Source organism: Marmota monax, unplaced genomic scaffold, assembly GCF_021218885.2.
Source record: "Marmota monax isolate L192 unplaced genomic scaffold, Marmota_monax_Labrador192_F-V1.1 WCK01_AAM20220418_F8-fsc00057, whole genome shotgun sequence".
Classification (NCBI taxonomy): Eukaryota; Metazoa; Chordata; class Mammalia; order Rodentia; family Sciuridae; genus Marmota; species Marmota monax.
In genome coordinates, this window is record NW_026693933.1 from 11717047 (window position 1) to 11861225 (window position 144179).

Genomic DNA, 144179 nt, shown 5'->3' on the forward strand with positions numbered 1-144179 from the left:
AGTCCTACCTCCAGACTTCTTGCTGTGAAAGAAAAAAGGAACTTCCTCTTAATTGAACCACTGTCTGCTTGGTCAAATGCATTCTCCCCAAGAAGACTTCCTTTCTCTCTCTTTTTCTTTTGGGTACATCTATAGTTTTTTTTATTTGTTTGTGTAAGGGTAAAAGAAATTGAAGTTAAAGCGTAAAAGTTAAAGGGTAAAAGACTGGGTGTTGTAAAGTTTCTAAGCTGCAAGGTCTGAGTTAAAATGTAAAGGATTAGGTATTGTTAGGTTTCTATGCTACCTGCAAAACCTGAAATTTCTGTAGCTGTTAAGACAATGCTTGGAACTGCCCAGTAAATATTTCCCCTGACTATTTGGTTGTTTAATAAGGGCTCTGTGTGGTCGCACGTAGGCATTGCAGGGCCTGGACCAATCAGTTTAAATGTAACCCCCTCCTTAGGAATGACCTATCACTCCAGCCTGACCTGTTCCCGCCAATGAATGAACTAATCATGTTTAGGAGTTGTTGTTCAATTTTCCCGCGCCTCATGATGATTTGTTCTGATGTATACAAAGCCCTCCACCCTCCCCAAAAAGTGTACTTAAGCAGTGCTCAGCCCCTGCTCGGGGCTCTGGCTGCTTTCCCTTCTTGAGTGGGCACGGAGCCCCAGTATGCTGGTTCAATAAATCCCCTTCTGCCAATTGCATGAGTGGTCACTTGGTGGTCTCTTTCTCCGACGTTTCGCGGGACCCTTACATTTGTTTGTTTTGTTTTTTGATGCTGGGGATTAAACCCAGAGCCTTGTGCATGCAACTGAGCTATACCAACTGAGCTATATCCCCAGCCCTTCAATAAGTTTAGAGTTTGGGAACAAAAGATAGAATGGGCTGAGGTTGAGCTCAGTGGTTGAGTGCTGGCCTTGCATGTGAGAGGCACCATGTGAAAAAATAAATGAGTAAAACAAAGCTAGAAAGCTCAACTGATATTTTTGACTTTTGCTTGAAGGGGAGTTGTGCAGAGAGACACTGAGGGAGAGAAGAAAGGATATAAGATAATATCTTTAAAATATTACCCTGCCATAGTGGTTCATGATGGCTAGAGCTTGGAGTGGGAACCTGGACCTGCATTGTAAATTTTTTTTTTTTTTTTTGGTACAGAGGATTGAACTCGGAGGTGCTTAGCTACTGAGCCATATCCCAGGCGCTTTCTTAAATATTTTATTTAGAGACAGCTCTCCCTGAGTTGCTTTAGGGCCTCCCTAAGTTACTGAGGCTGGCTTTGAACTCACGATTCTCCTACCTCTCTCAGTTTCCTGAGCTGGGATTATGGTGCCCAGCCCTATGTGTAAATTAAACATGTCCCCAACTCTTGCTTTGCTGCATCCTCTTGCCCCTTGAGATCTCTCTACCTCTGATGTAGGGAAGTGAGAACTGACTAGAACATCAAGAATTCAAAACAATTCTGAAAAAATCAAAACTCTAAGGACACATTTTTTCTTCCTTTACTATAAAGGATGGATTTAAACTGCTGAGTAGAAAAATCTGATATTGGAAGGAGGAAAGATACATGGGGAGAAATAACAGAGCCCTGCTCCATTTCTTCTTTCACCTGCTTTAACCCCTGTGTTTCCTCATCAGGATGAATCCTATGTTTACCCTGACTTGTGCTTACTGTATGTACCTCCTCTTTCAGCAGTTGCTCCTTGACTGACTGAGAGAAATTAACCTCGGCCTTGACAGGAGCCTGCCACTGGGTCTCGTGGTTCTGTCTGGAGCACTCCAGCCACGTGGAGAATGCATTTGGCTGAGAGCAGAACTCTGGAAGACTCATAACTTCCTTCTCCCCTCCCAAACACAGTCTCCATTGTCGTAGCTTGAACTTTGTTTCTTCTTCCTGTTTTTGAAGCTTATCACTTTTCTAGGATCTACAGGGAAGGGAAAAGGATGATGTATCTGACTTTTAGCTAGATTTGCTCAGGTTATCCTCCTGTAAGGGACGGCGAACGACAGAGGAAGAGACCACCAAGACCGACTCATGCAACAGCAAAAGGGGGTTTATTGAAGAATCCAGCGCGCTGGGGCTCCGTGCTCACTCAAGAAGGGAGAGCCAAGATCCCCGAGCCAAGATCCCCGAGCAGGGGTTAAGCAGTGCTTAAGTACACTTTTTGGGGAGGGAGGGGGCTTTGCATACATCAGAGCAAATCATCATGAGGCGCGGGAAAATCAAACAACAACTCTCAAACATGATTAGCACATTCATTGGTGGGAACAGGTCGGGGGAGAGTGATAGGTCAGTCCTAAGGAGGGGGATACATTCAAACTGATTGGTTTGGGCCCTGAGGTGCCTACAAGCGGAGCTGCACAGGGTCCAGGTTGTTAAGCAACTAAGTGGTATCTAATGGGCAGTTCCGGGAATTGTCTTAACTGCCACAGGAATTTCAGGTTCTGAGTGCAGTTTAGAAACTTTACAATACCTGGTCCTTTACATTTTAACTTCAGTTTCTTTTATCCTTTCACTCCCTCCCAGAAAACAGTGTCATTCTGCCCCTCTTAAGAGCATTCATGGAGACAGTCAAGGTGACCAGGAAGGGCTGAGAAGCTATGAGATAGAAGGGAAGGATCCCTGGATGGAAGTATGTGGGTCCCCTGAGAAGGGCTATCAAAACTTTGGGCTGGGGATGTGGCTCAAACGGTAGCGCGCCAGCCTGGCATGTGTGGGGCGCTGGGTTCGATCCTCAGCACCACATAAAAATAAAATAAAGATGTTGTGTCCACCGAAAACTAAAAAATAAATATTAAAAAATAAATATTAAAAAATTCTATCCCTCTCCTCTCTCTCTCTCTCTCTCTCTTAAAAAAAATAACTTTGTTTTGCTTGGTAGAAAAAAAATTACACTCTTTCAGCAACAGTGTACCAGCTTAAAAATCTTTGCATGAGTATTTATATAAGCTCCAGCCCTTGGAGACTGCAAGGCTAGTTTGTCCTGGCTACAAACTGCCCTTCTTTCTCAGGACTGCCTGAAAGGGCTGCCTTGTACACTTTATGTTCTGGCAGGCCCTAGGATAGGGGAGGCTGATAGGCTTGGGGGTACCCTTAGGGACTGGACCTTTATAAATGGCCTCTGGGCTTTACCAAAGCTTCCTTTCCTCCTGCAAGGCATAAAGTGGCAGGGCCCTGTAAGCTGAAACAATAGGTGGTATGATAACAGCTAGGACAGATTGTTGTGTGATAACCCAAGGACTCTGGTGCTTTAGCTCCATATAAAAATCCCACGATCTTTGTTCAACCATAGCAGAGGTAGCTCCAGGAATAAATGAGATTGAATTTCCCTCCTACAAGTCAAACAAAATGAAGAACAAGAGAAAGTTGGCTGATTTTTTTAAAAAGTTAAAACATTTCTTACACACTTGAGTTTATAGAGTGACAGGAACATGGATTACTTAAATAAAGAAACCAAAGCACAGAGAGGTTAAACAGCAAATTCAACGCCACAAGCTAATAAGCAGCAGAGCAGAAAATTGAATGAACTTTTGCTTCTACAACCCAGGCTTCTCCCATTCTAACTTGCTATCTCTCCACACTATGAGGATAATACTCTTCTTTTTTTTTTTTTTTTCTTTTGAAATTTCTGCCAAGTAAACTACTTATAGTCAATCAAGAATGCTGATTTTGCTTTCTAAATATTTGTTAAAAAACATGGCATGTTCTCTACTTTCAAAGCCAATAATCTAACTACAAAGTCCCTATAATCACTTTTATAGCTTCATCTCTTTGTAGTTTCATCTCTGGCCACCCTAATAAGGCTGGCTTTCAGTCACAAGGCCCCAGCACATGCTCTTCCAAACACCTGAACTCTCTCCCAGATACCATGTCAAGTCCCATTTTGCCATTGTAACCTTTCTGGATTCCTCCAGACAGGGTCAGCTCTCTGGGTTTTTATAAAACTAAAGTTATGAATAACTCTTTTCCTTCATAACTTTTAACATAGATTATACTTTATTATTAATTTTGTTGTTATTAGATTAATGCATACCTTTTCTGATAACTTGCTAGCTCCATGAGGAAAGGGACAATGTCTGGGGAAAAAAAAGTAGCTTGTGAATTGACAAAGACTCATGGGCAACAAGTACCTGCTAAAAGCATAAACAAACTTCAAGATAAATATAAACCAAAGCCAGGGGGAAAGAGAGGTTATGATCACCTATGATTATGTTTACTTTGATGGTCTTTCTTGCACAGAAGTAATTATGGAGGGATAAAAGCAGATATTAATGGTGTTTTTAAAACAAGTAGATGATGTTTTATATCAGAGAACTAATATAATGCTGAATGAAGTACATTAATTTCTATATAGGAAGAAATTCTCCAGGACAGACTGTGACTGGCTTCATTTGATCTTCACTAATTTCCAGGAAGAATGACTCACAAACTGTGACACTGAAGAAAGATAAAGGTTCCAAAGGAACTACTGGAACAGGACAGACTGTGATTGCTTTGTCTCCTTGCTGCTTTGAACACTTAAATGTTACTTGTATGCATTACAAAAGTATGGAATGTTTTATAGTTAATTGCATTTTCTCTCAACTGTAAACTTAAAACAGTCTCTCTGGATAGTGCAGTTGTGAAACATTGCAGAACCAAGATATAACCTCTTTGGGCTTGCCGACGATGTACTAGAAAAGCGACCTTCTGTTTAGGTGACTTGTGGGAATGCTTAAGGCATTCTTGTTTGGTTTCATCTCATAAAATTTGCGATCTTCTTTGCAAGATTCCCTTTGCTTTAGAGAATAGATATTACAGGGAAAATCCTTGTATCCTATCTCCTGGACCCCTGCCTTGCCGCAGCACACACTTTTGTTACTTAGTGTGGAATTTATTTGCATAGAGGTAAGGTTGCCTGTAGGATCAGCCAATTGCGATTACTTGGCAGGGGTCCCTCCATTGTCTCTTCCTCCCTCTCATCCTAAACCTAATGACTATCTATCTATCTATCTATCTATCTATTTATTTATTTTATTTGTTCTAATTAGTCCTAATGACTTTTTCTTTTTGGTGGGACTGGGGAATCAGACGCAGGGCCTTGCCCAAGCTACCACTGAGCTATATCCCTAGCTCCTCAACTCTTTTTTGAGAGCCTGCAGCCTGTGGCTGTCTGGAACCATAGCATCCTGAAGGCACAGCTCCTGCCCCTAGCAGCTCACAGTCTGTTGGGGAAGAGGAGCATCAGCCTTTCGCTGTTGCTGGAACTTCTGGGATCTGTTCAGACTTGCTTTTCAAAAAGTTTTTTTCTTTGCTTTTTGGTGTCATGATGCCTACTTCTAACATTTCCTGTCCTCTTTTGCTTTCTGGGCTGCAAGATAGTTGACAATTGCCGTAAAATAAAAGGAAAAGTGATCTGTGAATTCCGAAGGTCTCCCTATCTGTGAAGTATTGGGCTTTAGTAGTGGGACTTTTAACTCCTTTGAATAATCATGGATAAGAACTTTGTTGCAAATGATTATGTTGCCACAATCCTCCAGGTGAACAAGGGTAGTATTTCATCTCATCTAGAAAATGTGTAACAATTTATTTCCCAAAAATGCCAAGCAAATGGGTTATTGCCAAGGTAAGGTAACACACAACTGTTACCGCTGTTACCAGTGACGAGTCCTTGCTTCCTCAATGCTGAAGTATAACACCAGAGAAGCACTCCGAGGCAAGGTCAGAGTGGAAATTTGAAGTCTATTAAAGGACAGCAGAAAAGACTTCTCCCGGAGGAAGAAGGGGACCCAAGAGGTGGAATCCGTGGAATGGGGGATATCTTCCCTCTTTTATAGGTAAGGGTGAAAAACCAGCCTCTACCTCAGAGCAAAGCCTGTCCAAGGAAGGGACATCACCTTTGTCCTTGGAAAGACCCACAGAGCACTCCTAGGCACATTCCCACCCTGCTAAGTTGGTTATCTACAAATAACAGGAGAGATCTGCTGCATCAGGTGTCCCTGACTCAGTCAGGCTAGGTGGGGGATCCATAGCAACCCCCTAGCAGCCACCAATCAGCATGAGACAGGGAAATACCTGGGATGCCAGATGACCCTCCCAGTAGTTTATGGTCTGGAATTCGAGCATAACAAGGTCTTCTTTCAGCTTTCCCGCATTTCTTTTTTAAGTTTTTTTTTAGAGAGAGAATTTTTAATATTTATTTTTTAATTTTCGGCGGACACAACATCTTTGTTTGTATGTGGTCTGAGGATCAAACCCGGGCCACACGCATGCCAGGCGAGCGCACTACCGCTAGAGCCACATCCCCAGCCCAGATTTCCCGCATTTCTGTAGATGTTCCTGTCCTTTGTTCTGTTATCTTGCAGTGATAGAATGTAGGTGGGGAGACCCAAAAGGTGAGGAGCAGATAGGCCAGAGGAGTAATCTGGGCCGGAAGGGCCTGGGGCCGCTTCTGATTAGCACCTGCCGGTTTGCTGAGAGCTGCTTCATTAACATTTCTTTAGAATGGGCTCTGGGCCTTGAGAACATTAACATTTCAATTTCCCCAAGTGCTGCTCTGCTTTCCTGGGCTCCGTTATCATCAGGGCCTTCATTTTACTTGATATTAGACCCGATTTACTTAACTACACCAACTTTAAATCTGGCTTCACAACAACATGCCTGACTTTTCCACCAATCCAGTAGAGAAAGTTTTAGAGTCGGATTTATTTTCACAAAGAAAATGAAAAGGGGCTGCAGGTGTACCTCAATGGTAGTGCACTTGCCTAGCTGCCAAAAACAAACAAACAAACAAAACAAAAGAAGGAGGAGGAGGAGGAGGAGGGAAATGATCATTTTTTTTTTCCAAAAAATAAGATTGTGGTTACACATGTATATGTACTGTAGATGACTCCTTTGAGAAAACAAAAATGAAACCATAACTTACATAACTGTGTAACCTGCCTTTTTTCACCAGATGTTCTATCATGCACTTTCATTGTCACACATTTTCTATTATTTTTGTCAACTTTATTCTGTTCTTTTACTTTGATCATTGTTGGATTAGTTAATGCTCCTTTGCATTCCCTGTTTCTCTTCATTCATATTTCCTGTGTTTCCTTAATGAGCTCACCTGTTAGCACCCCAACTTTGTCCTGTGGAGGGGAGCTAAGAGAATGTTCCTTCAGGCCTCTCTGTTGCCATGGAGATGGGGCTGCTGCTGGGAGAAGGCTTATGGAGTAGTGCTAGTGCCACGCAGGGAACAGAGAAGAAACCATGGCTCCTGGCTTATAAGTAGAGCAGAAACACCCTGAAGCTGTCAAGCTGTCTGAGTTCCTGAAATGCTTCCCAGAGCCACCCTTAATGGAGGAAAGGCTGTACCAGTTCTTTCCTGCACAGTGATAGGACAGTGGCTGCATCCGGTTGGGCCATCTGTGTCTGTCATATACTGCAGAGCAATGTGGGAGAACCTGTGGCCAAGGTCAGGCCCAAAGCTCATATAAGAGGAAAGAGATGAAGTTCCCCTCTCAGTTTGCCTCTGTCAGATCAATGAATGTGGGTTTCCTTGAAGGAAATTCATGGATAGCAGGCATCATCAAGTGATTGTTGGAGGAAGAAGAATATGGAGATTTCAAGTGGTAATTGAAGATGTCATGTTTATAGATAAGCAAGAGGACCCCTTTGGGCTTCCAAAGATACCTGGGGAGGATCCTGGGGGAGAGGGAAGTTGAGATTCCTTTCTCAAGAAGGGACTACTCAAAGTATCATGACTGAAGCATTACTATAAATGTACCTGACATATAACATTATGATTTGTATATTATAAAATTTATATATAATTAATATGTTCATTAATTAATTTATTTATGTAAGTGTGCTACAGATGTAACCCCATCATATATATATGATGACTATGGACCCCCAGTTCATTTTTGAACTGTTTGCTCTGTTTCAAGGACATTTCTGTTACCATCATGCTTTAAATTTTGTTTGTCCTTCCAAATGCTTATAAGTGGGTGAGCTTGGAAGATTTTCCACTCCCTCCTCTTTCTCTCTGTTGCCCCTCCCCCCTTCCCATACCCAGCTTCAGGTTCAGGGTTAAGGGACTCTAAGTTTATTTTCTACTCTGGCAATCTATCTTCCAGTTTCTCTAAGTCACGGGCTTTGTAATACTGAGTCTTAGAGCATTTGTTTTGTCACCCACCTCTCAATGTGACTTCCCTCGCTGCCTCCTTTCTGTATTATGAGATCAGGACTTACCGCCTAGCTTGCTTCCACCATCTTTCTGCCTCTCATCATTTGAAAAGACTAGACATTTTAGACGACCTTAGAGAGATTGAGTAACTTGTCTAAAGTCACATAGCCACCAAGTAACAAAGTCAAGATTCAAACTCAGGATTCCCAAGTCAGATGCGCTATTCTCTTGCTGTGTCTCCTTTTGACAGAGAGCTGCACTTTCATCCCTGCATATCCTTGACCACAAAGGTCAGTAGTGATCTTTTACAGGCTGAAATTTAGCTGAGAATAAGACAGGGAGAAACTATGCAGGGGCAGCAGTAGGGGAGAAATGGAGTGGGCTCAACAGGCCTCTCTGAACTCTGGGTGTGGCCTCAGCCCCACTGGTTGGCACTTGAGAAACATCTACCTTGGTCAGCTGGGCCTGGAATTTTAGATGTGGCAAAATCATGCTGCTCTTAAGTGATAAAATGGCTCTGTAATAAAATCTAAGACTCTGGAGAATACAAGAGCTAAATCCTGTAAAAAGAAGGCATTAAGGAGGTTTGGAGTCTAAAAGAAGAGGCAATTCATCATGAGAGCTGGTTGCCTCCACACAAGAGATGAAGAGAAGCAAGGGTCAGAATCCGGGTTCCACATCAAAGGCAATCAGAAAGGTAGGGGCCTCCAGAGGAAAGAGAATATTGGTGATGCAATAAATGTCAATCTGCTAGCCACCTATTCTACAAGTTGGTTCACTTTCCAAAGCTCTGCAAGAGTTCTAGAGCAGCTGGAAAAATTTGCATTCTGGAGAAGTGTCCTTTTCACCCACTGGTACATGTACTGTATAGTTTGCTTCAGCAAAAGACCTCAGTATCCCTTCAAAATCCCCACATGGAGTGAGTGAGGATGGGACTGACGGTGAAGGAAGAGCTTATTTGAGCCATCCTCATTTTTGACACCTTTCTGGGACTGTGTTCCTTATAGGATTTACCACAGGCCACAGGCATTCCCTCAAGAGGCAGCTAGGTATTATTATTATTTCTACAGATAAGAAAACAGACTTAGAGAATAAAACATCCACCTCATACCCTTTATCACTAACTCCATAGTCTCTCTACTCTACTTAATATCGGTTGTGGGAAGAGGAAATGGTGCCTGCAGTGGGCTGATCCAGAATGTGCCGCACCCAAATGCGGTAGGAAAAAGCACAACAAGGGTCACCAAGAGGCCCACTTGCTTAGCAGCTATCAAATACTAGCTGGAGGAGAAAGCCTTCCCTTCATTTAAAGCCTTCCCTACAAAGAGAAGCAGTGATCCCATCCTTGTTCTCTGAGCCATTTTCACGAAAGGAACACCCTCTGCCCCCTACCTTGTCCTTCCTTTAGTTTTTGCTCTCCTTCTATAGGCACCATTATGGGTTAAATCATGTTCCCCAAAAAAGACATGTGTAAGTTCTAATCCCCAGTATCTTAGAATGTGATCTATTATTTGGTAATAGATTACCAAATCTTTTATTTGGTAATATAGTACCAAATCTTTTATTTGGTAATAGAGTCTTTTTTTTTGGTGCTGGGGACTGAACCCAGGGCCTTGGGCATGCAAGGCATGCACTCTATCAGTTGAGCTATGTCCTCAGCCTTAGTAATAGAGTCTTTAGAAAAGTAATCAAATGGAAATTAAGTCATTAGAGAGGGCCATAATTCAATATAACCAGAATCCTTATAAAAAGGGGAATTATGAAACAGAGACAGGCACACACAGAGAGATGATGTGATGTCATAGGCATGTTATATACATGTCATACATATGCTATTCATATGTCACATGCATATTATTTGTATATTATAGGCATCATTTGCACGTTACTTGCAGATTATACACATGTAGTTATTTGTGCATCACACACATGTCACTTGCATGTTATATGCATGTTTCTGCATGCCATATGCACTCCATATATTGCATTCATGCAGCACATATGTCATTTGTATGCTACACACGTTATTGCACACCACATGCATGTCATAAAGATGCTATCCATGTGTCTTGTGTATGCCATTGTATGTTATATGCATGATACTTGCATGTTACATGCCGTTTACATGTCGTGTGAATATTAACATAAATTTAATATTAAAATATATGCAAAACATTGATATAAATTAATTACCTCAAAATTTAAAACAAATGACATTTGCTAAGGGTTCATGTTAAGGCCACCTGGAAGAAATAGAATGGACACCCCTCCAAAATTTTGTTGGGGTACTGAGACAATGATGCCAAATCCCACCTACCCCCTCCCCCAAAGGACATAAAAAGTTTTATTATACATAATAAGACATTCTGGGGAGAATAGCCAGTCTGAAAACAGCTTGAGAGAATAGGAAAAAAAGGCTGGCCTGGGTGTATTATGTATTTGGAAGGAGGGTCAGGACAGGGTTCCATGTGTGTTGGAATCGCCTATCAGTGCCAAAGATGGTGAGATGCCGCAGTCTGGCTGGGCACAAATGCCGCAGTCTGGCTGGGCACACAATCACGAGCCACCACACAGCTTGTAGATTCAAACAGCAACTCTTTATTCCCGAACTCACACCAGCCGTCTACAACCACGTTCTGGGGAAATCCACGTTCTCTGCCCAAATCCACGTTCTCTGCCCAAATCCACGTTCTCTGCCCAAATTCACCTCCACTGGGCTTCTATCTCCAAAATATACTGTCTAAATCCTGTGAGAACTCAAGGGGAACTCAGGCAGCAGGATACACCCTATTCCCAGCAGGAATAATCTTAAACCTTAAACCTGGAACCTAAACTGGGAACGCCCTAAACATGATTATCTTAAAACCGGGAACACCCTAATCTGCCTTGGTCCTTGAGCAAGGTCACGTACATTCAATGTCACTGCAACATGGGGTACGCTCCCAGCATCTCCCCCCTTCTGATTAATTAAACAACAAGCAATGTGGCTTAAGGACCGTGCCTGGTAGGTTGTCCAATTCAACATATGGTTCTTACCCGTCATCGGAAAACTGACCTTTAGGCGTCAGCCTCCTGTCTTAGGTTGATACCACTGCAATTGAATCATACCCGTCACTGACTACCGGTCCAGCATACAGCCATACTTGTGGATAGGTCTATGCACCAGTGGGGGGGTGAGGTTCTTTGCCTCACCTCTGTTGGCCCCCAAATTTGGCCTTGGTGCCAGTGGGGGAGTGAGGTTAATGTGGCTTATGGACCGTGCCTGGTAGGTTGTCCAATTCAACATATGGTTCTTACCCGTCATCGGAAAACTGACCTTTAGGCGTCAGCCTCCTGTCTTAGGTTGATACCACTGCAATTGGATCATACCCGTCACTGACTACCGGTCCAGCATAAGCCATTGGCCCCCAAATTTTAGACCATCACTAGCAGAAGGGAGGAGGATACAGAAATGCCACGACACCAAGCCAATTGACGGCTCCTTGGGAAAAATTGCATCACTGGTGACACCATCAGCAAAGATATGTCAGCACTACCACAATTCGCTGCACCAAATGATAGTTACATAGTCCAGGCAAGTTCTGCAAGCAGTTCAAAGCAGAGGAATCTATCAATATGTCCATTTCCTCCCAAAATCCGTTTCCTCCCAAAGTAAGTTGACTCTTTGAGCATTACTTGTTGAGTTCTTCACCGGCACTGGGATGGAGATAGGAATTCTGGCAATGATGCTAAAGAGACATTATCCTGAAAAGAATTATTAAATATAATGAAAAGGAAAGGTGAAAGTAAACAAACAGATCTGTTAACCTACTTTAAAAACAATCCTTAACAGCTTTTTACCTAATTTAAATTAGTAAACAAACAGATCTGTTAACCACCTTTAAAAACAATCCTTAACAGCTGTTTACATAATTTAAATTAAACCATTTAAATCACGTGAATAAAAAAAAATAATAATTCGGATCCATTTTTTCATGAGCGCTCCTCATATAAGAAATATGGACATACGCACATACAGACATACAACACAAAACACAAGAGTGTACACAAACGTACAACACATAAGAAAATAGTAAAGGCCTTGTAGCTTTACCTAGGTGAAATCTCCATTGCAATGTTTAAAAACTCCACAGTCAAAAAATAAAACTGATCAGAAAAACATTAACCTAGGTTTGTATGAGCTCAAAAAATAAAAATAGAACCTTATGATGTGGAAAAATGCAATAATAAAATAGCTATTGAAAAAAGCATCCTGGTTAATCACTGTCACAGATGTAAGAATGGCCAAGCTGGAGTTCTGGATATCAGCTGTTATGGATTTGAGTCAAATCATCTTCTTTTCGATCTGTAGAAATTGTTTTAGTTAATCTCTCTGGAATCCAAATCGGCTGCTGTTCTCCCTGTGGAAAAACACAAACAGACCCCCGACTCTAGACAATCACTGGGTCAGGACCTTTCCATTGTCCTGTTAGAATATCTTTCCAAAATACTTTAGGCTTATGTACATTTTTTGGATACATATGCCTTTCCGCAGCACTAAGTCCTGATGAATCCAAATTTAAAAAGTTTAGAGTAAAAAGGGTTATTTCAAGTTTATCTTTGGGGGATATATACCCCCTTCCAATTCCCTCTTTTTGCTTTAATAAGTATATGTCTATATCTAATAGTTGTCTTAGCTTTTTGCATTTTCTATATGAAATACCTTTACTTGACATTTTCAACCATTTTCTATCTTATTTCTATCTTCTAGTTTTTTTTTTTAAGGTTTGTATTTTTACCCTTAGTTGCTTATTTTCCTCCTAGTTTTTTCTTCCTATTTTGTGGGTTTAAAATTCTTGTCTTTCTACATCTTTTTTATCTTCCTACATCTTTATCTTTTTTCTTTTTAACTTTCTATACTTCTGTCTTTAAAGTTTTTCACTTTAAATTTTTAATCTTCTTTATCTAAATATCTTTTATCCTATTATCTTCTTATTTTTTTTAAAGTAATGCCTTTAAGATTAAGCTTCTTTCCTCCATCATGAAGGCATTTTAACCACCTTTAATTTAACCTTTTAAAGCCTTTTAATTATCATCTATACTGTACTTTTAAATGTACTTTTTCACCACCTACAACTTCACTCTTTTAAACGAGGCTTAGATTCTGTTTAAATCGCTTTAATGTTAGTTTACATGGCTGCCCTTCAACCAAAGGCTTTTTTTTTTTTAACTCCATTGAGAAGCTTTGTCTCAATCTGCCATGTACAAATACCTTTTTTTTCTTTCTTCCTTTCTCAAGCTTTTAAAGTAAGTCTAGTTTCCTCAAAATCTTTTTAAATGGCATTTTACAACTTTTTACTTTACCACACAGAGATTATCTCATCTAGAAACATTTCTTTTTCCTTTAACCTTTTATATTAAAATATATTTCCACATCTTGAATCTTTTTCTATCTCTTTTTTAACCATTAACCGTTTTTATAAATTCATATTTTGAAACAACTCTTATAAAATTTCTGATTTAGACAAATTACTCCACTTTAATAAGATGAAAGACTTTCATGTTTTTTATGATACTATAATACTATAATTGAAACCCAACTGAAAATTCTTATACTCTTTGTATATAAATTACACATGATAGAATCTTAACACTTAGTAACCTTGTTTTAGCAAAGACACAGACAAAGCAATATTAAACATTTTTCCATTTACCAATTTATGAAAACACACATAATGTTTAAATATATTACCTTATGGAACTTAATAAGTAAAGAGTACTTGATCTTATATTTAATGGTTGATATTTTAACACTTTAGCTTTGTAAATTAATCAGATGTCTGTAAAAACCAAGATCTTAGACAAATATAGTAAACAGAACTAGCCATCTCTTTCTTGTTGAAGAAAAATCCTTCTACAGGATTCCATGATGGCCTCATTAATATACTTAATAACTCATCTTTAAAAAGTCATTGGCTACATTTTTGTATTGTATCAACATATGCCCTAATTGTTCTTGGTCTCACTGGGGTGCCTCCTTCCTCTAACAATTTCTCTTGCTCAGAGGCGAACAACTTCAAACCTTGAGTCAACCATTTTCCCCAGTTTGGCTGAGAAAGTTCTAGGAACAGGCAACTTGAAATAAAAACAAAATAAATCAAAACAATAACACATTGTTTTTTGAAATGTTCACCCATTCTTTCTCTCTTCCTCAAGGGTGAGAAATTTCACTTACCTCTAAGATTCAGAAGTTCCCCGTACGGGCCGCCAAATGCCGCAGTCTGGCTGGGCACAAATGCCGCAGTCTGGCTGGGCACACAATCACGAGCCACCACACAGCTTGTAGATTCAAACAGCAACTCTTTATTCCCGAACTCACACCAGCCGTCTACAACCACGTTCTGGGGAAATCCACGTTCTCTGCCCAAATCCACGTTCTCTGCCCAAATCCACGTTCTCTGCCCAAATTCACCTCCACTGGGCTTCTATCTCCAAAATATACTGTCTAAATCCTGTGAGAACTCAAGGGGAACTCAGGCAGCAGGATACGCCCTATTCCCAGCAGGAATAATCTTAAACCTTAAACCTGGAACCTAAACTGGGAACGCCCTAAACATGATTATCTTAAAACCGGGAACACCCTAATCTGCCTTGGTCCTTGAGCAAGGTCACGTACATTCAATGTCACTGCAACATGGGGTAAGCTGGCAAGGAAATTGTCATACCTACTTGGCTAATGGCTCCCAGCAGTGAGAACTATTTTTTTTTAAATCAGCTTCCCCAGATGTGAGACTGAAGGGGAAAAGAGAAGTGTGAGACTTAAAAGCTGTCAGCAATTAAACATAAAAAAGCAAAAGGAGTTAGACTGCATGTGACCTGTTATTACAGTTTGCAATCCTGTTAACATAATTATTTTGATGCCAGCCAGTCACAGCTGATGCTGTTTTGACATAAAATGCTTTTGTGCAGACAAAATAACGTGCCATTAACCTTGAGTTTTCTTTTTTTTAAAAAAGGACTGAGTCATACATAGTAAAGATATTCTCCCTCTATTCACCTCATTCCCAAGTCTTGCTCTACCCAATGTGTTTTCCTTTTTTAAAAAAAATTTTATTTTTTATTTGTAGTTGGACACAATACCTTTATTTTATTTATTTATTTTTATGTAGTGCTAAGGATCGAACCCAGGGCCTCGAACGTGCTAGGCAAGCGCTCAAGCTCTGAGCCACAAGCTGAGCCCCATGTGTATTTCCTTTTGATTAGCTCCAAAAGAAAAAAGAAAAAAAAAATGCTCCTGCCACTGCTCCTCATGATAATAATAATGAGGCTGCATGGCCTGCACTAGATTCTTAATTGTATTATGGATCAGGAGGCCAGGTGACTTAGCAGCAGTTCAGGAAACTGTGTACAAGGTATGCTCAATGAGAAGAATGCTTTGCTCTGCAGGAATCAGTGCAACAGACACATCTAGTTTGGAATGCAGAAAATCTGCTCACAAAGGCCTCATTCCTCTTTGATAGATTTAGCCAAATAAAATCTGTTGTTGGCTCAAGAATGCTTCAGAGGGATGTAAAGTCAGGACACATTGGTCTGGGGGAAAAGTCTGCCTGTGGTGATTCAAGACACCCATGGATGTCACATTGCTCAAGTTGCTGCAATCCATACTTATGTAACTGTTAACAAGAGAAATTCTTGAAGCTCCATGTACATTTTCCATTGATGCCTATCAGGAAACTTGAGAGGCAGTACAAGAAACTAGCAAAACTCTGAAATGATGAAAGCATAATCTTAGGAAGGGGAGACCAGGACCACTTTGATTCCAGCAGAACCACAGATTTGACCTCAGTAGTTCACCCTATAGGGTTTTGCCTGTTTTGTATTTTATATATGCTTTTGTGTTAGGTTTCCTTCACTAAATATTGTCCTTAAGAGAGTCTTCAACATTATAATTTTTTTTTATGCTATTACAATTTGTACCATTTATTTATTTATTTATTTTTATGTGTTGCTGGCTGAACCCAGTGCCTCACACATGCTAGGCAAGCGCTCTACCACTGAGCTACAACTGCAGCCTCATTCATATTATTGTGCATAACAAGAGGTGTAAGTTCACTCTGAGTGTTGAATAAATATATCACAATTGATTTCTCTCTCACTGATGATCATTGGAGTTGTTGATAGTTTGGGGATATTTTGAATAGTGTTGCTTTGGACATTTATATGCATGATATTTATAACCTTATGTGTGTTGGGCATATATCCATTTAATAGGTCATGGAGTATGGGTATGTTCGACTTTAACAGATGATACCAAATGACTTTTCAAAGTGGATTTTGAGAATTTCAGTTGCTTCACATCCTCAGCAAGATTTATATGTTTATACATTTATTGTTCATTTGAATATCATCTTCTGGGAAATTTGAGATATAGCCCATTTTGCTCTTGGCTTTTTAAAAAAAATAATTGATTTTAAGGAGTTGTTTGTATAGGCTCTATATAAGTTTTTTTTTTTTGTCAGACTTATATATTGCAAATGTCTTCTCCCACTTTGGTTATTTTTTTTCTTTATTTTTAAATTTTATTTATTAATTTATTTTTGTGATGCTGGGGATTGAACTCAGTGTCACTCCACCACTGAGACATAACCCCAGCCCTATTTTGTTTAGGGATGAGGTCTCACTGAGTTACTTAGTTCCTTGCTCTTGCTGAGGCTGGCTTTGAACTTGCGATCCTCCTGTCTCAGCCTCCCAAACCACTGGGATTACAGGCTTGCGCCACCATGCCCAGCTCTTTCTTTCTTTCTTTTTTTTTTTTTCTTTTTTAATAAATCCAGTAATTGAAAAGCACTATTTTTTTGAAATATATATATCTTTAGTTGTTGATGGATCTTTATTTTATTCATTTATTTATATGGGGCACTGAGGATTGAACCCAGTGCCTCACACATATGAGGTGCTCTACCACTGAGTCACAACCCCAGCGCCCCCCCCCCCCCCTTAATGGCTCTTTCCTTTTTTTTTTTTTTTTTAAGAGGATTTGGGAGGTGGTGGTAGGAACCGAGGCAGCAAGAGTTGAGGGATAATTTAGCAAAGACTTAGGGATGGGATGTGCTCAGGAAGGTAGGAGCGGGAAAAGAAGTATACGGTGAGCTAGGAAGTTAGGGGCTGAGTCTGTGAGGACAAGAAAGTACACCTCAGACTTTGAATAAGGCTGATGTAATCACAGTCGCCAAGAAGAAAGGATGGCACGCACTTTGGTAGTAGGTCTTCAATGAGAGGAGATCAGAGGGAGGCTGTTTGTGATGAGCAGACCTTGGGGAACTGAGTAGGGGTTTGAGGGGTATGAGGATGAGAAAGCCGAGCCACAAAAGGATAAACCTGAAGGGTTTGGGAGAGTTTTGCTCGAGTGCTAGCCTTGATTGCCAGAGCGGTGAGGATGAGTTAAGGAATGTGGCCCAGATCCGAGCTCTGACTGTGTTAAAGGGGTCCCCAGTGAGGCTGCATTTACGCAAGTCTGGTGATAAGGCGATGAGGATAAGAGCTAGGTCGAGTCACTGGTGGGAGAAGGTGCAGGATCCCGATCCGCAGTGCGCAGGCGGAAGGTTAGGGTGGGCGCTGGGCGTGGGCTGGGACGGACTGCGGGCTGCGAAGCCGGAGGACTGCCTAGAGGTGGCGATCGCGAAGGGGACTGGAGGTTTACAGGTCTTTCGCGTCGCCGCCCTCGGCCCCTGAGCTTCGCTCCTCCCACCTGACCCCTAATCCGGAGGGAGCCCTAAGTCTGCGGTTGTGAGCTCCCCTCCACGGCAGCCACTCGGTCGCGGAGCCGACGCCTCTTAATGGTGTCCTGATGAACAGAAGTTCTTAATTTTAATGTCTGCAATTCCTCACATTTTTCTTGACGATTAATGCTTTTTATACTTAAAAAAAAAAAAACAAAAACAAAAATAACACCTCTGTGCATCTCAAAGTCCTGCAAGTTTTCATCCAGAAGCTACTAGTTTTGTCTGTCACATTTAGGTCTATGGTATATCTTGAAATATTTATGTATAGTGTGGTATTCTGTACTCCCCTCCCCCACATATCCATAATTGTGCCCCTAACATTTGCAGGTCCTGGGCCAAGTGTAAAATAGAGACACTCATCAAATGTCTAAATGTTTACAAGTTATAAATCAAGCTGACTAACTGTTAAATGAATTATAATCTATTCTATCACCTTGACAGATCCACCTTCATAGTGTCAAAATTGAAAAATATGTTCATACTCATGTTTTTTAAGTGATTGACATTTGGTAAAATATCAAAGATGACTCAACTTAATATTATTGGGCATGTCTGGGTGTTCTGCTGATTGACTGGTGATGCTTATATGAATGACATATAAAACATGCTTTCATAATCCATAAATTAGTACATGTTTATTTCATAATTTTTCATTTTAGCTACATTATTGATTTTATTGTTATCATCATTAAGATTGTCATGTAATTTGTTTTCTATTGATAGTAAAGGTCTAAAAATAAGATGTAGTTATAAGTCAAATGAACAAAATTTGAATATTTTTAATCAAAATTCAATGTTTCCCAAATTATTCTTCTAAAACATCCAATATCAATGATTATAATTGAAGAGCAAAAATTATATAAATGTATATCAATTGTTAGAATTAAAAAGCAAAATAACACATGTATATACAATATATATACATTTTTTTTAATGGTGCTGGGAATTGAATGAATCCAGGGCATCATGCATAGTAGGCAAACACTCTACCACTGAGCTACATTCCTAGTTTGTTTTAATTTTCTCTTTTGAGTCCGGTTCTCAGTAAGTTGCCCAAGGCTGGCCTTGAACTTGTGATCTTCCTGCCTCAGCCTCCTGAGTAGCTGGGATTAGACAGGTGTGCTTAATATGGTGGGTTGAAACTTCATTATATTTAACAAACATAGAATTTAAAAAAATTATTTGCCTACACTGGTCATTTTGATGTGATTAAAAATAATATTTCAAACAAAGAAAATTCTTCACAATTTTAATATGTAAAAAATCAGAATCATTCAGGTATGGTGGTGCATGCCTATAATCCCAACAGCTTGGGAGGGCGAGGCAGGAGGATAGTGAGTTCAAAATTAGCTTCAGCAAAAATGAGGCACTAAGCAACTCAGTGAGACCGTTTCTAAATAAAATGCAAAATAGTGCTGGGGATGTGGTTCAGTGTTTGAATGCCCCTGAGTTCAATCCTTGATACCCCCCCAAAAAAATCAGTATCACATTTTACTCATGTTATGTCCAAACCCACATATATAGAAACCTAACAGTAATTTGAATTGTTTAATATTGCAAAGATATGCTAGGCTGTGATGAGCAATCACTATTGCAAATAAAAAGAGCAAGAAAATTAATCCCTCCCTGGCACTACCTGTACTGAGTAAAAAAAAAAAATATGCAAGAATTAACTGCATTCCTGCTATCTGAAAGGAAGGATGTAAAAGGCAACCAATTTGTCTAGTATCCAAGGGTCACTACTGCTAAAATCCTCCCTGAACTTGGAAGCAATGTCTCTGATGTTGATAATGACATAACCATACCATAGTTCACAAACCCCAATTTATTGGAACTTAGCCACCTTTGTACACTGAAGTGTGTTACATACAAAATTATAACACATTGAAAACTTACTGGTTTTTATCCATGTGGCCAGTTAACTTACTTTGTACAGACTCAGAATAAAACCAGATTTGTGGCATTGTGAAAAAACTCAATCATTAGAGGAAATGTCCTTGATGGTCACAGGATAACTATGCAGGTGGTGCCATGAACAATCCTAGGGGGCACTAGTCACAGGGTAATAAATTTTGATGTTTTTAAATGACAGTGTTGCAGCTGATAGCAGTAAATTGTCTGGAAGAAAGAGAGCCTTGAGAGCTGGGGTTGTGGCTCAGTGGAATGCTTGCCTAGTATGTGTGAGGCACTGGGTTCGAGTATCAGTACTGCATTTTATTCATTTTATAAGTGAATAAAATAAAGATCCATCAACAACTGAACATATATAAAAATAATTTTAAAAAGAAGCATTAAGTTAAAAAAAAAAGAGAGAGATGGAGCTAGGGTTGTGGCTCAGCAGTAGAGTGCTCATCTCACACACGTGGGACCCTGGGTTTGATCCCCAGCACCATGTAAAAAATAATTGAGTGAAATAAAGATATTGTGTCCAAATATAAAAAAAATAAAATAAAAAAAAAAGAGAGAGAGAGAGAGAGAGCCTTGAAAAACTTGGGCTAATAGCACGGCTGGGTCATCCTCCCCAGAGAACCTCTGGAAAATCTGAAATTGTCCTTCTGGACCATATACTCACATGCTGGAATATATGTATTTACGTTAAAAGGACAAGTTTTATAATTTAAACTTATTTTATATAAATAGTGCACACTATATTACTTGCAATCTTGCCCTTCTCACTTAACATGTCTCAAGATTTCTCAATGTCAAATGCATATAGACTAATTTGTGTGTGTGTGTGTGTGTGAGTGTGTGATGCATAGTATGCTACACTATGGATGTACTACAGATTAAACATTTCTGCATTGGTGAACATTGAATGTGCTTCCAGTTTTTTGCTTATACAAGCAATACTGCAATGTCCATCCTTGTATGTACCTTCGCAGGCTCATGTGTGAGGGTTTCTGTAGGAGGGATACTGAGAAATGGTATTGCTGGGCCACAGGCTATGCATGATTTTAGTTTTGGTAGAACACTGCCAAGCTGCTCTCCAAAATTATTTCTTCAATTTACATTCTTATGAGCAGAGCAAGAAAATACCCCCTATACACACATAATACTCTGAGCTTTTTTTGACTAAGTTGACTGTCGAAACATATAATACTGGTACTTCTTTTGTAAGTTGTCTGTTCAGATTGAGGGAGTTAAGAATATGTGACGGGGTTGGGGATGTGGCTCTCAAGCGGTAGCACGCTCGCCTGGCATGCGTGCGGCGCTGGGTTCGAGCCTCAGCACCACATACAAATAAAGATGTTGTGTCTGCCGAAAACTAAAAAATAAATATTAAAAAAAAAAGAATATGTGACCATGGTATTGGCACAAAAACAGACTGGTAGACCAATGGTACAGAATAGAGGACACAGAGACTAGCCCACAAAATAGACAAAGGTGCCCAAAACATACATTGGAGAAAAGATAGCCTCTTCAACAAATGGTGCTGGGAAAACTGGAAATCCAAATGCAACAAAATGAAATTAAACCCCTATCTCTCACCGTGCACAAAACTTAACTCAAGTGGATCAAGGACCTAGAAATTAAACCAGAGACCCTGCATCTAATAGAAGAAAAAGTAGGCCCTAGTATTCATCATGTGGGATTAGGCCCCATCTTCCTTAATAAGACTCTTATAGCGTAAGAATTAGAATCAAGAATCACTAAATGGGGGGCTGGGGATGTGGCTCAAGTGGTAGCGCGCTCGCCTGCCATGCGTGCGGCCCGGGTTCGATCCTCAGCACCACATACAAAGATGTTATGTCCGCCAATAACTAAAAAATAAATATTAAAAATTAAAAAAAAAAAAGAATCACTAAATGGGATGGGTTCAAACTAAAAAGTTTCTTCTTAGCAAAAGAAACAATCAGTGAGGTGAATAGAGAGCCTACATCTTGGGAGCAAATTTTTATCCCTCACACATCAGATAGAGCACTAATCTCTAGGGTATATAAAGAACTCAAAAAGCTAAACACGGGCTGGGATTGTGGCTCAGCGGTAGTGCGCTTGTCTAGCACTGGCAGGACCCGAGTTTGATCCTCAGCACCACATAAAAATAAAGGCATTGTGTTGTGTCCATCTACACCTAAAAAATAAATATAACAAACAAACAAATAACCCAATCAATAAATGGACCAAGGACCTGAACAGACACTTCTCAGAAGATATACAGTCACTCAACAAATATATGAAAAAATGTTCATCATCTCTAGCAATTAGAGAAATGAAAATCAAAACTACTCTAAGATTTCATCTCACTCCTATAAGAATGGCAGCTATTATGAAGACAAATAACAATAAGTGTTGGCGAGGATGTGGGGAAAAAGGTATGCTCATACATTACTGGTGGGACTGCAACTTGGTACAGCCAATAGGGAAAGCAGTATGGAGATTCCTTGGAAAACTGGGAACAGAACCACCATTTGACCCAGCTATCCCTCTTTTCGGTCTGCCGCAGTCTGGCTGGGCACACAATCACGAGCCACCACACAGCTTGTAGATTCAAACAGCAACTCTTTATTCCCGAACTCACACCAGCCGTCTACAATCACGTTCTGGGGAAATCCACGTTCTCTTCCCAAATCCACCTTCTCTCCCAAATTCACCTCCACTGGGCTTCTATCTCCAAAATATACTGTCTGAATCCCGTGAGAACTCAAGGGGAACTCAGGCAGCAGGATACGCCCTATTCCCAGCAGGAATAATCTTAAACCTTAAACCTGGAACCTAGACTGGGAACGCCCTAAACACGATTATCTTAAAACCGGGAACACCCTAATCTGCCTTGGTCCTTGAGCAAGGTCACTTAACATTCAATGTCACTGCAACATGTCAGCAACATGGGGTACGCTGGCAAGGAAATTGTCATACCTACTTGGCTAATGGCTCCCAGCATCTCCCCCCTTCTGATTAATTAAACAACAAGCAATGTGGCTTAAGGACCGTGCCTGGTAGGTTGTCCAATTCAACATATGGTTCTTACCCGTCATCGGAAAACTGACCTTTAGGCGTCAGCCTCCTGTCTTAGGTTGATACCACTGCAATTGAATCATACCCGTCACTGACTACCGGTCCAGCATACAGCCATACTTGTGGATAGGTCTATGCACCAGTGGGGGGGTGAGGTTCTTTGCCTCACCTCTGTTGGCCCCCAAATTTGGCCTTGGTGCCAGTGGGGGAGTGAGGTTAATGTGGCTTATGGACCGTGCCTGGTAGGTTGTCCAATTCAACATATGGTTCTTACCCGTCATCGGAAAACTGACCTTTAGGCGTCAGCCTCCTGTCTTAGGTTGATACCACTGCAATTGGATCATACCCGTCACTGACTACCGGTCCAGCATAAGCCATTGGCCCCCAAATTTTAGACCATCACTAGCAGAAGGGAGGAGGATACAGAAATGCCACGACACCAAGCCAATTGACGGCTCCTTGGGAAAAATTGCATCACTGGTGACACCATCAGCAAAGATATGCCAGCAATACCACAATTCGCTGCACCAAACGATAGTTACATAGTCCAGGCAAGTTCTGCAAGCAGTTCAAAGCAGAGGAATCTATCAATATGTCCATTTCCTCCCAAAATCCGTTTCCTCCCAAAGTAAGTTGACTCTTTGATTGAGCATTACTTGTTGAGTTCTTCACCGGCACTGGGATGGAGATAGGAATTCTGGCAATGATGCTAAAGAGATATTATCCTGAAAAGAATTATTAAATATAATGAAAAGGAAAGGTGAAAGTAAACAAACAGATCTGTTAACCTACTTTAAAAACAATCCTTAACAGCTTTTTACCTAATTTAAATTAGTAAACAAGCAGATCTGTTAACCACCTTTAAAAACAATCCTTAACAGCTGTTTACCTAATTTAAATTAAACCATTTAAATCACGTGAATAAAAAAATAATAATAATTCGGATCCATTTTTTCATGAGCGCTCCTCATACAAGAAATATGGACATACGCACATACAGACATACAACACAAAACACAAGAGTGTACACAAACGTACAACACATAAGAAAATAGTAAAGGCCTTGTAGCTTTACCTAGGTGAAATCTCCATTGCAATGTTTAAAAACTCCACAGTCAAAAAATAAAACTGATCAGAAAAACATTAACCTAGGTTTGTATGAGCTCAAAAAATAAAAATAGAACCTTATGATGTGGAAAAATGCAATAATAAAATAGCTATTGAAAAAAGCATCCTGGTTAATCACTGTCGCAGATGTAAGAATGGCCAAGCTGGAGTTCTGGATATCAACTGTTATGGATTTGAGTCAAATCATCTTCTTTTCGATCTGTAGAAACTGTTTTAGTTAATCTCTCTGGAATCCAAATGGGCTGCTGTTCTCCCTGTGGAAAAACACAAACAGACCCCCGACTCCAGACAATCACTGGGTCAGGACCTTTCCATTGTCCTGTTAGAATATCTTTCCAAAGTACTTTAGGCTTATGTACATTTTTTGGATACATATGCCTTTCCGCAGCACTAAGTCCTGATGAATCCAAATTTAAAAAGTTTAGAGTAAAAAGCGTTATTTTAAGTTTATCTTTGGGGGATATATACCCCCTTCCAATTCCCTCTTTTTGCTTTAATAAGTATGTTTTAATAGTTTGATGAGCTCTTTCAACTATGCCTTGTCCCTGTGGATTGTATGGGATTCCTGTTATATGAGTAATACCAAATGATGAGCAAAATTGTTTAAAAGAGGTAGAGGTATAGCCAGGACCATTATCGGTTTTTAACTGTTTAGGAACGCCCACAGTGGCAAAATTTTGTAAGCAATGAGCTATAACATCTTTAGTTTTTTCTCCGGCATGAAGGGAGCCCATCAAAAATCCAGAAGAAGTATCGACTGTAACATGTAAATATTTTAATTTTCCAAATTCTGGCAAGTGTGTGACGTCCATCTGCCAAATATGGTTAGGTATCAGTCCTCTAGGATTGACTCCAAGATTAACTTGTGGTAAAAATGTCACACAATTTTGACATTGTTTTATTATATGTCTGGCTTGTTCCTTAGTTATTTTAAAACGCTTTTGTAAAGTATTAGCATTAACATGAAACCTTTTATGAAAATTTGTAGCTTCTTCAAATGTAGAGAAAATATGTATGTCATGTGTAGTTTTATCTGCTAAATCATTGCCTAAACTAAGGGCTCCAGGCAATCCTGTATGTGCCCTAATATGTCCTATAAAGAATGGATCTTTTCTGTCCCAGATTAGACTTTGTATAGTGGAAAACAAAGAGAAAACAGTAGAAGAAGGGGAAATCCTACCGGCATCTTCAAGAGATACTATAGCATTAACTACATACTGACTATCAGAAAATAAATTAAATACAGAATCTTTAAACATCAAAAAAGCTTGTAAAACTGCATTAAGCTCTACCTTTTGAGCTGATTGTTTGGGTACTAAAAATGTAAAAGTTTGATCAGGGGTAACTACTGCTGCTGTACCATTATTTGACCCATCAGTGAATATATTTGGAGCATTCATGATAGGTGTTTTTCTTGTCATTTTAGGAAAAACTACAGGATGCTTAGACCAAAAAGACAACAAAGGATTAGATGGTAAATGATTATCAAATGAAACATTAGATTTACACATGATTATTGCCCAAGTATTTAACTCATTAGCTAACTCATCAATTTGATCCATAGTATATGGAGTAATAATTTTATTGGGAGAAATTCCAAACACTCCCTTCGCTGCTTTTATTCCTTTGAGTATTAATTGTCCTACAGCCTCAGGATACCTAGTAAGAATAGTGTTAGGAGAATAAGGTAAATGTATCCACAATAATGGACCTTCTTGCCAAAATACTCCTGTAGGAATATTTTTTGTTGGTAGTACAATAAATAATAAAGGCAAACTTATATCAATTCTATCCAAATGTATGTTTTCCATATATGTTTCAATAATTTTTAATGCCTTTCTTGCTTTAGGAGTTAACATGCGGGGTGAATTTGGATCTGATGGACCTTTTAGAATATCAAATAAAGGTCCCAACTCTCCTGTTGGTATACCTAGATAAGGCCTTATCCAATTTATGTCTCCCAATAACTTTTGAAAGTCGTTAAGTGATTTGAGTTGATCTACTCGTATTTGAATTTTTGGTGGACGGACCATGGTTGAGGATAATAGAACTCCTAAATAATTAATTGGAAAATTTAATTGTACTTTATCTATTGCTATCTCTAGATTATAATTTTTTAATAAGTTTGTAAGTGTGGCATAACATTCCAGCAATATGTTTTTATCTTTATGTGCCAATAATACATCATCCATATAGTGAAATATTTGTAGTTCAGGATTTTGATTTCTAAGTGGCTGGATTGCTTTGTTAACATATATTTGACACATAGTTGGACTGTTAGCCATCCCTTGAGGGAGTACTTTCCATTCATATCTCTGATCAGGACCTTCATGATTTAATGCAGGGATAGTAAATGCAAAACGTGGACTATCCTCGGGATGAATTGGAATTGAAAAAAAACAATCTTTAATATCTATAGCTAAAACATGCCAGGTTTTTGGCAAAGCAGACAATTGAGGAATCCCTGATTGAGCAGGTCCCATAATAACCATCTCATTATTAATGGCTCTTAAATCTTGCAATAATCTCCATTTACCAGGTTGTATATGTCCTTCCGCTAATTGTTGTTTGACCAGATCATGGGCTACTTGTATCTTTTCTTTAGTCAGGGGCCACTGAGGAACCCACACTGGTCTTTCTGATTTCCAAGTAATTTTGATTGTCTCAGTGGCCCTTTCTGAAAATCCAACCCATGTCTGTCTGTTCCTTGATCTATTTGTACTGGTGCTGCTATACCTTGCCCTTGTTTTCCTAATCTTTTTTCTTTCCTAAAGCCTTGTCTAGCCCTAGTAGTGGGCGCATTAGGATTGATGTTATTTGTTAACGTCAAACCTAATTGATCTAGGACATCTCGTCCCCATAAATTTATAGGAAGATGATCCAATACATATGGCTGTATAGTTCCTTCACATCCTTCAGGATCCTTCCAATCTAATATCATAGAACTTCTATGGGGATTAGTCGCCACTCCTAGGCCTCGAAGCGTTTGAGTGGCTTGTTGTAATGGCCAATGTTTTGGCCATTCTTGACGAGATATAATGCTAAGGTCAGCTCCTGTGTCCAGTAGCCCATTAAACTCATGACCTTGAATATTTAGTTTTAGCATTGGGCGAGAATCTAAATTTAAAGACAACATAGCCCAATCTACACCTGTGGAGCCTAATCCCCTGGAACCTCTTTCTACACTATGACTAGGAAATTTATTATGTAGGCTGGGTATTATTAACAACTGTGCTATTCTATCTCCAGGTGAAATTACTGATATACCTCTTGGAGAACTAGCTATAATTTTTATTTCACCTACATAATCGGGATCAATTACCCCAGGACTTATCATAAGTCCTTTTAATGTAGATGAACTACGTCCCAATAATAAGCCTACTGTTCCTTAGGGAAGAGGTCCTTTTACTCCTGTGGGAATGATTTGAACTCCCATCTCTGGAGTTAATACTGCTCTGGCAGAGGCACAGATGTCCAACCCTGCGCTCCCTCGGGTTTGTCTGATGAGGGATTTAATGGACAATGTGTCCTGGGCACTACCCTGATGGTGTTGCTGGGATCCTCCACTGCCCCGTATATTTGTGGTTGTGGGCCCCGGAGCATTGGGCCCCCCTGTCCGTTTTTTGGCAATGGAGCCTGATGCCTTTCTCCACGATATCGTGGATAAATACCTGGTCTTTGTCCGTTTTTTGATAAGGGAGTACCTTCTATGGTGGTTTGAGAACGGCATTCATTAGCCCAATGTCTCCCTCTACGGCATCGTGGGCAAATACCCGGTATTCTATTCCTTTGATACCTACTTTTGTTAAACCCTCCTCCTATGGGGCAATTCCTTTTAAAATGTCCTGTTTGTTCACAATCATAGCATGTTTTTGGCCTGGCATCTAAAGCCTGTTGTACTGCAGCTGCCAAGACTTGCCCTTGTTCATTAATATCTCTACATAATTTAATATATGTGTTTAAATCTTCATGTCTCCATGGTCTAATAACCTCTCTGCAGCAACGATTTGCTTGGTCATAAGCCAGTTGTTTTATTAATGGCATTGCTTGTTCTGTATCCCCAAAAATTTTGGCAGCCGTTTGAATTAGCCTATCTACAAAGTCAGCGTAAGGTTCATTAGCTCTCTGTATTACCTTAGATAGCTTACCTTGTAAATCTCCATGTCCTTGTAAAGTCTTCCATGCCCTAACTGCGTCTGCAGCAATTTGTGCATATATAGCAGGATCATATTCAATTTGTTGCCGTTGACCCTCATAAGGTCCTTTTCCTAACAACATATCTAGATTTCTTTGAGGGTAACCGGCTGCTGCATTTCGCCTAGCTGTCTCCATGCAAAATTCCTCATTGGCAACCTTCCATAACAAATATTGTCCTCCATTTAGTACAGATTTACACATGCTAGCCCAATCTGCTGGCGTCATGTCCAAGTTAGTAATGGACTCGACCATGCTTACCGTGAAGGGAGCTTGGGGGCCATAGGTTGTTACAGCCTCCTTTAACTGCTTCACTGTTTTAAAATCTAAAGCACGGTGAATTCGCTGCCCTCCTGCCTGTTCAAGTACAGGGCATGCTAATCTTTGAGGTCCTGTCTCAGGATCCCATTTATCAACTACGGGGTTTGAGGGCCACTCAGCTGTCTCCATCGGTGGGGCTGTTGGTTGAATTACGCCCTCTTGTGATAAAATGGAGTTAGTAACAGCCTCCTGTTGTAGCCTTTTTCCTAACAACCCCTTTTCCTTTAAATTTTCTTCCTCTGTCTGACTAGCTCGAGAGACCTTCTCTTTTGCTTGATCTAAAATGTCTTTCTCCATGGTCTGAACCTCTAACAATTTACTTAACATCTTTTCGGTTTGTTTTTTACTAATTTCTAATCTACTATAAAGATAACGCAACCCAATAAGATAGCACAAAACAAAGCCGAAACTGAATGAAACAAAAACGGAATAAAAAATCGTTGTATCAATTTTCTCTTCCTCAGGGCCGACAAACTTCAAACCTTTAGTCAACCATTTTTTCCAGTTTGCCTGAGAAATTTCTAGGGATAGGCAGCTTGAAACAAAAACAAGATAAATCAAAACAATAACACATTGTTTTTTGAGTTGGTCACCCATTCTTTCGCTCTTCCTCAGGGGCGAGCAATTTCACTTACCTCTAAGCTTCAGAAGTTCCCCGTACGGGCCACCAAATGCCGCAGTCTGGCTGGGCACACAATCACGAGCCACCACACAGCTTGTAGATTCAAACAGCAACTCTTTATTCCCGAACTCACACCAGCCGTCTACAATCACGTTCTGGGGAAATCCACGTTCTCTTCCCAAATCCACCTTCTCTCCCAAATTCACCTCCACTGGGCTTCTATCTCCAAAATATACTGTCTGAATCCCGTGAGAACTCAAGGGGAACTCAGGCAGCAGGATACGCCCTATTCCCAGCAGGAATAATCTTAAACCTTAAACCTGGAACCTAGACTGGGAACGCCCTAAACACGATTATCTTAAAACCGGGAACACCCTAATCTGCCTTGGTCCTTGAGCAAGGTCACTTAACATTCAATGTCACTGCAACATGTCAGCAACATGGGGTACGCTGGCAAGGAAATTGTCATACCTACTTGGCTAATGGCTCCCAGCATCGGTCTATACTCAAAGGACTTAAAAACAGCATACCACAAGGACACAGCACATCAATGTTTATAGCAGCACAATTCACAATAGCTGAACTGTGTGGAGCCAACCTAGATGTCCTTCAATGGATGAATGATTAAAAAAAAACGTGCCATATATACACAATAGAATATTACTCAGCAATAAAAGAGAATAAAGTCATGGCATTTGCAGGTAAATGGATGCAGTTGGAGAAGATAATGCTAAGTGAAGTTAGCCAATCCTCAAAAAACAAATGCCGGATGTTTTCTCTGACATAAGGAGTCTGATTCATAGTGGGGTAGGGAGAGGGAGCATGGGAGGAATAGAGAAACTCTAGATAGGGTAGAGGGGAAGGGAGGGGAAGGGAGGGAGCTTGGGGGTTTAAAAATGGTGGTGGAATGTGATGAACATCATTATCCAAAGTACATATATGAAGACACGAATTGGTGTGAATACTTTATATACAATCATAGATATGAAAAAAGTGCTCTATATATGTAATATGAATTGTAATGCATTCCGCTGTCATATAAAATCAATAAAAAATTGATATGACTCCTATGGAAAGGAATTTACCAATTAAAAAAAAAAACATGTGAACACTTGATTAAAGAAAAAAAAAAGAATATGCAACCACCAAATAAGTTGCTATGGCATACTGATGATTTTTTTTTTAATATTTATTTTTTAGTTTTCAGCAGACACAACATCTTTGTTTGTATGTGGTGCTGAGGATTGAACCAAGGCCACACGCATGCTAGGCAAGCGTGCTACCGCTTGAGCCACATCCCCAGCCCCATACTGATGATTTTTGTTAGAGTCTGTAAACAAGTCAAAATAACACCTGGCATTTTGCCAGGGGAATGTTAGCGTTGGTAAACAAGTCTGGATGGTGCCTGGCAAAATGCCAGAGGGAGTGGTTTGAGAAGTAACAAAAGGGAGCCATTAAGTGTGGAGATTCCTGATTGGTTGACTGCTGTATCTAGTTTATGTTAATTAGATAAGCTGTGTGGAATGTATAAATACTGCTCCTGTCCTGCAATAAACGGCTTCCACTCCTGCTGTATCAATCTATACAAATTGTTGGTCACCCCCCCCACCCCCGTTATTTTGCCCAGCCAGCCGGGCTGCGGCAAATTTTGAATGAAAGCACAAAACAAAACAAAACAAAAACAGCAACTACAAGATTACTCAGAATTTCCTTTAGTTTTTTAAAAGTAGATGAGGGCTGGCGATGTGGCTCAAGCGGTAGCTCAGTCGCCTGGCATGTGAGCTGCCCGGGTTGGATCCTCAGCACCACACACAAAACAAAGATGTTGTGTCCACTGGTAACTAAAAAATGAATATTAAAATTCTCTCTCTCTCTCTCCCTCTCTCACTCTCTCTTAAAAAAAAAGAAAGTGATTGTTAAAAAAAAAAAGTAGAAGATGAAAATCACACATGAAAGATGCAGCATTATTATCATCAAAGATGAGAAGTCAAGACCAAGAAAGTTTGATATGGATCTTTTTAAAATAACTCTTATTTTTTAGGCCTCCTCAGAGCTTACTATACTTTGTCTAATTCAGTACATAAGTGATTGACCATAATTGCTTTGGGTCTTCATTTCCTTATGGGGACTCCCATGTCATGTAAACTTGTATTAAATAAATTTGTATGCCTTTTTCCTGTTAATAAGTTTTTCCACCCTTGCAGCATCTTTGGTACTTGTCTCTCTGTTTTCAAATGCACTTTATAACATCTGCATAGTTCAAAACGACATAAAAGTTATCTTCCTCCCACTCTTGCCTCCATCTACTTCTCATCAAAGTTTATCCTTTCAGAGACATTTCAGACATAAACAGGGGGGAGTTATTTTTTAAAGAAGGCCTGTGTGGGCTGGAGCTCTAACTCAGTTGGTAGAGTGGTTGCCTTGCACAAGGCCCTGGGTTCAATTCCGAGCACCAAACAATGAAGCCTGTGTGTCTCCGTTAAGAGAAAATTGTTTAAATGCATATAAGTATATCCTCTTCTGCACAAGTTTCTATGATATGAACTTTGGATATTATGTAACCATTTATTCAGGAAAGATGTGCATTAAAAATTATAACATCTAGGTAATATTTATTAAGTCCTTTCTTACTCTGGACCAGTACTGGGCTAAACGTTTGTATACATTATTCACTAATAGCAATCAACTGGGTATGTACTATTTCACAGCTAAGAAAACTTAGGCTGGACAGGTAAAATGACTTGTCCAAGTTATCTGGCTGTATCCACATGTTTAACATCCTCAGATTCAATCAAGGATTGGAACATTTTGGAAAAAAAAAAAGAATTTTACTGAACACCTACAGACTTTTTAAAGTTATTATTCTCTTTTTTTTTTAAAGAGTGGTAAAGAGAGAGAGAGAGAGAGAGAGAGAGAGAGAGAGAATTTTTTTAATATTTATTTTTTAGTTTTCGGCGGACACAACATCTTTGTTTGTATGTGGTGCTGAGGATCGAACCCGGGCCACACGCATGCCAGGCGAAGGGCGCTACCGCTTGAGCCACATCCCCAGCCCCAAAGTTATTATTCTTGAAACAATGTAATGTAACAACTATTTACACAGTATTTATATTTTATTAAGTATTGTAGACAATCTAGAGATTATTGAAAGTATATGGGAGGAGGTGAATAGGTTATATGTAAATACTACACCGTTTTATATAAGGGACCTAAGCGTTCTTGAATTGAGCATCCTCCACAAGGGTCCTGGAATGAATTCTAATCCTCCTAGATATGGAAGGAAGGACTGTAGAAGCTTTGGGATTGTAGAAGGAAGTTTTTAGGTGCTGGAGTCTGAGCCTTCACCACTGCACTCTACTGCCTCCAAATGGTCATTGAGTGTAATACACCCATGATGCAGAACTAGTACTACCTTTGTCTATCTGCTCTGTCCTGGGGTTGGCTTCTTCACTGGTCTCTTGTTGGTTGACTGTTAGTGCTAGTTATCCTACACTGCAGTTTACATCAAAGACCTAGAAATCAGATGACTTGGGACTGAGTTTATGTTCAAGATATGCTCAGTAATACCAAACTTTGTTTTTTGTCAGTTTTAACTAACCAGTTTGTTCTTTTGGGTTCATAATAATAACATAAAGTTCATCATTTAAACCAATGTTTTTAAAAATGCAGTTTTTGATAATGCAAAACTTTTTTGTTCTCCTCCTCCTTCTCTTCTTTGTCTCCCTTTTCCTTATTAAGGCTTTAAGAAATTTATTTATTTATTTTTAAGGCTTTTTTGATAGACCAGAATGGACAGGACATCACTCTAGTATTATGACATGATGCATCCTGTGAGATTCTAGGCAAGGTACCCACCTCTTTCTTTGGATGTGTGCTCTTATTGTCTATTCAAAGACAAGTGAACATTTAACATCCTGGATGATGATAATTCCCATTATAGGCATGATGGCACTTATTGTAAGGATTGGCCTTTTTACCTGAATTTTCTACTTGTAATAGGGATGAGGTGTGGTGGGGTACACCTGTAACCCCAGTGACTTAGGAGGCTGAGGCAGGAGAATTGTAAGTTTGAGAACAGCCTGAGCAACTTAGCAAGACTATCTCAAAAAAAAAAAAAAAATTAAAAGGATTGGTGATGTAATTCAGTGGTAAAATGCCTTTGGGTTCAATCCCCAGTGCAATAAATAAATAAACACAAGTAAATAAAAAGAAAGAGCATGATGATGTATTATATATTTTCAGTGCTTCATCTTTGAAACACAAATTTCAATATTTTCTGAATACAGTCATCCCTTCATATCCACAGGTTCCACATCTGTGAGTACAATCAATCATAAATCAAAATATTTAAGAAAATTGCTTCTGTATGGAACATGTACAGACTTTCCCCCCTTGCCATTATTCCCTAAATGATACAGTATGACAACTATTTATATAGAATTTACATTGTATTTGATATTGTAATAATCTAGAGATGATATAGTGTTTATGGGAAGATATATGAAGGTTATATGCAAATACTACACCATTTTATATAAGGTACTTAAGCATTGCAGAATTTTGGTATCCTTGGAGGTCCTGGATACAATTGCCAACAGAGACTGAGGGAGGATTGTTGTTTGGATTGGAGGACAACTTAAACTGTTTACAAACTGTTATCTTTTGCAAGTACTTCTCTGAATAGATAAGCATATTCTCAATAGTGAATGAAGAGAAAAAAAAAAAAACAACATTGCGGGCTGGGGATGTGGCTCAAGCGGTAGTGCGCTCACCTGGCATGCCTGCGGCCCAGGTTCGATCCTCAGCACCACATACAAACAAAGATGTTGTGTCCGCCGAAAACTAAAAAGTAAATATTAAAAAAAATTGCATATTGACACTGATTAGAAGTTTGAAATCAAACCCTTGATTCAAATGTTGGTGTTTCACAAGATACCTTCTCATGTCTTTATATGAGCAAATGTTACAAAATTGAATTCATCAAACAAATGTATAATAATGAAATACAGTCTTTCCTGTTTTATAAGTAGGGCTCATTTGAAGAAAGGTTCTGTTGCTAATGATGTTTAAAAATGGCTAACTTTTTGTATCACATTAGATTGGATAGAGAGAAAGGATGGGAGAGGAGGGGAGGAGTAGGGAGGATAGGAAGGGCAGCAGAATAGAATAGACAATATGATTGATGTATGTACATTCCATGTATGTATTATATATCAAAATGCATTCTACTGTCATGTATGACTAAAAAAAATAAAGTAAAAAAAAAATAAAATAAAAATGGCTAACTTTGGTCACCATGGAGAAGTTATGGTAGGATTCTGGGAGTGTGGAACATATTGGGAGGAGAATAGAAAGCAGAGGGTGAGTCCCATCATAATCCAGCCAAGATCAAGGTATGGATCTTGGAGCTTGGAGTTTTATGCACAGAAAATATTATTTTGTTGCTATTTTTACAATATTAGATTTTTTGAGGTTACAAGTTTAATAGCATCAGGTTCATCTTCATCCTTATTTAATGTTAGTTTGCCATTGCTGTGACCAAAATATTTGACAAGCATAACTTAGAGGAGGAAAGGTTTATTTTGTGTTCACGGTTCCAGAGGTTTAGTCTTTGTTCAGCTGACTCCATTGATCTGGTACTGAGGTAAGGGGATGCATCATGGCTGGGAAATAGAGAGGGGGATAAAAGAGAAGGGGGTAGGGGGAAGGGAAGGGACCGCAGGGCAGATGCACCCTTTTGGGGAAAGACTCAGTGACCCACCTTCTCCAGCCACACCCCATCTGCCTACAGTTATCACTCGTCAGTCCATTCAAACAAGGATGGCCTAATTAGGTTACAGCTCTCATAATCCTGTCATTCCACCTCTGAACATTTCTGCATTAATACAGGAGCTTTTCAGGAACACCTCATGTCCAAACCATAACAGAGTGCCAGGGTAAGAGAGTAATGCAAAGCCAGTACCAAAGTTAGCAGATTTTGGGTGTTAACTAGGAGAATAGTAGCCCACTAACAAACATAAGGAAGAGGAGAATTGGGCAGATGGATGGGCAGTCTAGGCCCCTTTATCTTACAAATAGGTAAGCTGTCTGAAAAAATTTTTTTCTAGTCTCATTTTTTTGGGGAAGAATACACAGAAGAAATGTTTTGAAAAAAACATTAATGTCCAACAGTGGCTATTTTTATTTACATTAATCTGGAATGTCTTTATGTTTTTGAAAACAGATGAATCTGTTGCAAGATCAGAAATCAAAATCCAAATTGTCGGGCTGGGGATGTGGCTCAAGCGGTAGCGCGCTCGCCTGGCATGCGTGCGGCCCGGGTTCAATACTCAGCACCACATACCAACAAAGATGTTGTGTCCGCCGAGAACTAAAAATAAATAAATTAAAAAAAGAAAAAAATCCAAATTGTCATTTGTTTACATTTTCCTTCACATTCCTTTATTAGTTGTTTGATGAATAATAAAAATCATCTTTTGTACATATAAATAGCTCCTATGACAGTGTTTTTTTAAGAAGGCAAGACCATTATGCACATTAAAAACTCCAGTGTTTTTAAAAGCTGGGTGTGGTGGCACATGCCTATGATCCCAGATGCTTGGTGGCTGGGACAGAATGATCATAAGTTTAAGGCCACCCTGGGTAACATAGCAAGACCCTGTCTCCAAAACAAACAAATAGCATGGTTTTAAATATGTCTTAATATTTAGTATCAGCTAATTATAATTTCTGAACACTGAGCCCAGGCAAATTCCATTTTTTCTGCCTTGTGGATTTTGCAATTTTTTCAAGAGATGGAAGAAGGATCCGATTGGTGAGAGGCGGGAGTGAAGACAGCTTTCTTTCATGTGTCTCAATGCACTTAGGTCAGAGACAGGAGAGATTGGATCAAGTTATGATAACAGCTAAAATTTACAGAGTGCTTACTTTGTGCCCAGCACAGTTCTAAGAGCATTTCCTGTGGTGTTTCATTTAACCTTCACAAGCACAATACGAAGCTGGTGCTGGTGTTATCATCCCCCCTTTTTCAGAAAGGAAATGAGGCCCAGAAAGTTTAAGTTGTTTTTCCATGATCCCCAAGCAGGCAGTAGTAAAGCCATGATTTGAATCCAGATATCCTAACACTAGAAGTCACTCAAGGCAGGATTTAGGTGAGAACAGAGCTTCATGAAGGCTTATCAGTGTTGTAGCCACCACAAATACAACAGGGAAGTGAGGGCTTTCTCTAGAGCTCCCACTACAGTCAGTCCTAGGTACAAAGATGCAAAATACCACCTTTCCCCCAGTATAAGGCACTCACATCAAGACAGAAATGGTAGCAGTTGTTAATGTAAAAACTTTTTGGTGCATCCAAAAATAGTTTTTGTGGACAGAAAATATTATATGATTCTATTTTTACAATGTTATATTTATTGAAATTGCAAGTTTCATAGTATAATTCCTCTTAGGTTTTTTTTTTTATTTAAAAAATATTTTTAGTTGTAGGTGGACACAATATTTATTTATTTATTTATTTATTTTTATATGGTGCTGTGGATCAAACCCAGTGCCTCACACCTTCTACGGAAGTGCTGTAACACTGAGCCACAACTCAGCCCCTCTTCCTTAGTTTTCTAAGGCTGGATAATTAATCTTATTCTACTTAGAACTCCAACAAATTTTTTTTGGGGGGTGTACCAGGAATTGAACTCAGAGGCACTCGACCACTGAGCCACATCCTATTTTATTTATTTATATCTAAATAAAACACAAACCCTATTTTGTGTTTTATTTAGAAACAGGGTCTCACTGAGTTGCTTAGTGCCTCGCTTTTGCTGAGGCTGGCTTTGAACTCATGATCCTCCTGCCTCAGCTCCCAAACCACTGGGATTACAGGCATATGCCACTGCACCAGGCAATTCCACCAAATTTTAACAACTTATGTTAGTCAGCTTTTCATTGCTGTGACCAAAATGCCTGCTAAGGACAACTTAGAGGAGGAAAAGTTTATTTTGGCTCAGGTTCAGTCCATGGTAGGCCGACTTCATTGATCTGGGCTCAAGATGAGACAGAACTTCATGGCAGAAGGGCACAACCTGGTGCGGGAATTGCTCCTTCATGACAAACAGGAAAGACAGAGAAAGGAGAAGGGGCTGTAGAGAAAATGAACCCTTTCAGGGCACAACTCTAGTGACCCACCTCCTCAGCCAGGCCACACCTGCTTACAGATATTACCCAGTCAATCCTTTCAAACTAGAATGAATTGATTAGATTGCAGTTCTCATAATCTAATTGCTTAACCACTGAACATTCCTGCATTAACATAGGAGCTTTGTAGGGACATCTCACATCCAAACCAAAACACAACTTAAGAAGGGGTTTTATTCCATTAACAAACTTAATCACCTCTAAACATTTTTACCTTCATTTAAAAACTTTCATTTATGAATTAAATGTATTGGTTTTCCTTGTTGGGCTCTTTAGTTGATTTATAAGTAACTCAACTGATAAATTACATTTATAAATGTTGCAAATTTTAATTTATGTTGAGTGCTTCCATACTGTTTGCTAATAGTAATATTTTACCTTAAAATCAAGTTACACATCTTAAACAAACTACAAGACAAATGGTTATTCCAATAGGGTAAATTCTCTTAAACATTACATGTACATAGAATTTAAATGTGCCTAGATTTCTTAGAAGAAAATATTAATATCATAGACTTGAATCTCATAAATATACTCAATTCTTTTCAGGGTTAAAATGTTCACATGGTGAGAATTTTGATATTTTTTCTTAAAAGCAATTTTCTCCCAGTGCTAGAGATCAAACCCCAGATCTCATGCATGGTAGGCAATACTTTACCACTGAACCACATCCCCAGACCTTAAAAGGAATTTTATGGTGATCTTATCAACAGGCAGGGTTTCTTAACTACAGCAGAGTCCAGATTTACCCAATCCCACTGATGGTATCACAAACATTTTACAACCTAAAAAAGGTGGCTGTCACTTACGTCAGACCCCTGGATTCGGGTTGTAAATGACAGTTTTTAAATCAGATTGGTTCAAAAAATCCATTATAACTCCTTTCTTTTCTTTTCTAATATTTCTTACTGAGCCACATCTCCAGCTTCTTTTTATTATTATTATTATTATTATTTTACTTAGAGACAGGGTCTCACTAGGCTGCTTACAGCCTTGCGAAGTTGCTGAGGCTGGCTTTGTACTTGAGATACTCCTGCCTCAGTCTCCTGAGCCTCAAGGATTACAGGATCAGGCCAGCCATTATAGCTTCTTTCTATTCTGAATTCTTTTCATAAGTTCCTTTCTGTTAGGGTCATAATTCTAAGAGATATTTAAATGGCCTCCTGTAGACTCTCCAAGGGTTGTTTGCTACTCAGCCCACAATTGTAAAGTCATGTTCTTGACAATAAGTTAGAAAATAAGATCTTGGAATCTTTTAGAATCTTACATGCATGTTGCATTTTGTTCCCCCAGTTAATGCTTTTCTTTATGGAGCAAAGATACAAGAATTTGAAAAACACACTTTAATTTGGTCTTCAAAAGTGATGATGGTTACATTCATTACATGCACACATTATGACTCAAGTGCAATTTTATGAAATTATATACTAGTGATTTAGGATTCAGAGATACAAGTTCAGGATCTAAGATAAAACTTATTTTTAGAAGTTGTGCTATGAAACAACATAGGAGGTGTACTTGTGAAATACAGACATGTACATTTTCCAGGTAGACCTCGAATGGCCCTCGATGTTAATCAGCAGCAAGTACGGAATGATAATCTGCAGCTGTGTCTAATGGTAAAATTCAAGCTTGAAAGTGAAATATTAGGCTACCTTTATTGTTCTGTGTCATTTAGTCACCCCTTAACAGTTTAAGTGATTATTGCGAGTTTCCATGCAAACAGGTGACAGCCCAAGGTGCCATTTGGGAAATGCCTTAACGATTCAAATCCTTTAGTGGATCTCATAGTTTTATCCCCAAACGTTTTATTATGAAAATGCAGAGAAGTTGAAAAAAAGAAGAAAGCCCATATGCCCATCACCTATTAACATCCTGCTATTCTTGTTTATCACATCATCTATCCAATCCCCTCCCCACTCATCAGTTCTCCCTGCACCCAGGGAGACCAGGTTAGCTAGCCCGAGGTGGCTTTCAAGTGGTGATTTCAAAAGTGCCTATAGCACATTTTCAGCTTAAGCTTCTGAAAAAAATATGGGGGTATTTCTTTCTTCCCCGGATTTCTGGGATAGGGCAGGAGGGCTCCCGGAGCAAGTACCGAATGATAATCTGCTGCTGTGTCTAAAAATTCAAGCTTGAAAATGAAATATTAGGCGACCTTCAGTCATTCAGCCACTTAAACTGCTAAGGGGTGACTAAATGACACAGAACTCCAGGCGCCGCAGTACCCTGCGCGCCAGCCGCGCCGGCAGTCAGCTCTAGTGTCCACCAGGCCAGAGGGCGGGGCACCAAGGGCGGCACCTGGGCTGGTGGCGCCGGGCGGCGGAAGCCGGAGGCCCTGCGGCCACACGCGGGCGACAGGCGCTGAGCGCGGGAGCGGGGCCGCTACGTGCGCGGGGCTGCGCTCGTGTGCGCTCGCCGCCGCCGCCGCGCGCCTTTGAGTCAGCAAACTCCGCCGCTGGCCCGCCGGCTGGTGCGATCTGCCCAGCCCTGCCGGGAGGAGCCGCCCGTAAGTGACAGAAGACCTGCCGCGGAGGCCTCCCCAGCACGGGGAGTGGGCACCTCGGCCGGGGGACTAGCCGACCGCCCCTTCTTTCCCACAGGAAGACGTGGGGCCCTTCCAGCTGCGCGCAGGTGCCGACTCCTAGCAGGCTGGGAGGAGGTTTGAGTCCCCTGGGGTTGGAGCCCGGGAGCTGCCTCCTTTCCATGTGAGATGTGCTGGGGAGGAAGAAATGGTTGACTTGTAACTAGGGGAGATAGAGGGATGAGTTGAACTAAAGATTGGTGGCCAAAAAGAACCCCGGGGAGAGGGCGGGGCAGAGGTGGAATCTCCGATTCCAAATTAGTGCTGTGGCATCTTCCACCTGGCCGGGTTTGGGTTGGTATTTTTGTTTTCTTTTCTAATTCAGGAAAAGGTAGCTTTGAGTTTAGAAATCCGGAGGGGTAGGCAAGATTTTTTTTTTTTTTCCGTGGGATTGTGGGATTGATGGAAAAGGCTGGAGAGAAAATCCACATTGTCAGGTTTGGTGACACAGGAAAGCAACAGCCTGTTTTTCAGTTCTGGATGCATCATACTTTTCTAAAATTACAAGGATTATTGAGGGGGATGGTCGCAGAATGTAGAGCAACATGTCCTGTTTGAAAGGAAGGGCTTTTATTTCTGCAAAGCACATTTATATGTAAGAATAATGGAATCAGAAATTGAGAGCAGGAGGGAGGTTTCACGTGATTTCCATCAAACCTATCATTGTACTGAAGGAGAAACTAAGGTCTGGGAGGAAAGTGCAGGGACAGCCAAGTGGGAGCAGAAGGAGGCCCAGAACCTGGTGGGCTTCCGACTTCCACTCCAGAGTTCTGCCTGCCCCACCCTATTTTGGGAGCAGTGGGCCCAGGGTTTGGAATGCAGACACTGTGCTTTTTTTCCTGGGATCTGGCTAGTTCCTGTGGGGTGTGGGTCCCAGTGATATGGGACTCTTCGAACCATTGGTCCATCTCTGATAGGGCTTCTGAATGGGAGAATGGAGGTGAGATTGAGGTGTCTGCCATCACTTCCAGTGACGCTTATTCCTAAGGCAGGTGTACAGCTGGACCTTGATTGATTGTGGTGCTGGGGATGGATCCTAGGCCTTTGAGCATGCTAAGCAAGTGCTCTACTGCTCCACCCTCCAGACCCCCTTTATTTATTTTTAAAGGAGGAGTTGACTAAAGGATAGGGCAGCCTTGAATAAAGATTGAAAAGTAAAATATACTTAGAAATATATAAATATATGGAAATGTGAAATTATGATTAGCAACGACTTCTGTTTAACTGATCATCTTGTTTCTTCTGCCAGTCCATTTTGTTTTCACTTTGCAGTTAAAGAAATCTGTGTTGACAGAGTAGCTCAGGCTGACCCTGCCTTTCAAGGAGGTGGCTCTTGGTGGTGGTGATGAGTCTCTTGCCTGTGACCTATTGCTTCTCTCACCACTGCTTTGGGCTGTGCTGCCTACTTCCTCTTATTTTACTATTGAGGAGTCGTTCTTAGTTTGGCATCCAAAAAATAGAAATAAACTACTTCATTGTTTGCCAAATGAAAGTGTTAATTCAAGAGAAACATTTGTGTTCTGCTACAAAAACTTCCACTTGATTTTAGAGCACTCTTGATCTTTCCACAGACCCAGCATTACATTACTTTCATTTTAAGGATTTACTTTGCTAGTTAAGTCATGGTTTCTTTGTCTTTTTTTTTGGTGTCGGGCTGTGGTTTAACAGCTACTTGTGAAAGCAAAGAACTGGTTGAGATCAGGGTTCAGCCTACAAGGTCTTTCATGTTTAAGAGTGGCAAAGAGGGGGCTTTGGTCAAGGTCATCATTGACTCCATGGGAAATTCTTCAAATTTTGGACTGCTTTTGCCAAATGTCTGTCTTATCTCCTAGAGTTCTAGTAGGTATGAATTAACACACATGTTTTCCAAATCCTGTTCCAACACCTGGTTGTATAGGGTAGTGGTTATAACTTCTGGTTTTAGACCCAGCTGAGTTGAAATCTTGGTACAATTGCTTGCTAGCTGAGGTGTTGTGGCCATAACATTTTTTGTCTTTTCTTCCGAAATGAACAAACAAAAGGTAATGATAATCCTTCCCCCTTCCAGAGTTAATGACATTACCTGCTATTTATTGAGTAATTATTACAAGCCAAGCATTGCAAGAGGACTTTTTATGGGCCAGGAACGTAGCTCAGTCAGTGGTAGAGCACTTGCTTACCATGTTCCATTCTCAGCATCCCCCCAAAGAGTTTTTATATGGCAGTTTAATTAAGCCTCACAAAAAACTTATGAGGCAGATTCTGTTATTGCCTTTGGTTTACATCTGAGGAAGCTAAAGAATCAAGGTATTTATGACTCCCCAAACTCCTAGCTCACAATTTTAACCCCACCCAGCCAATATGCCCCAGATTTAATAAAACATAATAATTATTTAGGGGTCAGTGTGTACTAGGCCCTGTATCAAGTGGTCTTGAGATAGGTATTATTTTTATCCTTCTCCTCTTTATTTTTACAGTTGAAGAAACTGAGGAACAAAGCCCTAGATCAAATAACTAGTAGATCCTCCTTTTGAACTAGACAGTCCTGCTCTAGAGTTGGTATTCTTAGCCACTCCCCTGTGAATGACTGTAAAGGGCTTCCAAAAGCAAGGGCAACTCTTATTGGTACTTCCATTTATTTTCCCTAAGTAACCACTCCCCACTCCCAGTTTCTGCAGAGGATGCTCTTAGTTCTGTAGATGATTCCGTTCTAATTAAGACTTTGTGATTACATACATTTTTGTTGTTGTTGTTGTATTTTGTTTTTAAAAGCCAATGGTAGGCCTTGGGTATCTTGATCCTGGGGATACAGAGATAGGCTTTATGGAGTCTGTGACCACCACCCCTGCAAATGTGATTCCTTTAAAAAAATTTTTATTTTTTGACCAGGTGTGTTGGCACATGCCTGTAATCCCAGCGGCTGGGGAGGCTGAGACAGCAGGATTTCGAGTTTAAAGCCGGTCTCAGCAAAGGTGAGGCACTAAGCAGCTTAGTGAGACCCTGTCTCTAAATAAAATACAAAATAGGGCTGGGGATGTGGCTCAGTGGTTGAGGGCCCTGAGTTCAATCCTTTGTACGAAAACAAAAAAGTATATGATCTGATGTTTACACACAAAAGTGTATTATTCTAGGGGAGAGGATCCATAATTTCAGATCCTAAAAGGGTCACTTGTTATGGAAAGACAGGTTGGTAATAACTTGTGTTCCACTTATCTCTGTTTATAAGTGAGGCAACTGAGGTCTGGTGGATCGGCAGAATAACTTAATCTGAATTATGCAGCAATTAGAGGTGGACATGGGACTCACACTAAGTTCTCCTGGCTTCTAATCTCATATTCTCCCTATAGCACCCCCGCCTGGGTGAGGGTTGGTCTCTACTTGAGTGAGGGACCCGTCCTCAGAATTTCTAGGTGAATATTCCCAGTTATCTTTTCTACTAATTTCAAAGGTTTGTCCCAGCCCCCACTCCTGAAGGCAGGAGTTGTCTGTGTTAAGAAAACTGCTTAAAGCAGGAGGTCATTTACCCTAGATTATGTGGCCTTCAAGCACTTAAAAACAATTAGCATTTGTTACTCAGTTAAATTTTATTTCTTAGGTATAAGGCAAAACTAATTTTGTCCCCCTTCATGAATGTCTAGCATTAATAGTCCATGTCTCCTTCTCTTGTGTAGCTTAGAGATGTCTATATTCTCTTGCATTCCTGAAATCTGGCAGTTAACAGTGGAACTTATATTGAACTACATATGTAGATGGTCTTGATTCTTTATTTTTACCCCCTCCCAGGGAGTCTGGATCCTTAGGAAAATAAGAAGGGATCCAGGTACAGTGGGCGCATGCCTGTAATCTTACCGATTTGGGAGGCTGAGGCCAGAGGATTGCAAGTTTGAGGCCAGCCTGGGCAACTGAGTGAAAACCTGTCTTAAAACGAACAAACATAAAAAGGTCTGGGGATATAATTCAGTGGTAGAGTGCCCCTGGGTAAATCCCCAGTACTGGGGGAAAAAATAAGAAAAGAAAGTCTCGAGCACTTTTCTGATTCAGGCTGGAAATTTCCTAATATATCCCTAATGGCTACCAGAGTACCCTCTATTAGGAAGCTCTGGTTTTCTGGGAATGGAAGAACATAAAAGGGAGTGAGGGAAATAAAAGAGGGCACCAAAGGCCAGAGACAAGGAGAAGCATAGAGCTTTGTGACTTGCTTCCAGGAACATTTTGTTTGTTTGTCATGATGCCATGTTTTAGGAAAGAGATGGGGACACCTATTCAGTACTCACCATGTACCACGCACTGCCCTGGGCATTGATTTACATTATCTCATTTAGTCCTGTGAAATAGGAATTGTAGTCATTTTCTATGGTTCAGAGAGATTTTATAACTTGAACAGGTAGAGGAGATAGAAATTGAACCCATAGTTATTTACATACCCATTTTCCAGCCCTCAATTTTAAAATTTCCACCTGTTTGCTTTTGGAGCCAAGATGGCTCTCTCTCTGATACCACTATTAAGGGGACTTTTTTTTTTTTTTTTGGTACTGGGGATTGTACCCAGGGGTACTCTACCACTGAGCTAAATTCCCAGCCCTTTGTATATTTTATTTTGAGACAGGGTCTTAATATGTTGCCGAGGCTAGCTTCAAATTTGGGATTCTCCTGCTTCAGACTTCTGTCAGTAGAATTACAGGTGTGCATCACTGTATCCACCTTAGGGGATTTTTATTTATTGATTTTTGTACTGGGAATTGAACCAAGGGGTACTTTATTGCTGAACTACATCCCCAGCCCTTTTGATTTTTGAAACAGGGTCCTGTTAAGTTGCTTAGGGCCTTGCTAAATTTCTGAGGCTGACCTCAAACTTGTGATCTTCCTTCCTCAGACTTCCAAGTTGCTGGGATTACAGGTGTGTGCCACCATGTCCAATTTAAGGGAAAAATTTAAAAGCCATACTGAGTACATTATTCAGTCCGGGGACTCAGATTCCATGGAGGTCTTCAAAGGCTGTAATTTGGGGGCTGAGTTTTAATTTTTTCACTGACATTGTGGACAAGCAGACCTTTGTCTTGGTTTATTTACAAAAACCATGAGGTAAATGTAAAACTTCAGAGCATTTTAATTTTGAGATCACTGTTGCCAGGTTATTTCCATCCCCCTTTTTCTAACCTCCTTTCCCATTTTTTTTCCATCTCAAATGTGTATTTTCCTTCTTTGTGCCTCTTTGTGCCTGATTTTGCTCAGAACCCTGTGGCATTTGGACGGATTTCCTGAGTATCAGAGAAAATGTGGACAGACACAATTTAAGCCTCAAGTGTCATTAGACAGCGGTCATCGGTATGGGGTGCTTGCCCTGACATGGCATTGAGAGCCCCTCCTTTACACTCAGGAGACAGACCCCACCTAGCCTGACCCCAGCAGGGACAGCAGGAGCCCTAAGAGGAACTGTGCCTTAGTATGGTGTTTTCCATGTGGCCTACCTGTGGCTGGCCTCCTCTTTCACATCCTTGCACTTGGTCTCAAGCATCCTACAATCCAGCCTGACCCAGCCATGCTAAGCACAGCCCGAGACACTTGTGTGGTCTTACTGACCTTGGTGTTGGTTACCCTTAGCCTTTATTTTTTTCACCAGCACCGCTTCATTCCCAGGGTGCACCATGATTTCTGCCCCTCCCTGCTTCTAGTTCCCGTGACCCTTTTTGCTGCACATATAGAAAGGCTGTGCTTAGTCCCCTAAGCCCAATTTTGCCATCTCTAGGTAGAAGTTATTTCTGATGATCTTGGAAACAAAAGAGAAGGTGTTGGTAGGGGCGTGGGGGTGAGTGAGAGAGGGAAGAGAGGTGAAGATAACACTGATTTGGATTCTCAGCTAAGATCAGCTGCTGCGAGTGAAACGCATTGGCTCTTGTGGTGGCAGATCCTATAAGAATTTGCAGTAATAATAAGATTTACGGTACTTGTCAATTTTGTCCCTTTGTGCTTTAGTTATTGCTGGTTATATGGTTATGAGGAAGAGGGACCCCCTAAAGTTAGTGCCAGCAAGTTGGTGGCTTATTGTAAGGCTCAAAGGCAACTGTTTGGACCTGAAAAGTCAGACACCGCAGTTACCTTTTATCACGCTTCCCAAGGGCTGCAGAGCCCTTAACTGCCGCTCCCAGTGCCTGTCCCTGGGATTTCTCTACTTGTAATGGGTGTGGCCAACCTGGGATTTTCCACTCAAGTGCTTGCCTTCCTCTCATGCGCTCTTTTTTTGGTAATATTTTAATAGTAGATGAACACAATGCATTTTATTTATTTAAAGTAGTTTTTAGTCGTCAATGGATCTTTATTTTATTTATTTATACGTGGTACCGAGGATTGAACCCAGTGCCTCACATATGCTAGGCAAGTGCTCAACCGCTGAGCCACAACCCCAGCCCTTCTTTCTTTCTTTTGGTCTTCTTTCTTCCTTTTCTTGGCACTTGGGATCAAACCCAGGAGCATTCTACCTCTGAGTTATCCCCAGTCCTTACTTTATTTTGAGACAGGGTCTCACTGAGTTGCTGAGGCTGGCCTCAAACTTGGAATCCCCCTGCCTCAGCCTTCCAAGTTACTGGGATTATAGTCCTGTGCCACCATGCCCAGCATATCTGTGATTTTTTTTTAAATATATTTATTTTTTAGTTGTAGGTGGACACACAGTATCTTTATTTCATTTTTCTTATGTGGTGCTGAGGATTGAACCCAGTGCCTCATGCATGCTAGGCGAGCACTCTACCACCAAGCCACGATCCCAGCCCTGTGATTTTTGAATATAAGAATGATCTGGGACACTTGTTAAAGCCAGTTTCTGGGACTCAGTGTTCTTTCTAATCCAGTAGTGTTACCGCTTGTCACGAGCAGCTTCTCAGCCTTGTCTGGTTACCAGGAGTTCCCTTCCGGATATCTGCACTGGACCCCGGACCGCGACGTACGCGAACACCAAGCACGAACTCGATTGCCTTTTGAAATGCTGGTTTATTCGCACACCACACAAAGCAATACACGAGGTGGCTGGCACACAACTGCACGATCTTACTCTCAGGCGACGAGAGTTAGTTGTGAGCAATTACATGGAGTTTCCCCCGCGCTTATATACTTTACAAGCTGTTCATACCTAACTTATCTAACATAAGCATACTACCTGACTACTTTATCAACTCGTTTACCACTTGGAAGGTTACATCATCCACACTCAAGAAGGTTACATCATCCACTTATCTAACATAGACACACTCTCTGGTCATCTTGTGACCAGCACTAAAAAGTCACTGAGTCACTGCAAAGTCCAAACAAGTCCAAACAAGTTTCTCTGCTGATCCATGCTGACCCTTCATTCCTGATGTTTTACTCCTGTCAGGCAAGCACTCTGCCACTGAGCCACAAACCCAGCCCTGGAGTAATCTTTTGAAGAACATAAATTGGAACAAGTTGCTCCCCCGAGTTGCTCCCAGCTTTGTAGCCTGGTGGCAGGGCCAGGAGTGTGAGCAAATGGGGGTGTGTGGGGATGGGATCCTGCTGCACAAGCTCCACAATCTGGGGACTGATCTCAAAAGAAGTGGAGGTGTGTCAAGGGAGACATACCAGAATTATCACTATGCCAGTTTCAATCCCAGTTTATCACCTCTTCCTGGAAGAATTTAGATATTTTGTAAGAGGTCTGAGGTGAACCCAAATGAGGGTGGCTGCACTTTATCTCTCTGTTTTTCAATGCATTCCTGTGATGTTTGGATGTTAAATAGTAAAAGCAGATTGTTTAATTGCTTTAGAAAAAGAAAGATCCAATTAGCTGGACTCCTATTCTTTAGAGTTAGGCCCCAGGCTCAGGAAAATCCAAGGCTTTGTTCAGGTGTTCTTCGAATTCCCTGGAATGTGGGTGGGGAGGGCTCTTGGGCTTTTTCTCTTTTACCTATCTATGCACAAACAGCCCCTTCCCTCATGGATGGAGAAATCCACTCTCATTGTGGGTTTTGTTAGGTCAGTAGACTTCACTGGGTTCATGGAGAAACTGCTGTGTCTCCCTCTCTCCTGAGCTCTAGGGTCTTTTCCCTCTAAAACTATAAATACTGCCCAGTTCCTCTTATAAATGGAAATCCAGTGGGTCAAAGTACAGGACAGAACAGAGGGCTTTGTATGTAGGGAACCAATACTCCTTGAAGTTACAAATAGGACACACTCAAAAGAGTTTTCTGTTGCATTATAATTATCTTCTGATTTCTTCTTGAATGAGCAGCTCTTAGGCAGAATGGCATTTGGAAGAGGTTGGCGGGAGTGGGCAGGCTGTACCTGCTATAACTGAAGGTGAGAGGTCACTGTCTGGATTGGGGGCTTTGTCACCATAGGTCTTGTGTCTCAGCAAACCACCTGGAGTCTTTTCATCTGCTTGCCTCCTGGTAATCAGACCCAGAAAAACTGAGGTCATTGTGCCCAAACACACAAAGTTCCTGCGTTGGGAAATCAGGGTAATGATTTCCAGTGAGGTGCCCACCAGATGCTGACTTTCTAGTCAGCCTATTTCCCTGTTTGAGAAACCTTGCAAAACTGTGACCTCTGTTTTGAGAACTTGGCTAGGCTGTCTAGACACATGTCAAGTGCCCTTGGATTGCAGTACCTATGGCAAATAGAGCTAATAATAACGTTGGCATTTCACCCTCTTTTAGAAGGACTTGCTTCTCTGTGTCTTAAGCTTCTTCAACTTGGCCAGGTATTGAATGTTCATGAGTAAATGATTTGACTTGCAGGGAGTGGCCACAGTGTGTGGTTCACATGTGTGATCGTGTTTCAAAGCATGTAGATTTAAAACATTCTGCACCCTGAGTATTAAATTCCCATCTGACAAAGAAGATAGTTGAATAGAATTGTTGTTTCTAAGGAAGAAATATTCTGTGGTGAAGAGGAAAGCACCTCAGCAGTTTTTCACCTCAGGGGGGCTTGGAAAAATCTAAGATAAAAAATGAACCCTGATAGTAGCAAGACTAAGATAGAAAATGTGGCTTAGGAGGCTGAGGCAGGAGGATCTATCTCAAGGTCAAAACCAGCCTCAGTAAAAGCGAGGTGCTAAGCAACCTGTCTCTAAATAAAATACAAAATAGGGCTGGGGATGTGGCTCAGTGGTCGAGTGCTCCTGAGTTTAATCCCCAGTACCCCTCAAAATGAAAATGAACCCTGATGGTAGCTGGCATGGTGAGTGTCAGGCACATGTCTCCATGTTTGCTCATGTGGTCTTCACAGCAGATACACGAAGCTGGCGGTCATGTTCTTTTTGTAGATGAGGAAACTGAAGCACAGAGAGATGGAAGTTTCCCTTGGCAGAGGGCAGGATGTGAATGCACAGCCAGGAGGTTTGGTATTGAGGAACTATACTGCCTCCCATCATATCCCCCTGCTTAATTTGGGGGCACACTCCTTGTTCCCAAGTGAAATCTTCTTGCTTGCCAGTTCTCCAGATTTGGATTGTGATCCTTTAGGTAGATTCAGACTTGACGGGTAGATCACACATAGTTCCTGGTTGTTCCCATTTGTACAAGTAGCTGAAACCCCTCTCTAGCAGCAGGGCTTCACCACAGAGGGGACATATTGGGTAAAGATGGTGATTTCCTGGATGTTGTTAAGTTTCTTTTCTTTTTTTTTAAAGACTTTTCTCAGTTTAAAAGCAGAACATTTGGGCTGGGGTTGTGGCTCAGTGGTTGTGTTCTTGCCTTGCATGTGTGAGGCACTGGGTTCAATCCTCAGCACCACATAAAAATAAATAAATAAAATAAAAGTATTGTGTCCATGTACAGCTAAAAAAATAAAAAAAAAATAGTAGAACGTTGAATGTTGAATTTACCCCTAATCTCTGTACCTTATACCCTTTTCTTGTTTTGCCCCAAACAGGACTGCACGAATGTCCTATATTCATCTACCATGTTCCCAGTCAGATTAATCTTTCTTACTTCTGAAAACAGGACTCCTTTCCAACTTCCTCATCCTCCTGGTGATTCCATTCTTCTTCCAATCACCTGGTCTCTGAGTCACCCCTGACTCTTTTTTCTCTATCATACCCTTTGTCCAAGCTTTTCTTATCATTCGTTTATCTTAATTGTTTATTTTTTTAGAGCAGTTTTAGGTTCACGGCAAAATTGAGCAGAAAATACAGAGATTGGTACACCTCGTGCCCTCCTAATATGTGTAGCCTCCCCACAAAGAGGTGCATTTTTTATGATCAGTGAACCTACATTAACCTGTCCTTATCACCCATAGGTCAGAGTTTATGGTTGGGTTCATTCTTGGTATGATGTTCTTTGGATTTTGACAAACGTATAATACGTGTCATTGTAGACATGTAGCCACCAGAATAGGATCATGCAAAGTAGTTTCGCTGTCCTGCAGAAATCCCCTGTGCTTTGCTTCTTTGTTGTTTTCAGGTACTTTTCCGTGGCTTTTCCCCTGCCTGGTGTGTTCCAGCAGCCCCCGGTTGAAGTACGTGGCCTGTAATTTCTTTCCTTATTAATTCTTCCTCCACCTGTCCCCAGATGAATCACTGCCATTGTGTTGGGCTTTCATTTGTAGTTGGCCCTCCCTATCTGACGTTCCACATCCATGTATTCAACTAATCATGACTGGGAAAAAAATAATTCCAGAAAATTCCAAGAAGGAAAAACTTGAATTTGCCATGCACTGAATACTGCACTGAATCCATGTGAATGAATTGATGTGTAAACATTGTATTAGGTATTATAAGTGATCTAGAGATCATTTAAAGTATATGGGGGGGTGTGCATGGGTTACATGCAAATACTTGCCTTTTATGTCGGGGACTTGAATATCCTTGGATTTGGCATCCTCAGGGGGACAGTCATGGAGCCAAGTTTATAAGAGGCATGATTGTACTCTGTCCCTGCCTTCTAACAGGATAGAAGTCCATATTCCTCTCTCCTCATCCAAGGACTCCCCCATGCCAAAATGCCCACCGCAGCCCTTCTACACCTATATTGCAATATCCTGCTGATACAGGCCCTCTACTCCTGGGGGCTGAGCTCCTATTTTTCCCACAAAGTATTAGTGTTTCTTTTTTGGGGAGGGGCACTGGAGATTGAATTTAGGGTCACTCAACCACTGAGCCACATCCCCAGCCCTATTTTGTATTTTATTTAGAGACAGGGTCTCACTGAGTTTCTTAGCACCTCACTTTTGCTGAGGCTGGCTTTGAACTCCCAATTCTCCTCCCTCAGCCTCCCAAGCCACTGGGATTACAGGTGTGCACCACCATGCCCAGCCCCATTAGTGCTGCTGCTGCTTTTTTTTTTTTTTTAATTTTATTCTTTTTTAGATATACATGACAGTAGAGTCTATTTTGATATAGAAATTAGTACACAAGGTCATTAGTGCTTCCTAACCACCCCACGCTGGTCCTGTTTTCTGTGCTTGTCCTAATGTCAGTAGCAAAGTCGAGTCCTGCTTCTCCTCTATTCTCCAGCATTCTGGAGCCCTGTCAGAGTGATGTTTCTTTCAGCACATACAGTGAGCTTTGCAATGCAAGTGACCTGATTCATATCTGTGTCTTGGCATCTTTATGTCTTAGAATTCAGGGAGGGTTATTTAGTCATTAAAAAAAAAAAATCCCTCACTAGAACCAAACCTAGAATTATCACACAATAGGTTATCTTTAAGGGGCCCTGTATAGCTAATGACCCTAAACAGGTCTGTCTTGTGTTATCTCCTTTCCAAAGAAGAGAATGTCATTTTCAGATGTCTGGCTGTTAGCTTCTCCCAGAACTCTGGTCCTGCCCCCACATCCCTAAAACATTTGAGCCTTTAATAACTTAGTTTTTAAAGTTGACATTCTCTACTCCTGGCTATCTTTTGAGTATTTATTACTAAGGAGGAAGTGGGCGCCCTGTTATTCGTGGGGGGTCCCATGCAGTGGGAGTGAGGGATCTTCTGAGTCCGTCCACTGGGACTCGAATCCTGGCTTCTTCACTTAGAGCTGCAGGACTGGTTACCATTTTCTTGGTTATAAAATTGGGGTAATTGTGATACCTGGTTCATGGGGCTGTCACGATAGAAAGGATAATTCATGTCACAGATTTCATACAGTGGAACTTAGTAAACCAGTTATTTTTTGTTTGATTGCTATATTTATTGTATTATTATTTAGTTATTTCTGTTGCTGGGGATGGAACCCAGAGTCTTATGCATGCTTAGTGGGCGCTCCACTGCTGAGCTACACCCCCAGCCCTTTTCATTTTGAGACAAGGCCTTGCTAAGTTGCCAAGGCTCATCTTGAACTTGCAATCTTCCTGCTGCAGCCAGAGTTGCTGGAATTATAGGGATGCACCACTGTGCTAGGCTAGTTTTGATTTTTTAAAACTTTGTTCTTTTTACATATACATGACAGAGTGTATTCATACATACGTGAAGTATAACTTCCCACTCTTGTGGTTGTACATGATGTGGAGTTACACTGGTCATGAATTCATATATGAACACAGGAAAGTTATATCTGATTCATTCTGTCTTTCCTATTTCCTACTTTTGATTTCTAAAAGCAAAATTTTAACATTATTCCCCAACTCATCCTCCACAGTTCAGTGGAATGAGGTCAAGAGAAAAGATAGGAAATAGCTGAGGAAAACATGTTTTTTTTCGGTATTCCACTCTGGGCTGTTCTAAGCACTTTCTTTTCTCTTAAGAGGAAGGATTAATCATGAGCGAGGGGAGGTGAGCGAGGAGGATAGGCCAGGTGAGTGATCCTCATATCCACCTGTCCATCCCAGGCTTTTGGGCTGCTCAGAACCTTGATGGTGATGCTGAGATGGGGAAAGAGCTGGAACTCATTCAATCCAATTTAATTTATTCAATACCTATTGAGCTCTGACTGTATGCCAGGCACTATGCTAAGTGCTAGGGTTATAGCATGAATGATTTGGACAAGGTCCTTGCCCTCAGGGGACTTTTTAAAGATGACAGATAATAAACAAGAAAACAGATTAGTAGATAAAATAATACCAACTGTGATGAAATCAAATGTAAAAATAAGAAGCTAGAGCATTACTGGAAGAGTCTACTTTAATGAGGGGTCAGGAAAGTCCTGAAGGAGGAGGTGTGGATGAGGAGCCTGCAGATGGGAAAGGGCCACCATGGTGAATTGGGTGGAGGAACAAAGGGCCCAAGGCAGGGAAACCTGGACTGACCTGGTTGTGAATGGACATCAGGGAGTACAGAAGAGTTAAGGGCGGGCTGGGGATGTGGCTCAAGCGGTAGCGCGCTCGCCTGGCATGCTTGCGGCCCGGGTTCGATCCTCAGCACCACATACAAACAAAAACTAAAAATAAATAAATATTAAAAATTCTCTCTCTCTCTCTCTCTCTCTCTCTCTCTCTCTCTCTCTTTAAAAAAAAAAAAAAAAAAAAAAAAAAAAGAGTTAAGGGGTTGGGTGGAGGATGGAAGGGGTATGGCATCAGGGGTTGCCCAGATGCAGACTTGTGTTCTGGAAAGGTGATTTTCAACTGTTTTGCATTATTTACACACTGGAGGGGTCTGTGGTGCACTTCTGGTTGGGACTGTGCAGTGAAGGGGTATTGGGGTACACGCGATCTGAAAAGAGCCTCCCGTGATTCGGATGTCCCTCGCCTCCTTTACTCCCCACACCGAGAAACTCTGCTCCTTACTATCCACTCTTGAGTCCTTGGGGATCCGGGAACATTTAAGTTCCTTACTTGGCAGAATGATATAGGCACATGGACTTCTGTCCATTGATGGGGACATTGGCTCAGACTTTGAGGATGAGTCACTTTATTTGGATCACCGTGTGGCCCACTTAAATAAATGCTGGTTTTGATTAGAAAAGTTATGATTCACCTTCTTTTGAAATTATTTGGAAATGGCTTCAGAGATGACCTCAAGGTTTGAATGCATATGGATGTTTTTGTTAAGAGAGGCTGTTGGGGGGGAGGTAGAGAGAACAGCTTCTGACATTCACAAGTTCTGAGTTTGAGTATTCATGACACTGTGTGGCTTTGGGCAGGACTTTAACCTCTCTGGTAAAACAGGACAAATAAGTCTTGTGCTGCCCTGTCTCACCAGCTGTCATGGGATGGTGATTTATAACTGCAGAGCTTCACAAAATAAAAGCTACTAAGAAAATTAAATTTAGTTTCCATATATTATGGCCAATAGCACATTATGGCCAGAGTGTAATTCATGACCATAGAACAGAACTTTTCACTGTATATGGATGAGTAGTCTCTCTAGAAGAGTCAAAGGAGAATAATTTTCATAATTTCGGAGTAGGAGTGATGCTTCTACATACGGTGCAAAACCTAGATGCCATAAGGAAAAGAAGGATAAAATTCATTACCTAAAACAAACCAGAAAAATATATTTGCAACTGTTTTATGGACTGAATATTAATCTCCCTAGCACAAAAGAACTCCTACAAATCAAATAAAAACTATAAGAAAATGGTCAAGGATATGAACAAATAATTCATATAAAATAAATCAGTGGCTCCTTAACATATGAAAAGTGCTTGATCTCATGCATAATTGAAAAAAAATACCAGTTAAATTTCACTTGACTATATTTCATCTGTCTGGGATGGGCAAGGGTAAAAAAGCTTTTTTTTTTTCTTTTCTTTTTGTAATTATAGGTGGACAGCATGCCTTTATTTTTTTAAATTTATTTTTGTATGTGGTGCTAAAGATCAAAGCCAGTGCCTCACACATGCTAGGCAAGTACTCTGCTACTGAGCCGCAGCCCCAGCCCCTAAAAAAGTTTTTGAAAACTGATCATGTTAGGAAAGATATGGGAAAACAATTCATTCAACTATTTTTTGCAGGGAGTACCTTGCCAATATCTATTATAGTCAATAATTCACATTATCTTATTGAACCCAGAAATTACACTTACTGAAAAAAATATCCCTCAGATGTACTCACAAGTATTCATGGAGCACTGTCGATTTAGCATAAGAGTGATGGGTGGGAGCTGGTGAAATCAGTTATGGTACATCTGCACAGTGGAATAGAAAGCAGGTGCAAAAAAGTAAGATGTAGAGCAGTCTACATTGTTAAGTAAAAAGGAGGGGGGGAACAGGAAGGGATGTATGTAGTGCTACCATTTACTTGCATATGCATAAAATACCTCTGGAAGGATACAGAAATGCCTAGGAGGCAGGGAGAGAGGAAGAATTTTTATTTAATATTGTGATTTTTTTATATTTTGAAACAAGTTGTTATGTTTTAAGAAGCAAAAAGGAAAATAGTTTTGAAATGGGATCAAACCCCTGATTTGTTAGCGTTGTGGTCTATCCCTAAATGTCAAAAATCTGTATCCATCATGTGCTCTCATTATTGGGGGTGGGGGTGTTAAAAAAGCTCTTTGTCATTTGGAGGCCACAGCACATAAAGGGCTCATGAAAGGACCATAACTCTGGCATCCAGGAGTTGGTTCAGCTGGAGTGTGACGGAGATCAATCCCGTATTTGTCAGGGGGAGGCTCCATTGGTTTATATGCAAAGTTGGTGGTAGTAGAATAATGGCTCCAAGATGTCCACATTTTAGTACCTGGAACCTGTGAATAGATTTCATTACATGGCAAAAGGGACTTTGCAAGGAGTGACCATATTAAGGACCTTGAGATGGGGTGATTATCCTGGGTTATCCAGGTGGGTCCAATCTAATCCCGTGAGTCCTTAAAAGAGAACCTTCCTGGTTGTGGTCAGATGGAGACATGGAAGGGTCATAGAGATGATCAGTTGCTGGCTTTGAAGATGGAGGAAGGAAAGTGAGTCAAGGAAAGTGAGCACTCCTAGAAGCAGGGAAACAGATTGTCACCAGAAGGAAAACACCCTTGCTGATGCCTTGGTTGTAGCCTGCAGAGACCCATGTTGAACTTCTGACCTTAAGAAATGCATGTTGTAGCCAGGTATGGTGGTGCATGCCTATAATCCCAGCAGCTTGGGAGGCTGAGGCAGAAGGATCGTGAGTTCAAAGCCAGCCTCACCAAAAATGAGGAGCTAATGAGGACCCTGTCTCTAAATAAAATACAAAATAGGGCTGGGGATGTGGCTCAGTGGTTGAGTGCCCCTGAGTTCAATCCCTGGCACACCCTCATCACCACCCAAAAAAGAAAAATGCATGTTGTAAGCTGCGCACAGTGGTGCATGCCTGTAATCCCAGCAACTCAGAAGGCTGAGGCAGGAAGATTGTGAGTTCAAAGCCAGCCTCAGCAACTTACTGAGACTCTGTCTCAAATAAAAATGCCTGCGATGTGGCTCAATGGTTAAAGTGCCCGTGGGTTCAATCTTTGGTACCAAAAAAAAAAAAAAAAAAGGTATGTTTTTACAAGCCATCAAGTTGGTGACAATTTATCACAGCGGCAATAGAAAATGAATACAGAGATGATATGGAAATGAAGCCTCGCTCTTATGGGCCTTCTTATCTAGGTGGGGAGAGAAGCTGAGGATTATCCTCATGTGAGGTGAATGTGGAGTGTGGCCTAGAGACTTGCAAGAGGCTGGCCTCAAGGGACTCAGGATAGCCAAGGGGATGAGGTGGTCTGAACTGTGCTGTCGGGGGCAGCGCAGCCTGTGGGTGGGGAGCAGAGACTCTGTTGCTGACAATGGATTTAAACCTTGGCTTTACCTCGTACTAGCAGTGGGACCTTGAGAAAGTCACATCGTCTCTCTGTGCCTCATTGTTCAGGTGGGAACACCAACAGTGTCCCTTCGAAAGTGGTCGTGTGGGGTAAATGAGTTCACATGAGAAGTGTTTGCAGGGATCCTGGCCATCCCAAGGGCTCTGTTTGCTGTTGATATTTTGCCTCAGCCACATGAGGCAGGGGTTGCCAGCGAGAGAGAGTGGAGTGTCCACTGGCCAGGAGAGGAAGAGGGGTCTCACTGGTGTGGTCAGAGCCCAGAGCCCTCAGGAGAAAAGCAGAAAGTAAGCCCGTCGAGGAGCGTGCAGCAGATGATGGTGGCCTTGGGATGTGGCCTTGGAGTGTCCACTCAGTGCCCTAGGAGTCTGAGTAGGAGGCTGGTATAGTAGGGGGGTGCTTAGCTTTCCAGAAGAGGGGAGGTGGGTTGAACTTCTGAACTGTGATTCTCGCATCTTCTTTCCACTCCCTTTATGTTCGTCCGCCACCCTGAGCAGCCAACCTTAACAAAGAGCGGCAGTCACTCCCTTTCCCTGTCTCTGGGCTCCCTGACCCACGCCCCAGGTGTGCATGGATTCAGACCCGCCATCTGGTGCATTATGAGTGCCAGACCCCCACAATGCATTGTGGGTGCTCCCCACCCACAGGCTGCGCTGCCCCCCCCCAAGCATAGTTAGACCACCTCACCCCCTTGGCCATCCCTGAGTCCCTTGAGGTCAGCCTCTTGCAAGTCTCTAGGCCACACTCCATAGTTTGCCTAGAGGGAGAACACCCAGTGGGGCTCTTGAGTTGGTCACTCTTTGTTACTTGTCCCCACAGGGAGAGGAGCAGAAACCTCAGCCTGTGCTGTTGGCAGGTCCCTGGTGGCTGGGCGCCCCCGGGTGAGCCTGGGTCTGTGTGGTGGCCATTTGAGGTCTCTGGCCTCTTGCTTGGCACGTAGAGCTGGTTTTGGGCACATGAGTTACTAGGATTTTCAGGTTCTTGGAGAGTATAATCTTGAGGATTTTGCCCATGATTGTATACCATGCTGTGTCTCCTAGACAAGGGCAGAGTGGGATGTTAAAAAACAAACAAAAACCACATGAAGCACACAGAGGAATTAGGATGTAGAAGTTAGCTGGCAAAGGAGGAAGCGGCTGTGTGTGTGTGTGTGTGTGTGTGTGTAGGGGGGGCATGGGTGGAGTCTGTGTTGCCGCATTTTAGGGGTACTGGCATTTCTCACTCCCAGCTGTCCCTGAGGGCACACTAGAAAACCACTCAACAGATGATAGCTAATCTTTTCTTTCTTTTTTTAAAATTTATTTTATTGTGGTGAGAACATGAGATCTACCCTCTTAACAGACTATTCAGTGTCTTAAACTATTCAGTGTATAACACAGGTTGTTAGCTATAGATATAACATTTACTTAATCTTGTTAGAACCAGTAAACTGGTCTTTTGTCCCCAAGGCTGTCATCTCACTTTGCCTGAAACACCTTTTTTGGCAGAGCATTTTCTTACCTGGGCTTTTTATGTTTGTTTTGCCCTCACAGGAGAACCTACAATATCTGGAATGCTCTCGATATAAAAGAATAGTCAGAGAAATTATGTGCCTATAAAGACTGTAAAGGGGTAGATCATTTAGGAGTTACATAAATTTGAAACCAGTGTGGCTGTTTGCCTAAACATTCATATAACAAAACCCTGCCTCCTGCTTGTCTTCTCCTTCCCCTTCCTCTTAAGGCTCACTGTTCCTATGTGGCATAAAAAATAAAAAATAAAAATTATGAAACCAAGCCTGGTCATTGGACTGATAAGCAGAACCTGAGTCCTCAAGAACTTGAAGGGCAGGTAGTAAATATAATTTTCTTTTTAAAAAAATCATTTCTTTTTTGTTGTACTAGACTGCAACATCTTGTTTATGGGGCTGTGTTTTCAGAGGCTAGTCCATTCTTAGAAAGGACTTAGTGCTTCTATTCGGTCAATATTTTATATTATGATACTATGTGATGGTTCTGTATGACTTGCTTAAAACATATTGCTTACAGGTGGCACATGCCTGTAATCCCAGCGGCTCAGGAGGCTGAGACAGGAGGATCATAAATTCAAAGCCAGCCTCAGCAACTCAGTGAGACCCTGTCTCTAAATAAAATGCAAGGCAAGAATGTACCAAGGGATGTGGCTTAGCGGTTGAGTGCTCCTGAGTTTAATCCCTGGTGTCCCTCCCCATCAAAAACCCCATATTGCTATAAACCCTGGGGTTTTTCCCTGTGATGCAGACTTGTTGTGAAATGCTGAGATTTAACAACTATTTTTGTTTCCTTTATTTCCAGTTGCTTTCACTTTCAGAGTTGAGTGTAAAAAACATAGCCTGTGAACTGCCTGTGATTTTGCCTCAAGTATTTTAAGAAAAAAAGATATGAGAGGAACAGAATTATAGATTTAAAGAGCAGGAAGAATAAAACAGAAGCAAGCAGAATGGATTAGAAAAGCAAACAGAATTGTACGAACTGGGTTGATGAACAGTAAGTAATTTGTACGTTTCAGTGCACAGAAGGACCTGTAGATACGATCACGAGAACATTTGTAAGTAGGAGTCAAATCTTGAAACAAAAGCAGTCTTATAGATAATCTTAGTGCCATTATCATAGCCAGGAAATTCAACTTCATACTTTTCCAGGTTCATATTAAAATGTTGTTACTTGTGTCAACAATGTCTTTGTAACTTTTTTTTAAATCACAAAATATTTGATAGTATTTTTAGTTGCAAGATAGCTAATAAAATACAAGATCAAAGGAGTTTATTTTTCTATTAGGAAAGCAATTGTAAAAAGAGATGCTTCCTTTTTTACAGATAGAATTGAAGCTGTCAAATTTGAGATTTTGATGTTTGTATCAAATTATATTTAGACTGTGTCTTTTTACTTGTGTAATATTTACCTATTTGCTTGTGTAATATTTTACTTGGAGTAAAAAAATGAAATTTCGTTCCTTCACAGCAGATTTTTGGGTTCTTGGTCTAGCTTAAGAAGTAAATTGACATAGAATCACATGATTTCAAACCTGAAAGTTACCCGAGATTGTCGAGAAACCCAGGGCCATTGCTGGGAATGATGAATCATTGGTGTAATTACATTATCCTTTAACTATAATGGTTTGCTTTGTATTAAGTGACCAAAGGGAAAGAAAGCCCTCCTCCTTATTTCTTACAGCTTTTTGGTCCAGTGGGGAAAACAAATGACAAACAGGAATTCCCTTTTTTTTTTTTTAACATAGTAACAATCATTAGCAATGGTAATTATTATGTGCTTATTAAGAGCAAGCCTTTTGGGCTGGGGTTGTAGTTCAGTGGCAGAGCACTTGCCTAGCATGTGTGATGCACTGGGTTCGATGCTCAGCACCATGTAAAAATAAACAAATAAAATAAAGGCATGCTTTCCATTTATAACTACCAAAGATTAGGAAAAAAAAAATAAAGAGCAAGCTTTTAGTCTAAAGTATTTTTTATTTATTTGTTCCTTAGTAATTACATAGCGGTAGGTTCTGTTGTTAATCAGATTTATAGATGAAGATATTACGTATGTGGAGGTTAAGCAGGTGGCCTTGGGCACTTGGTAGGATTTGGCTCAGGTGGCATGACCCCAGAGACCATCCCTCACACTGCTCTCCTTCAAATGTGAATGTGCTGCTCTGTGTCATCACTGTGAGTTTTGTACTTCGAGATCCCCTGGGCATTCTCTTGCCCCTCTGCTCAGCTGGCATTGTGCCTACACATGGGTGGACCCTGGGGGCTGTGCTTCTTTAGCGTAGTGCCCTAAGCTGCTGGTGATTTCTGAGCATACATTAAACCAGTGAACAGGGAACCTATTATGTACCAGGTACTATTACAGAGGCCAGAGATCTAAATAAATAAGGGTAATGAGGAGAAGTTGTACATTTTGGAGATTGCAGTTTGGTGGAGAGGTAGACCCAATATTCAATATTTACTAGAATGGGGATAAAAATAGCACTGTGCTCAGAGTTACAGAGGAATGTGGTGCAGGGGAAGTGCACCTCAGGATTTGTCCTCCTTGGAGGGAATTAGGGCAGTCTCTTCCGTGATAGTGAGCTTATAACTGAGTCTGTCTGGCAGGTGACTAAAGGTAACTAATGACAGATGGGTTTGAATTCCACCATTGCCCTTGAACAAATTGGTGACCTTGTGGAGGTGACCTTGAGCAAGTTACTCCACTTTTCTAAGTCTTAATGTCCTTTTCTGTAAATAGGGAAGTTGTTAAAAGAGGCACATACTCAGCATGGGGCTGACCACTAAGTGGCAGATGCTTTTATTACTGTTTCTGTTTTCCATTCATGTTACTTGAAAATTCACAAAGACACTTACTTATATCTTCTCTTGTTCTGTAGCTAAAGCTATTAAATAGCTGGGAATAATTAACTTGAAAAATGGAAGCCAGGTGCTTGAAGCCAGGTGCGGTGGCACATGCCTGTAATCCTAGCAACTCTGGAGGCTGAAGCAGGAGGATCACAAATTACAGCCTCAGCAATTTAGCAAGGCCCTAAGCAACTTAGTAGACATGGTCTCAAAATAAAAAATAAAAGCTGGGCATGGCTTTTTTGGTACTGGGGGTTGAACCAGGGTCCAGAGGCTGTCAGGAGATTGTAAGTTTAAAGCCAGCAAGGCCCTAAGCAACTTAGAGAGACCCTGTCTCAAATAAATAAATAAATAAATGAATGAATGAATGAATGAATGAATGAATGAATGAATGAATGAATAAATAAATAAATAAATAAAATAAAATAAAATAAAATAAAATAAAATAAAAAAAAAGGGTTGGGGATGTGGCTCAGTGTTAGAGTGTCCCTGGGTTCAATCCCCAGTACCATTAAAAAAAAAAAAAAAGAAAAAGAAAAAAAGAAAGAAAGAAAAAGAAAAAAGAAAGGAGAAAAGGAGACTTGAAGGGAGATTTCATGATGGTCTTCAAACAGGCCAAGTGTCCTTAGCATCTTAGACATGAGAAAGGTTCTTTTTTTTTTTAATTGTTTTTTTTGTAGTTGTAGATGGACAGAATGCCTTTGTTTTATTTGTTTATTTTTATGTGGTACTGAGAAATGAACCTAGTGCTTCACGCATGCCAGGCAAGCGCTCTGCCACTGAGCTGCAGCCCCAGTCCTGAGAAAGGTTCTTATGGAGTCGTTGGTGTGAGGTCACATTCAGAGTGGGGCTTTCTTGGAAGCAGTTGTAATACATCTGGAATACACTAGAATTTTAAGACATGGTGGAATTACATCATATTTCCAACATTCTCCATGGCAGTGCATCATGAATAGTAGGCTAATGCATACTTTCCGTACCAGTACTGTGTGCTTTTTGCCAAGTGATTTTTTTTTCCCCCACATAATTTGCAGTTGTATGTTTTTTTCTTATAGCTAAATGTACAGAGATCCCTGTGCATCTATTAAAAAAGACACTTCTTACTTTTTTTGTTTTGTTTTTATTTTTGTTTTTGTACCTGGGATTGGACCCAGGGGCCTTACTCATGGAGCCACGTCCCCAACCCTTTTTTATTTTTTATTTTGAGACAGGGCCTGGCTAAGTTGCTTAGGGCCTTGCTAAGTTGCTGAGGCTGACTTCAAACCTGAAGTCCTCCTGCCTTAGCCTCCTGAGCCACTGGGATTACAGAAGCTGCATTACCACCCCTGATTTATTTCTTTTTGATGTTGGAAAAAAAAAAAACATAGAATTAGCCAGCTGGACTATTTAGATGAGCAAAATTTTGTTGGCAGTGTCCAAAGCATCACAATCAGCAGCCAATCCTACATATGCCTTTTCTATCCATCAGGTCTATGGGGTGTTGACCTTGGCCACATCAATTCACAGGGTTTCTTCACAGCCTGTTTGATCTGGTGCCTGTTGGCCTCCACATCCTCAGTGAACAGAAGTATGTTGTTGTCCTCTTCCTTCCTGGCTGGTTCCTGTCAGGGGAGCTTGTCCATGGCAATCTAGGCAAGCCTGTTTCTCCTGTGGACTCCTCTGTGGGCATCTGGACTGCCTATGGAGCCACAGTGTCTTGGGCCCCTGGAAGGTGGGTGACATGAGGATCTTTTTGCAGCTATGGATGTCTTTCAACACTGCCTTCCTGCCCTTCAAAACATTTGCTTTGGTTTAGGCATTGGCAGGGGCAGGAATTTCCGTTGTTGCTTTCAGTTCCATCTTGATGGGGTAAAAAAAAAAAGATTTCTTCTTGCCATTTCTGCACCTTGCTTCCTGTGCTAGTAATTTAAGTTTTTCAGGTCAACTATTATTCATTGCCCTAAACCCATTTGGGAACTGCTTCAAGCCCATCTGGAAGCAAGGAGAAGATAAATGATAAGTAAATAATAGACCTAAAGAGGGTGAAGGCAAGACGGGTAAATAATAGACTTAAAGAGGGTGAAGGCAAGACGGGTAGAGTTGGGAGCTGTGGCTATCAGTGTCTGATATCACCAGACTTCCATTGGGCTGGGCTTCTCTCACTTCTGCTCCATCTGGGTTTGCTCTACAGATCTTCGAATGCCAGTCCTGCTTCAAAAATTAAGTGTTGCTTTTGATCCGAACTGGGGGGCGGAAAATACAACCTGATGTGCCAGCGAAGGCGGGGAAAAATGTCAAAAGCTGCTAGAGGGAGGCAGGCAGGGTTCACTTCCCCAGCCTGTTGCCTTTTCTAGTAAATGGTTTTTCCTGATTCAGCAAAAGAGGAGTAAAGATGACTCTGTTTCTTTTTATGTATGTAGATGTTATTTGTATTTTTAAATTTATATTTTAAATAAAAAGGTAGTATATATTTTTAAAAAGCTGTTAACCATCCAGGGATTCATAAAGTAGCAACAATGAAAGTCCCTCCCCCTCTGTTGGCTTTGTCATGTATCCTCCTGGGATCTTTTTCTGTGCATATGTAGGCAGGTAAGTGTGTCATGTGTCACGTGTATGTACCGACTTTCTCAGTGGAATGGCTCTACCTGTTGTTCAGCAGTTTCTGTTTCTATTCTGTGCATGTGGCCCCCTTCCCATCTCAGCACTAAGATTTACCCCTCTCCTGTGAACTACAGGGTGTTCCATGCCTGGGTCCTACTTGATTTAATCATTTCTTTATAATAGGCACTTGGTTTGCCTCAATGTTGTGTAAAGCCTTACACAGGTGACTTTGCCCCCAGGGCTGGCCTTTCTGCAGGATTCCTTCCTAGGAGCAGGGACACTGGTCAAAGAGTATGCAAGCTCTAGACTTTGGAGTCAGTTACCCTGTGTCCAGATGTGGTGGCCTGTTTCAGATGGGGTCTTCGGTGCCCGTTTCCTGTTCTGCGAGGCAGGTGGAACAACATGTAGCTCAGAGCCCTGAGCCTCAGCAGAGCTATCCATGCGGATGATGGTTCTCAAAGATTTTATCGTTTTCGAACTCATGAAGGTAGCAGCTTGCTAACCTTGAATCTGCTTCAGTCCAGATGTGTTTCACGGAGAACTCTTCTTTGCCAATTCTGCTCCTAGAATGAAGCCAGTCTTGGTTTTTATTCCTGCTCTTCAGTGCCTTTGTTTTCCTGCAGTATTTTGTTAATCTTTGGACTTTGCATTGCTGATGAGATCACAAGATTAGCTTTTTTTGAAAAAGACTGCCTTTGGCTGTGTTTCCTTGGTCAGCTGTGTGGCTACTTCCTGCTGAGCCCTTTCCTGGTCAGCCTAACTAGGCTGAGCATTCTTTTCAGGTGTTAGGCAGACCCTGGAAGGAACAGCTTCAGCATGGACAGATGCCTGGAGTTTCCTTGAGGCATGAAATGAATCACAGACCAGGAGGTAGTGAGTGAGCCCTGCTGACCACTCAGTAACCTTGTGACCTCGTAGTACTTTCCTTTCTGTGTTTCGAGATGACTTATTAGTTAAGGGGCTGAGCAAGTCATTAAGTTTTTTTCAGTTATATTTTACCAAGTGGTTTCAATATTGGGCTCTGGCATGTCTTAAGCCAGGCTGCCCTTTGTCAGATGCATTGCCCATGTCACTCTTCCTCTGTTCCATCTCCCATGTCCTTCCCACCCTCCTCAATGCCACGTCAGACATAGCTAATTGGCTGAGCATGCCTTGCCTCAATGAGCAGGTACGCGCTCGGGATCTTTCCTTGAGAGCTTGTTTGGAGGTTCTAGCAGGGGAGCGCAGCTACTCGTATACCCTTGACGGAAGAACGGTCCTCCTCTATCGGGGAAGGTCGGTCCTCCTCTATCGGGGAAGGTCGTCCTCTTCGACCGAGCGCGCAGCTTCTGGAGGGACGCACATGGAGCGGTGAGGGAGGAAGGGGACACCCGCCTAGCCAGCCAGATCAGCCGAATCAACCCTGGCGATCAATGGGGTGACAGATGTCGCAGCCAGATTGCCCTCACATCCTCGGGATCTTTCCTAACACGCTAAACAGCCAATACTATCAGACTGGAGTTGGTACAACGAAGGACCCAGGAAGACCCTGTCAGAATCCACATTCTGGGAGAGGATTCAGGGAGTACGGAGATGAGGGGCACTCAGATTTGTGGGCTTTTTGAATTGCTAATATTTAAAAAAGAAGATTGGGGATCTTGTACAAGATAGCTAATTTTTTGATTTTTACATAAATGATAAAACACCTGCCTATCTTTATCAGATATGTGCCCTGTTATTTTATAAAATAATATTTTGGTACCCCTCCCCAACAGTCTCAGAATAAAGTTGAGTCCTTTAAATTGAGAGATTTAAGCTTTATGAGAAGTTTACCACATTGTTTTTCTTTTCCCCATTTGGCTGTGGGCCCTTAAAGTCTTGGTCATGGGTCTAGGAACACTTGTGGTAAGATTCAGATTGCTGAAGGTTTTTCCTTTATATTATGGGGTCTACAAGGCATGGGAGAATGTGGCCTTGGAGAATGGCTATAATCAAGCAGGGAACCCTGGAAACTGTGACCATTTTTCTCCTTAGATTTTCATGAATAAAGAAATTAGAAAAGCACTCCCAGGCCCGTGGTGACCATCTCCTGTGACTGTTAAGATTAGGATCCTTCAGGTTCTACATGACCCAAGGCCTTGTTTAGCTGGCTCTGCAAGCTTGTTCTGTTTTGTCTTTCCCAAAGTAATATGAGCTGTTAAAGCTTTGTTTTCAGGATCTGCTTTTTACTATGAAACAAAATTAGAGAAATTTTTGAAAAATGTTATAAGTAGTTTTTTTTTTAAACTGAAATTGTATTATTAAAAATAAATGCCAAGTGGTCAGGGTGCAGATATTTATCTCCAAGGCCTGTGGGAGAGGTTGTACCATTTAATTAATGGAACAAATCAGAGTCTAGAAGAGAAATGTATAGTGTTTGAATAGCCAGCAGCATAGGCGGCTCAGAGAAGGGAACAGTTTAGGTGGCATTAGGAGAGAGGATGGTCAGGTGTTGGTGACCAATCAGATTTGGAAAGGATGGAAAAGAAAAGAGTTGATGACAGCTTTCAGGATTCTTTCTTGAATCACTGTGTAAACTTTTTAAAACCTGTGATTTTTAGGGCCAGGTGTGGTAGCACATGCCTGTAGTCCCAGTGGCTTGGGAGACTGAGGCAAGAGGATGGTGAGTTCAAAGCTAGCCTCATCAATTTAGTGAGACCCTAAGCAACTCAGTGAGACCCTGTCTCTAAATGAAATATAAAAAAGGGCTGGGGATATAGCTCAGGGGTTAAGACCCCTGGCTTGAATCCCTGGTACCAAAAAGAAAAAAAAAAGTGATTTTAGGTTGTGATAACATGCATCTGTATTTACTTTTGGTGTGGGTTCTGTTTGCAGTGTTTCATATAATTAGGAAAAAGGTCTTTATGTGCCATTCCACTCTTTCCTACAGCTCAGGGACATCCCAGGAGAGGTGAGCACGTGAGACTATAAGAGCCATCTGGGTGTAAATTGTGGGGTCCCTTGGTTCCCCTATCTTTCTGTGTCCTGATTGAAAACCAGAATGCCTTGAACTGCTGTGTAACCTGGCCAGCTTCAGGTGTCTGGAACCCAGGATCTCGCACCGATAAAGAAATTGAGGTTTTACCCAAGGCACTGAAACTGGCTCTGAGCGAAATTCCTTACATCCTCCTATAAACTCTACACCCTGACCCTGTTGCGGAGGACATCTTCTCTCACTGTAGAACAGCCCTCTGACCATTGCAGTGACACTTCAGCCTTTCTGTAAGTTCGCCTAAAAAATGCTTTACCCTGATTACCTTGGCGAGAGGCACTGCTCTCTGTAATCCCATCGGGCCTTATCTCAGGGGGGTTTGGGCGCTGCCTTGAGGAAACTCCCCTGTAGCCACTTTTGGGGCCACTTTTGCTAGCTATGGGTTTGACAGGACAAAACACGGGCACAAGAGAAGGAAAGGGTGGAGAAGCCAGGGCCTAGCTGATACAAAGCTGCCGAGAGGAGAGTGAATGTGGGTACTTGCCAGCCCCCGGCTCTCAGATGAGAATTCCTGAGGCACAGCGGAGGGAAGGGTTGGAAGAGGAGATGGAAGAGGAAGGATTCAGGTGGTGATGGGAGAACCCGAGGGTTGGGTCATCTCTGGAGAAACTTCAGCTTGGCCAGACACTGTGACTCCAAAGAAGGGGGGTGTTCTGTACACTAGGCCCAGTCATAAAAGGGACAGGCTCAGAGTTTCAGGTAGCACTTTTTGAAAAAACAGCTTAATTGAGCTATCATCCACATACCAATACAATCCACTCAGTCATTCAGGGTACAGTTCCGTGGTTTTGGGTATATTCAGAGATATGTGCAACTATCACCAGTCCATTTTAGAATATTTTCGGTATCTCAAAAAGAAACAACTCTGTACTTCTTAGATATCACTCCCCTGTCCCCCTAGGTTCCTATCTCCTCCCCAGCCCTAAGTAACCCGTGTTCCACATTCTGTTTGTATATACCTCTATTCTGGACTTCATGTGAATGGAGACTGACGTGTGGATTTCTGTGACTGGCTTCTGTCACTTAGTGTAATGTTTTCAAGATCCATCCAAGTGGTAGCATGTATCAGAATGACATTCCTTTTTATTACTCAGTAATCCATTGTATGCATAGACTGCATTTTGTTTATCTGTCAGTTGAGGTAGTTTGGGTTGTTCCTACTTTTTGACTGTGATGAATTATGCTGGCATGAACATTCACAAAAATAAGTTTTTTTGTGGGAGCTTGTTTTTATTTCTCTTGGATATATACCTATGTGTAGAATCATTGAAGTCAAGTGGTAACCCTGGGTGTACCAGGGTTGAGAAATGGCTGGACTCATTTCCAAAGAGGCTATACCATTTTTTATTTCCACTGAGGGTTCCAATTTCTCTATGTCCTTGCTAACATTTGTTATTATCTGACTTTTTTTTTTTTTTTAAGAGAGAGAGAGAGAGAGAGAGAGAGAGAGAGAGAGAGAATTTTAAAAAATATTTATTTTTTTTTAGTTTTTGGCGGATACAACATCTTTGTTTGTATGTGGTGCTGAGGATTGAACCCGGGCCGCACGCATGCCAGGCGAGTGCGCTACGGCTTGAGCCACATCCCCAGCATAATTAGGTGACTTTTTGCTTCTAACTAGCCTAGTAGGAATGAAGTGGCATCTTATTGGGTTTTTATTTGCATATCTCTTATGATTAATAGGGTCAAGCACTTTTTTTGTATGTAAGTAAGTTCACCTAAAGTAAGTAAGTAAGCCCCCTGGGGATTGAACCCAGGGGGCACCACTGAACCACATCCTCAGCCCTTTTTGTATTTTATTTAGAGACAGGGTCTCACTGAGTTGCTTAGGGCCTCACTAAGTTGCTAAGGCTGGCTTTGAACTCATGGTCCTCCTGCCTCAGCCTCCCCGAGGCGCTGGGATTACAGGTGTGCACCACCACGCCTGGCCAATCATTTTTATTTTATTTTTTTATTTTGAGACAGGGGCGCAAAACCTCAAAAGCTCATCTGTGGACTGGCTTCCCTGGAGTCCAGCACTCACTCCCCCTTGATGCCATCATCAGTGTCTAGGGAGGGTCACACAAGGAGGGTTCCTATATAGCTGTGCCTGGAACTGGATCCTGGCCTTGAAGCTTCCCCACAGGAGATCTGGGAGGACCCAACCTTATTGCAGACCTGCACAATGCAGTGCAAAGGGCATAGGTGGTGTCCAGAGCTGAGGTGAGAGAAACTGGCCTGAAATGAACTTTGAATTTAAAGTAACCTCACCCATGGGAAATCCTTATGACACAAATGTGGGAAATCTGTGAATTTTCGAAATTTAAATAGAAAAATAGCCGAACATTGTAGTAGGAGGTGAAGTACAGAAAGAATGAAATTAACCAAGCTACTCTTCTTTTCTTTTGAGGGCTGTGGGGTGAGGGGTGCGGGGAGGTTATAAAAGTAATCGAGCACAGTAGGTTTCACTTTCTTTTTAAAAATGTTTTCCTGACTTTAGAAGTAACAAATGCATTATCTTTTAAAAATGTAGAAAGTAAAAAAAACAGTCATAATTCCACCATTCAGAAATGATCACTATTAACTTTGTCATGTATAAGCTCCTGTTCTTAAATAAGTAAATAAAATGAATACAGATTTGAAAAAAGTCACTTAATAATACTCTTGAATCATTTTAATCATTTACTGTTCTTCTATAACATAACTTACAATAGCTGTAAGGTAGTCTGTTATATAGCTGTACCATAATTCATTTTTAAAAAATTTATTTATGGATACTTTTTATATATATATATATATATATATATTTTTAGTTGTAGGTGGACATAATATCTTTATTTATTTATTTTTATGTGGTGTTGAGGATCAAACCCAGTGCCTCACACATGGTAGAGGCTGGCGCTCTACCACTGAGCCACATCCCCAGCCCTCCATTTACTTTCATTTAAAAAAATACACTACATTGTGTAGCCGGGCATGATGGTGCACACTTGTAATCTCATCGGCTCAGGAGGTGATCATGAGTTCAAAGTCAGCCTTAGCAACTTAGCAAGGCTCTGAGCAACTCAGTGAGACCCTTTCTCAAAATAAAATATAAAAAAAGGGTTGGTGATGTGGCTCAGTGGTTAAGCACCCCTGGGTTCAATCTCCAGTATAAACAAAACAAAATAAAACCACATTTTGAACATTCTTGTATGTAGATATTTTGTGCATGTTGCACTGATTTTTTTTTTTTTTTTTTGGTTCTCAGAGGTCAAAATATTGAGTTAAATAATATAAATAATTTTGAAATGCTTTTGAAACATATGGCTGAATTATCTTTCAGAAGTGTTGAAACAGCTCACATTCCTATCAAGAGCATTTAGTTCCCATTTCTCACAGTCCTTGCCAACAGTGGATATTATGATTAAAGAAATCTCTAATTTTAAAGACAAAATTACAGTGTCTTGTGTTTATCTGAACTTCTATTAATAGGAAGGTCAAATGTTTAAACAGATTATTAACCCTTTTTTCAAAAACTTTAATTGTGGTAAGAAATGTATAACCAAATTTACCATTCTATACATATTTAAGTATAGGGTTCAGCAGTGTCAAGCATTCACATTTCTGTGCAGCAGACCTCTAGATCTTTCTCTGGATAAAACTAAAACTGAGCCAGTAAACAGGAATTTCCATTTCTCCCTCATCTCCAGTTCCTATTTGCTCTCTGTTTATATGAATTTGACTATCTAAAATCCTCCTAAGTGGAATCATAAAGGATAAATCTTTTGGTGATTGGATTCTTTCATTTAGCATAATATCTGTAAGGTATATCTGTGTCATAGCACATGTCAGAATTTCTTTTTAGGGCTGAATTTTCCATTGTGTGTAAATGCCACATGGACGCTTGGGTTACTTCCACCTCTTGGCCATTATTCTGCTATAAACATGAGTGTACACATCTCTTTGAGATCTTGCTTTCAGTTTTGTTAGGTATGGATTTAGGAGTGGGGTAGCCAGAATGTGTTGTAATTCTACTTTCAATATTTTTAGTAACTGCAGTACTGTTTTCCACAGCAGCTGTACCATTTCACATTCCTACCAGCACAGGGGTTCTGATGTTTCCATATCCTCATCAACACTCATTAATTTCTTTCTTTCTCTCTTTTTAAAAATAGTAGCTATCCTAATGGATGTGAGGTGAACTTTCATTTAATTTTCTCTCTCTCTCTTTTTTTTTTTTGGTACCCGATATTGAACCCAAGGGTACTTAACCACTGAGCCACATCACTAGCCCTCTTAATATTTTATTTTGAGAGAGGGTCTTGCAAAGTTGCTTAGGGCCTCGCTAAATTGCTGAGGCTGATCTTCATGTTCCTCCTGCCTCAGCCTCCCCAGTCAAAGGGATTACAGGTGTGCACCACTATGCCCTGCTCATTTAGTTCTGATTACATTCCCCTCATGTCTGGTGATGTTGAGTATGTTGGCATATGCTTATTGGCCATTTGTGTATCATCTTTGTAGAAATGGCTATTCCTTAAGTGGGTTTTTGTGCTTTCTTTTTGAGTTTCACCTTGTTTATTTATTTATTTATTTATTATTGGTTGTTCAAAACATTACAAAGCTCTTGACATATCATATTTCATACATTAGATTCAAGTTGGTTATGAACTCCCAATTTTACCCCAAATACAGATTGCAGAATCACATCGGTTACACATCCACATTTTTACATAATGCCATATTAGTAACTGTTGTATTCTGCTACCTTTCCTATCCTCTACTATCCCCCTCCCCTCCCCTCCCATCTTCTCTCTCTACCCCATCTACTGTAATTCATTTCTCTCCTTGTTTTTTTTCCCATTCCCCTCACAACCTCTTATACGTAATTTTGTATAACCCTGAGGGTCTCTTTCCATTTCCATGCAATTTCCCTTTTCTCTCCCTTTCCCTCCCACCTCATGTCTCTGTTTAATGTTAATCTTTTCCTCCTGCTCTTCCTCCCTGCTCTGTTCTTAGTTGCTCTCATTATATCAAAGAAGACATTTGGCATTTGGAGTTTCACCTTGTTAAAAGACAAAATTATAACAGATTTAGTTTAACAATCATGAACGGGGAGCATCTCATGTAAAGATTTAGATAAAGCCCTCTGATGAGCCGTGCAGAGGAGGTTGGCTTTACAAGCAGCAGAGAGCTGAAGAAAACAGAAACAAGGAACAAAGTGGATTGTTTCAAAGTTACTTTCCCAATAGGGTTAAAACTGAGTGGACTGCTGGATCATGCCGGCTCAGGTAGACAGCCCCTCTGATTGATGGCTGTGAATCTCCTGTTTTTGAACACTAACCTGTTTAAAAGTTCATTTGGACCCTGTGGCACTTAGCAGGAGTGACTCCATTCTGGTTTGATTGGTTTGTTGGGCTCAGTGCAGGAGCTCAGTCCAAATCAACAGCCTCCTATAACTTGTATTTAGCCATCTTTTGTTGTTTCTTCTTTTTTGTGGGTTGATAACTTTTGCTCACTTCTTTTTTTTTGTGGGGGTGGGGAGGGTACCAGGGATTGAACTCAGGGGCACTCAACCAGTGAGTCACATCCCCAACCCTATTTTGTATTTTATTTAGAGACAGGGTCTCACTGAGTTGCTTAGCACCTCACTGTTGCTGAGGCTGGCTTTGAACTCACAATCCTTTTGCCTCATCCTTCCAAACTGCTGGGATTACAGGCATGTGCCACTCACTGCACCTGGCCTTTACCTACATTTTACAAAAATATTTAGGTATGGATTTGTATCTGACAAAGATTAATAATTAAAAAATATTAATCTTTGTCATATACTACATTATTTTTATTGTTTCTATTTTGAAACATGCACTGATTTAAATTTTTATGTGCTTATATCTTTCACTATTTCCTCAAAAATTTTCATATTGATTTTCTGTTTATGTAAGGGTGGGGAGTTGTTTACTAAACATACTACTAGGACCTGATTCCTCTGTGTGTCCCAGGGGCCTCTGTGGGGCCCTTAGTGCCTTGGGCCATCTTCCAACGGAGGAAGATGGGCATAATACCAACTTCCCAGCATGGCCAGACTTCCCCTGCTGGGTAGTGAACTAACTAGTAAGGCCCAGGTATGGACAGAGCACATACCAATGTACTCTGGAGGAACCTCCGAACAGGAACTGGGTACAGGGGTGAAGAGGTTTTCTTTTTGAAGGGTAGGTGATAAGCTTCTGAGGACTCCAAATTAACACAGCTTTTGGAAGCCCCTGGAAGTAGCCACCTTTCTCACCCCATTTTCTTAGGTCCTTCTGAAAGTGGTCTATACTGTTCAGCCAACTCCTCACTCAGGTCCTCTCCCCAGTGCTCTCTGAGGTTCCTGTCTCACCCCATCTCTCTCCTGTATACCTCGACTCTGTCTGTAATTTTCTTGTAAAATAGCTGTTAGTCAGCTGTCATTGTGACAAAATACCTGAGATAGATAAGTAACATGAAAGAAAGGTTTTTTTTTTGTTGTTGTTTTGCTCACTTTTCCAGAGGTTTTAGTAATGGTCAGTTGGTTCTATGGCTTTTGGGCCTGTGGCAAGGAGCACATCATGGGGGAAATGTGTCGGAGAGGAAAACACTCATTTTATGGTGGCTAGGAAGAGAAAGAAAAAGAGGAGGGGCCAGGATCCCGGTATCCCCTCCAAGGGCATCTTCACAGTGACCCAACTTCCTTGCATTAGGCCTCACCTTCTATAGGGTCCACCATCTCCTACTTCCACCACAGGCTGGAGACCAAACCTTCAACACATGGATCTTTGGGGGACATTTAAGATCCAAACTATAGTAATAGCTTTCTGTGGAGGCAGAATTGTCTTGGGAAAGGAACAGGGTAGGTGACGGATGCTTTTCCTTGGGCAGAGTTGTCCCATGGTGGAGTCTCTTCAACATTAAAAAGGTAATGTGCTGTCATGATGGCTATAAGACCAGGGTGAAAGTGCATTGGAGGAGGCAATGTCAAAGCAAGATGGTGAGACATGGAGAGAAAGACCAGAAAGATACACATATTTGTTCTCTCTCTGTTCTGAGGCTCAGGCCCCCAGCTCTTGGAACCTGGCCTATATCCATAAGGTATACAGGGTCAAGGACTTTGTTTAAGGATTGACTATTCCTAACCGCAAAGAAAAGAAAGACACAAAAATTGTTTCCTTAATAAATATACTTGTCTCCCCTCCTCTTACAAAGGCCCTCTCCACCATGAGGCAGGGTATGAATCCACCTCTACCTTCTGTGTTGGGTGAGGAAAGCTCATGCCCTATGGGGAGAATGAAGTATGTTCATATCACACCTTCACAAGGGCAGCCTCAGGCACTGGAGGGACCAGAATTGGTATGCAGATGGGCTTAAGTAGAAACTAGACTTGAACTTGCTCACTCACTTGAAGACCTTAGGCAGCTGAATCTCTCTGACCTTCCATTTTCTTATCTGTGGAGTGAGGATACTCACCCTCACCCCCTAACAGGATGGTGGTGAAGTTCAGTTACATAAAAAGCATAGATCTTCTCTGTTGGGGAAATTCAGTCAAATGGGAAGACAGAATATACAGATCTCATGCCACCACCAAGGTTAATGTAAGCGGGGAACTGCACAAAGTGGTTGTGTAATGGGGACAGAGAGCTGGGGCAGGAGAGGGGAAGTGGTTTTTTGCAGAATCACGGAAGAGTGGAGTTAGTGGGGTGACTGGAGGGTGGAGGTCTGTGGGCAGAGGATCCACCTGGGCAGACGGACGTCTGTGTGCAGCATGTGGTTTATAGAAGCACAGATCCTGAGAATATGGGAAGTCCAGCTTCCCTCTCACATAGGACTCCATGGGTAACCCAAATGCCTGATGTGCTCTTCTTTCTTACCCTCTGCCGCTTTGCTCTGGCCAGTCCCTCAGCCTAGAACAACTTTCTTCTTTTGTTTCCTTGGCTAAATCACACTGTCTGCTAGGTCTTGAATTAAGTGTTGCTTTCCTCAGTAAAGCCTCTTTCTCCTGAGTCCTTCCAGTCTTTAAAAGTTTGCTTTAATTGTGGTAAAATACATACATATAAGATACACCATCACAACCATTTGGGAGTGTACAGTGTTGTGCACCCAATCTCTAAAACTCTTCATCTTGTGAAACAAGCTGTGTACCAACTGAACAACTTCCTGTTCTCCCTCTCCCCCGCCCTTGGCAACCACCACTTTACTTCCGTCTCTGACTACTCTGGGGGCTTCGTCAGTGTTCGTCTTTTTGTGACTGTCTTGTTTCACTTGGCCTAATAGCCTTTGGATTCATCCTTGTTGTATGTTCTTCTGTTCTTGTTACAGGGTGCTCTGTCCAGTCCTTTCACATCCTTCCTACCTTACAGTTGTGTAGATATTGAACCTCTGGGCCTGCTCTGCTCTCCTCTGAACCTCCCACCTCTAGTTCAGCATGGCCAGACTTTCCCCTGCTGGGCAGTGAACTAGTAAGGCCCAGGTATGGACAGAGCACATACCAATGTACTCTGGAGGAACCTCTGAACAGGAACTCTGGGGACAGGGGTGAAGAGGTTTTCTTTTTGAAGGGTAGGTGATAAGCTTCTGAGGATTCCAAATTAACACAGCTTTTGGAAGCCCCTGGAAGTAGCCACCTTTCTCACCCCATGCACAGGGCATGGTATCAGCTCCATCGTACTTACTTATGAACCAATGCATGAGTTCCTCGCCCTGGTGACAGCCCCAGCTGGTCTTTCCAGTCTACTCCCCAGAAATCCCCTTTATAATACTTTCCTATATTATTACAAATGTGGTACTTAAAACTAGAAATTTATTTTGTCATAATCATGGAATCCAGAGGTCCAAAAATCAGTGTGTCAGTAGGACCATGCTCCCTCTGGAAGCCATGGGGGCAGATCCTTCCATGCCTCATATTTCCAAAGACCTTCTTGCCAAATAAGATCACATTCACAGGTATCAGGAGTGGGACTTGGACATATCTTTGTGGCAGCCACAATTCAACTCTACCCTCCCAGAACCCTGTCTCTCGGCTGATCTGGCTCGGTCACCATCTCTTGACCAAACATCATGTTTTTTGTCATCATCTATGTGAGTCATTGTCACACCTCTGTCTCCCTGGCAGCCTCCCCCCCCCCCTTTTTTCTTTGAACATTGAGATTCCACAGGTGCCCCCTGCCTTTTCTCTGGATTCTACTGACTTCTCTAGGAGAGAGGAACTTCTTTTTCCCTGGAAACCTACCTGCCTGCCTGCAGCTCACGGAGTGGTACACTGTTCCTCTGTGGCAGAACTTTCCACGCAGGTTGGGTTATCTTGTCAGTGACTCCACGTGGGCCTGGAGGCTGGAGCTTGTGTTCTGCCTCTTCCCTACCCACAGTACCAAGACGTTAGTAGAAACTCTGGAAAGATTTGTGAATGACAATTCTTAGAAAATGGGTTTAGTCTTATCAACATAAAGGAAATAGCAATCCTGCAGTCATAGCTCTGTTGTAAGAACACGTACATACGTGTGGATAGAGGGAGGGAATTAAATTTTTTAAAGTAGGGATCAGGGGTTAACTCCAATGAGCTTATGTAATAAACGGAGTTTAAATATCAATAGAACAACCCCAGGGACATACGGGGTCCAGAATCAAATGACAGGCTGGCTGTGTTGACTGGCAGGTCCTAGTCAAGGTCCTCTCACCCCTCTTTGGGCCCCACCACATCTCATCTGACATTTGGGGTAGATTAAGTGTCACAAAAATGACCTGGTCTTTGGTTTGAGTTTCCAATAAAAATACTGGGGCTTTTCCACAGGGTGGATCTCTCTGCGTATCATTTCCTATTCCTTCCTGTCTGTCTCATTGCTGCCTACTGGCACCCCTTCCCCAAATTTCATGACCCCCCACTCCCCAATATCTCTAGCCTCCCTCAGTTCTCTAAGGCTCTGACTCCAGCCTGATTGGCCTTGCAGTTTGAGGATCTGTCATTATCTGACTGCCTTGGTCTGGCCACAGTCCACACTCCCATGCCCAGTGTGGACTGATGTTCATCAGATCAGCAGCAGGTGAGAGCGAGGGAGGAGCAGAGATTCCCCTGTGAGGGTCTGAGGGAGGCCACAAGAGGCATGTCTACTCCTGTGTGGAGGTTCTGTATCACTAATGTTGACATTTTATTTTTCAGATTGATCGTGTCCTGTGAAGATGTTTCCAGAACAACAGAAAGAGGTATGTTATCATAAATCTGAATATAAATCACCTGTGTGATTTGACGCACTGTAGATTAGTGCTTCATTCATTAACAATAAACCTGTGGCTTCTCAGAAGAGGGCCGATGACCCACCCTCCTGTACGCTCCCCACTCCCCACTATAGGAGCATCTGTGACCTTCATATTTTGGTTCCAGTGACAAAGCTGCAGAGGATTTCTGCCGCCCACTGCTTGTCTTGTGACTCAGCACTGTCTCCCTCTGGTCTGTCTTCTTGGTTTTCTACTCTGTTGACTCATCCCTGAATGGCGCCCACCTTTGGGAAACAACTGGGGGACTCTGCCATTAGTTTCAGTTTTGCTCTGCCTGTTACCTCTTGGACCTTGGTCCTCCCCCTTCCCCCACAGAGCTCAGGCAAGGCTGTCCTTTCCAGAATGTAACTCCTGAGCCTTCATCTAGGTGTCAAGCTAGCACTTGACCTCTTGGTATCTATAGGAAATTGGCTCTAGGACCCATCATGAATATCAACAACTGAGGATTCTCAGGTCCCTTGTATAAAATGGCATTGTTATAGTTAAAGCTTTGTCCCGGGGTTTCATAAACTGACTTCCAGACCACTCACATATAATCGAATCAAGCCTTTATTGAAGCACACTAGTGGTGACTGACTAGAACATAAAACTGTTCCCCTGATCAGCCCCGAACAATTGCAAGGGGGCTCCTTATAAGCCTGAAAACCGCAAAAGGGTTTAGCCAATGCAAGCAAGCCAGGTTACAGAAGCGGGAGAGTGCAGTCAAGCGGCGGGAAGCCTAACCAATCACAGTTAGCCCAATCACCCCAGTTACCCTAGTTACAGAAACAATGCCCCATTAGGTAGTTCCGTGTTCTTAAAGGTTTCTATAGCAAAAGGAAAAGAACTTCTTGCCCCAGTCATGACCCTTCTCCTTGGCATAGTTGTTTTACAGAATGGAGTCACAAAACAAAATGGAGTCACATTTGCTTTTACTATCACAGCTTAGTATTTGCACATAACCCATGTTTTAATCATCTCTACTTATAATGCCAAATGCAATGTAAGTGCTATGTAAGTAGTTGTTACACTGTATGGTTTAGAGACAGATGATCAGAGAAAAAAGTCTGGATGTGTTTAGTGGAGATGTGGAATTTTCTTTTTCCAATATTTCTGATCCATACTTGATCCCACAGATATGGAGAGTGACTGAGTCCCATTGAGAGCCAACTGTACCTTTAATCTCCATTTCTTCTGGAGGTCAGAACAGATACAGCATGGCCCAAAGTACCTGTGGTAATCATGTTGTTAGACTGTCCAGTGGCCAAATCCTGAGGCAAACAAAGTCACTTGGGCGGGACTCCCCAGGTCTAGAGAGTACCGTCTCCCAGTTGCCAGGGAGTCCACACCTCTTTGGATAGGGAGAGTTCTTTGTAACACATCTGCACAGGCCTCCCAATACCAGGCTGGCTGTCCAGAGGAGTGGGCTTGGGGCTGGGGATATAGCTCAGTTGGTAGAGTACCTACCTTGTATGCACAAGGCCCTGGGTTCAATACCCAGGACTGCAAAGAAAAAAAGAAGAAGAAAGAACCAGGGGAGTGGGCTTGTGCCCACCACCAACCCTGTTCCAGAGGCACATTTAAAAGTTTTCTTCCTGGGAGGTGGGGTGAGGATGGCTACCCTTGAAAGCAGCAAAGGCTTTTTTTTTTTTTTTTTTTCTGATTATAAGCAACTTTGGTGGGGTGGGAGAGGGCTTGATTTCTATTATAGAGTCACTCAATGATCTGGGCATGGTGATCCATGCCTAGAATCCCGGCAGTTTGGGAGGCTGAGGCAAGAGGATTGCAAATTTGAGGCTAGCCTCAGCAACTTATTGAGGTCCTAAGCAACTTAGTGAGACCCTGTCTCAAAAGTAAATATAAAAAGTGCTGGGGATATAGCTCAGTGGTAAAGTACTCCTGGGTTCAATCCCCAGTACCAAAAAAAAAAAAAAAACCCCAACTCAATGACTAAAAACCAGACATCAGTTTTAGTCGCCTACATAAAGAAAGTATGTTTTTGCCCTTGAAAATGTCCATTCTTATAAATATACATTAATATTATCCCACATATTAATATTACAACATAAAGGAATTTTAAGATGAAATTTTTTTTTTTTTAAGTTATAGAGGGACATAGTATCTTTATTTTGTTTATTTATTTTTTTTATGTGGTGCTGAGGATCGAACCCAGTGCCTCACATGTGGCAAGGTAAGCACTTTGCCACCAAGCCACAACCCTAGCCCCAAGATGGAAAGTTTTTAAATGGAAAAGGAAAAAAATACTGCAAGCAGAAAGAGGTATAATGTTCAAAAATTTACTTTAGCTTCTCAGCAAGAAATAAATGCACCAAGGCTAGATCCTGGATGTACTATAATTGACCACCCATCCTTCCATTTCTACATATAGCTGGAATGATCTGACCTCTAATCCATGTTCTTAGAGCAGAGTCAGAACTTGGACACGTGGCTTATAAGCCCTGCAGGGCTCAAGTCAGATTCTTTCTCCAGACTTACCTCCTCCTGCTCCCTATCCTACACCAGGGCCCTTCTTACTCCTTATTTTAGAGTTTATTTTGTAGCCTGAATGCTCTATGCACTCTTGTCGCCTGGATTTTCTCAGATGTTTTCCCCACTCCTGGAACTATCTTTTCCTTCAGTTTCCATAATGTGGTGACCTGCGAACGCCTCCTTCTCCTTCAGGCCTCAGCTTAGAATCAAGGAGAGGCTTTCTATGGCCTCCCTTACCCCCTGCCTACCCTAACAGCACTCTGTAGTCAATGCCTGTTAGAATAGGGGAGGTTTTGGTTGAGCCTTTCAGTATCCTAGTGGCTGATTGTTGTTTAGTGGAAAATAAGTCAGGTTCCGCCTTATCACCCATGTAAGGGTCAAATGCAGTATTACTGATTGTTGTAGAATCTATCCCAAGGATACAATATTTGCATAGTTACTCTCCACTTAATACCCATGACAGATATTACTTATGAATCATGAGGTTGGCCTGTGAATTAAGACCTATTTGCCATCATTGTTCAAGATTCAGATAGTCTGACATTCAGATGGTTCTACATAACTGGTAGTGCCAACCTAGAAGTTTGGTGTTTTTTTTTGTTTTTTTTTTTAAAGATTTGGGAAATGCAGTCTTTCTTGTTAGAACAGCTTTATTACTGTAATAAATCTAGGGAGAAGAGAAAAGGGAGTGAGAGTCTCCCTTGTTAGTTAAACACGTTCCATTTGCACATTGGTTTGAATTCCCAGGACAGCAGTATCTGAGCTGATGGATCTTCCCCATAAAAAGGCCTTGGCATTGGGCCATTGTAAAATTAAAATGAATTCAGATTCATTCATGCATGCAACTTTAATTTACAATTAAAATATTATGGTTACATATTTTAATAAGAATAATTAGACGGACTCAACTGAATCAACTCTTGTGTTTAATGAGACAGAACCCAGAATCCAAATGGAAAGGCAGGTGGCTGTGACAGGAAATACGTTTCAGACAGCATCTTTTGTGGAGTCAGGCATTTTTGCTGTTTTTATTTTTTAATGTCCAGAATGAGCAGTTTGATTTCTTTGCACTACTAAGGGCCCTGGTCCCCGGCCTGGTGGAAGCTCGTCTTCTGCAATGTGTGAATGAACAGCTTCCTCCCGCAGGTCACGGTCTGTTTCACGAAGACCAACATTCTGGCCTTGAACCTGGTAGGCCGCAGCTCCTTCACGAAGGAGCTAGGCTTGCTCCTCCCTGTGGGCTGAGACCTGAAGGGTGGCTGAAACCCCATCCTCTGTGTCTGAGTTCATGGCAGGGGGCAGATCATCTTTGTTCTTCTAGATCATGATGGCTGCATTCTCCTTTAGTTTTTGCTTTGATTTTGTTGTTTTTTTTTGCCTCTCTCCTTTTAGGATAAGGATTATTTTCCTCCTTCAAAATGTACAGAGTCCATACTGGGAATAACAGCAGTTACTAGTTATTGGCACCAACAGTTCCTTGGCAGGAAATACCCTGAGTAGAGCAGGACTGAATGGGCCTAGGGGGGAGTTCCATGCACCGCTGGGACCCCACCACTGAGGCAGGAGAGAGGGTGCTATGAGGGAGACAGGAGAGATGTGTTGCCATCTCATTTTGGAGGAATGACCTCTAGGGATAATGTTAATGTGTTCAAGATATGCTTATGCTGACCTCCAGTAACATTTTGGACTTGCTCTAAGAAAGCTGTCCTCACCCTCCACCTGGTGCTGTAGACTTAATCCAGGGCCTCAGACATGCTAGGTGGGTGCTCCATCACGGAGCTACAGCCTCAGCCTCAAAGCATGGTTTTGATATTGGGATACTAATTGTAAACAGACTGGGCTAAAACCAATAAATATCATTAAAGAATAAAAATTATCTCCTCAGGTCTTGTGATACTGAGGATTTTGAAGGGAATCAGCAACAACAACAAAAAAGACAAACATCCTTTCAGAGGGCTGAGAGTGTAGCTGAGTGGTAGAGCGCTTCCTAGCATGCACGAGGCCCTGGGTGCAATCCTCAGTATTAAAAACAAAACCAACCAAACAAAAAGCCAGTCTCTCACTCCCTCAAACCTAAATTTGTTCTTTCCTTCCCATATCTTTTCTTCTCTGCCCCTCCCTCCCCCTTTCTTCCTATATCTGTTTCTTCCGGTTCTCAGTCCTGCTGTTATACCCAGTTATTAAGTTTTCCCATTAAAAAAAAAAAAAGTGTGGTTTCCATAGCAGGGAATTCACAGTCTTCTGTAAGAAAAGAAAAGCAGCTAGAAATATTATTCCTTCTGAGTACACAGCAGGTTTCAGAGAATGCTGCAGACATTCTGAGCATGAGGTTTGTCACTCAAGGGCTCCGCTGCTTTCTGAGCCAGTCCCAAAGAAAGATCTTTCTTTTTTTTTTTGTTTTTCCTTCTTCCAAATTTTTAAAAGTTTTGTTCATTACAGAACATTTTTGGAACAGTATTAAGGAAAAAAACAAAAGTTTGGGTTATTTCTCTCTACTCTTTTGATAATATGTATATGTCATTTTTAGAAAACTGCGAGCATAGAGAATTTATAGTTTAATACCTCACCCTTCCAGCTGAGCATTCACATAGATTTCAAGAAATACTTGGCCAGTGATGATTAAATTAGAAGTATCTTTAAAAAAAAAGAAAAATTAGGGCGGGGATTGTGGCTCAGTGGTAGAGTGCTTGCCCAGTCTGCATGAGGCACTGGCTTTGACCTCCCCAGCATCATATAAAAAAACTAAATAAACAACAACAACAAAAAGGTATTATGTCCATCTGCAACTAAAAATACTTAAAAAAAGAAAAAATAGTGAATATAAATTCATCTTCACATTTGTTAAGCTATGAAAAAAGAAACTTTATATTAGAGAAATCGGATAAACACTGCCTTAGCCAGGTGATCCAGGTCCACGTCAGCCATGGAGTCATGGTGACGACGGCATGCCTCCTCTGTACAACCTGATGAAAACAGTACTTTATCTCTGTGGGCTTTCAGACATACAGAACCCCCCAGTTCAATCCTAAGACAAATGCCAAACAAATCCTAATTCAGGGACAATCTTCAAAACATCCTGGTCAGCTCTTCTCTTAATTGTCAAGGTCATCAAACACAAGGAAAATCTGAAAAAATGTCACAGCCAAGAGGAACCTGGGCAAACATGATGACTAAGTGTACTGAGGTCTCCTTGGTGGGAGGGACAGAGTTTCAAAAAGCATTTTGCTTAAACTGGTATTTTATCTAATAGCACAGTAGATAATCCTTCCCCCCCAAACAATGCAATTATAGTAAAGTTGGACATTGCCTCGTATTTTCTTTTGCTTAAAGAACCACTTAACTAGATCTGTTTGTGCATACGGGCTTTGAACAAGGCACACTTGTGTTCGACACCTAGCTCAGCCTTAACTGGTCATTTGACTTTGGGCCAGTGCTTGAGCTTTAGAAGCCTCTTTTTTTTTTTTTTTTAATCTATTAAATTAAGATGATAATATTGCTGAGCATTTAGGATTATTGTAAAGATTAAAGGAAAATGTTTAAGCAGAGTGCCTGGTGCATGTCAGTACCCTGTACAACACAGCTTTTCTTTATTATTAGTTTCATCTCACATCAGGGCTATGAGAAAAGGCAAATTAGAAATAAAGGTTGAACCTGGGTTGGGGCCACCAACCCAGAGTGGTTACTGCCAAAGGACACAGGAATGAGGTTTTCGAAGGGCCTACTTTCTTCAGAAGCCTGTTTTCACAGGGGGAACAGGAAGGATCAGTTAGTTTAAATTTTTAATTCTACTCTTCCTGGCATTTTCTTTCATACCCAATATAGTCATTAGGCCCAAGAAGTCATTAAAGTGTTTAATAAGGTTATTAAATTGACTAACTGCTGCTGCAGAAGCCATTTCCATAGGAAATCCATATGATGTTAGGTATGGAACTCTGGGGCTGTCCTCTGTGGCTGACAGGCTGTCAACATTCCCTTGAAGGATGGTGGGCAGGTCGTGAGGGATGCGTCTAATTAAGAGATTATAGGTGAACTCCGGCTGCCTGGCTGGGCTGTTCTTAGCTGGAAGTGTAGTGAAACTTCACTAATTCCTACTAATTGCAGAGTGGGGGAGGAGAGGCCCATCTGAATTATAGAATATTTTAAAATAAATGTACTTTTATTACATTCAAAGTACATATTTTAACTCCAACTAGGCTAATGAATTGTTGCCTGGTACACGTCTTAGGGGACCAAGTTATTGAAGATATCAGAATGATTTTCGATTATTTCTATGTAAATAGGCATTTCTAGAGTTCTTTAGGGTGTTCGAAACCAGTTTGTTCTCATAGATCTTAAGCATTGCTCTGGTAGCCTTCTGCTGTTAATTGGCACACTCTTAGAGGAAGAGGTTTGTTAAATTAAGATAAACTTTAAACCAGCTGTGAAATAACTTATCATTAATACATGGAGTCCAAGAACCCATGTGGGTGAGGTTTTTATTTCAGCAGAAGTTTAATTTCTTTTTTTCCCCCTCGAAGGTGATTTATTTGTTCCTGCAAGTTTTCATTTATTCATTAACTGATATTAATGGAGGACACTGGATACATTAGATACTCAAGTTTCACAAGACAGCATGAGCTGCTCTGTAGGAACATAGCTTCTGATAGAGGAGACCTACAGGTGATCAGAGTATAGGACAGCAAGGTGTGGTGAGTAGGGACTGAGCCCAAGATATGACGTTAGGGGCTCAGAGGAGAATCAATGAATTAGACCAGGAGAGTCTGACAAGGGTTTCCTGGAGTGGTGACTGAGTTGCAGTGGGAAATGAATAGGAGTTAGCCAAAAATAGTAGAAGAGAAGGTTAAAAAAAGGGTGATGGTGGGGAAGCAGAGAGCAATCCAGAGAGAAGGGCTTGTTCAGAGGCATGGAGGTGTGAAGTGTGTAATGTCGAAAGCTTAGCCCTTGGGGCTGGGGTTGTGGCTCGGTGGCAGAGCACTTGCCTAGCATGTTTGAGGCACTAGGTTTGATCCTCAGCACCACATATACATAAATAAGAAATAAAGGTACATCAACAACAACAAAATATTTGGGAAAAAAAAAAAAAAGGAGAGCAAGCTTAGCCTTTGAGATAAGTAGTGGGGAAGTCCTGAAAGGTGGTGTTTGTGCTGGCTAAGGTGTTTGAACTAGATCTTGAAGATTATGGGAGAGTCTTTGGTGGATTTTACCCAGGGAAATGACATCATCAGATGTGTTTTGGAGCTTTCTTGTCTTAGTGTGGAGGGTACATAGGATATGGGCCCAGAGATCAATTAATGTTGGGCAAGAGGTCCTTGAACGAAGGCAGAGGTAGAGGAAATGGAATTGTGGGTAGTTCCATGGAGGGGAATCTTAAGGCTTTGGTCAGTGTGGATTTGGGGGGGGGGTGAGTCAAAAAGAGAAGTCTGACTGGGATTGTTGAGGATGTTCTTCGCTGAGGTGAGGAACAGAATGATGTTTATGGTGTTTATGACACTGAGTGTTTATGGGACGGACGGGTGGTGCTATGAGAGCTACAAGCTCATGCAGGGTGGTTGAATTTGTTTGGATGAAGTCACTCTAAAATTGCAACAGGTATAAAGAATAGCAGGCTGGGACCGTGCATCGGGTATAGTAATGTTTCAGGGAATAGAAAGGGAAGAAAAGTCTACCATCCACAAAAGAATAGTGATATTTATCATTCAAACCAAGTTAAAACCTTTCAGGGGGCTGTGGATGTGGTTCAAGAGGTAGCGCGCTCTCCTGGCATGCATGGGGCGTTGGGTTCGATCCTCAGCACCACATGAAAATAAAATAAAGATGTTGTGTCCACCGAAAACTGAAAAATAAATATTAAAAAATTCTCTCTCCCTCTCTTTTCTCTCTCTCACTCTTAAAAAAAAAACAAAACAAACAAAACAACAACAACAACAAAAAACCTTTCAGAACTGAAAAAAAATTGGAATCCTAGTGCCACCATGAATTTTGAGTGTACATTTAAAATGCATAACTGTGTTCTTAGAAGACCTTTTTCCCCTGTATGGATTTAGAATATTCATTCAATGTACATTTCCTTATATAAAGATTAAAGTGATAATAAGGTCTGAGAACACACTGAGAAGAGGAAGAAATTCTTTACTGTAATTTGTTACTGTGTTGTCCATTCCTCTTTCAAATATTATGAAGTGACTGGGTGGAATAAGTACTGTGAAATCTTTAGTTAACTCTTAGATATAACTGTCTTTTTCTGAAAAATCATGCTGCTAGAGTATTTGCTATTGGGTTTCTTTGCTTGGTTTTTGGTGTTGGAGATTGAACCCAAGGGTGCTTAACCACTGAGCCACATTCCCCAGCCCCTTTTTATTTTTTTGAGACAGGCACTCTTTGAGTTGCTTAGAGCCTCGCTAAATTGCTAAGGCAGGCTTTGAACTCATGATCCTCCTGCCTCAGCCTCCTGGGCCACTGGGATTACCTCTTCTGACAATGGGTTCTTAAATTAGTAATTTTTACTTCAAAAAAAGATATGCAATTGATTTCTTAATTTCTTAATTCTAGTGTCTGTAGGAAAGACCTCAATGCTAGTAGCCTTTTTCTTTCTATGTAATTACACTTTTCATTCCTGTAGTACTTAAAGAAAAATATCCTTCACTAATATTTTACAATTCGATCCACCTCACAAACAGGGTTGGACAAACATTTATTCCCATTTTTCCAGATGTAGAAACAGAAGCTCAGTGAATAACTTTTATAATTTAAAAAGTGAGCTCATGACAAGAAATTCAGTACTGTTTCCATTAAGAGAGACATGCTGTTCAGAGTTTATATGTTGACATTGGGGTGATAGTGAATAAAAAGTAGGGGGCAGCCCTTACTTTTCAGAGAACTGTTTGCCATTGCTACCAATTAATTATGTCGGGTAGCCAGGGGTATGTGGCATTGCAGTAACTGGATTTTATTGGTTTTAGTTTGAAACTTTTTTAAAAAAAAAAAAATATATATATATATATATATATATATATATATATATATATATTTAGTTGTAGATGGACACAATATCTTTATTTATTTTTATGTGGTGCTGAGGATTGAACCCAGTGCCTCACGTGTGTAAGGCAAGTGCTCTACCACTGAGCTACAACCCCAGCCCCTATTTTTTTTTTTAAATACAGATTTGTGGCAAATTGACAAATATGTTTCTGTCTTTTTGTTAAATTTGGATGAAGACCCACTATTTCAGTAACAGATGCCTATTTTCCTTCTACTGAGGGAAACACTGAGCTGTTGGAAATAGTTAATTTCCCTTTTTGTCTTATCTAAGAATGTCTTCCTCTTCAAGGGAAAAATGACCCTGCCAACATCCTCCAAGGGAGCGTGGCTTCCATGTGACCTGTGACTGGGATCCATCCCTCAGTTCTGCATCAGGCAGGGTGCCAGGGCCCACACACTATTTTTAGAGAACATGAAAATGTTTAAATTCCTTTTAAAATCAGAAGAATGAACCTTTAGATCAAAAAAGGCTATAGTATGTAATACTAATGTATTTGTATGTATTCTAGTGTAGTTGTAAAGTGTGATTTTTTTTTTTAAATTTTGTGTCTGTGTGGAGGAAAGGATCTGTGAAGGCAAAAATGCCCAAGATCTGTGAAAGCTAGAATTCAGCGCTGAGTATGTGCAGGGTGGGGAGGCAGCAGGGGGGATGTGGACTTATGGTCTTCTCCTTTTCCTAACCTATTGATCTTTCTGTTCATTGATTCATTGATTCCTTCTAAGAACTGTGTATATGTGAAAAGGACTGCAAGAAAATGAGTTTAAAACACACACACACACACACACACACACGCTCGCACTCAAGACTAAGGTTAAAAGCAAAGAAGCAGAGTCCCTAGGTTTTCCTTCTGTTAAATTTTTGGGCAGGATCTATCTATCCTTGACTCAATCACAATAAATTTAATTAGGGGACATTACAGATACTTTGCTTAAAATTATTTTTATAGTTCTTCTTATAATTTGGAATATGCTTTTAAGAAATTATGGCCAGGCTGGGGATGTGGTTCAAGCGGTAACGTGCTCCCCTGGTATGCACGGGGCGCTGGGTTCGATCCTCAGCACTGCATACAAATAAAATAAAGATGTTGTGTCCACCGAAAACTGAAAAATGAATATTAAAAAATTCTCTCTCTCTAAAAAAAAAAAAAAAAAGAAATTACGGCTAAAATGTTTAAAGTATTGATCTACTTTTACCTTATTTTTTTTTCTCTGCTTCTAAATTGATTTAAAAAATACACAGTGAAGAGATTTTTAAGATTTACCTTTTTGGAGCCAGGCACAGTGGCGCATGCCTGTAATCCCAGCAGCTTGTGAGGCTGAGACAGGAGCTAAGCCACTCAGCTAGACTCTGTCTCTAAATAAAATACAAAATAGGGCTGGGGATGTGGCTCAGTGGTTGATGCCTGTGAGTTCAATTCCTGGTACCCCCCCCCTCCAAAAAAAAAAACCCCAAACAAAAAAAGATATACCTTTTTGGGACATTATCTCATAATACCTATATACTGAGGGCAAGCAGTAGGACACAAGTCTCAAATGCAAGAATCAAGTATATAATGCCTTAGAAGGTGATACTTGATAGGTGGTGGAAAGTATTTTCGGGGAATATGGACTACTTTGCTGCTTTTAAAATATACTCTGGACTGAAAGCTCCCATTTTATTATCTGCATAAAAAAGTACTACAGGAAAATGAGTTTAAATACACACCCACAGCAACAGGTGACTGGTGCAAAGTGTACACTAAGAGGAAAGAACCTGGGCTCAGCCTCTCAGTCTGCCTCTTGGACATGCTAAAACCAGACAGAGGCCTGTGTGTCAGCTGACAGCCCCAATCTTAACAAAAAGTTAGAATATTTAAAATTCCATTAGCAAATTTGTGATTGCTGAGTGAATGAGTTATATATGAACATTTATGATGCCAAACAATACTCTTTTGCTGCATATGTTTTCATATTTTAAACTTAGTAAAGAGCACTTTTTAAAAAGTATTGGTTTCAATGCCGTCTCCTATTGCCTGTTCTTATCTTTAAAAAGGGGCACAAAAATTAACCATAGCGATGCTTTTTTTTTTAAACATCTCTTTTACTTGGAACACAAATATATGAGAATGAATTGCTTTAATATGTTGGAAATATATTTTAAAAATAGGAAAGTCTTGTGTAAGAGAGGGTGTTCATCTTTCCAGTAAGTCACCACTGCAGATTCTCGAGGCTGGGCTGCTCACACATAGTCAGTTTCAACTCATTGCTTACTTTGCACCTGACCTTGGCTGCCTTTCCTTATTTGTGTTCCAGAAAGAAATCTGTCAGACATGGACAGTAGTTTTAATTTAGAGATAATGAAAGTAAGAAATGACTGCATTTAAAATTTGTGAAAACTATAAACTTTTTTTTTTTTTTATGATTACAAGTTAAAAATAAGTTTTAGAGCATATCTTTCTGTTTGTTTTCAGTTACCTATAACATTACCTGTAAGCAGGCCCGGTCAGTTTTGCATTATTTTAAAAATTCCACTTGTGGCTAAGTGTTTTCTGAACTTGCTTGTGGTGCCTGATTCATGAACTTTACTTCTTCTTTTTTTTTTTTTTTTTTTTAAAGTATGACACGTACGTTGGCTAATGTTGTTCTCATACAGTCATTTTTCTCAGATCTTTCCAGTCTTTACTTGCCATTCTGAAACACATTTCTTTGTGATGCCCTTACAGGAATTTGTCAGCGTCTGGGTCCGAGATCCTAGGATTCAGAAGGAGGACTTTTGGCATTCATATATTGACTATGAGATATGTATCCATGTAAGTAGGCAATCTGTGGTCAATGTAATAAATCAGAAATTTTAAGGCAGCATCTGTTTTATGGGTTGCTCTGAGATAATTAAAATTAAAACTTATAAAAGCTTTCCTAATTCAAAGAGCTAAATTTGAATGGTTACAACAAATGCTTATGTCTTAAATGAAGTAATAAGATGATTTCTACAGCTGGAAAATTGCTTAGTGACATCCTTTTTGTACCTTTTAAAAATATTAATATTTTAATGTTTACTGCCTTCATTTATAAAGATGTGAATACATCTAAAATTCATGGCTTAAGAGTATTTATACCTCATTAATGATGTTTCTTTATGATCTGTTATAATGTGTTTCTGGAGAATATATTGGATGATAAACCTGAAGTTTTGAGAGGATACAGAGTTCCTGGGAGAAGGAAGGGTAATATTTTATACACAGAATCAGAAAGTAGGAAATGAATATATGCAATTATTTTGCCTTAATCTAGATTCTGAGTAATTAACATCAGGAGTAGGCAATTAGAAATGATATACCTTATCTGGAAATAACCATGTATTGTAATCTGTTGAATGGTTTTTGTGGTGTGTGGCCTTCTGTGATCATCTTGAACAAGGCTCAGCAAAATTTTCCCATGAAGGGCCAGGCTCTGAATACCTTTGCCTCTGTTCTCTTCAGCCACCGTTTCTGCTGTTGGAGGTTAGAAGCAGCCTTAGACCGTACATGAGTGAACCAATCAATTGTGTTTTGTAAAACTATTTGCAAAGACAGTGGCAGGCCAGACTGGGTCCATGGGCTGTGGTTTATTGGCCCTGGATCTTGAAGATAGTCTCTTTTCCCAATTTATTTAGTCCAGACTTCTCTTAGGAGAATAGGAACTGGCTCAGAATTTATCTGTGACAACGTAGCACAAGTGAAATAAAATTTAGCCATCATTTAATCTTATCATTGTGAACAGCTAAGTTGGTATATGAGACACCCCAACATGAGTCATAAATTTTCTTTTTCTTTTCAAAATTCTCCAATTTAGGAAATATACCAAATTAAAATTGAGAACTGCCTGTATTTAGTGGTTGCATTGCAAATGTTTGTGAGAGTATGCTATATATTTTTATTTTCTTCTGGTTTTATTCATAAGCTCACACCAGAGGTGTGTTCTGTGTGGAAAATTATGAGCATATAAGAATAAGCATTTGAAATACAATGATATTCTTTAGTTGCCCTTAACTGCCTCTAAAAAAATTGAGTCCTTATCACCCATCTTATGGGAGGCATGAAATTTAATTATTCTCAGAAGATGGTGAAAGCTAATGAATACCATGCCTCGAATTCAGAAACCTGTATCTGGAGCCCCAAATTATGGGGCTCCACAAATTATTTGGTGGTATTCTGGCACATCTCTGAAATGCTAATAAATTGACAATGAACAAAACTTAGCAAACAGATTCCAAGGAACTTCATCAGTTAGTGATCTCAGTATGGTCTGATGCTGAAGAGGTGCCTGCCCACTGTACAATTCAAAGTGGATGATGGGGCTGGAGAGTTCTAGATGGCTTCTGTTAGATGCTGTACTGATGGAGCTTTGCTTAGAGAAGTTGGTGATTAACTTGCTTAAATTAACCTCAAGGGAAGTAATATCAGGGGACTCTGAAATTTTGACATTTACTTGGAATTTTAAACTAGTAGGTGATAGAGCTGGGTAGTACATCACATATATATATATTTTTTTATTTTTATTTTTTTTCATATTCTCCTGAACTTGTCCTGTGAATGAAGGGGCTCATAGATAGACCTTATTCTGATATAGGTATGAGGTGGATCTTTGTTTACTAACATCTAGTGACTGTGAGGAGGGAAATTAAAGGGAATTTAAGTTGACCCAGCCTGTGATGGGGATGTCAGGAGGCACGGCAGTGGCCTGGTATTCTCTGGGGGGAAGATACTGGGAGGGGATCTGCCCAAACCTCATTAGGGCTCTAATTCTGGTGTAACACAGCCTGCTTGCTTAGTCCCTGAGGAGCACCTCGAAGTGAGACCTTGGTGTGCTAGGAAATCCAACCACAGAACATTGTTGTGCCCTCGACTCCTTCTAGCATGTTTGCTGCCATGTCAGCAAAGATGGTGTTTAGACCAGTGGCTCCTGTGAAGGTGAATCTCTTAACTTCTCTGCGACCTGAGGTTTTCTGAACTTTATAAAGTTCAGACATATCAGGTACTATGTCAGACATTTCATGGGAACAGTTGCACATAATCACTTAGATCTCCCAAGGAAAACAGCTGCTGATCTTATTAATTGGCAGAGTAATAATTTTTGAAGTAATACAGATCTTATTGGAAAAATAAGTTTCTCATTTGGAATTGTAAAGATTATGAAATAGAGTTTCATACAAATATAGAGAGTAAATAGAGAATAGGAGTATTTTTTTTTTGAAACCAGTAGACAAAAATATTTGTCAGTTTCTTGTTTTTCCCAAAGAATAGTATTTACCCATCTTGTGTTTACCCCAAGGAGAAACATTAGTTAGGGCTTAGCTTAGAATGGGGACTCAATAAGTGGCCTTTTCCAAGTCTGTCTCAGGATAGCTACAAGGAAATCAACTGTTAGTAACTAATAATAATATTGGTAGACAACATTTGTCAAGTGCTTCTTGTCAGTCTTTACAACCACCCTGTAAAATAAGTATGTACTAGTCCGTCCCTGTTTCACCACTCAAGAAACTGAAGTCCAAGTGACTTGCCCTTTAGCAGAACCAAGCCTGGAATTTGGATCTGCCTATTCTGCCTGTATGCTCATGCCCATCCCCACGATCCCTGCACCTCCCTCTTGACTTGGGTTGCATTCCCCCTCGTGTCCAATAGAGAAGAGAAATGCTGTTCTCCAGTGGAGCAGTGATTTCACGATACCTGGTGACTTGTGTGATCCCTAGGAACAGCCATGTCAAGGAGTTCTTAATGGTCATTGGCATTTTAGAATTTGTTTTTTTTTGTAATTCATCCTTGATGTCAATGCTCATAGTTAGATGAGCAGGAGACTCCTTCAGGGCTCAGGGTGTGGTTGGGCCATGCACAGCCTGGGACCACATTTCTCACGAAAGCCATCTTGGCTGACCTCAGGGCTGAGATTTTGGTGAGTTACATGCAAGATTTCAGAGTATTGGCATAAATGTAAATATATTTTTGGTGGTTTACATCCTATCTAGAATGAATATTTGAATCTTTATTATGAGTTTTAAGGAAAGCATTTTTTCCTCAGATGAAGATCCTATTTTTCTATTTTTCTATACAGACTAATAGCATGTGTTTTACAATGAAAACATCCTGTGTACGCAGAAGATATAGAGAATTCGTGTGGCTGAGGCAGAGACTCCAAAATAATGCATTGCTGGTGTAAGTAATTTAAAGAACATATTGAGGAGACTTTATTATTATGACAGTCATTATTTAAAGATTGATATGCATTAAGTATATAAAATACAAATGATTTATTAGCTTCTTGATTGCCTATATGACTTTAGTTAGTTTTGAGGCTACTGCATCTGAATTTGAAATTTGCCATGTTTTCACAAATACTGACCATGAAAGACCCAAAAAATATTTAAATATTTTTTAAAAAAGTTAATTGATTTCTGCATATATAATAGCTGTGTGCTAATTATTATTATGCATAATTTTCCTTCTTTTTAAGGGATTTCTGTAACTAAGTCACCTTGATTTGGTCATTAAAAAATTTTTTTTTTCTTTCTCATAAGACAATTGCCAGAACTTCCATCTAAAAACCTGTTTTTCAACATGAACAATCGCCAACACGTTGATCAGCGTCGCCAGGGTTTGGAAGATTTCCTCAGAAAGTAAGTATATGGAAATTCTATGGTCAGACAGCAAATTGCTCAGTAGGGGTCAGTTGGTCCTGTCTGGGAGGACGGTTCTGTTTCTGAAATCCCCTCTCTGCTTTCCAGCCAGGCGCACACATTCATTGCCTGTATTAGAGCGCCATCTTGTGGCTCACATGATACACATGGGACTGAGTCTTGTGAAAAGGAACAATGAATAATTGAATCAGAGGATAAATATTTGGGCCCTTGAGATGTAAAGCAAATACCAATTACTTGGGAGTTCAGCTGACAGAAGTAAAATTTGCCAAGAAACAAATGTGCCTTAAAAAGGCACTTTTTCAAAACTGTCTTCCTTACAGCATTTAAGATTGGCAGGCCAAAATCATTTTTACAGTGGTCTGCTTACACCCTTCAGGGCTCTTATAAGGGAGTGGCTTGATTTTTTTTCCTTTAGAGGGAATGTTTGTAAAGGAGTATTGGTGGTGTTTGAATAATCCCAGTGGGTTAACTCTATAGAGTTCTCTGTGAGAGCCGTACTTCCATAGAGCCACTTGAATTCACACTACTAGGATTTCCATTGTCTCGCTCATTGAAATGACAGAATGGCCGTCCAACAGGAGGCTTGTGCCACTCTGGTTTGCAAACAGGCCAGGCTGCCTGTGTTCAAATCCTGGTTTTGCAATTGTGTTTTCCCATCTGTAAAATGGGGTAACCTACCCTTCAGGTCATTGAGGGGATTGGTTGGGTTAATGCACGTTAAGCACCCACGTTAAGTAGTATCTGGTATATGATATGTCTGGCATATAATGTCTAAGTATTGATAATTATTGTTTTAATGCATTTAGACATGAAGTAGCATTGAGCTTATTTTCTAAGTCCCTTTTTTATAGACAAGGAAATGGGGTAGACCATGTGACTACTAGTTAGTGGCAGGTTTGGTCTCCTGAACACTCATGCTTTTTTTTTCTAGTGGCTTCAGGATCTGAAATCATCTCCTTTTGAGTTCACTAAATAGGTCCCTGGAGCTAGCCTGAAATAATATACTGCCTTCTCCCCATATGGCTCACTCATAAAGGCTCTGGGTATTAAGTATGCACATGAATATTAATATTTATTTCTATTAGATTGACATAGTGCCTTTCCTCTGAAGGGGTCATAGAGACACGCAGAGAGATTCAAGCTTATGAATTTAAGGAGGGCAGGGAAAGGAAGAGAAGTCAGAGGAATAAATATGAAGAGAAGAGACCAGGAGAACGGAAAGAGCCGAGGCCTTTGAAAACATTACTGTGGTATTCTTTTGGGTGTTACAAGCGTGACAGAACAAAGAGCTGGTCAAGTTTTTTCTGCCTTTCCCCTTTGGGGACAGCTCTGATTTTAATTGTTTCCATGGGGCCCAGGTGGCTGATGGCCTTAAGATAAGGTCCCTACAGCCCAAGTTTGCAGAGTAGCCTTCACTCCAGATGCTGCCCCAGGGAAGCTGTGGCCTGGCCATCACCAGGGAGAATTGGGAGGGGGTGTCTGAATCCCCAAATCCTGGCCAGCACCGAGGAGTGGCTTATCTTCTGTAGTATAGTCTTATTTGAGATTAAAGGACAGCACCTGTCCCTGTATTTGTCATTAGTTAAGCATAGGGCATGTGTTTTTGACTAGAAGTCATTTAATTGTTTTGAACACAACCTTTTCATCTACCATTGCTTTACCCAAATTAACGACCCCAGTGAGTATCCTTTGGTCACCATGGAATTGTGCTTGTGCAGGTCATTTTTGTGCACAGTATTGTTTGGTTATTTGCAGACGTCATATGGAAAGTATACTGGTTTAGGAGCTCGAGGACCTGGGTTCTAGGTCTCTCATAAATCTTGGCTCTTGATTTTTTTCTTAATTACAGAATCTTGAAAGTCACTTAGTTCTTTTTTTTTAAATATTTTTTTTAGTTGTTGATTGATCTTTATTTATTTTGTTTGTTTATATGCGGTGCTGGGAATCGAACGCAGTGCCTCATGTATGAGGCGAGCACTCTACCGCTGAGCTCCAGCTCCAGCCCCTCACTTAGTTCTTTCGAGTCCCTTAATTCCTTCGGTTTTCTGTGGTACAGGGTAATACATTCTATGCATTGCCAACCTCACGGTGGTTGTCTGTTCAGATGATGGCCCAGAAAGGACTCTGGAAACCCTATGGTAATCTTTCATTCAACAGATATTTGTTAAGAAACTGCGTTGGGCCAGGCTGTGTGCCAGGGATAGAGACCTGCACAGAATGGACCCAAATTCTTCTGTCCTCGAAGCTTCCATTCTAATGGGGAAGCACTATGGACATATCAGGGCTGTGGCTTAATGCATTAATATTGGATCTGGATCATCTAGAAGTGAAATCATGCAACAGACATGCAGCTCACTTGTATGTTATTTGTTTTGCAATAGTAGGTGAATGTTTGTTTCCAGAGTAATTAGTTTCATATTAGAAAGCTGATGCTTCTCCATGCTTTGAACTTGCAGGAGGCAAGGAGTCAGATACCACTCAGTTGACCTAAACTGTGGCCTCTCCTTTCTGTGACCCCCAGATTTCCACGCACAACTCTCCTGTTCTTTGGTTTGTGCACAAATAGCCATCTTCTGTGTCTTTGTCCCCAGAGCTCCTTCTCTTCATCTACCCAAGCCCATTAGGGAAACTGCATGTGCTGTGTAATTCAGCACCGAACCTGACCCAGCCAGGCATCCTTTAAGGTGTTGTTGTTTACCCATTAAGTTTATCCATAAATACCTCCTGTCTTATTTGTAGAGGACCTTTGGGAATCACAACATTAAAATGTGACATAAGCTTGTGTTGTAGACTTTTAGCACATATTTTTATTTTTAAAATGTATTTATTTATTTTACAGTAGAATGCATTTTGACATACAGTACCCAAATGGAGCACAACTTTTCATTCCTCTGGCTGTACGTGGTTAAGAGTTATTCTAGTAGTGTAATCACTCACATATAAAGGGTAATAATGTCTGGATTAGCATGTATTTTAAAAATGAGGTTTTATGTAAGTTTTGAAGTTATGAACCAGAAGCACTATATGTGTTCAAACTCAGTGAAACCAAAATGTCTCTTTATGTGTATGTGTGTTATATAAAATGTACTTTTTTCATTTTATGGTCATTTGTGAAATGATGCATATTTAACAGCAAAGTACAAATTCAGGCTGTCTTCATAGAGGAATTAGAAAACTGTTGCTTGATTAGGTGACAAATAAGAATATATCATTTATTGAACACTTGCTATGTGTTTGGCATTTTACGTGTTTTATCTCAGTACTTACAACAGTCTTAGGAATTGGGTTTTATCTCAGTTTTTCAGATAAGGAAATTATAGGAAAAGTGGAGGTACTTTATTAATTCTAGGAACTGGCAAGTTTATAATTAGCAGAACTCTCAACTGCTAGCTAAAATTGGCCAGTATGATTGTGGAATTTTTCAAATGTATTTGTTTTTCCTCAATCTTGGACTATAATCTTCCTTTTATATTCTTTCCCCTAATTATAAATTGAAAGTCACTTGTGATAGTTTCAGGAAAAAGAAAGATATGGACTAAAATTATTATACTCTGTTGGTAAGTCTCCAACTATGAACAGTGGAATTCAGACTAATTTTTTTTTAAGAGAGAGAGAGAGAGAATTTTTTAATATTTATTTTTCAGTTTTTGGTGGACATAACATCTTTATTTTTATGTGGTGCTGAGGATCGAACCCAGCGTCCCGCGCATGCCAGGCGAGTGCGTTCCGCATGAGCCACATCCCCAGCCCCAGACTAATTTTTTACATTTATTAGATATCATGGGTGGGAGCTGGCTTTCCCTCTTTACTGAATGCTCCTATTAATATAACTACATTCATCCTACGATTATTGTGGTTTGGTATTTCTTAAAGTTAAAAAAATATATATATATATATATGTGTGTGTGTGTGTGTGTGTTGTAGATGGACACAAAACTTTTGTTTTATTTATTTATTTTTGTGTGGTCCTGAGGATCGAACCCAGTGCCTCACATGTGCTAGTTTTCTTTTTTTTAAATAAAAGACTACCACTGAAACATTACAGTTAGTTGTAAACACACACACACACACACACATATACATTTTATAAGTCTCTGTGTTCAATAGAGGGCACCACAGCACAGATCATGAATATCTTCAGTGAAGATTTATAGGGTTTCTAAAATTTAGAAATTTTTTTCTCCTGGTAAGAGGTAAAGAGGCTGAATTAATTTTTTTCTACATCAAACTGCTAACGTTCCACACACTGTACAGATGTGTATAGATATCATTATATTGGGTTCAGTAGACTCAGGACATCTTTAGTTAGGATTAAATGATTTTGTGTAGCTGTATATTGTTCCCAACTGAACCACTATGTAACACACCTAATAAAATCATGTTGAGGACAACCAGATTTTCAACTGTGTCCAATTCAAGGAAAAAGCAGATTTTGCTTTGTTTTAAAGTTGTTATGGAGAAAGGAATAAATTTTGACTTTCATTATAAATATATTTTCAGAAATTCCTTTAAAACTCTAGAGGCTGTTTTTTTGTTCCTTTTATAAAGGCTTCAAAATCATATATATTTATTTTTATGGGGCCTTCTAACAATGACATTTTATTGACTGTTTTACAAAGTATTCTTTATATTGAGTTTGAAGTTGATTTTCTGCTATTAGATTTGTTTGTGGAAAAGTGGCACAAATATGACTAAGGAAAAAATAGGACGTAGTATTATGATTGTGGCAGTCACAACCCTCTTTGATAGATGGTAAACTGACTGTTACTCTAAAGGAACCAATCATGCTCACTGAACTAAATGGGGGAAACACTTTGCAAATTTTTCATTTTAAATTTTGCAATGAAATATCCGACTGTAAAATAAAAAGTGTAAACATATTTAAAATAGATTTGCTTGTTTAAGATTCATGCTCATGCAGTATGGTGGCATACCTTTAGCCACAGAGAAAAGAGGTCCCCCAAACAAAAACCATGCCTTGAAGACACACTGGTTTTGAAACTCTGGCCTGTGGGAATGTTCCTCCCCAACCTCATCTTCTTCCATGTATGTGAGCTGGGCCGCCAGCCCCTTCTCTTTTTAACTGTGTGTCCTCTAGGTGGCAGTATTATGCAGAAAACACTGGGAAATAATGAGTCTAATGTACAGTAAAATTGGAAATTGAATTATAGCTCAAGAAAAAAGGACAGTAGCCTTGAGGTCCTGATCAACCTGGACTCTGATCACTTTTGTTTGCTGTACCCATGTGTTAGGTTACTAGCAAGTTAATAACAGTGTGTGAGCAGTTCAAGGCTCAGTAGAATTGCTTTGGACGTGAAATAAAGCTAAAATGAATTTGTGTCCAATATCATTGACATTAGTGCTCATTACTTTTGTGGTGCAATGCCTCAAACCATCTAAAATCAATTTTAAAGATTACCCATTATTTTATAAAGAAAATAAAACACATTTCCAACAGACACAAAGCTGCGAGCACAATCCTATGAACAGTTACTTGTCCCATGGCTGGCAGGAAACTGCCGACAGGAGGCCACAGGAAATGCTCTGCTCAAACTTCACAGGGAGTCCAAGTTCATATAAGTGGGTTGTTGCGATATAACTCTTCTCTTAATTTGAAGTATTTAAAACAAAATGGTAAACATTTACAAATGTAGAAAATAAATCTTGAGTAGTAAAAGGGATTTTACTACTTGGCTACTTGTACATGGTAAATTAATCTTTATCCTGTGACATGGTCATCTTCTGGGAGAACCCAGGGCAGAGGGCACAGAGAGGGGAAGTATTTAGCTGCTTTGCTTGAAATTTTCTCTTAAAAAGCACAAAGGTCTTAGTTTTTGTTTTAGCAGACTAGTAATGAATGAATACTTTCTCAAACTACATTTATAAACCTATTGAAGCAAAGGAGGTGGTGGCTAGAGTTTAGTTTTGATATGTGCATTTGCTTTCTTGAAGAAATAATTGCTTTATTTTGAAAAAAAAAAAGGATTTGGTGTTCTAATGACCTTGGAGTTTAACTAAATTGATATTAATGGCCAGAGAGATTTATTTTTCTAATTACTTGTTTAAACATGCAAAATATAAGGTAAGGTTCATTTGGTCTGAAATATATGATCTATTTTTCATAGATCTCTAGGTGAAAAATCCCATGTTAGGCAAAATCATATTTAGGTTTAGTGTTCTAGTATTATCTCCTATATCTGATCTTTGTGTCTCCTATTATACCGTAATTGAACTATTAAAAAAGACTAGATGGTCATACATCAAAACCTTTGCTATGAAGATAAAACCAGTTTCTGTTAAAGTCTATACTTGATTTCCTATTCTCAGACATGTATTTCAGATAAAAACACATTCACTGATAATATGAGTTTAAGCATGTACAGATTTTGCTACAGTGTAGTTTTTAGTCCTCCATGAACTTCTGATATAGCTGAAATCTGTATTACTTTTGTAAAGGTTAATTTGTCGTGGGGAAATTTAGTAAGAATCGAGCACAAATTTATCATATTTTAGTTCTATATGGTAAAATTGGCTGGAATCAATTTTATTTGGTTACTTGTTTTGACGATATGGAGATGCAGTGCTGCTGAAGATTTTGGAGAAATTTCTAATCAGAACTGGGTATTAAAAAAAGTGAGCCCCAATAAGCATATACTTATGAACATATGTATACGTGTGAAGTTTTAAAATGTAAAACATGCTGAGAAATATATTGGATTTCTCTTATAATTTTTAATAGTAGTTAAAAGTTTTGATGTTTCGTGACAGCCTATCCAATAAAGATGCCTGAATTAACATGCTGTTGGCAGTAAATTTTTTTAAGTAGAATAAATTCTTATGACTATATAAGCAAAATATTTCCATAATTAATCCACATGGTCATAACAGATGGTTAAATTGAACAAATGTCCTTGAAGTTATTCTTTTAACAGATGTTCTTAACTATTAGCTTCATGTTTTTACTCACCTAAATTTCCAAATAATTGAATAAAAGTTAACATATGCTTTCATCCCTTTAATGGGAAGAACCCATAATTGATGCAAAGTTTCCTGCAGTACAGAAATTACTCTGTGGTGTGTTTCTAAGGTTTTTTATTTTTCCTTCCCGGGATCCGTCCGTCCCCAGTTTACCGATTATTTTTTTTTTTCCTTTCTTTCTTTTACATAGAGTCCTGCAGAATGCACTTTTGCTTTCAGATAGCAGCCTTCACCTCTTCTTGCAGAGCCATCTGAACTCAGACGACATTGAGGCCTGTGTTTCTGGGCAGACCAAGTACTCGGTGGAAGAAGCAATTCACAAATTTGCCTTGATGAACAGACGTTTCCCTGAAGAAGATGAAGAAGGGAGAAAAGAAAATGATGTAGATTACGATTCAGAAAGGTATTTCCTTGCGTTTTGATTTAATATATACGTATTTGTACGACACACAGTGCACACAGGCATGTGTATAGATATATACACATACTTCGCTTTTTTGTTGATGTAATACTAAGATAATGAAAAAATTAATTGACTGAGATTTTATTGAGCTGTGACAGCTCATCATAGTAGTCTTCACACACACCTCCACACTGAATTAATGAATGCAGTAGAAATTCAATTATCTGCATTCTGATTATGTGACTTTCATTTAGTCAGACTTGAATTATTCGCGTTTAAATTATCTAGCTAAAAAAATATCCAACTGCACTCCAAATGGCTAATTAAAAGTCCAAATTTCCTGTCTCTCTTTGTGACTGGAGATAATTAAAGTTCTCCTCTGTTACTCAGGCTTTGAGTGTGTTGTGAAAACCAATTTCCTCTTTTTATTATTTTCCCCCTCTCTTCTTTTCCAGTTCATCCTCTGGGCTTGGACACAGTAGTGATGACAGCAGTTCACATGGATGTAAAATAAGTACAGCTCCACAGGAATCCTGAAAAATAATTCTAATGGCACTATCTTAGGAATAGCAAATTGTGTCCAGGCATAGAGAAGAAAGCTTGCTAATATAATATTGCAATATTCTTATCTAAAGCTCACTCTCATGATATTAGATATTTAAATTCTTAAAGATGGTGGATTGTTTATTAGTGGTATGCATTTTTATGTTGTCTAACTTTTAGCCAAGCTTCTGTATAAAGCTAAAAGCCTGTGAATGCCATACTGTCCTTTATTGCCAAATATTATTGGTAAACAAGATACTACCCTCAAGTGAAATGAGTTATGTTTAAAAGAAAACCTAGTTGGTTTTATTGAATTTTAAAAGATAGGTAAACAGGGAGCATATAAAATCCAGATAGGGCATTCCTTCCACGTCAATGGAGCAGTTCCCGTAAACACAGCGCATGTGATGTTAGCCACTGTGAACAGTAACCCCGTAGATCAGACTGCCTCTCTCAGACATGTGGCTGATATTCTGTGGATACCTCCCCTGCATTGGCAAAATACTTTGCTTTGGGTGTTTGATTGAAATATTTAAGAGTATTTAAGCTTCCCACTATTTTATCTATTTCGTACTTAGAAGGAAAATGTTATCTTATGAATAGAAACATTAATGCTTACAGCTTAGGGGAAAAAACAAATAGTGCTAGTACTTTTACTTGTATTTGAAGTCTGTAGATTCAGAAATATGTTTTCATTGTCCAACCATCAGCTTAAGCAAATGATTTCTGGAAACAGTTTGTTTTCATTATTGTGTAATTAGCATTACAGGTTAATAATTTATTTTTTGACCAAATATGTAATTCTTATCATTAGATAACTTTTATTATCAGTGGTGGCTACTTATTACTTATTTTAGAATGATCTTGTAAAAACTTACAAATTTAATTTTTTGAATAACTATTCCCGTAATTTTAGAAAGGATGTCAACTTGCTAACTTCAAAATTCATTATTTGTTTCTTAAGAACCCTTTTTTTAGACATCTGCCTGAAGATTGGTATAATTTTAATGAAATGTATTGTCTTAATGGCCCAAAGATAAGATGTCTCGGATAAACTACTTTGAACTTCAAATTTCAGACAAGGCAGCATATTCCTGAGATAATTATCCAACTTTCTTCCTCATTTAATAGTACAAAATATATCTGTGGAACTAACAGGAAGATATTTCAAATAACAGGGATAACTTGTTGCTTTGATTAAATGTTACCCAGTCTATATGGAAGACAGCAAAGGCTACAAAAAAAGCAGACTTTTCCTTTTTTTTTTTTTTTAATTTTAATTAAAGTTACTGTGTCACAGAGTCTTTGCTTTGTTTTAAAGAACCAATGATGGGAGGTGGGGGGGACTAAGAACCAACAGGAAAAAAAAATTAAATTTAGAATAAGATTAATTTCTTTACTTTCTTCTTCTTCTTCTTTTTTTTTTTTTGGTTTGGTCTAAAACATTATTAAACTTGTATAAGTATTTTAATTTAGGGTATCTTAGATCCTGTTATTTGTCATCTATGTCACTATTTTAATACAAGGAAAAAAGAATTTAGCAACTTCTGATTATTTTGCTAACATGTAAAGTTTGCCATTGGGGCCTTGCAGAGCTATCCCCAGCTCCTCAGTAATGTGTATTTGAATTCCCAATATTTCTGTTTTATAGCACTTTTGAAAATCATACTGTGCCACCAATTATCACATTATTTTTTGATGTAACATAGCCATCAAAATTAATACTACATAATGCCTAGTATTTGGTTTGTAAATGTCATGAGATCATCCTTTTCACATTAAACATGAAAAAATAATCAACTTTGTTGTATCACTTATTTTACATAGAAAATGTATTTTTTCTTATTTATAACTAAATTCAGTGTGTTTTTGAGTTATCAGTATATATATATTTTTTTGAAGAACTGGTAAAACTTGATTTACTATTGTTTTAGTTGTATATATTTGCCTCCTTGGTTCAGCTGTTTTGATATCTAAGCACTGGCTTCTTAAAATTGATTTCTTGCAGCCCGATATTTAGTTGAACTTCAACTCCCAATGGTTTTGTTTATCTCTTATCCTTTCTCTGGCATATTTTTAAAAGCTTTGTTTAATTATGTAACTAAATAGAATAGGATTTAATATTCTTTTTTAAATGTAACTTAAATTTAAAACATTGTAATCCTGATGCTTTGATTTATACACAGCAAAACTATTTCCCTGGCTAATTCTGAAAGGGTAAACTATCCACTTAAAATTCCAGCTTACATGTTTTGTTTTAGAGCTGGCTTTATATATAACCAATAAAAATCAACAACCTGTTACTTAAGACTTCTCTTATAATCTTACTTGGAAGAAAGTGATTTGATTCTAGTTGAAATTTCAAGTCTAAAAAATTACTAGGGAAACACACAAATGCTTATCTTTATGCAGCTGTACCTTAAGATATTAGATATCTTGCCAGTGCTTTTCAAGCCTAGATCAGATTTTATTGAATAATTCAATAGAAACAAGAGGTATGAAGCATATAAAAGTAAAATAAAATTTCTTTATATATGACAATTAAGAATTTAAATAAATTCATTTAGCTTAGACACAATTACCATTATATCCAACAGTAAACTGGACGTTGTTTTGAACTTAGTTTATGATTTTGGGGGCTTTAAGGATTCATCATTATTGAACAATTCTGCTACAAAAAAAAGGTTTTTAATATCTGAACTGTAAAGAACCATTTTTTTTTTTAGACATAAGGAAGACCCCTTTTCCTGAAAGGCCTCTAAAATATCAAAAGCTTATTCTGTTTCTAAAATAGTCTCTCTCTTAATATCGAAATGTAATGCAGCATCTTTTCAACAGAGGAAATGATTTATTTCAGTACAAATTTGTGGTTTTGTTTTGGAATATAGACCCTTTCTTACTTTCTTATATATAAACACAGTTTCAAATACAAATACTGTCTGAAGTTAGTTATTGCAATTTGACATTAAAAGCATACATACAATTATCTTTGCAAATAAAGGTCATAAGAAACATAAGTTTTAGAACTGGAGTTCAGAAAATTTAGGATGTAAATAAGAAACAATTTCTTTACAATTTGATATATTTACAAAGGATTTTGGCTCTATTCTTTGCCGTATGCATCTTACAAACGAGTCACCATTGTCCCTTTAAGTCAGACACAATTGCTCTTCACTCTTGCTGGAAACTTTTCTAGATCCGTGTTATGAACAGTGCATTGGACACTAATTTATTTTAGCTGTACAAACTCTAGTCGTTAATGACCCTTTCTCTTTCTCTGAAATTCCAAAGACTTCTTTTCAAACGATACAGAGAAAAAGAGGAAAAAAAAAAAAGCCACAATTTTCTGCTGAATTTAAACGCTGGTCTAAAGACACTATGCAAATGGTTTATGCTAAAGAGGAAAATACCCTTTCTCCCCCGACGAGAAGTGTAGATGCATCCAAAACCCCACACCGCTTGTCTTTGCTGCTAGAGGCACAGCACGGGCATAACTTGTGGTTGTGTTTTTGCTAGTTTCTTACCTCTGGGCCTTCTTTATAGCCTTGCCCCCCACCCCACCGGCGGTGGCGCTCCAGCGGCTGCACCCTCCGCCGCCTGTTGGCTGCGGCGCCTCAGCGGCTTGCGCACACTCCCCCGCGCCGCGTCCCGCACACGCGCGCTCTCGCCTCCTCCCCTCCCTGGCCGCTCCGCCGCCGCCGCCGGCGACTGGGTAGCAGGTAGCGAGCCAACCGGCCTCGGACCGGTAACCCATGGCAACCGCCCTGGTAACCCATAGCAACTGCGCTGCGGAAAGGGGAGGGGAAAAAAAAAACGGGTGGAGGGGGGCGGCGGGTGGTGAGTGGGAACAACCACCACAAAAAGACAGCGATTTACAGCACAGACCTCAGCTCCCTGCCCCACCTGCTTCAAGCGTGGGCATCACGAGGCCCCCTTCCAGGGTTAAAATGACAACTCTGGTTGCTTAGGAAAGAGAAGCAATAATAAAATAATAGTATTGCAAAAGGCCCTCGGATGGAGGGTTTGGGGTTGAAGGCAACTTGAATACCCGTGACCCTCCGGGTCTCCGGGTTTCCACGCTGCGGGGGCCTCTGCCGGTCTCGAGAGCGCGCGCGCGCGGAGCTGGGGGCCCCGCCGCCCGTTGGCTGGGTCCGGGCGGGCAGCGCTGGGCGGAGGCAGGCGGCGTCCCCCAGCTTGGGGCCGAACCCGTGTCTTTGTTCTGCAGATGCTCGCGCTGCACAGCTCTCTCTTGCGCCCAAGAGACCGACGGTGCTCAGCCTGGATGCGGCTATGGCCTGGGCGTTCCCCTGAGCGCCCTGGACGCGGCTGGGCTAGGGCAAACCCCCGCATCCTCAGTGTTTTCATCTGCACTTGCACTGCACATGTTAACCCCGGTCTCTTCCAGTCCCCCCGGGAGCCTAAAACCTTCCTGGCCGGTGTGTCGTCGTGTTAACCTGCCTCTTTTCATTTGGAGAGGGAGGGTACAGTCGAGCCTGGTGCGACTGGGCCGTGGGTGAGATTGGTGTGTGTGTGTGTGTACGTACACGGGCGAAGAGCTACAAAACCCCTATCCCATTGGGTTGGGGACAGAAGAGAGAAGCTTTTTTCTTTTTCTTTTCTTTTTTTCCTTTTTTTTTTTTTTGCCCCAGAATAAAGAAGCGCTCGGCCGTTGACTACTAGGTGCAAGGCCTCTGGCGGACAGAGGGCGGCGCTGCAGGGTCAGTGCGGCGGCCGCAGAGGACAGTCAGCCCGAGAACCTGCAGCCTTGGGTCTGGCTAGTTGTCTGTGTCTGAAATGTTCCGGTCCGAAGTGTTTCCCCAGTGGAAAGCACTTGCAGCCCTTATAGGTTTCAGTTTGTGCTCAGAGAATCATCTATTCGCTCGTAAAATGATTCAGGAAACAACCCTAACGGGTTGCATTCGGTACAGAACACCTATCTGCAAAAACCCCACAAAGAAATGCAGTGGCTTGAAGGGAGACTATGCTAGGAATCCTGAGGTTATAGTTCCAGGTCGAGTTCCCACTGGCTTGATTCCAAGCACATCTTGACGTTTTAAGAAGGAAAAGCTTTGACCTGGATGATTTTGAGTTGTTCTAGGCCCTCAATTCTTCTACCCTCTGTTAACATTACATTTACAAATCCAAATAGCAAAGCCAGGAGGAACATCTTTTTAGAGGCAAGACCTAACACAAATATATTATACATGCTTGTATAATATATTTTTTTCTTTTCAAGTGATTAGGTTCACAGGTAGTGAGTTCTTTTCAAGTGAGTAGGTTCACAGGTAGTGAGTGTGTGTGTGTGTGTGTATACACACAGACAAGGGAAGTCATGTAGAGAAGCCCATTTTAATCCTTTAATAAAGCAAAACATCTTCCAAATGTGTATTTTTTATTGCTACAGATCTCAGGAAACTTGGTTATTTTCACAAATATATGTGTCTTTGGGTTCCACTACCTATAGAGAATTGGTTACAGAGGGCTCTGTGTGAACTGTTGGAGATAAAACAGGTACTTGCCTTTCCTAGGATTCATTCAGTACAATTCCAGCCGTCTGCACAGTGGTACACTGGGAGCCCTGGGCTTTCATTTAATTTTTTTTTTTTTAACAAAAGCAATTACAGAAAAGTGCAAATTTAACGTGTGACATTTAACATTTTGCCATGGCAGTCAGCCTCCACTTAAATGGGGCCTTTCTGCGGAACAACAGGAGCCAAAAGGCCTTGTGTCATGGAGTAATGTAAGACACAATCTGGGCTGCAAACGCACAATGAATCGGGAAGGATTTATGTAATTAATTGACCAGTCTTAACCTGTTATCGTGATGTAAGGAATTTGGAACTCATTAATTTGGGCTCTGACAGATTTCATATTAGAGCTGGCAAATATGGATTGAGCCTCTTATTCTTGTAGCAGCTGGAATTTCCATGACAGTGAGGATTAGTGAAGAAGACCTATTGCTGAAGTCAAACTGCCTCTTTGTAATCAGTAGCCCTGCTCTGCATTAAAGGGATAATGAAAAAAAAAAAAAGGAAAAAGCATATTACCTGGCATAAGAAACAGAAGAGGCGTATGTTCACCCAGCTAATATGTGTGTTGAGTTCAAGCATTTGCAGTTGAATGAAAATATTAATTTCAGTCATAAAGTTTAGATGCTTTATCAAGCACCTCAAGAGAAAAGGGCTCAGGTCAGGTTACATATTGTTGTCAAAGTTAAAAAGAAATTAAAAGATGGAGCCTTTGAATTTCCTCCATGTCTACACAGATAGTGTATGAAGAGGAAAATAGAAGTCTTACCAGGGGCAGATGGGATTTCCTGTAGTGTCACATCCATAAATGAGCGATTCAAGCTCTGAAGGAGAGATTGACTTTCTCAGGAGGAGCCACTTCCTGTCTCCTTGTCAAGGCTCTTAGTGGACCCTGTGAAACCCAGAACTCACATAATGAGCATTTAGTCGATAATCTAATCTGTGTCCTCTTCACATTGTATGGTGTTTAATGAATTACCCATTTGCAAATGTCTAGTTTCTCTTTGAGATTTTAAGAAAACCTAGTAAAAGCCTAACTTTAATTTTTCCCCTCTTGACAATCAGAAAACTGCTAGGTTAATAAAAGGTCCCAGGGGTTGGGGCTGGGGCTCAGCAGTAGCGCGCTTGCCTGGCATGTGTGAAGCACTGGGTTCAATTCTCAGATACACACACACACACACACACACACAAAGATCTATCAACAACTAAAAAAAAAAATGGTCCCAGAGATTAAATGAAATGTTTTCCCCCCTCCCTTCACAATAGGTCTCCCTTTTGCTGTGCTGTGTGATAAGGTTAATATAGCAACTGCCATAAGGAACATTAATACAGGAAGATAAGCAAAGTTGCACGTTTAAAACATTTGCAGGGTATCATTTGCCTTCTTCTGCTGATAAAGAAGACTTTGGTAACAAATGCAGAGCACAAGCACTGAATATTTAACTTACTAGAAAGAAAATCCAATTGACCTTTCATAGTATGTTGCTATTCATAAATACTTCTCAAAATTTTGTACTGAGTATCCTTGAAATATGTTTTTAATTTGCTTATTACCTTTAAAATTTTTCAGTCCAGACCCTCTATCTGTTTTTGGTTGTCTTGATTCCAGCCAAATTCCAAAACAAATAATTTTTTTTAGTTAGTGATAATGGGATTTAATATATCAATGAAATACTTGGTACAGAGGTTTGATTTTGATTATCTTGTTAACGAGTGATTTCTTCAGTTTTTGTTCCATTTAAATGTATGTATAAAGATAAACACTAGAAATGTGCAGCAATATATTAATGTTATCCTTCACATTGAGGGCAAAATGAGAGCTAGAAGTTGTTATTGGTATTATTATTTCAGTGGATGGCAATGAAGATAAACAACTGATATCAGCCAGGCTGGAAGAACTAGTATAAACCATGACAAGGGCGATTAATAGTGTTTATAAACATACTCAAAGTTTGTGTACACGATCTCAGCTCTCACCTAGGGATTTCTTTGTATTTTTTTAAATGGGTGATTTGTAAGTTGACAATTGCAAGGTTGTCAACTCCTGTGCTGCTTGTGCTGTTTATTCATCAGAGGTATGGAATAGACATGTTGAAGTGCGATTTATCAGAGGGTGTGGGTCTGGAAAGAGATTTACTAGAGAAGAGTATGGATCTGGAAGCAGGTCTGGTGAATTGATTCTGGCTTTTTTTTTTACTTAAAGGCAGGTCCCAAATTCTTTGGACCTCAGTGTCCTCATCAGTACAATAAGACTAAATCAGAATATCCTAAAGGTGTTTCCTAGAACACTAGTTCTGAGGGATGCAACTGTTAAAAAGAAAGGGGGTAGGAAAACAGGATGAGGTTTTCATAGTCAATTGCATTTCAGACATTGGGGTAAGCAAAGTTTAACATTGATTTTCTGCACGACATCTCAGTGACTTTGATATGTTACCATTCCCTGTGACTCTGTGTGTGTGACTGTATGCAGTTTCTCTAAACTGATTTGAAGAGGAGAATCTAAACTTCTGTGATCTTTTTAAAACTATACTACTTTGGATTTCTTCTTAGAATGATTAAGAGACACTTGCATTCACCATGGGTGTTTTTGAGGCCAGGGTGCGAGATATAAGTGGATATCACTAAGTGAGAAAGATTACTCTTTAGAGACCAGGTTGTCTAGAGAGGCAGATGATACGTATGGTGCTATGTTTAAATGTCAGTTTCACTGCTTACAAAATGAGTGACCTGGGGCAAGTCACTTTTCAGAGTTTGCTTCTTTATAATCTGAGATAATACTGCAGCATGGCAGTAGGTATGAGGTGCAAGTGAAATCACTGCATATTCTGTCTGCTTGGGAAGGTCTCTTTCTGCCCCTCCCAAAGCCCTCTTGCTTGGCCAGTTCCTACTAGTTATCCAGGACTCTGATTAAATATTCCCTGTGCTCTGACACTTGCTCTGCCCATACCCAGCCAGATTCCCTCTGTATTTTGGTGGCCTGATATGCTTCCTAAACTCTACATGCCTCTCTGACAGCATCCAGAGCCCATCACCTGTCTGTGCCTTTCTTCAGCAATAGTCCCTGGAGGGTGAGGACTTCATTTCATTTTGGACCCTCTTTCCCTTCCCCAGCACCAGCCCACAGTTGACTACAAGAGCACATTCTAGAGTTTATGATGAGTTACTATCAAATGGTACATAAGAGGCCCTCAGACCCTTCTTAAAGCCCCTTTCCTGTGGCAGAAGAGCTTAGAGCAGAGTAGTAGGTGATTAAGAGATGTCTGTGTTCTTGGATTTGGGAAACATCAGATTTCCCAAGGGTAAACAAAAACCCTCTGTGTACTTCTTTCCAAGTAATAGTGTCTTGGTTCTCATTTCTCCTTGGCAGGCCACTGAAATGGTGATGTCACTACCCATTCATGAGGTCTATATGACGTTCAAAAAAAGCTTTCCTTGGGACTGTTTTTCTCCTTGACCAAGAGATCATTCAGTGAAATATTTTGGTTAAATATTTCTTTTGGTTGATTTGTTTCTCATTAGACACTGCACCTAGCATAGTGTATGTATGGTGGAGTGGGCACTCAATAAATGGCCAGTGAGCAAATTGAAGTATCTGAGAGGCTGTCACCCTAGCAATATGGATAGGTTAGTGCTTTCTCCAAATGTCTACTGCTGTGTTATAGAACCCCATATAAGGCTAGAGCCAGTCTGACTTTTAAAAAGTCATTGACGGGGCTGGGGTTGTGGCTCAGTGGTAGAGCACTCGCCTGGCATGTGTGAGGCACTGGGTTCAATCCTCAGCACCATATAAAAATAAATAAATAAAGGTATTGTGTTCATCTATAACTAAAACATATTTTTCAAAGACGTCATTGAAAAACTAATTTAAAGCTTTGCTAAGATCTCCTAAAAAACACCAAGAAGTTGAATTTTAACCCTGTTAAACTTCTTTAAAAAAAAGCCTCTGTCTTGGGCTGGGGATGTGGCTCAAGCGGTAGTGCGCTCACCTGGCATGCGTGCGGCCCGGGTTCGATCCTCAGCACCACATACAAACAAAGATATTGTGTCCACCAAAAACTAAAAAATAAATATTAAAAAAATTCTCTCTCTCTCCCTCTCTCTCTCTTAAAAAAAAAAAAAAAAAAAAAGCCTCTGTCCAGCCAGGCATGATGGCTCATGCCTGTAATCCCAATGGCTCTGGGGGCTGAGGCAGGAGGATGGTGAGTCAAAGCCAGCTTCAGCTACTTAGTGAGGCACTAACCAACTTAGTGAGACTATGTCTCTAAATTAACAACAACAACAAAATATATAAAAAAGGGCTGGGAATGTGACTCAGTGGTTAAGCCCCACTGGGTTCAATCCCTGATATCAAAACAAAATAAACAAAAAACACAAAGCCTCTGTCTTCCCTCTCTCTCTCTTCCTTCCTTCCTTCTTCATGTCCCTTTCCTTCTTCAGCTTCTTTTCAAACTCTTGACAACTTTCCAGACTTCCAGACCCAGCCCAGCCCACACTGGCTCTGTTCTCCCCCCTTTCACCACCCCTCCAGCTTCCCCATCTTCTCCCAGCAGCTCTCAGGGTACATGTGACATGGTAGTATCCCATCTGCTGGGTTTCTCCTCACCCTAATCCCACAGCACAGTCTAGGAACTGGTCTGGAAGAGAGAGAAGTTCTCCTGGAGTGGAGGCTGGGACAGATGGTAGAGCCTGCTGGGCTGGAGGGTGCGAGCAGCCGTTACCAGTTGTCTGTCGTGGTAGTGAACAGAGTGAAGGCCATGTAGATAGCTTCCTGAAACTCATAATTCTGTTTAGGTTCAATAAGTAATGGGCACTGTCTTGAATCCAATTTTTGTTTTCCTCTTTGTAGGTCTACCTATCACGTTCATCTCCTGACCTGAAGGAGACCTCCCCTGAAAGCCATGGTGTGAGAAGCAATCTTATTTCTAAGGAACAATAGACAAATATTAACCACTTCTTTGAGAAAATCATTTTTATGTCCACATGCCCTATGTTCTATGTTCAGCCCAGCCTATAGGCAAGTCCCTTAGTCCTTAGGGTAAATGTGTAAGAGGGCTTGGAGTGAGGTTACCAGGGCAGGAGGACACCTGAAAACACTGTTGAACCGTTTCAGTGTTGGAAAGAGAAAGACAAAAACAGGTCTACAGGTCAGAGTCAACCTACAAGGTAGTTTATAAATTGTAAGGAGCATCTGCTATAGACATGCTGGGACATGCTGGGACTCACTAACTTGCTGGACATAAGGAACAGCAGCCATTGAACTGCTTAGTCATGTCTGCTTGTAATTGATAAAGAGCTGTAAGGGGCACTAGCCATAGGCATCCTTAGCAATGACTGGTTACAATTGATGGGGAGCACAGCTCCATGGACATGCACAAAGAACACACCCAGCTGCAGTTACATCACCTCACCGGACATAACCAATGGACATTGATTTTCACTGGGTGAAACCAATCACCAACGTACAACAGAATATTGATGAGACTGGCCTCCTTGCTGTCCATCCCTGGACTGACCTCACCATTCCCTGATGTCCAGCCATCAGCTGGAGAGAACCACCAGACAATGTCTGTTCTTTGGCTAAGAGAAATCGTGTGGCATTGGAGGTATTTGGGAGCTCGTGGTTGCCCTAGGATTGTGTGATTTGCTTATAGTGTTTAGTTAGTGGGCATCCAATGATAGTTGGGGTGTTCCTACACACCCAACACTTTTTACATTGATTGTTTGTATTTGATGATTGGTGTGATCGAATATACGCTTGCAGTTAAAGACAGTCTGCCAGCACCACTCACCACACAATATTACTTACAATATTACAATTTACAATATTACTGTACTTTATATATTTTTTTTAAATTAAAATTTCTTTAACCTTTCATTCTCTATTTGAAATGTGCTTAACATTATTATTTCATCCTCAGTTTTGCTTCTGTAATTTCTGGTACTTTTCTGAGTCAAAAGCTTGTTTATAACTATATTAAATAATTGACTTCCAAACTCAAATGTGACATACGTGGAAAGGCTTTGTCAGTGATCTGTATTTTGAGCAATTTAATTTAAGGTTATTTTTAGTGGATGTAGGTATTGTAGAGCTTGTGGTTGAGCTTGACCTCCAGAGCAAGAACAATAACCAAAAAATGTAACCATAGTAAAACTTATTGACTTCTAGCATTGTGTTGACCTGTAACAGAGCCAGAAAAAAGGAGAGTGTTGGTTAAGGCAGGAGAGATTGTACTGTCTGTTAAAAGAGATTGTTTTGAAATAGAATGGAAATAAAAAAGAGGTAGTGTTATCTGGAGAACACAGAAACTGTAACAAAGAACCCCCAGGTTGTAATGGCTCAAATGGGAGGAAAAAAAATCCATTTCTCTCAGATAATTCTCCAAAGCAGGTGGGCAATCTTGGTTCCAGGAAGACATTCAGGGACCCAGGTTGGTGGAAAGGCTGTGCCACCCACAAGGTGTGCTTTCTGAGATTGGTCCAATCAGTCCCCTCTACAGCCAGAAAGAAGGAAAAGGAAGAGCATGGCTGGGGGAGACTCCTTTTAATTTGTTTTCCAATAGGAATTTTTGAAACACACACAAAAAATATCATATATCTCCATATCCATATGCACCCTTCGCTCAGCTTCAACAGTTATCTTTATATGGCCAAAAGGTGTCATCTGTTTCCTCCAAAGATGCCCTCCCCCTTTGCTGTACTATTTAAAGTCAAACCCAGACATCTTTAAGATTATCTGAAAGTTGTCCACATCACTGTATGACTCAGTCACACACCACATTTAGCCACAAACAAAACTGGGCAGTTGTGCCTCTCTTGAAAGTACAGAATTGGAGGTGGGGAGGAGACTTGAAAAAGATTATAGAGATTGAAATTAAATTATTCAAGAAAAGACCAAAGACATTTCTACACTGTAGTAAAATCCAAATGATGATGATCACATACTGAGACCTCCTGAGAAGCTACTGTGAGTCTTATGCTTTTGTATTTTCAGCAAATGCAATATTTACTGAATAGAAACAGAATGGCAAAATGAAGTGGCTTAGAAAAACACCACAGAATCTTGCTCTTTTTCTCAGCTGTGTATAACTAGTTGAGATAAGGATTTTAGAGACCAGAAAGTCAATATGTGTGTAAATGATGAAGATGGTTTATTTGCTTCTGCTGTTGGACTCTTAGGTCTTTTCAGGTGTTACAAAATATGTGTGTTTGTGATTTTATGTATTTTTGTGTAATAAAAAGAGAGAACAAGACACCACAGAATTTAAATGAACTAGAGAACCAGTTTAGACTAGTTTAATGAATTGATTCATGTTAACAAACATTTATTAAGCATGTATATTCAGAAAATTGATCTGAGTCCTCCAGGGGCTATGATGATAAGCATACAGCCCTTGTTTTCAGGGGACCTCAATCTGAGGGTAGATATACAGGAAAATATCTAACCATGATTCAAGACAGAATGTACTAGGTGCCGTAGTTGAGGGCAGTGGGTATCCTTTGTTTTGCTCACCCCCTGCTCTCTTCTTGCACATCTCTAGGTGTTTCTCAGGGGCCATCCCTTCAGCCCTTGTGCCTGTGGTTTGAATGAAGCTGATTCAACCTCCATCATCAAAGGGGGCTGCAATCCAAGCCTGGCCAACCAGAGCAATGGTATTTTCCTAGCTTTACATGATTGGTTCAAAAGTGGGCATGTGACCCCATCAAAACCAATGATTTTCTTTTTATCACTGTTAAGAAAAGAAACTGTCTTTTATCCTCTGGGTTGGTGGGATAAGATGCAAACTTGGAACTGTGGGAAGCTATCTTGCTACCGTCTTGAGCACTGGTGAGAGTGGGCCAGGATGACACTGTTTAAACCTGCTGGGTACTTCTCTTGTCAAGAACTGCAGTAAGCACATTATTCACTGTTTATTGATTCACCCACTTGCTCAATTTGTCTGTGTTGTTGCATTTAATCTCTATAACATTAATCTGAGGTGGGTAGCATTATCCCCATTATATTAGACAGACCTATTGCTCATGAATGGAAGACTTGGGATATAATTCAGCTGTTTGTCAATCCTTGATCACCCCTTCTGTGGTTTCCCTAGATACAGCTTCTTAAAGAGAAAATAGCTCTTACAAGACCCGTGTGTTCTCTTAGCACCTAGAATAGTGCCATCACTTGGAAGGTACTCCTTAAATCTTTATTGACTGTGTGCATGTTTGTGGGGCAATGCATCATGGTATTGTTAACCAGAGTGGGGAGCACAGGAAGAAGTGTAGCAGGAACAAGGGCATGAATTCAGGTGTGGCAGTGATGATTTTGAAATGTGGCTACAGGAAGAAATGACATGCCCAGAGATGAAAATGGGGGGAGGAGGATAAATTGGCCATCTTTATACAAATATTATCTCAGTGAAGCCTTCCTTGGCCCTACATTGAAGTCTCCTTCTCAACTCCTCTGCCCTTACCCTCTCCATCCCTTTCCCTACTTTATATTGTCTTTAACAATTATCACATACACCTAAATGGATATCTATTTGTTTCTATCTCCTCTGCACTCCCATGATAATGGAAGTTGCAGTTGTCTAGGGGGATAGGCTGTTGTTCATTGTATCATTCCATATACTTGGAATAGTGCCTGGTACCTGGGAGGTACTCAAAAATATTTACTGAATCAATAATGGAAGTGGGTGAGATTGCTCACTGATGGTAGATCTAGAAGAGGGTGGACAGACAGAAAATCCAAGAGTTAGAAAGCAAACCAATGAAGGACAACTCTGAAGAATACAGAAGGCAGAAGGTCTCAAAGAGGCAGCCATGGGCAATAGGGTCCAATGTTGTAGAGAGGTCACATTGGCCCAGACCACCCGATATAGAATGAATTCTCTTTGGTAGCATCGTACAGTATATGGTATGTGTTCTAGTCTGTTTCTGCTACTGTAATAGAATACCATTGACTGGGTAAATTATAAACAATAAAGGCTTATTTTATTCACATTACTGGAGGTTGGAAAGTCCAAGATTAAGAGGCTACTTCTGGTGAGGGCCTTCTTGCCAAGTCAAAACATGGCAGAAGGGCAAATGAGCACATGCAATACAGAAAAATTGGACAAAATTCATCTTTTTATTAGGAATCTGTTTCTAACTAACCTGCTCCCACAGATTAGCTAACTTATTCCCATGATAGCAGCCTTAATCCATTGATGAGGCTAGAGCTCTTATCACCTAATTACCTCTTAAAAGTCCACCTCTCAGTACCTTCAGAATGGCAATTAAGTTCCAAGATCAATTTTGGAGGAGACTCTCAAAATATAGCAGTGTGACAGTGCTTGGGATTCAGTCAGTCCAGTCCTGTTACTTATTAGTTATATGAATTTGAATAGATCACTGAACTTCTGAGTCTCAGTTCCTTATCAGTAAAATGGGTATAACTGACCATACCTTCAAACATAATTTTGAGGATGAATTGAATTACTGCATGGGAAAGACATATCTCTGTGTGAACCATTACTATTATTATTGATTTTCAACGATTAGAATAAATGTATAGACTAAAGGAAGTCATGCAGATGTCTATAACCTTATTAATTGTGAATAATTGATTTTAAGACAAAATATATGATGATTCTTGCCATCATTTTCAGTCATCATGCAAATTTATTTGAACGTGAGCACTTGTATTTATGAATTTGAGTTTGAGGCATTTTCTTTATCATGCCGGTTTCTGGTTTTAAATATGCCTTCTTGCTTAGGCTGTTTATGCAAATGCAAAACCTCAAAGACAAGAAGCAACATTTCAGTTCGCTGTTAGTTGGGTTGGAGAGCTACCAGCAACCATTCCCTTCCCCCGCCCCCTGCAGGACATCTCGGTTTTTTCATCCTCTGCAGCCAGGAGGTTGCATTGTAGCCTCTCTTTCTAGAAAATCCCTGATTTTATTTATGCATTAGCCTTTGATGTTGTAGATTTTGAGTTTGATTTAGTCCTGGTGGCTGCAAGTTTAACATTTTCTGAATATTTTCAAGCCCACAACCATATTTGACAGCAAAGAAGCTGGAAGGATGAATAGACTTCCATGTTGCTTGGTTGTACGTAGGGAGAGGCTGGCAGAAATTTGCAAGCATTTGCATATATACAATTGTCTGTCTGATGTTTGCTTCCATGCTTGCTCTCCTCCTCTGCCCCCTGTTCTCTTTGTGCAGTGAATTACTAATACAAATACAGATAATGAAATTTCTGATCTCAGCCTGCAAAGCAGACATGCATTTTGGAAGGTATCTGGGGAAAATGGATAGGCTCTCCTGATCTTGTTGCTTTATCCAGACAGGGCAATGAAGAGGAGAAAGTAATTACAAAGACTTGTCTTTGAAGGTAGAATGAGTGGCACTGACAGGGTTTCTTTTCAGGGAATCTTGTAGAGATGGTATTTTCTTGTTAATACAGGTAGGTATTATTCCTGGAAATGGAGTTTATGTATTAAATGTGTGTTCAGCAGATGGGACACTGTCCACAGGAAGCAGAACGAGTCTGTCTTTTTGAGTTCAAGGCAGAGTAAGTATAAGGTAGTGGAATTTGCCCCCAGCCTGAGGCAGACCCCAGAGCAGCCATGATAGTTCAAATCCCAGAGAGAAGAATTTGCCATGAAAGCAATTTTTTTTTTTTTTAAGCAAATCACTGCTCCTACTTATTTAGGAATGACCAGTTTCTTAAGCAGAAGCATGACTTAGTTGGGCAACTGGAGGTGGTGACTTTGTGGCCCTAATTAGGTGGCAGTGATATCAGGGATGCTTAGCTTGCTTGACTACAGAGTGCATTCCTATTAACTATTAGAAAGTTCCCTGGAGAGAAGATCTCAAGGAGGACCTTAATTGGAAACTTTTTAGAGTAACAAACATTTTCTTTTACCTATATCTTTGTGATGGACTTAAAGTTAATACTCTGGCAAATAAGCAGCAAAAATTAAGCCCATGCTTCGTTAAGCAAATAAACAAAGAAATTTTAGTTGTTGATGCACCTTATAATTTATGGCACAACATGATCACCTCTGGTTTCTTAAAAGACACATTAATTTTTTCCTTTTAAAATAATCTTTGGTGTTACTTATTATCCACCTTTTATCATGTATCACGTAGTAAACATCAATTCTGTTTGTCTGAATAGGTTTCTACACAACCCAAGTTTGTGCTGACAGCTTGTAGGAAAAGAACAAATATTTGATTTTTATTTCATGTAAATATTGCATGCTGTCAAACAAGATTGGCTTAAAGAGGCTAAGATTTTGTCTTTCATAAGATTTTTGTCTTTCATAGCTCACCAAGGGACAGCTAATCTATAGCAGAAATAATTTTAAATGTAGAACTGCTGTGTGGAAAACAGAGACCTCCCACTGGTTGAAATGACATTAGTGGAAAAAAATTTTAGCTGAAAAAGGTTATGAAATGTTTATTTTGATATACAGCTAAGATATGTTGGGAATAGAATAAAAACAGAGAGAAATGGCTTAAAAGACTGTGCTAACAGCTATTACTCTATTGGAAATTAGATTAGTGGTATTATAACACTTTAAATAGACATACATGAAATGATATAACTATACTAGGACAGGGTTAAATAAAATAGCATTATTCTGAATAAGGTCGAAATTCAGTTCTCAAAGTGACTGACATGAAGGAACTCATGGAGCCATTGTTGGGTTCTTTGCTGTCCTTCGATTCTCTGTTACCTGTCCTTTACAGCCCATAATGAGGCAGGTTGAGGTACACTGTTGCACTTTTGTGGCAGACAGTGAATGGAAGGAAATTTCTCTTAAAAGTGAAGACCATGTTGATCCCAAGGATGCTATTGCACCGACTCTACACTATGGAGGTTTAAGCTAGTTCGCGAAACTCATTTGCAGATGCAATGGATACCAAACTGAAATATGAAATATTCATTACATAGCCTACCGCTTCTGTTTGGATTCATGCTGTCTGCCATTTTAGGTGGGCTTGGGGACTGACGCTCCCCTTGGGTTCTCTTCCCGTTTCACGATGCCTACTGTGCAGCGCTACTGGATATGTCAGCCGCCTGGCCACCTCACTGGCGTGACTGTTGTTCCCATTTTCCTTTATACAATGAAGAATTAACTGTTCGGGTACTGTCATCTGCCTCATACAATGCACTTTATAACACAGAAGAAGAATTTTAATAAGACCTCCAAGGGGTCTGCTGCCATTTTTAGAGGAAAGATTTCCTACAAAGGAAGTGCATGGAAACTCCCAAGAGAAAGCTGTTGAAAACACCCCCACTGAGAGGAACCAGTGTCATCCCATGTTATTGTCTACCTGTCACCACAGCCCTCGCATGATTCTGACAGGCTGCTCTTTCCTCTTGTAGCCAGTGCTGCTTAATGTCATTTTCTTGGTTGAACATCTTTATTTCTGACTTGTTACAAACCATTAACTAGTTTCCAGGTTTCAATGTCCTGGCTACTTTTGACTAGTAAGTCATTTGGCATAACAAGGTTTCCCTTTATCATCCTGCTAAAGAAAATCTCTACAAGAAATGATCAATGTTCCAATTTCTCTGAGTCCTGGCAGATAGGAAGTGCCTGTCATCAGATGCAAGGCATCTTTTCTAAAAGCATATTCTAGTTCATATAATAGAACTTGACAGACACTCTAGGTAACCATTGCACTGTTGGTGGAAGGCTTCAAACAAATTTAGGGGAAAAGCAGAGAATTTTACAAATACACTTGCTTGTGATGATCTCAAATAAACCCAACAACACTGTTTTTAATTAGATGTCCTAGATGAACTGTTTCCAAACATACAATTCTTTGAATATATTTTGAAAAGCATTCAGTGGTTGAACAGTTGTCAATCTCTATCAACACACATTTTAAAGCATTGGTTATATGTAGCATTGCTGAAATGAAGATTGGCTGCTTTGGACACTGATGTTTAAAATAATATATACAGACATGTAGCTTGATGACATGTTGCTACAGCATTAAAAATGTAGGCTTTAGTTTGCTTTTATGTAAAGCTACTCACACATGAAATTCATGTAACTAAAATTTTCATCTTTTCCCAAATGACTCCATATTATTAAAGTTTTAAAAGTATACTCCCTCAAAAGTGTACTTAAAATGTTATGAGCTTATCTATTAATGAAGCATAATGCTATTTAAATCCTAAAAGGAGTATTTATATATTCTTGCCTAATTAATAGTCTATGGAGATTTTCAGTTATTGATTTAGCAATTCTACTTCTGGGAATCTATCTCAGCCAAGTAAGTGGGCCAGTAAGTTTGTAAGCATGGATTTCCAGTGAAGGTGGCACCATTTTTTGTTTTTCAATCGTGAGAGACCTTAGCAATGCATTAGTAGGGGCACTGGAAATGAGCCTCCACATATCCATAAAATGGAACACTCTTTTGTTATTCAAAAAAATGAGCTCCAGATGGATGTGGGAGGTTCTGTGGAGTGGAAGAAGCAAGTCTGTCAAGTGCAATGCTACTCCTGAGGGTAGAGGAGACGACCTCCCCTATATTGGCAGGAGCATGGAAAACAGTCTGGAAGGAGACATACCAGACAGGCTCTGGCTGTGAAGCGTGGGGAAAATAGGAGAAAGCGCTGGTTTTTGCTTTTCATACCTCCATGTTATTTGAACTTAGATTCTCTAGTGTTTGTAGACACTATAAATTAACACCCTGATTATATAATTTTAAAAGGAAATCTCATGTCATGGAAAGGATCAGATGAAAAGTGATAAATGTACTTGAAATTTCTAACAAAGTAGCAGGGCTTCCTTCCAATCAGTTAACTCTGGGACTTGGAGAATTTTGTCTTGATGCATTTTAACAAACAGAATCTCAAAACATGGGTTCACATGTTGTCAGCCCCGAATGGATGTCACTCTAGACAGCGGCAGTGGTCCTAAGTCTGTTGTTTTCCCGGTGCTGTATTTCAAATCAGCTCATAAATTATTAATAGTACATGTGTAGGTCAGAGACACACTAACCCTGACAATCATTCTATAATATTTTCTCTTTAGCATTAGAAGAGAAGAGAAGGGAGTAATCAATATGCAGCATCAGAGGTACATCTCACATAGATATGGTATGTGCACTTAGGAAAAAAAGAGTCAGATCTTTACAAAAACCTGTCAGACTGGCATTAATCTTGTATTATGAGTAATGTGGCTATCTATGAATCTTTAATATTTTTTAAATGATGAAATTGTATGGTATGCTCTACCAAAGCAAATTTGATAAAATGTGAGAAAAGTTTGATCAATGAAGATGTTGATATACATGAATAAAAAAATTTAAACCTCACTCATTAAAATGGAAGAAGCAACAGCTATACTTTGACCCCAAAGTAAATTTTCAGCTCAGATAAATTGAGTTCTACCATTATCCATAATGTCTGGAAAGTATTCTTTAAACAAGTTATAAAATAATTGTTTGGTTAAAACCATCATCTCACCAGACAAGACACCTTTGGTAATAATACTACTAACAACCACTATGGTGCTAGTTTCTAGATCATAATAAAAATTGTATTTGGAAATTCCTAACAAACACACAGATTAATGTTTCATATATAGGATATAACAGTGCTCATGAAAGATTGCAATACCAATGGTTTTGTTAGAAATGCTGTTATATTCATTTTTTTCCCCATGAAGGAATCCTGGGATAATTTGTTCCAGGTTTAATTTTCAATGAAAGTAAAAGTAGATCAAGAACTTTGTTTATGAAATTTGCCTAATGAAGAAATTTTAATCAGTGCTTGTTGAACTGAAGATAAAAATATAGTTTGTTTCTACAGATTTGAGGAGAATTAACATGCATCTGATTGTTAATATTTGATTCTTGTTTAATTATTTATGATATCAAGGAATGAATCTGTCAAGTAAATAATGAAATGCGTACATGCGGCATATGTAATTAGGTTAGGTGCATAAATCCAAAGTGTTCACTTTATAGTTGTCAGTGCAAAATTTATTAATAATGAGAAATGTTAAGTGAAGAAAATTCTTAACACAGTCTACTTCGTTAGTGTGGATTATAGCAATTGTTGGGTAAAAAAGAAGAAAGGGAAAAACGAGGAGGGGGAAAGGAAGAAGAGGAAGAAAAGTAGCAGCCAGGCACCATTTTTAGTTGTGTTTTCATGGTTTAAAAATGTTAATGAATGGGAGCACATTTTATGTTTTCCTATTTAGAAATGTATGATTTGAACAAATGTGTTGTGGGTTTGAATGAATGTTGCAAATGGAACAAATCCATATTAAAAGAGAAGAGGCTCCAGGGTTTTGAAATCCAAACAATTAATCCAAGGGTGAAAATTCAACAACGTTTGAGAAGCAAAAACCTACTCTATGACTGAACTATAAGATTCCCATCTTGAGATTTGGCTTTAAACTCACAGTGAGGGTGACCATATGGCCAGCAGTGTGTCCTCAGCTGTGTTCTTTCTTCAAAGGCTGGCTGAATGGAGCGGGGACAAAAGCACCTTGTCAAGTATGTCCTTGAGCTCCAGCTTTGTATGGGATAGTGGGGCACATAATAAAATAAGATCTGGGGAGACCTCAGATCCCTGTGAGTGGTGGGGGAGGGGAGGAGTAGGTGGGACTTCTGGGGAGGATGGGCTGCAGGTTAGAGGACACACCTGTCGTCCTTGAGGAGTCAGTGCAAATTCTGACCCTATGGGGGAACCTGGCTGAGTGGGTGTCACCAAGTCCTGTTAAAGAATCTGACTTGCTAACCTGGTTAGAGTTAGTTCTGTCCTTAAAGTTAATCATTAATAGCACTGTGTGGCATAAAGGGTGATCAACCAGGAAACAAGATAGTGAGATCCCACTAACATCACTAGCATGACAACTTCTGGAAAGTTCTCTAGACTCTAGGGTCTCAGTGTCTTCATCTGTCAATTGAAGAGACTGTAATTCTGGCTTTAGCGCTCTATGATTCACCGAAATGGAGTTGGAATACATTAGATTGTGTGCAAGCAATTCCATGGGTGTCTTGATAAAAGTGGGGAGGGAGGTAGTATATGTGCCAGCACTCATCATCTGACAGCTGTTGTTACAGGGGCACTGATACATTTATTAGAATATGGAAGGTACCCTGGGCACAGTGGCTCAAGCCTGCAACCTCAGCGGCTCGGGAGGCTGAGGCAGGAGGATCACTTCAAAGACAGCCTCAGCAATTTAGTGAGGCCCTAAGAAACTTAGATCCTGTCTCTAAATAAAATATAAAAAAGGGCTAGGGATGTGACTCAGTGGTTAAGTACCCTTGGGTTCAATCTTGAGTGCCAGCAAATGGATTAATCCACTGATGAGGTCAGAGCCCTAATCACTGCCAGACAAACAAACAAAAAGTGGAAGATACCATTGCAAAAGGGAGTCCATGGGTATAGCCACCACTTAAAAATGTTCTTGCCTTATATATATAAAAAAAAATAAAAGAGAACTAGAAGTCCTATTCAGTGTAAAAAAGTGACATTACAAAGAATGTATGTCATCATTTTCCTATCTGCTTTGATGAAAAGAGGGGAATGGCTATTTAATAACTTCATCTTCAAATGCTTCTGTAATTTACAGGCTTTTGAAAAAGTGAATAATCTGTTATCAAATTATTTGCTAAGTCAAATGAATTGTTTGCTATTTTTATGACTTAATTTTCAGATGTCTACAAATGAAAGAATTAAGCCACTAAACTTTTGGATGATTTATATGCAGAAATAGAGGACTAAGAGACTGGCTAAAATTCAGCTTTTATTTTGGCCTTGCCTGTCCTATTTCCTTCTCTGTCATCCTGTTCTCCTCTCCTCAATACAATCCAGGAGTAAATCCTGATTGGTTTCCAATTAGATAATCCTATCTCCCTTGCCAGTAAAGTGTTTTGAGAGTACAATTCTGGCCAATTTGAGACACAAAAGAGGCTAAGGAGTTTCTGGCATAATTTTCTTCTTAAGAAATTTAAGATAAGAACAGTTCAATTTTGTTGTTTTTGTTTTTGGAGTAGGGGGACTGGACTTTGCCATGCTTTAAAGCAATGCCTGGAACTATGGCAGCTATTTTGAGACTTGAGGAGAACGGTCTAGGACAAGGTCAACAAGCTGAGGATGGCAGAACAGAAAGAGAAGAATGTGGGTTCTTGACAACATTAAATATTTTTGAGCTGCTTGATTAACCAACCTTGTATCTTCCACCTTGGGACTTCCTATATGAGATACTATATATTTCTTGCTCTTGATGCTAGTGGATACAAGTTTTTAATTACTTGAATCAAAGTTAATCTAATTAAAGTAAGAGATTTAAGAAGTTTTATCACATCTAAGAGAACAGCTCATTCTTAAATTGGAAGTGAGGTTAATACAATTCTACAGAAAACATTTATTGTCCATCTTACTTGCTTGCATTATTGTCCATTTTACTTGCTTGTTTAGAAATGTGCCTTACTTAAGTAATACTGGATATCAATAAATAAAACATATGGTAAATACTGCTAAGGACAAATACTAAATAACTCAATATTTAGTACAATTATATGTGAGAAATGGGAAAGGCTTCTTGGAAGAGGTGTTTTTTTAATCTGAACTTGAAAGGATCCATAGGTATTTGAATGGTTGGAGGCAGAGTTTGAAAGCATTCCAGAGAATGTGGGCATCTAACACTGTAGTGTAGGCCATAGAGGGGAAATGCAAAAGTATGGTTTGGGGGTACTCGTTAGTGGGCAAACAAGGCTGGTCCTGGGGTTGGTGCAAATCGCGGAGGATCTTGCTAAGGAGTTTGGGTTATTTTTCCTCAGCAGTAGGAAACAGCTATTTGAGCCAGTTACCATTTATTGATTCCAGGTGAACTAATAGAACATGTAGTGCCACAGTCTGGCTGGGCACAAATGCCGCAGTCTGGCTGGGCACACAATCACGAGCCACCACACAGCTTGTAGATTCAAACAGCAACTCTTTATTCCCGAACTCACACCAGCCGTCTACAATCACGTTCTGGGGAAATCCACGTTCTCTGCCCAAATCCTCCTTCTCTCCCAAATTCACCTCCACTGGGCTTCTATCTCCAAAATATACTGTCTGAATCCCGTGAGAACTCAAGGGGAACTCAGGCAGCAGGATACGCCCTATTCCCAGCAGGAATAATCTTAAACCTTAAACCTGGAACCTAAACTGGGAACGCCCTAAACAAGATTATCTTAAAACCGGGAACACCCTAATCTGCCTTGGTCCTTGAGCAAGGTCACGTACATTCAATGTCACTGCAACATGGGGTACGCTGGCAAGGAAATTGTCATACCTACTTGGCTAATGGCTCCCAGCAATGTAGTACCTACTTTATATATTTAAATGAAGAGTGTGCATGATTTTAATGAAACAATAAAAATTCTTCTCCCATTCTAATTTGGATTTTTTTTTTTTTTTTTTTTTTGTGGTCCTGGGGTTTGAAACCAGGGCCTTGTGCATGCTAGGCAAGCACTCAACCAACTGAGTTATATCCCCAGCCCTGGATTCTGTTTTAGAGCAGTTGCCAAGGGAAACTACTACATGATGGTTAAGTAGCCATTATTTCCCCAAAAGGTTTAAAACTAGATGTAAATTCCCTAGATAAAAGACTTATAGGCCAGTAAGCAAGATTTCAAAGACAGTCAAGCTCAGACACCTGGATGTGTGAGTGCAGGATGGCAAGATGTGGGGTCTGACACTTCTGGAGAAGATGAACTGCTTGTGTAGCAAAGAAATGTTGTCCTGAGGGAAAAAGGAGTGGGAAAAAATGCTGTGATAGTAAGCTTTTTTTTTTTTTTTTTTGTTACCGGGAATTGAACTCAGGGGCACTTAACCACTGAGCCATATCCCCAGCCCTTTTCTTTTATTTAGAGACAGGGATTCATTGAGTTGCTTAGGGCCTCGCTAAATTGCAGAGGCTGGCTTTAAACTCACAATCCTCCTGCCTCAGCCTTCCGAGCTGCTGGGATTACAGGTGTACACCACCATTTCCAGCTATTAGCTTTTTGTCACTGTGACCAAAACACCTGACAAGAACAACTTAGAGGAGGAAAGATTTATTTGGGCTCATGGTTTCAGAGGTTTCTCAGTCCATAGTTGGCCAGCTCCAAGGTGGGAACATCATGGTGAAAGGGCTGTGGGAGGAAAGTTGCTTAGCTTTCAGTTGCTTGGCAGTCAGAAAGGAAAGAGGGAGGGACAGAGAGGGGTGGGATGGAGACACACACACACAGACACACACCAGGGAAATTCCTCCAGCCACACTCCACCTACCTGTAATTACCCCGACTCAGTATCCATTCAGTTCTCAATGGACAAATCCAGCAAATGGATTAATCCACTGTTGAGGTCAGAGCCCTAATCATTGCCCAAAAGCTCCACTTCTGAACCTTGTTGCATTGGGGATCATGCTTTCAACGCATAAACTTTTGGGGGAAATTCCAGATCCAAACCACAATAACATTTTAGAGCCTTAAACCTGAGTGAGGTGGAGGTGAATGCAGGAAGAGAAGCTGGAAGTACAGAATGTGATCTCATGTAAGCATCCAGGAGTAGACACTGATGAAGAGACAAAACACAGAGAGGACTGAATTTTGCAATCTTCATTTGTTTACTTCTTTATATTTTCTCTTGTTCACAGAAGGAATGAACCTCAAGTATATTCCAGAATCAACACCAGGCTGCATGAATTTATGAATAGTAGAGATAGGATTAGAATATGATTTTTCTCACCTTCAGCGCACTTACCTTAGCAATTCTCCACAAAGGGTAGCTTTGTTGCCTGGCTCCTCTGTGGTTATCAGGTGGCCTTCACATCATCCAGCAGAAGCAATGGCATCGCTTCCACCTTTTTTATAGAACAAGAAAGCATTTCCCAGAACTCAGCAACAGATAGCCCACAAGTGGTGTTGGCCTGGACTGGTCATGTGCTCTTTTTCAAACCAGTCCCTGCACATGGGAATGGGTTGGTTGCAACAGATTTAGACCACTTAGGATTTATCCCTGGCCAAGGTGGGAGAAGGAGGAATGGCTGGGGGAGGGAGATACAGGACTTCAGTGTGAACTACAAGGGCCTAGAAAAGAAACATTGCTGAGTGGTTGAGAACTCAGACACGGTCCTGGTTGGGTTACCCTGGGCTCCTTGCAAGGCTTAGCTAAAGAGAGAGTTGCCAGGAGAGCAATAGGGTTTTGTGATAAAAGTAAGACAGGTGAAGCATTTGGCAGTGCTTTGTGCTGGGTGCATCCTCAAAAGATGTGCCCTATTATTTTTGTGCTGTTGCTGCTGCGGTTTCTATTTCTATTACTAAAAAATGACCTAGTTCCTGCCATCCAGAAGTTCACAAGGGGTCTATGGGTGATAACCGGAACTGTCACGAGGCAGAGGTGACTTCTTGCCAGGGAGTGAGTCGTTCCCTCTTTGTACCAAAGAAGAAAGGCTCTTGTGAAGACTGATTTGCTTCAGCCTAAGACTTGACTTAGTTTTGAGGAACCCAATCAGACTTGGGATTTGGCCGGTGGGTCCTGTACAGTGCCACAGCAGCCTCCTGGGGGCAGCAGGACGCGAAGACCTGGGGGAGCAGGGAGCAAGCAGCACGTTCCCTTTCTCTACTAGCTGAGTAGAGGAAAATGGGGCGCCAGGGATTCTTAGGTCCATCCAAATTGATCACCAAACTGGGACCGGGAATAGTGGGGTCGAACCTTTTCCATGAGGTTCAAGGTTACAAAATGGTACCCCATTGATTACCCTTATATTCTGACCTCTCCATAGCATTAATTGGATAACGGAGTCAAGAGGCTGGGCCTCTGCTTCACCCTGATGAGCAAACCCTAGTCCCTAAGCAGCGCTCGCCCACCCGCCCGCGCGTCCCCTTCTCCTCGCGGCCCCGGCGGTGCGGGCGGGCCCGGCGGGAGGAGGAGCCGCGGGCCGTTCATTATGTTGGACAGCGGCGTGTCTGCGCCTCGGGCTGCCGGGCTCCCGGGGCTTCCGCCCGCAGCCGGCGGCGGAACCGAGGCAGGCGGCTGAGACGGGTGAGCCATTTGCATTCCCCGGCAGTCATTTTTATATGCGGAGGTAATGAAGTTGTCAGCGGCACCCCGAGTGTGGCAGAGCCTGATATTCAAATCGACCTGCCCGTTTCGCCTGCCTCCCTCCCGCCCCCCGCCCCGGCGTCCCGCGAGTCCCGGGAGGAGCGGCGCCCGCCCCGCCCCGCCGTCACCGCGCCCAGTGTCCCCGACAGCCGCAGCGCCGCGCCCGCGCCGGGCCTCCCGCCCCTGCACGCCCGCCTTGCCTCGGCGGCCTCTTTGTCTCAGTCTTCCTCGCCTGTCGCCCTCCCGCTTTGTGTCTCCGCAAGACTCAACCTCAGATACCAGCGACCCTCCTAGGTCTAGAAGAGTGCCAGTGACCTCTTGAGATGCACGGCCCGCTGGCCTGCCGGTGGCACCTTTAGGAGTAGCGAGGCCACCACCTTCGCCCTCAATGCCATGCCCACCCTCTCTATCCCTTCTCTCAGCAGCCAGCCCCCCCTCTCCAGCTCCATCTCCAAGAAAGATGACCTAAGATAGGCATTATCACAGGGACCCTAACGTAGTTTTCTTTCCTATTTCTGAATGCATATTTGTGGGTCATTTTTAATTATTACAGAAACCAAAACATACCCATCTACTCAAGCTGCTAAGAAAAGGCTGTCACAGCGCTGGCGAGGAAATGAGGTGGAAAGATAGACACACACTTACTTGCCTTGAGATAGGTAGTTGAAGGGAGACAATGAAAATTAAGCTCCTGGGATTCATTTCCCCAGGCCGCTACAGCTGGGCTGCCCACCCGCACAGTCCTGGCCACAAGGGACTTGAAATGTGGCTGGTCTAAATGGAGATGTTTCTACATCGGAAAACCCTGCATTGTAAAGAAGACTCAGTGTTGAGAAAAGGAGCGTAAACCGTCCCATTAAACATTTTTAAATGTTGATTGGACATTGAAATAATAATATCTTGGATACCTACCGTGAAATCAAACAGTTATAATCAAAGTTCCTTTTTTATGGTTAAAAAATGTGCCTATGGAGGCAGGAGTTGTGGCTCAGTGGTAGAGCACCATGTGGTTCCATTCTCAACAATGCATACAAATAAATGAATAAAATAAAGGTCCATCAACATCTAAAAAATTTTTTAAAAAAATGTGCCTGTGAAGGACATTTTAAATTACATATGCAATTCACATTCTATTTCTGTTGGACAGTGCTGGTCTGGAGGCTGAAAACCCAGGGAACTTTTTAGCTCTACCCCTGTCCTCTCACCTTCCTCTGTACATGGTTTGGAATAGGGAGAGAACATCTATCCCTTGGCTCTTAAGCATCAAATGCTTGGACAAATAATTAGCAAGTAATTGGCTTTATATGGATAACCCTGACAACACTGAGCAGAGGAAGTGGCTTAAAATGCAAGACTATCTGTTCCTTTTCCCTTTTTCACTGTGAAGAAACTCACACTCCCCCACAGCCATGCCACAATTCCATAGGCCAATCGTCCATGTATGAAGTTGGGCCTCTAGGAGTGTTTTGTGCCTTTTAGGAATTATTTGTTGCACACTAAACTTGCTGACATGCCATTTAGAAGAGTGAATACTGTGTATGCACTGTAACAACTATTTCATAAGTATTTTTGGTGTACATTGTTCCTCAGCTAGCACAGGCTGCAGAGTAAGGGCTCCCGGAGTATGCATTGACACGATGCGCTGCAAATGATCCAGGCATGGGGGAGTCCCTGAGTGTGCATTGATTCCACACACGACCATGGCTCCTACAGGGCTTTTATGGTAGAGCTCGCCAATGATCCATGCATTAAAGACTCCCCGAATACACACTGACACGATAGACTGGAGTTGTTTGGGTCTATCGTGGCAATGATCCGGAGATAATGGCGGTATCTTGAGATTGGAGTGCTCATGGTCCTAATGGCAGAACCAGAACTGCCCCAGTTAAGTCCCACAGGGCGCATGAGTCTTTGACCTCCTGCATCATGACATTGTGGCATCACTAATGTTTGTTGATGTTGTGATGGATCCAATTGAGTTATCATTTCCCCCCCACTCACGTACTGTTTTATTACTCAATGCTGGGTTGGGGGTCTGTGTACTTGTGGTTTCATTTGGTTAATCATAAACTGAAGACCTGGGAAAGATCATATTTAAAGTGAAAAAGTGCTTTGGGGAGAATAAGCTAGGGGGATACATGATTTTAAGAAAGAACCAACATAAAATAAATGATCTCAAACCTGAAAAAGCCTATTGGCTAAACTAAGATAAGTAAAACAAGAAGAAGGTGGTAAGATAGAAGATACTTCTAAAACTCATAAAAGTAATATATTTAATGGTCAAATAATTCAAACACTGCAACAAATATATGAAACAAAAGAGAAAATTCGCCCTCTCTTCCTCTCTTCTATGCTACCACTGTTGCAACCACTATTAATGTTTTTTGTATTTTCTTCCAGTCATTTTTATGCATATGCAAATGTATATCTCTACTCTTTGTTTATACAAATGGGTTAATGTCAAACAGTATTCTTCGATGTCTTGTTCTTTCAATTAATAATGTGTTGAACATCTCTTTTTCTCAGCACACTTAAATCTGTTGCATTCTTTCTAGTGGTTGCATGGAATTCCAAGGCATGGATATAACAATTTTTAAATGCATGCAATTTCAACCATTACTACAATGAATATTCTCATACATTTGCATTTTTAAATTCACACAATTATGTCCATAAAATAAGTTTTTTTAGCAGTGGAAATGCTGGGACAGAGAGATGTACATTTACAATGTTGATAGTATTGCCAAGTTAATCATCTTACATTCCAACTAACAGTTGTGTGTCTATTTTTCTATTGTAGGCCAACATGTCATTTTATCACAGAGGATGCTTCTAATGTTCAAGAGTGGATTTCCCCACTAAGTTTTCTGCTCAGTTTTATGGTGAGAACCCAACACTGGAGTCTCAGATAAATTCAGTACAGAAGTTACACTACAAAGTAGGAAGTTCCGTTAGTCAAGATAAGAAATGGTTGAGCCACAAATCACACTGAAATTAGTTGAATATTGGTATAGCCTGATAACATGGGAGAATTGGAGTTATACCACATTATTTCATCTTTCAGCAAATATTCACTGAAAAGTTATATAAACTAGTAAGAGTTCTCTGTCTTCATATTATCAACAACCTTATGCTGCTCTTTGACTTCTAAGGAAATATTAAATTTCTCATTGGCCAGTCCTTGCTCCATAACAATGAAATATCAAATTTATCTCTGGGTGTGTGGCAGGGGTCGGGCACCACCTGTCAGGGACTGGCTAAGGGCTCCATCTCCAAGGAGTCCCCCTTGGAGGTCTTCACCATGGGTTCCACACAAGAGATGATCTCACAGGAAGCTATTTTGGAAATCCCTAATATCAATGTGTGGGACAGATGGCTGGGGCAGCCCTTCCAATTTCTTGCTTTCCTTTGTAAAATTCAAGACTCCAAATAGAGACCAATAGTGCTGGCAAGACATCCTCCTTTAGTAGTTCAATGATTTCACCAAATTCCCTCATCACGGGTGAATCGCTGGTCATAGAAGATCACAAAAGTACCCATCTATGTGGCCACGAGCACCAGATGAAAGTAATATTGTTTGTTTGTCCACAACTGGTAAGACATCACCCTGAATTTTTTTCTTAACCATTTACCAAGATTATTGACATTATTGAGTAGTTGTAGAGTTGATATTTATTGAACTATGTTGTGGTTATGGAATTTGGCTCCTTCTTGAAGAAGTTTGGGAAAGAAGAAATTTCTCTTGCTGAGAATGAGTATTCTAAAATGTTTTGTGCCTGTGATCAAGTAAAGTAAGTGGACCATATCCAGGTGGTCAGTAAGGATTGACTAAGAGAATGAGTGAAGAAGGAAAGGGGACTTGATGTTAAGTAAATGGTAAAAACCTTGCAATTTTTTTTTTAGAAAAAATCTAGTATGTTAATACCTGTTCATCAAGAGAGAAATGTCTGTAAGCCTAAACGTGGGTAATAGGACCTATTACTTTCCCTAAAAGTAAAAATGAGAGGGAGAGAGAGAGAAAGAGAGAGAGAGAGAGAGAGAGAGAGAGAGAGAGAGAGAGAGAGAGGAAACAATTAGAAAAAATGATAAATTTCTAAGTATTTTGTATTCCTTTAAAAATTCAATTATTGAAATATCTCATAAATTACATTTAAATCCAGGCATGTCATCAATTAACTTGAAATGTCAAGTTCTAACCTAACAAGATAGCTTTAAGTCACGTGTCCCTAATGAACTGTACTAGTGTCTCAATACTTAAAGCCTACGAAGTTCCCAGCATTGAGTTGGTACACTCAGAATGTGTAAAGGTCATTCCAAATTTATGAAAGAATCAGATTGTCAAGATGAATCAGGAAAATTCCAAGAAAGAATCAGTTTTATTTTTCCATCTTAGAAAACATGTGGTATCTTTGACAAATGAGAGTCACACTGAGTTCCTGTAAGAGTCACTTAACAAGAAAGATCCTGCCATTGTTCTTCATACCATGGAGCTGCAGAGAATTCAGTGTGATACCCTGGTATTGTTTTCCTGGCACAAAATGTAAGAGATTGTGAGGATAAAATCTAGACAATAAGTTTCCTTTGGCAACAACATTTTAGTATCCGACCTTAAGGGGCCACCAAAGCTGTAAATCAGAGAAATCAATTCTTCAATGTAGCTGTTTTAAGAAGCACTGGTATTTTGACAGCTCCTAGTAAATTCAGACTTTTTTTTTTGTAGGTAAAATGTTCTATAACTTTATATGCTAGTATAAAGCAAGATTAGTAGACTTGATAATGTTAAATTTTAAAGGCAGATTTCTCTACCCCCAATCAATAAAATTTCTCTACCCCCATCCAATTTTGAGGATCCCTTCTATTCTGGGGTTGTGATTGTGTGATCTGAAGTTATTTCTGGGTTCCTCTAAGTACTGTAAATAACTTGCTGGAAGAAGTAAGTATGTGTAGCAAATGTTGCTTTTTAAAAATAAAAAGAACTTTATTATTTTTCTTAGTAGAAAAATGTTCTCTGTTCACTGTAAAAATATCAAGCAATGTTAGAATATAGAGAAGTATTTTATATATTCTTTTAATATTAGTGATATTAATTCTTTAACATCATATTTGTTGCAAGTATTTTTCCATATTATCATTTGCTTATTTTTTTTCTTGCTTACAGGGCTTTTACATTTTCTTAAAATAAAACTTATCAAGTTTTTCTGTTTTCATTTCTGGCCTTTGATTCATGATAAGAAAGGCTGCCAGTAATAAAAATCTTCATCTGTTTTCCCCTATTACTTTTACATTTAAATTGTTGATCCCTCTGGAATTTAACTCAATATAAAGAATGAGGCTGGGATCCAGCTCTCCGTATTTTTTTTTTCCAAATGGCTAGTTAGCTTTTTCAAGACCATTTCTTGAATAATTTATCTTATTTCCACTGATATAAAATGCTCCTTTGACTATGTACTAATATCCACACATATGCTTTCTGGGCCCTACCATGGTCATTTGATCAGTCTATATTTCAGCAGAAGCACCACAAATTTTAATATTTTATTTCTATTCATTTTAAGTATTTCCTGGCTATTCTTGAATGTTTATTCTTCCAGATGAACTTTAGAATCATATTTCAAAATTCCCAAAACTCCTGTTGGACTTCTTATTAAAGTTATATAATTTTTTTAAAAAATATTTTTTAGTTGTCAGTGGATTTTTATTTTATTTATTTATATTTGGTGCTAAGAATTGAACCCAGTGCCTCACACATGCTAGGTAAGTGCTTTACCGCTGAGTCACAACCCCAACCCCAAGAGTTGTATAACTTATACAACTTATATTTAAATAAATATGTAGATTAATTTGGGCAGAATTCATTTCTTTCTTTCTTTTTTATGGTACCAGGAATTGGGGATTGAACCCACACTTGCTAGGAAAGTGTTCTACCACTTAGCTGTATCTCCAGCCTTGTTGGGGGAGAATTAACTTCTTCACAATTTTGAATCTTATGTGCAAGTAAGATATGATTTCTTTGTTTGAACATTTATCCTGTGTGTGTGTGTGTGTGTGTGTGTGTGTGTAACAGATCTTTCCTGTTCTTCTCAAGTTTATTTATGGGAATTTCACAGAGTCTTGTTGATTTATAGTGCTTAGTTATGTGCTTAGACAAGTTACCTTCAGGTATCAAATGTGAGTTTGGAGTTGGATTGCTCTGGTGTTAGGGAGTTGATCTGCATAGAAGTCTGTTTTAGGGACAAACCCAAGTGGATCTTTGATATTATTTTCAAGTTGCCATAAGGCTTTGGATAGATTCTTCTCTCTAAGTTTCTTCCCCTGCCTCCCATCTGTGAAAGAGGAAATCTTACAAGAATTAGTAAGCATTGAATTACCTAATGTGGGGTTTACCACTTAGTGGGTTATCAGATATGGGAGCTGCAGGTCATATTAATGAGTTTGTCTCAAAATTCTTTAACAGTGTTGAAATTCTTTGAAACTTTCAAATAAGTATTCATTCCCAACAAATTTAAAAAAATCTCTTACTAAAGGCACTGTTCTGACAGTGCCCCACCTCCTAAATGATAGCATATATGATGTGAATAAGAGATCCCATCCAATGGCTGTCAGATTCTGAGCACCATCCTTGCTGTAGTCCCAGCTACATCTCAATGGGAGGCCGTTTCTTTCTTCTTACCCTGTTAATTAATGATCGACTGGGGAGTTGGAGGAGGGGTTTCAATGTGTTAATGGCTTAGAAAAATACATCTGAGGTACACAGACCATTTGGAGTACCCAGTTAAGAATGATTTGCCACATACGGGAAAGCTTAAAGAAGACGTTCACAAACATGGGCATTCAGCTCAACTGATAGTTAGCCCCACATTCGTAATGGCGTAATCACCAACATAACCAATTCAGCATAATGGCCTTTTAATACAGAAACAATTACTTTGGATAATAAAATAACACTTTAATTTGCTTGACACCAAATTTGACCTATGTGGATCATCTGATGGTGAGGTGAGGGGAAGGGAAGTCTGTTGACTTCTAAATACATTATAAAGCGATAACACATAATGTATTTCAGGCCTGAGATGCTTCAAATGGCTTAGTGGAAAAAAATAAAATGACGATCAGAATAAGCTATTGCTTTGGAATTTACAAAATACTTCATAATTTGGGTATTGATTTCTCAAGTTTCCCTAGGGAGAGATAGCTAAACCTTAGAGTTGATGCGCTTTGATTAAATTTATTCATTCTGAACACCTACTGTGGGAAGTGCTATGGGGGATAAAATCAATCAGCAAAATTTTATAGCGTGAAAAATAATCCTGTGTCCTGGGAGGGAAACAAACTAAATTCATTGCTCCATCAGAGTAACTTTTTATATCTATCTTTTGTTATTGTTTTAATTTTTGTTATTTGTTTTAATTTTCCTAAGTGTTTTCAAATTTTGAAATTCTTGGGGAAGTAGGTGAGTTTTAAATCCCAAATAGTTAAATGCTTCCACATGTATACCTCCTACACAGATGAGAGATGCAGCCATTTGTATACTTGGTTTCGTGGACTGTTGTTAGAGGCAAGAACCCTAATTTTTTTCATTTGAAAGGAGACTAGCTGGGTCCAGGCTTTGGGGACTTGTTTCATATAACATCAGGGGTTCCAAAAAGCCTTACTTGATGCCTGCTATAAAAAAATGATTCCATGCTTGTTGTAGTCTGTGGCTTTTTAAAATTTATTTATTTGTTGTTGCTGGACCAAAAGACCAGACAAGAACAACATCGAGGAGAAAAAGTTTATTTGGGGCTCGAAATTTTAGAAGTCTCAGTCCATAGATAGCTGATTCTACTGCCCTGCACCTGAGATGAGGCAGAACATCCAGGTGCAAGAATGTGGTGGAAGAAAGCAGCTCAGAGCATGATATGAGGAAGCAGAGAGAGGGACCAAATATATACCAAAGGTATGCCCCAGAGATGTGTCTTCAGCCACACCCTACCTGCCTGCAGTTACCACCCAGTTAATCCATTCAAGTGGAGTAATGCACCAATTCAGTTAAGACTCTCATGACTCAATCATTTCACCTCTAAATCTTCTTGCATTTTTTCACACTTGAGTTTTTGGGGCACCCCTCATCTCTAAATCAGACCCAAACTGATTACTAAAGTCTGACAATGAATTCCTGACAGCTAACTATGTCTCCCATTAAAAGGCAAATATTTCCTGGGATATAATAAAGGTTATCAATAATTTACATTTTAGTGAGAATTCATTTGTAACAACTTTCCTAAATTAAGTGAAGAAGACATTAATAAACACATTACAGAAAAGGATTAAGACAAGTTGCTATCATTTTATAATTAAGGACAAGATGATTTATAAAGTTCTTTCTTAATAGAAGATTTTTATGTGTGAGAAATAAAATCATACTGAATATATAATTTTGTATGTTAATCTTATTTTTTGTTTGACATATCATAGGTATTTTCTTATCAAAATTATTTGATTTTGTCACCTGCTATGGACTAAAATGTGTGTCTCACTGCCCCACCCCCCAAATTTACATGTTGTAATGCTAAATCCCAATATGACTCTATTTGGAGATTGGATCTTTATGGATGTAACCAAGGTTGAATGGGGTCATCAGGGTGAGAACCTTATTGGGTATGATTAGTGTCCTAGAGAGGCCACTCTCTCACTGCTATGTGAGGACAATTGGAGGTAGCTGTTTGCAAGCCAGGAAGAGAACTTAGAAACAGCCAATGCAGGACCAAGAACTGGGATTCTAAACTCCAGAGAAAATAAATGTCTGTTTATCCATTTATCCAGTCTATGGTATTTAGTATTTTAGTAATATATCCTCCAGTGGCTGTACATATGCTATTATAGAGAATGCCTTAAAAGTAATTAAATTTAAATTATTTGTTTAAAAAAATAATAATTATTTCTTCTACTCCTGGGCAATTGCATCTTATTATTCATAACATGGAAGATGCTTTTAGATCTGGGTGAGTCACCTTTTAATAAAATGTCTTTGCTTCCTTCTTTCCCTTTTCACTTGGGCATTTGAATGTTGAATTTTCTTGGAGATTGCATACATTGCATGCAAAACCTTACCACTAGCCACTGGTCCTTCTCGCCTCTCCAGGATTTGGGGGTTGCAGATGAACTGTCCTAGATCAGTCCTAGATCAGTCCTAGATCACTTTGGTCTGTGCCAGAATCTCTCTGTGAACCGTGTGCTGCTGGTTCACAAGGAGACAAATATAGAAACTAAGAGGAGGTTCAGAAATCTTCATATGGATTGGAAATTGCTGTACTAAGAAATGGTCAGGGGATGGTCATTTAGGAGAGAGACCAAATTGTGGGGCTCTGGTATATTAGGAACCCTGGAAGCTGGAAAAAACAGGCAAACAAGCAGGGGAGAAAACTGGTCTTTCTTTGATAGGCTGAGAACTCCCCTAGATCAGAGGAGAGAATGTAAGCACATGGGCCTTGAATCTCCAAACGCCCGCACAGAGAGGAATGCAGAACAGTGTTAAGAGACAGACTTTGTTGAAACCCCAGCTCTCTCCCTTATTTCTTCAGAGACCTTTGCCAAATTTCTAAAACTTCCTGTGTCTTGGATTCCTCATCTGTAAAGGTCAGGAATAACAATACAATGGACTTCAGAATATGTTCCTACAGAGAAAGAACTTAGTGCATTGTGTTGCATGTACCAGTAAAGGGAAGCCACTATCACTGTGTCCCTAGACAGCACCCCAGCAGAAGTTTTCAGAAGGTTCCCTTTCCTTGTTATTGTTACAAAACACAGCTCTTGAGTAGAGGCTCCCTTCTTTTTATCAGCCTATCTGTGGTGCAGGACTTCTTTGCGTTTGTCTTCTACAGAGGTTGGGGCCACATCCCTTGCAGGTTGGTGGCATGGATCAGAGTTGACAGGTCAGGAAATCACAAACCCTCCAGAGCAACAGTCTCTGTTCCTTCCTGCCCTGCTGCCAGCTCATTAAAAGCTGGGAGTGTTTATCTCAGAGTTGCCAGATGCCCATCCACTTGGGATTGTCCTGAATTTTATTACATTGTCCTGTTTACAGTCCTTACAGGGCACACCGTGGCCTGAGACTAGATAGGAGATGGGTGTTCATGACGTTTCTACATCCTGGCATACCAAGATCTGTTGGCTGTTTCATTCTGTGGCCACTGTTGACCCTTTCCTTACCCTGATGGCTTGGTGGACCTGGAGAGCTGAAAACGTGTCAAAGTTGGTGTCAGATCTGGGTTTTCATCCTGACTCTGCTGCTTATGACCTTCAAGTCCCCACCAGCATCCTCATCTAATAGCAACCCTAATAGTAACCCCACCATGTGACTGTGGCGACTGAAGAAGATAGCTTTTGGAATGTGTTCTGATGCATGCTAAATGTGACCTCTTTTCTATTCTACTAGCATAGGGTGTCCTCTCTCTCCCACTGTGTGGCGAGCTAAGTGTACAAAGTGAATTCCCCACTAGAATATAATCTCCTAAAGATAAGAAGATGCCTGTTTTATTTATTGCTCTACCTCCAAGTTCTGGAACAATGCCTGGTGACAGTGAATACTTAATGTATGTTGGACAAATGAATTAAAGTATACTTTCACGCTTCTTGCAGTCTCCTGTACATACTTTCAGCTCTAAGCAACGGAAAACCCTGAATCAACCTACTACAATGGGAAGTTTGGAAATAGTTCCTGTGGTTGATTAAGTTGATGGCTCACCAACATTATCCTCAGCTCAGGTTCTTCTCATCTTTCTTCTCTAGATTACCTCATAGTCATAACGGGCTGCTACTGTTCCAGGCATCACATCTACACATAGTAATAGCCAGCAGAAGCACAGAGAGACTCTCTCACTTATCATATTTATTTTCAAGAGTGGAGAAACCTACCCTTAAAACCATCTAGCTAAATTTTGCTCACTTGGCCATGTCTAAACCAAGGTCAAAGTTGGCCCAATTAGGATTAACCCAGAGTCATGTGTGGGAAAGGTAGATATGGGAACAGATTCTGGGCTTTGTCAAAAAGGAAGAGGAAAGGGCAGCCAACAGTGTCAGATACACCTATTCTTTGGAGAAAAATAAAAAAGAATGATTAAGCAAAATTAAGCAAGTGCATGAAAAAACATGTGTTTATGATACATGCAAATAAAGGGCTGGTGAAATTAAGTGAAGAAGGAAATGTATTTTGAGGCATTTGGGGAGAATTGTATCAAACCTAGTTACCCGATTCGAACATAAATGTGTATTGGATCAACAGCTGACTATGTCAAGGAGATGCCTAAAGCAAGATGGTGCAGGGTAAAATCTATTTCACAATGTTACACTATTTTGTGGATTAAGTTAGAGATTCAAATCAATCATAATTGTTGCAGCATAATCTCATTAAATGCATCCTCTATTAATTCAGAGCGTGCACTAGTTCATTTGGCTAGGCCAGTGTTAGCTTTGGTATTTTCAAGGGAAAAATGGTTTTCAAAAGAAATGAATAGTTCAAGTAGGAGTGTAGAAAAAGTATGAAATTGATTTTAATATTCTAGCATATAAAATATCATATGCAAATATATTTATCTATTTATTTAAGCCCTGTTATTTAACCTATATGTGACACTTAATGGCCAATGGTCAAAGATATATGCACTTAGAATTATCCAAATTGGTATATATCCTAAAATACTTCATAATGCAAATTCCCTTAATGTTTCCACAACCTTTTCTGCAATGAGTTTGAATTTGTGAGCTTTTCTTGAGTCCCCAGACTTCAGGATACTTAAGTTCACATTCAGACCACAGGAAGCATGCCCTTATTTCTAGTGCTACTACTGTGAGGCTGTTGAGGCCAAACTGTGGGCCCATATTTGCTGGAGACAACATATGGCACAGAATCAGACTGTGAATCCTGGACAGCCAGACTACCTGCGTTCAACCCCAGCTTGGCTACTTCTTAGTGGTGAGACCTTGAGTGCATTATACCATCCCTCCATATCTCAATTCTGCATCCATAAAATGAGATTTATAGAAAACTTACAGTGTTGTGATGAGTACATAATTAGCAATATAGAGCATATATAATGCTATAAAGTTATAAGAACTTCATATATGCTAACTAAGCATATATAATGTTTGCTATTTATTATCATATTTTGAATGCATGAATTCAGCATGAATAGACTGGATCATAAGTATTCTTATTTGAAGGAATTTTTAAACCAATTATGATTAGGTATGTGGCAAGTGACTTATTTTCCAGGTCCCTTGAAAAGCAGCATTTCCCTAAGTGCATGGGAAAGTTTACCTAGCATGTCTTCTCTGACAGAGCAGCCATAGTATAGAAGGGTAAATGTCTAGTGGGTTACAATATTTTAACAAAATCTGTTGTTAATTAACTACTCAATTCACTCTCAAGAAGTGTGCAATGATTTGATTACAATGCATACTGAGGGACAGTCTTACCTTTGTCTCCCACTCAATTAAACGTAGTTGTATTGAATATGTACTTCCAGCATGAAGATGAAATTTTTTGTTTGGGTTTGAATCTAGTTGTCTTTTGTTTAGAAATCATCATTACTTTGCCACAGAGTCAGAAGAAAATGCATTGACTAGCACTTGTTTAGCTATCTTAAAAATAAATTTCTTCTGCATGAATTATTCCACCAGGGGTTGGGGTGTGTCTGACTTTTGCAATGAACTGAGTCACCTTCTATTTGTGTTCATGGTCTTGGGACTTTGCCACTCTGTTAAGGCTGGAGATCTAACACGGGCATGTGAGTTGCTCCTTGCATTATTATCCATATAGCTCTGAGCAACCTGAATCTTCTGAGTATTGGAGAGATGCTTTATCTCCTGCATTCAAACTGAGAGTGAAGGGAAAGCAATTGACTTCTTGTCAGTTCCTGGAATTCTTTCTACTCCTCCAAGTAGCAGGTCATTGCTTCATCTCCGGTACTGGCTTAGTCTGTAATAGAAAATCAGTTAGTTGTACACAAGACACCACTTATGGAGTTCCCCACCCTGACCTTTCTAAGAAAAGCCAGGAGCTTAGAGTCTTAGGAAAATATCAGGATGGAGTCTCATTACCAGTTCAACATGAATTAATACTCTTATTGATCCTTTCTGGGGTGAATCTGAAGACAGATGCCCTGCTCCCAAGTTCTAGTGCCCCCAACTTCTGATTTCATATCCCTGTTTTAGACCTTTCATACTTTCCTGTGGTGCTCATAACAAAATTAGTTCTCCTTTGTACTTCTTTTTCCTGAATGTTTTCAGGAATGAGTCAGATCTTCTTATAATGTATGGGCAGCCTGGAGGAAAATGCTGTTATTTTGAGAGTTAGTCAGGAATTCCTTTCAGGGAAGAGACTGTCTGCCACCTTAATGGAAGCATTTGGTTACGAAGATAAGGCCCTCAGGAGATAGCCTAGATGGTCTGGGGCTGGGCTAAGAGATAGCAAACTAGTCTGTAGAAGAAGTTTACAGGAATTTGGGGATGTGTGGGGAGCAGAGAGGAAAGAAGAGGGGAGTGGGATGAAGTGAGGGAAAAGGCAAGATGGCGGCAAGTGGTGGGAACAAATGAGGGACTTGAGGAAATGGAAAGTCTGCTTCCCATAGATACTAGGAGTGGCATTTTGGCAGAAATCAAGTAAAAGAGGTTACATTCAAAACCTAGGTTCACATGGGCAGCCATAAGAGTTGAGAGACAAGGGAGATCAAGAATGCAGCCACAAGTAGCCATTGGTGAGAGCAGTGACCCTGAGAATATAAGCTCTCAGGGATTCTCAGGCATTAGGGGAGGACACTGGCCTTCCCACAGGATGTGGGATGAAGTCTAGAGCCAGTTTTTATGTAAGCCTTAAAGGAGGGGGTGATCCTTGGCTGTCAGCTGTGCTGTATCTGTACTGGGGGAAGATGTTTTTAGTTGAAGAATTTTTGGAACACTGCTATGGAGATGAATGAAACCTTAAAGTAAATTTTATGACTTCTGTGTCTTATAAAAAGAAAAGCACATTAGCAGCATTTTTAAAAAAAAGTTGTTTTAAAGGATTTCTTTATCCTAATAGATAGAGATTGTCTTAGGATAATACAAATATTCTGAAGATTTAATGAAGTTATCTGAAGCCATGTAGACATTAATTAGAGTTCTATAATTAGAATTATAGTTATAGCAGCTTCTTACAGCAGAATCGAGGGCAGTATTTCAATATTTCAGGTTTACTGTGCTGTTGGAACACAGTACCTGGTACATTTTTCTATAGCATGGCTTTCATAATTCTTTCTAAATGACCATGATGATAGATATTTAATTGTTCTTTAATTAATGGTGGAGTAAAAAATGTATTTATCTTTGTGCTCATCCCAGTCTCCCTTCTCTTACAAGCAAACAGTCTGTCTGCTTTTTGTGCACAGAGCCACCCCAAGCGATGATGACACCGAATCCAATCAGAAAAGCAGCATAAAGATGAAAGGTCTTACCAATGAGAAGTGAACTTGCTAAAGCACACCTTTCAATGAATTTGGACAAAACTGAAAAATGTTGTTGATATCAGATCCTTAGGCTGATTACTGAAGCGTTCGATTTTTCAGTATGTCAATTCATCACTGTCCACCTGGTTATATTTAACACTTTCTCCTGTTCCCAGCATGTCTGCTGAGATAGGCAATCACTGTCACATGACATCTGCCTCTCAAGGAGGTCAGCAGACCATTTGGGAGGCCGCGGTTTCTTTTCCCCTGCTGCCTCTATTCTTTCTCAGGTATTGCTGATGGCAGATGGAGCCTCAGTGTCTTGTGGGATCTAAAATATTAATAAGATTAGGGCTTTTATCCTTCAAACAGTTTAGTCTTTCCTTTTAGAGGCTCTGTAAAATGTCTCATCTGTTAATTTATGGCACCGGCTCTCCAGGAAGACTTGCCACCACTTCCAGATACCCAAATCCCACGTTTCCCAGTGTCCTTCCTTTCCATTCAGCCAGTCCTGGTTGGCGTCTTAAATCACTCTCATCTTGCAGAGACACTTGGATGCGTTTAATTCCATTTTGAGATGAGAGGTCTTGGGGTGCGTTTTAATAAATATTTGATGGGAATGCTAGCCTTGGGGGTCATTCTTATTTACAAAATTAGAGATGGTGTCTCGGAGGAAAGCTTAACTTGGGCGAGAAGCAGTGTTTATAAATGTGCACAGCACTGTGGTGCGTGGCTTTCCTTCCACTTTTCAGAACACAGTAGTTGTCCATGGTTCCATTTTTAGAAGCAGTGATTAAATTGCTGAGCACTGCTGGGTGATACCAATTAAAACAACTGTTGTCTATTCAACAGTCTCTCTCTTTCTCTCTCTCTCTTAAATGGAAAGAAAAACTCACTTTTCTGCATATATCCTACAAAACACATGCATAGATCATATGATGCAATTTAGATTGTTTTAAAGGACCATAATGGCTTCAGTTTAGATATCCCATTTCGGCCAGGCAATGAGCATCAATTTTGTTAATTAAGAATTTTAGGTTCTTTAAATTTATAGTACAATTGCAATTTACTTTGTATTGCAGAGGGTCTTTGCCCCATGGCACCATTAGCAAAATGTCCACTTACATTATTTGCTGACAATGAAATGGCAAGTAACCATTTTCGTCACCCCCTCCTCTGTTTCTCCCCCCATTGAAATTTCTCATCCAATGCCAATTGTTTGTCAGCAGAATGCAACCACGGAGAGTTTTGGCTTAAATCTTGTTCTTTCCTTTTCCTTTCCCCTCTTAAGAAAAAGCCAATTCATCAGGTAGGAAAGGACTGCCTTTTGCAGTCTCAGGTCCTGCCAGAGACAAATGACTGTAAAAATTTAAAATCAATCATTAACAGATTAGCTGTTGGTCCAAAGTAAATAGCAATCAGCTTATTAGGCATCAGGCAGAGTGAGATAAAGGGGAAGAGTTATTGAAAATGAGGATGTTGTCTGGGCTCTGCTTGTGGGGTAGTGCAAGAGAGGGGGCTGTTTCTTTGTGACTCTAATTACAAATGGGAAACAAGGTAGCTGGATAAGTTGAGTCCTTGGTCCTGTTACACGGAGCCCTGTGGCTTTCTGTTTTATGTCATGGCTGTGTTCACCTTGATTAGCATGGAAGTTAGTTGTACTCCAAGTTGCTCCCTTCTTTACCTTTGAAACAAGATCTGTCAAGTGCTGTTCACTTGACCCTACAAAGCAGCCCAGAAATCGTGGCTGAGCCTTGTCAGTTTCAGGACCTGTACCTTCCTTATCCCTTTGCATGTTTGGTTCACATCTCATGATACGTTATGTTGGTGGGTAGGAGGGAAGTAAAGGGATGGTTCATTAGCATTCATCACACACCTAGTTTCAGGTGTGTGAGCTTCTACCAGGCAAATGCCAGTTATAAGTTATAAGGCAAGGTCTGCAGATGGATGTTAAAATCAGCTTAGGGAGAAACAGGATATTTATAAACATAGTCTCCAAGTATCTTTCCCAAGATATATGGTCCTCAGGCGCTCGTCCAAGAGGTTTGTCCTACCAGACCCTACCCCACACGTTCCATACTGCCATCTCTTCTTCCCCCCACCCCCCACAGCGTGGTTTCCAGTGCCTCCTCTCACGACAGGAAGGCAATGGTCTGACCAATAGTTAGAAAAACTTACTTTAGATTGGTTGGCTTGTGTCTTTGGTTTTCCCCAACCGCTTCCTCTGATCTTCCAAATTGGTGGATGCAAATACTTTTCTTCTTTCTTTAGGAGACTAGTGTCTTGGAGCAGAGAGAGTATCTTGCTTATCTTCCAACCATAGCAGTGAGTTATAA

The 144179-nt window shown here is 40.3% G+C and overlaps 1 protein-coding gene and 1 long non-coding RNA gene across 8 annotated transcripts; one reads left to right on the top strand and one right to left on the bottom strand.

Annotated features, from left to right (window-relative positions):
• The first annotated feature begins 39661 nt into the window (after nucleotides 1-39661).
• On the top strand, nucleotides 39662-118228 carry Snx10 (sorting nexin 10). Of its 7 annotated transcripts, none has more exons than XM_058585362.1 (8): nucleotides 39665-39938; nucleotides 42757-42839; nucleotides 76579-76622; nucleotides 88907-88993; nucleotides 92271-92371; nucleotides 92734-92832; nucleotides 100025-100237; nucleotides 100693-102576. In XM_058585362.1, exons 3-8 carry the CDS (start codon nucleotides 76599-76601, stop codon nucleotides 100772-100774), a joined length of 606 nt encoding a protein of 201 aa, XP_058441345.1. In that variant the 5' UTR covers nucleotides 39665-39938; nucleotides 42757-42839; nucleotides 76579-76598; the 3' UTR covers nucleotides 100775-102576. The 7 variants fall into 7 exon arrangements, with proteins under 7 accessions (XP_046319529.1, XP_046319526.1, XP_058441345.1 ...); XM_058585363.1 differs by having other exon boundaries at nucleotides 39665-39813; XM_046463573.2 differs by lacking the exons at nucleotides 42757-42839; nucleotides 100693-102576 and adding an exon at nucleotides 111155-118228 and having other exon boundaries at nucleotides 39662-39938.
• Nucleotides 100061-104472, bottom strand: LOC124106046 (uncharacterized). Its single transcript, XR_006855972.2, has 2 exons — nucleotides 104305-104472; nucleotides 100061-100182 (listed from the first exon to the last, which is right to left on the bottom strand). It is a non-coding gene; the product is annotated as an uncharacterized LOC124106046 (long non-coding RNA).
• Nucleotides 118229-144179: the final 25951 nt, after the last annotated feature.

What these genes read in the sequence shown, in the direction of transcription:
- Snx10 (XM_046463570.2), top strand. Translation starts at nt 76,599, where the DNA reads ATGTTTCCAGAACAACAGAAAGAG. An exon ending in ACTATGAGATATGTATCCAT is followed by an intron (nt 88,994 to 92,270) that starts GTAAGTAGGCAA and finishes TTTTCTATACAG; the next exon opens with ACTAATAGCATGTGTTTTAC. An exon ending in TTGGAAGATTTCCTCAGAAA is followed by an intron (nt 92,833 to 100,024) that starts GTAAGTATATGG and finishes TCTTTTACATAG; the next exon opens with AGTCCTGCAGAATGCACTTT.